The sequence below is a fragment of the Pseudorca crassidens genome, chromosome 7 (assembly GCF_039906515.1).
Source record: "Pseudorca crassidens isolate mPseCra1 chromosome 7, mPseCra1.hap1, whole genome shotgun sequence".
Classification (NCBI taxonomy): Eukaryota; Metazoa; Chordata; class Mammalia; order Artiodactyla; family Delphinidae; genus Pseudorca; species Pseudorca crassidens.
Genome location: NC_090302.1, coordinates 89,384,486 through 89,520,672, shown reverse-complemented (window position 1 = coordinate 89,520,672; position 136,187 = coordinate 89,384,486). Strand labels below are relative to the sequence as shown.

The 136,187-nt window shown below is 45.9% G+C and overlaps 1 protein-coding gene and 1 pseudogene across 7 annotated transcripts; one reads left to right on the top strand and one right to left on the bottom strand.

Moving 5' to 3' along the window:
- Nucleotides 1-20,920: 20,920 nt before the first annotated feature.
- Nucleotides 20,921-23,168, bottom strand: LOC137228043 (rac GTPase-activating protein 1 pseudogene; annotated as a pseudogene).
- A 44,355-nt stretch (nucleotides 23,169-67,523) lies between these two features.
- FGD3 (FYVE, RhoGEF and PH domain containing 3) lies at nucleotides 67,524-132,245 on the top strand. Of its 7 annotated transcripts, none has more exons than XM_067744924.1 (21): nucleotides 67,524-67,914; nucleotides 87,740-87,852; nucleotides 97,139-97,322; nucleotides 97,472-97,600; nucleotides 98,228-98,747; nucleotides 108,603-108,692; nucleotides 109,401-109,537; nucleotides 111,136-111,292; nucleotides 112,715-112,853; nucleotides 113,426-113,484; nucleotides 116,247-116,393; nucleotides 116,738-116,830; nucleotides 118,037-118,116; nucleotides 119,468-119,498; nucleotides 120,423-120,530; nucleotides 121,588-121,650; nucleotides 121,891-122,079; nucleotides 129,674-129,796; nucleotides 130,093-130,233; nucleotides 130,884-131,030; nucleotides 131,297-132,245. In XM_067744924.1, the coding sequence occupies exons 5-21, from the start codon at nucleotides 98,277-98,279 to the stop codon at nucleotides 131,537-131,539; spliced, it is 2,418 nt and encodes an 805-aa protein (XP_067601025.1). In that variant the 5' UTR covers nucleotides 67,524-67,914; nucleotides 87,740-87,852; nucleotides 97,139-97,322; nucleotides 97,472-97,600; nucleotides 98,228-98,276; the 3' UTR covers nucleotides 131,540-132,245. The 7 variants fall into 7 exon arrangements, with proteins under 7 accessions (XP_067601025.1, XP_067601027.1, XP_067601029.1 ...); XM_067744928.1 differs by lacking the exon at nucleotides 67,524-67,914 and adding an exon at nucleotides 86,576-86,638 and having other exon boundaries at nucleotides 130,887-131,030; XM_067744923.1 differs by lacking the exon at nucleotides 67,524-67,914 and adding an exon at nucleotides 86,576-86,638.
- The last annotated feature ends 3,942 nt before the right edge of the window (nucleotides 132,246-136,187 follow it).

The following is a 136,187-nucleotide window of genomic DNA, read 5'->3' as shown; positions in this document are numbered from 1 at the left end:
AAAGTCCCCCACTATTATTGTGCTACTGTTGATTTCCTCTTTTATAGCTGTGAGCAGTTGTATTATGTATTGGGGTGCTCCCATGTTGGGTGCATATATGTTTATAATTGTTATATCCTCTTCTTGGATTGATCCCTTGATCATTATGTAGTGTCCTTCCTTGTCTCTTGTAACATTCTTTATTTAAAGTCTATTTTATCTGATATGAGTGTTGCTATTCCAGCTCTCTTTTGATTTCCATTTGCATGGAATATATTTTTCCATCCCCTACTTTCAGTCTGTATGTGTCCCTATGTCTGAAGTGGGTCTCTTGTAGACAGCATATATATGGATCTTGTTTTTGTATCTGTTCAGCAAGCCTGTGTCTTTTGGTTGGAGCATTTAATCCATTCACGTTGAAGGTAATTATTGATATGTATGTTCCTATGACCATTTTCTTAATTGTTTTGGCTTTGTTTTTGTAGATCATTTTCTTCTCTTGTGTTTCCCACTTAGAGAAGTTCCTTTAGCATTTGTTGTAGAGCTGGTTTGGTGGTGCTGAATTCTCTTAGCCTTTGCTTGTCTGTAAAGCTTTGGATTTCTCCATCAAATCTGATTGAGATCCTTGCTGGGTAGAGTAAACTTGGTTGTAGGTTCTTCCCTTTCATCACTTTAAGTATATCATGCCACTCCCTTCTGGCTTGTAGAGTTTCTGCCGAGAAATCAGCTGTTAACCTTATGGGAGTTCCCTTGTATGTTATTTTTCATTTTCCCCTTGCTGCTTTCAATAATTTTTCTTTGTCTTTAATTTTTGCCTACTTGATTACTATGTGTCTTGGGTTTATTCTGTATGGGACTCCCTGTGCTTCCTTGACTTGGGTGGCTATTTCCTTTCTCATGTTAGGGAAGTCTTCGACTATAATGTCTTCAAATATTTTCTCTGGTCCTTTCTCTCTCTCTTCTCCTTCTGGGACCCCTATAATGCGAATGTTGTTGCGTTTAATGTTGTCCCAGAGGTCTCTTAAGCTGTCTTCATTTCTTTTCATTCTTTTTTCTTTAATCTGTTCTGCAGCAGTGAATTCTACCATTCTGTCTTTCAGGTCACTTATCCATTCTTCTGCCTCAGTTATTCTGCTATTGATTCCTTCTAATGTAGTTTTCATTTCAGTTATTGTATTGTTCATCTCTGTTTGTTTGTTCTTTAATTCTTCTAGGTCTTTGTTAAATGTTTCTTGCATCCACTTGATCTTTGCCTCCATTGTTTTTCCAAGGTCCTGGATCATCTTCACTATCATTATTCTAAATTCTTTTTCTGGAAGATTGCCTATCTCCACTTCATTTAGTTGTTTTTCTGGGGTTTTATCTTGTTCCTTCATCTGGTACATAGCCCTCTGCCTTTACATGTTGTCTATCTTTCTGTGAATGTGGTTTTTGTTCCACAGGCTGCAGGATTGTAGTTCTTCTTGCTTCTGCTCTCTGCCATCTGGTGGATGAGGCTATCTAAGGGCCTTGATATGAGGGACTGGTGGTAGATAGAGCTGACTGTTGCTCTGGTAGGCAGAGCTCAGTAAAACTTTAATCCACTTGACTCTTGATGGGTGGGGTTGGTTTCCCTCCCTGTTGGTTGTTTGGCCTGAGGCAACTCAACACTGGAGCCTACCTGGGCTCATTGGTGGGGCTGATGACAGACTCTGGGAGGGCTCATGCCAAGGAGTACTTCCCAGAACTTCTGCTGTCAGTGTCCTTGTCCCCACTGAGAGCTACAGCCCTCCCCCCCGCCCCTGCAGGAGACCCTCCAACACTAGCAGGTAGGTCTGGTTCAGTCTCCCCTGGGGTCACTGCTCCTTCCCCTGGGTCCCGATGTGCACACTACTTTTTGTGTGCCCTCCAAGAGTGAAGTCTGTTTCCCTCAGTCCTGTCGAAGTCCTGCAATCAATTCCCATTAGGCTTCAAAGTCTGATTCTCTAGGAATTCCTCCTCCCGTTGCCAGACCCCCAAGTTGGGAAGTCTGAGGTGGGGCTCAGAACCTTCACCCCAGTGGGTGGACTTCTGTGGTATCAGTGTTCTTCAGTCTGTGAGTCACCAACCCAGCAGTTATGGGATTTGATTTTACTGTGATTGTGCCCCTCCTACCATCTCACTGTGGCTTCTCCTTTGTCTTTGGATGTGGGGTATCTTTTTTGGTGAGTTCCAGTGTCTTCCTGTCGATGACTGTCCAGCAGCTAGTTGTGATTCTGGTGTTCTCGCAAGAGGGAGTCTCTTATTTCTTTATATTGCCTAATTGCTCTGGCTGGAAGTTCCAGTACTATGTTGAATAGAACTGGTGAGAATAAGAATCTGTGTCTTGTTCCTGATCTTAGAGGAAAAGCTTTCAGTCTTTCACCATTGTGTATAATGTAGGTTTTTCATGTATGTTGAGGATGTTTCTTTCTAGTTTGTTGAGGGTTTTTTTTTTTAAATCATGAAAGGGTGTTGGATTTTTTTCTATGCTTTTTCTGCATCAATGGAGATGATAAAGTGTTTTTTCCTCCCTTCATTCTATTAAAGTGGTGTATTACATTGATTGGGTTTCATGTTTTGATCCACCCTTGCATTCTGGGGATAAACTGCACTTGACATGGTATATAATCCTTTTAAAATGTGACTTAATTTAGGTTTTTTTAATTTTTAATTTTATTTTTGGCTGCATTGGGTTTTGTTGTTGCACACGGGCTTTTCTCTAGTTGCAGCGAGTGGGGGCTACTCTCCCTTGTGGTGTGTGGACTTCTCATTGCAGTGGCTTCTTCTGTTGTGGAGCACAGGCACGAAGCACATGGGCTTCAGTAGTTGTAGCATGCGGGCTCAGTAGTTGTGGCACGTGGGTCTAGAGCACGCAGGATTCAGTAGTTGCAGTGCATGGGCTCAGTAGTTGTGGCTTGCGGGCTCTAGAGCACAGGCTCAGTAGTTGTGGTGCATGGGCGTAGTTGTTCCTTGGCATGTGGGATATTCCTGGACCAGGGATTGAACCCATGTCCCCTGCATTGACAGGCAGATTCTTAACCACTGCGCTACGAGGGAAGTCCGGCTTAATTTAATGTGATAGTATTTTATTGAGGATCTTTGCATCTATATATATTTTTTTCATGAATTATTTTATTTTATTTTATTTTTAACATCTTTATTGGGGTATAATTGCTTTACAATGGTGTGTTAATTTCTGCTTTATAACAAAGTGAATCAGTTATACATATACATATATTCCCATATCTCTTCCCTTGTATTTACATTTATAAAGGATATTGGCCTGTAATTTTCTTGTAGTGTTTTTTCTGGCTTTAATATCAGTGTAATGCTAGACTCATAGAATGAGTTAAGAAGTGTGTCCTCCTTTTTTATTTTTAAGAGTTTGAAAGGGATTGGTATTAGTTCTTCTTTAAGTGTTTGATAGAATTCACCAGTGATACCATTATGTCCAGGGCTTTTCTTTCTGGGAAGTTTTTGATAACTGATTCAATCTCCTTACTAGTTATAGGTCTATTTAGATTTTCTATTTTTTCTTGAGTCAGTTTTCATAGTTCTTTCTAGGAATTTATCCATTTCATCTGGGTTATTCACTTTGTTGTTTGTAAAATTGTTCATAATATTCTCTTATAATACTTTTTATTTCTGTAAGGTCAGTAGTAATGTCCTCACTTTCATTTCTGATTTTAGTAATTTGTCTTCTCTCTTTTTTCTTTGTCAGTCTAGCTAAACATTTGTTGATTCTGTCAATTTGTCAATTCTGTTGATCTTTTAAAGAACCAAATTTCAACTTTGTTGATTTTGTCAGTGGTTTATTCTTTTAGGGCTAACCATATCCTTTCATTTTTAATTTTTTAAATAGTTATTTATTTATTTATTGGATGCACTGTATCTTAGTTGCTGCATTGGGGATCTTTTGTTGTGGTTCATGGGCTCTTCGTTGTGGCAGGCGGGCTTCTCTCTAGTTGTGGTGCATGGGCTCCAGAGTTCATGGGGTCTGTAGTTGCAGAACTCAGGCTCTGTAGTTGTGGCACGCGGGCTTAGTTGCACTGCAGAATATGGGATCTTAGCTCTCCGATCAGGGATTGAACCAGTGTCCCTTGTATTGCAAAATGGATTCTTAACCACTGGGTCACCAGGGAAGCCCCCTTTTGTTTTTTAAATTGAAGTGTAGTTGATTTACAATGTTGTGTTAGTTTCAGGTGTACAAAAAAGTGATTCATATATATATGTATATATATATATATTTTTTTTTTCCAGATTCTTTTCTCTTCTAGGTTATTGCAAAATATTGAGTATAGGGCTTCCCTGGTGGCGCAGTGGTTGAGAGTCCGCCTGCCGATGCAGGGGATGCAGGTTTGTGCCCCAGTCCAGGAAGATCTCACACAGTGTGGAACGACTGGACCCGTGAGCCATGACCACTGAGCCTGCACGTCCGAAGCCTGTGCTCCACAACGGGAGAGGCCACAACAGTGAGAGGCCCGTGTACTGCAAAAAAAAAAAAAAAAAAAAAAAATATATATATATATATATAGAGAGAGAGAGAGAGAGAGAGAGAGTATAGTTCCCTGTGCTATACAGTAGGTCCTTGTTTGTTATTTTATATATAGTAGTGTGTATGTTAATCCCAAACTCCTAATTTGTCCTTCCCCCTCACTCCCCTTTGGTAACCATAAGTTTGTTTTCTATGTCTATGGTTCTATTTCTGTTTTGTATATAAGTTCATTTGTATCATTTTTTTAGATTCCACATATAAGCAATATCATATGATATCCTATCATACTCTCTGTTTTGTTTCGCTCCATTCTATTCTTTATTATATCCTTCCTTCTCCTAGCTTTGTGTTTATTCTTTTTCTTTAAAATATACTGTTAGTTTATTGATTTTTTTAGATTATTCTTTTTTAATGTACACATTTAGAGCCATACATTTCCTTTAACACTGCTTTCAGTGCATCCCATATGTTTTGTTATGCTGCATTTTTTGGGTTTTTCACTTGTCTCAAGGTATTTTCTGATTTCCCTTGTGATTTCTTCTTTGATTCACTGTTTATTTACAGGTGTGTTTTATAATTTTCACATGGTTTTGAAAATTTCAGTTTTCTTTATGCTTATTAATTTTTAGTTTTATTTCATTTTGAACAGAAATTATATCTGTATGATTTTAGTCTTTTAAAATTTATTAAGACTTATTTTGTGCTCCTTTGCTGATTTTAATCTGTATCTTCTTGCTGTAATAAACAGTAACCATGAGTATAACAGCTTTCCTGGGTCCTGTGAGTCATTCTAGTGAATCATTAACCTGATCGTGGTCGTGGGGACCCCCCCAACACAAAGACCTATAAAGAAAACTGTTAAGCAGACTTGAAAAAAAGAACAAATACTTGTACAATTGGAAAGTTACTAAGCTCTTGAATAGGGAGATTCAAAATAATAAAAATACTAAACTTCTCTGGTAATTTCCTAGATTAAACTCAACTCAAATAAAAATGTCATTAGGAATATTTGTAGTAGTTGTTGTTTTTAACTATTTAAGGTGATTTTAAAATTTGTATTATGGGTGGGAAAAATTAATCTGCTAGTTGATAAACTTATTTGTCAGTAAATTATCAGCAAAGCCAATGAGAATATTTTTCAATTTATATCTTTTTGAAAATTAAAAAAAATGATGTTTGAAGTGTGTGGTATATTTATGATGTAAAAACAAGTAAATATATAACTAAAAAATAAGAAGTTAGGATCTAATTTAGTTCAAAGTCCAGGGTCCCCTACATTTAAGAGGTTTCTAAAAAGAAGGATTTGAACTGAGGCGTTAAAGGAGATCTTCTAGGAGACATGAAGTTTCTGGTGTCATTCTCTTCTCAGTCACATTTTCCTTTTTTCTGTCTGTCTTTTCTATTGGCTTATTACCTTTCTCCTCCACTTAATAGGTGGGAAGAATAACAGACACTGATATGAAGGGGGGCTCAGTCGTGAGCCATGCAGAGAATTTAGCAGTGGGCATTTTTAATTTTTCGCATAATTTACTGATAAATAAGTTCATCAACTAATAGATTAATTTTGAGAACTCTACTTACAAATAACTCTAGTTTTAATAAATATCTGTTCAATAAATTCTGGTATGCAACTCAAAATAATACTATAATGTGAATCAAATCTTATTTATTTGGGGGAAATGATCAAGAAATTCAGGGATAAATAATTTGTGTAAGTCTGTTTCATTTCCACTTACCTTTTTTTGTTTGTTTGTTTTTGCAGTACATGGGCCTCTCACTGTTGTGGCCTCTCCTGTTGCGGAGCACAGGCTCCGGACGTGCAGGCTCAGTGGCCATGGCTCACGGGCCCAGCCGCTCTGTGGCATGTGGCATCCACCCAGACCGGGGCACGAACTTGTGTCCCCTGCATCAACAGGCAGACTCTCAACCACTGCACCACCAGGGAAGCCCTCTACTTACCTTTTAATGTGTGAAATTTTCATTGGATTGAAATTATAATATTCAGGAAGACTCAATAAGTGTACTGCTTTCTCTATATTGTAGAAAACTTCTGTGATTTTTGAGCATGTATTATTTCTAATACATGTGTCTCAGCTACTGAATTTATTTTTTATTTAAAAAAATTAGTTAGGTTTTTAATCTAGGAGAGATTACCTAGAGAGAATTGATTACTAAAACTGTGGCTAATGTCAAGTGGCTTTATAAGCTATCAAAATAGCAAATTAACACAGATTCTCCAGAATTCTTTGGAAAGAATTCCCTTAAACGTGAATGGATTAAATGCTCCAACCAAAAGACACAGGCTTTCTGAATGGATACAAAAACAAGACCCATATATATGTTGTCTAAAAGAGACCCACTTCAGACATAGGGACACATACAGACTGAAAGTGAGGGGATGGAAAAAGATATTCTATGCAAATGGAAATCAAAAGAGGGCTGGAGTAGCAATACTCATATCAGATAAAATAGACTTTAAATAAAGAATGTTACAAGAGAAAAAGAAGGACACTACATAATGGTTGAGGGATCAATCCAAGAAGAAGATATAACAATTATAAATATATATGCACCCAACATGGGAGCACCTCAATACATAAGGCAACTGCTCACAGCTATAAAAGAGGAAATCAACAGTAGCACAATAATAGTGGGGGACTTTAACACCTCACTTACACGAATGGACAGATCATCCAAACAGAAAACTAAAAAGGAAACACAAGCTTTAAATGACACAATAGACCAGAGAGATTTAATTGATATTTATAGGACATTCCAAACCAAAACAGCAGGATACACATTCTTCTCAAGTGCACATGGAACATTCTCCAGGATAGATCACATCTTGGGTCACAAATCAAGCCTCAGTAAATTTAAGAAAATTAAAATCATATCAAGCATCTTTTCTGAACACAACGCTATGAGATTAGAAATGAATTACAGGGAAAATAACGAAAAAAACGCAAACACATGGAGGCTAAACAATACATTACTAAATAAACAAGAGATCACTGAAGAAATCAAAGAGGAAATCAAACAATACCTAGAGACTAATGATAATGAAAACATGACGATCCAAAACCTATGGGATGTAGCAAAAGCAGTTCTAAGAGGGAAGTTTATAGCTATACAAGCCTACCTCAAGAAACAAGAAAAATCTCAAATAAACAATCTAACTTTACACCTAAAGAAGCTAGAAAAAGAAGAACAAACAAAACCCAAAGTTAGCAGAAGGAAAGAAATCATAAGGATCAGAGCAGAAATAAATGAAATAGAAACAAAGAAAACAATAGCAAAGATCAATAAAGCTAAAAGCTGGTTCTTTGAGAAGATAAACAAAATTGATAAACCATTAGCCAGACTCATCAAGAAAAAGAGGGAGAGGACTCAAATCAATAAAATTAGAAATGAAAAAGGAGAAGTTACAACAGACACTGCAGAAATACAAAGAATCCTAAGAGACTACTACAAGTAACTCTGTGCCAATAAAATGGACAACCTGGAAGAAATGGACAAATTCTTAGACAGGTATAACCTTCCCAGACTGAACCAGGAAGAAATAGAAAATGTGAACAGACCAATCACAAGTAATGAAATTGAAACTGTGATTAAAAATCTTCCAACAAACAAAAGTCCAGGATCAGATGGCTTCACAGGCGAATTCTATCAAACATTTAGAGAAGACCTAACACCAACCCTTCTCAAACTCTTCCAAAAAACTGCAGAGGAAGGAACACAGCCAAATTCATTCTATGAGGCCACCATCACCCTGACACCAAAACCAGACAAAGATACTACAAAAAAAGAAAACTACAGACCAATGTCACTGATGAATATGGATGCCAAAATCCTCAACAAGATACTAGCAAACAGAATCCAACAACACATTAAAAGGATCATACACCATGATCAAGTGGGATTTATCCCAGGGATGCCAGGATTCTTCAATATACACAAATCAATCAATGTGATACACCATATTAACAAAGCGAAGAATAAAAACCATATGATCATCTGAATACATGCAGAAAAAGATTTGACAAAATTCAACACCCTTTTATGATAAAAACTCTCCAGGAAGTGGGCACAGAGGGAACCTACCTCAACATAATAAAGGCCATATATGACAAACCCACAGCGAACATCATCCTTAATGATGAAAAATTGAAAGCATTTCCTCTAAGATCAGGAACAAGACAAGGATGTCCACTCTTGCCACTATTATTCAACATAGTTTTGGAAGTCCTAGCCACGGCTATCACAGAAGAAAAAGAAAAAAAAGGAATCCAAATTGGAAAAGAAGAAGTAAAGCTCTCACTGTTTGCAGATGGCATGATACTATACATAGAGAATCCTAAACATGCCATCAGAAAACTACTAGAACTAATCAATGAATTTGGTAAAGTTGCAGTTTACAAAATTAATACACAGAAATCTCTTGCATTCCTATACAATAATGATGGAAAATCTGAAAGAGGAATTAAGGAAACACTCCCATTTACCACTGCAACAAAAAGAATAAAATACCTAGGAATAAACCTACCTAGGGAGACAAAAGAGGTATATGAAGAAAACGATAAGACACTGTTGAAAGAAATTAAAGATGATACCAAAAGATGGAGAGATATATCATGTTCTTGGATTGGAAGAATCAATATTGTGAAAATGACTATACCACCCAAAGCAATCTACAGATTCATTGCAATCCCTATCAAATAACCAATGGCATTTTTTATGGAACTAGAACAAATCATCTCAAAATTTGTATGGAGACAAAAAAGACCCCAAATAGCCAAATCAGTCTTGAGGGAAAAAAATGGAGGTGGAGGAATCAGACTCCCTGATTTCAGACTACACTACAAAGCTACAGCAATCAAGACAATATGGTACTGGTACAAAAAAAGAAATATAGATCAATGGAACATGATAGAAAGCCCAGAGATAAACCCATGCACCTATGGTCACCTAATCTATGACAAAGGAGGCAAGAATATACAATGGAGAAAAGACAGCCTCTTCAATAAGTGTTGCTGGGAAAACTGGACAGCTACATGTAAAAGAATGAAATTAGAACACTCCTTAACACCATACACAAAAATAAACTCAAAATGGATTTGAGACCTAAATGTAAAGCCAGACACTATGAAACTCTTAGAGGAAAACATAGAAAGAACACTCTTTGACATAAATCACAGCAAGATCTTTTTTGATCCACCTCCTAGAGTAATGGAAATAAAAACAAAAATAAACAAATGGGACCTAATGAAACAATAGCTTTTGAAAAGCAAAGGAAACTATAAACAAGATGACAAGACAACCCTCAGAATGGGAAAAATTATTTTCAAACGAATCAACGGACAAAGGATTAGCCTCGAAAATATATTAACAGGTCTTGCAGCTCAATATTAAGAAAACAAACAACCCAATCCAAAAATGAGCAGATGACCTAAGTAGACATTTCTCCAAAGAGGACATTCAGATGGCTAAGAAGCATATGAAATCTGCTAAACATCAGTAATTATTAGAGAAATGAAAATCAAAACTACAGTGAGGTATCACCTCACACCAGTTAGAATGGGCATCATCAGAAAATCTACAAACAACAAATGCTGGAGAGGATGTGGAGAAAAGGGAACCCTCTTGCACTGGTGGTGGGAATGTAAATTGATACAGCCACTATGGAGAACAGTATGAAGGTTCCTTAAAAAACTAAAAATAGAATTACCATATGACCCAGCAATCGCACTGCTGGGCATATACCTAGAGAAAACTGTTCAAAAAGACACATGCACCCCAATGTTCATTGCAGCACTATTTACAATAGCCTGGTTATGGAAGCAACCTAAATGCCCATTGACAGACGAATGGATAAAGAAGTTGTGGTACATATATACAATGAAATATTACTCAGCCATAAAAAGGAATGAAATTGGGTCATTTGTAGAGACGTGGATGAATCTAGAGACTGTCATACAGAGTGAAGTAAGTCAGAAAGGGAAAAACAAATATCGTATATTAATGCATATATGTGGAACCTAGAAAAATGGTACAGATGTACCGGTTTGCAGGGCAGAAATTGAGACCCAGATGTAGACAACAAACGTATGGACACAAAGGGGGGAAAGCAGCAGCCGGTGGGGGTGGGGGTGTGATGAATTGGGAGGTTGGTATTGACATATATACACTAATATGCATAAAATGGATAACTGATAAGAACATGCTGTATAAAAAAATAAATAAAATAAAATTCAAAAAGAAATTTTGTTAGGTTTTTGATCTAGGATAGATTACCTAGAGAGATTGATTACTAAAACTGTGGATAATGTCAAGTGGCTTTATAAGCTATCAAGATAGCAAATTAACACAGATTCTCCAGAATTCTTTGGAAAGACATTTAAAATCACTTATTTTCACTATTGCTCCAGTGTCTTTTAATGAAATGCTGAAGACTCAGTGAGTACGTTTGATTTTTATTCCAACTTAATGGGGAGACAAAGAAAGAAGCCCTACTATTAAATATTACTTTCCTTTTAATTGACTTAAATATCTGTTAGGTAAAATTGACATATTGATAATATTATTTAATTCAATTTTCCACAGACTTCAATTATTTCCTTACACTAACTTTTCTTCAAGTACCTTTATAATTTTGCCATATACAAGTACTATTTGTACGGAAATGGGATGATTTTTTTAAATGTTTCTCTGTTTTTTACTTCAACATATTTTAAAAAGAAAGTAGGGACTTCCCTGGTGGTGCAGTGGTTAAGAATCTGCCTGCCTAAAGAAGATGTGGCACATATATACAATGGAATATTATTCATCCATAAAAAGAAACGAAATTGAGTTATTTGTATTGAGGTGGATGGACCTAGAGTCTGTCACACAGAGTGAAGTAAGTCAGAAAGAGAAAAACTATTACCATATGCTAACACATATATATGAAATCTAAAAAAACAAAAAAAGAAAACAAAATGTTCTGAAGAAACTAGGGACAGGACAGGAATAAAGATGCAGACGTAGAGAATGGACTTGCTGACATGGGGAGTGGGAACAGTAAGCTGGGACAAAGTGACAAAGAGAGTGACATGGACTTAAATATACTACCAAATGTTGAATAAATAGCTAGTGGGAAGCAGCCACATAGCACAGGGAGATCAGCTTTGTGCTTTGTGACCACCTAGAGGGGTGGGATAGGGAGGGTGGGAGGGAGACACAAGAGGAAGGGTATATGGGGATATATGTATATGAATAGCTGATTCCCTTTGTTATACAGCAGAAGCTAACACACCATTGTAAAGGAATTATACTCCAGTAAAGATGTTAAAAAAAAAAAAAAAAGAATCCACCTGCCTATGCAGGGGACATATGTTAGATCCCTGGTCTGGGAAGATCCCACATGCAGCAGAGCAACTAAGCCCATGTGCCTCAACTATGGAGCCTGTGCTCTAGAGCTTGTGAGTCACAACTACTGAAGCCTGCAGGCTCTATGGCCTGTGTGTGACAACTACTGAGCCCACATGCTGCAACTACTGAAGCCCCTGCACCTACAGCCCATGCTCTGCAACCAGAGAAGCCACCACAGGGAGAAGCCCATGCACCACAACAACTAGAGTGCTCTAGTTGCAGCCCACTCACTGCAACTAGAGAAAGCCTGTGCATAACAACGAAGGCCCAACATATCCAAAAAAAAAAAAAAAAGAAAAAAAAAAGAAAGAAAGAAAGAAAAAGAAGCTATATCCCAACAGTGAAATGAAAAACTAATATCACTTCCACAAATAGAAGTGGGAGAAAGAATATATAAATGAAGCAAAGTAATGGTTTTATTCTTGCTAACTAGTACTGTCTGCTGAAGGTGGTGGGTCTCAAGCTTGATGTTAATTAAAATAAGAAGGGGTGATTGACAAGTGTTAGGTGTTAAAAGTTCACACTAACATGAGGGTTTTCCCCTTAATCAGAAGGATAAATGAGAAATGATTTGATGTTACTGAAGTGCCACCTCCCTCTACTCAACTAAAATCACTTTTGGTCCCCAATATCTGAGAAACATTGTTTTAAACAGTTTCTGTTGGAGATACAGGTATACAGAAAAGAACAATAAAAGCCATTTTGGAACCTAAGACTTGTTTGCTCACAGCAGTGCCTTGTATTGGTAGTTAAGTTGCTAAAAAGTAGGATAGATAAAACATATTTTGGGGGGTCAGAATGAAATGAAATGCTGTTGTATTGAAGAATGAAATGCTGTTGTATTGAAGGAAAGCTTTAGAGGACAGACAGCTTTTCCCCCTGAATTTGTGGGGTGGATAGGAGTTCATTAGTCCTTTGAGGTTCTCTATTGCTGTCTGTCTTTAAGATAATATTTTTCTGATCAGAAAGAGAAATTAAGGAAACAATCTCATTCACCTTTGCAACAAAAAGAATAAAATACTAGGAATAAATCTACCTAAGGAGGTAAAAGACCTGTATGCAGAAAACTATAAGACACTGATGAAAGAAATCAAAAATGACACAAACAGCTGGAGTGATATACCATGTTCTTGGATTGGAAGAATCAATATTGTGAAAATGACTATACTACCCAAAGCAATCTACAGATTCAATGCAATCCCTATCAAACTACCACTGGCATTTTTCACAGAACTAGAACAAAAAATTTCACAATTTGTATGGAAACACAAAACACCACGAATAGCTAAAGCAATCTTGAGAAAGAAAAATGGAGCTGGAGGAATCAGGCCCCCTGACTTCAGACTATACTACAAAGCTACATTAATCAAGACAGTATGGTATGGGCACAAAAACAGAAATATAGATCAATGGAACAGGATAGAAAGCCCAGAGATAAACCTACACACCTATGGTCACCTAATCTATGACAAAGGAGGCAAGAATATACAATGGAGAAAAGACAGTCTCTTCAATAAGTGTTGCTGGGAAAACTGGACAGGTACATGTAAAAGAATGAAATTAGAACACTCCTTAACATCATACACAAAAATAAACTAAAAATGGATTAAAGACCTAAATGTTAAGGCCAGACACTATCAAACTCTTAGAGGAAAACATAGGAAGAACACTCTTTGACTTAAATCGCAGCAAGATCTTTTTTGACCCACCGCTAAGAGTAATGAAAATAAAAACAAAAATAAACAAATGGGACCTAATGAAACTTAAAAGCTTTTTCACAGCAAGGGAAACCATAAACAAGACGAAAAGACAACCCTCAGAATGGGAGAAAGTATTTACAAATGAAGCAATGGACAAAGGATTAATCTCAAAATATACGAACAGCTCATGCAGCTCAACATCAAAAAACCAAAAAACCCAACCCAAATATGGGCAGAAGACCTAAATAGACATTTCTCCAAAGAAGACACATGGATGGCAACAAATGCATGAAAAAATGCTCAACATCATTAATTATTAGAGAAATGCAAATAAAAAATACAATGAGGTATCACCTCACATTGGCCAGAATGACCATCATCAAAAAATCTACCAACAATAAATGCTGGAGAGGGTGTGGAGAAAAGGGAACCCTCTTGCAGTGTTGGTGGGAATGTAAATTGATACAACCACTATGAAGAACAATATGGAGGTACCTTAAACAACTAAAAGTAGAACTACAATGTGACTCAGCAACCCCACTACTAATCATATACCCAGAGAAAACCATAATTCAAAAAGACACATACACCACAATGTTCATTGCAGCACTATTTACAATGGCCAAGACATGGAAGCAACCTAAATATCCATCAACAGAGGAATGGATAAAGAAGACGAAGTACATATTTGCAATGGAATATTGCTCAGCCATCAAAAGGAATGAAACTGGGTCGTTTGTAGAGATGTGGATGGACCTAGAGACTGTCACACAGAGAGAAGTAAGTCAGAAAGAGAAAAAAAAATACTAATGCATATATATGGAATCTAATAAAATGGTATAGATGATCTTATTTGCAAAGTAGAAATAGAGACACAGACATAGAGAACAGAAGTAGGGATAGCAAGGGGGAAGTGTGGGTGGGATGAACTAGGAGATCGGGATTGACATACATACACTATTGATACTATGTATATAACAGATAACTAATGAGAACCTAATGTATAGCACAGGGAACTCTACTCTGTGCTCCGTGGTGACCTAAATGGGAAGGAAATCCATGAAAGGGGAGATATATGTGTACATATAGCTGATTCACTTTGCTGTACAGTATAAACTAACACAACACTGTAAAGCAACTATACTTCAAAAGAAAAGATAATATTTTTCTGACTCCTCTTTCAATGTCTGTAGGTTCTGTAGTTACAGTCCCACTTTCATCCCTGATGTTGGTTGTTTACATCTCCTGTCTCTCTCTGCCAGTCTTCCTAAATTTTTCAAAATTTTGTTAATATTTTTAAAGAGCGAGCTATTGGTTTTATCACGTTTCTCTAATGTTTTTGTTTTCAATCTCTTTGAATTCTGCTGTATCTTTTTTTTCTTTTTTAAAACTGAAATAGTTGATTTACAATGTTGTGTTAGTTTCAGGTGGTCAGCAAAGTGATTCACATATTCCTTTTCAGATTCTTTTCCCTTATAGGTTATTACAAAATATTGAGTTATGTTCCCTCTGTTGTTATCTTTATTGTTTACTTTCTCCTTGTTTTAGAATTATTTTGTTCTTCTTAATCTAGTTTCTCAAGGTTGGAGATCAGATGATGGATTTCAGACATTTCTTCTTTTCAAACATAACCATTCAATGCTATAAATTTCCACATTAACACTATTCTACCTTCATCCAACACATGTTTTTAAACATCTTTTTTGGAGTATAATTGCTTTACAATGTTGTGTTAGTTTCTGCTGTATAACAAAGGGAATCAGTTATACATATATATGTATATCCCCATATGCCCTCCCTCTTGTGTCTCCCTCCCACCCTCCCTATCCCACCCCTCTAGGTGGTCACAAAGCACCGAGTTGATCTCCCCGTGCGATGCAGCTTCTTCCCACTAGCTATTTGGTAGTGTATATATGTCAATGCTACTCTCTCACTTTGTCCCAGTTTACCCTTCCCCCTCCGTGTGTCCTCAAGTCCATTCTCTATGTCTGCGTCTTTATTCCTGTCCTGCCCCTAGTTTCTTCAGAACCATTTATTTTTTTTTTAAGATTAGATATATATGTGTTAGCATACGGTATTTGTTTTTCTCTTTCTGACTTACTTCACTCTGTATGACAGACTCTAGGTCCAGCCACCTCACTACAAATAACTCAACTTCGTTTCTTTTATGGCTGAGGAATATTCCATTGTATATATGTGCCACATCTTCTTTATCCATTCATCTGTTGATGGACACTTAGGTTGCTTCCATGTCCTGGCTAATGTAAATAGAGCTGCAATGAATATTGTGGTACATGACTCTTTTTGATTTATGGTTTTCTCAGGGTATATGCCCAATAGTGGGATTGCTGGATTGTATGGTAGTTCTATTTTTAGTTTTCTAATGAACCTCCATACTGTTCTCCATAGTGGCTGTATCAGTTTACATTCCCACCAACAGTGCAAGAGGGTTCCCTTTTCTCCACACCCTCTCCAGCATTTATTGTTTGTAGATTTTTTGATGATGGCTATTCTGATTGGTGTGAGGTGATACCTCATTGTAGTTTTGACTTGCATTTCTCTAATGATTTGTGATGTTGAGCATCCTTTCATGTATTTGTTGGCATTCTGTATATCTTCTTTGGAGAATTGTCTGTTTAGATATTCTGACCATTTTTGGATTGCGTTTTTTGTTTTCTTGATATTGAGCTGCATGAGCTGTTTGTATATTTTGGAGATTAACCCTTTGGCAGTCGCATCATTTGCAAATATTTTCTCCCATTCTTAGGGTTGACTTTTCGTCTTGTTTATGGTTTCCTTTGCTGTGCAAAAGCTTTTAAGTTTCATTAGGTCCCATTTGTTTATTTTTGTTTTTATTTCCATTTCTCTAGGAGGTGGGTCAAAAAGGATCTTGCTATGATTTATGTCACAGAATGTTCTGCCTATGTTTTCCTCTAAGAGTTTTATAGTGTCTGGCCTTACATTTAGGTCTTTAATCCATTTTTAGTTTATTTTTGTGCATGGTGTTAGGGAGTGTTCTAATTTCATTCTTTTACATGTAGCTGTCTGGTTTTCCCAACACCACTTATTGAAGAGGCTGTCTTTTCTCCATTGTATATTCTTGCCTCATTTATCAAAGATAAGGTGACCACATGTGCGTGATTTACCTCTGGGCTTTCTATCCTGTTCCATTGATGTATATTTCTATTTCTGTATCAGTACCATAGTGTCTTGATTACTATAGCTTTGTAGCATAGTCTGAAGTCAGGGCGCCTGATTCCTCCAGCTCCGTTTTCCTTCTCAAGATTCCTTTGGCTATTTGGGGTCCTCTGTGTTTCCATACAAATTGTGAAAATTCTTGTTCTAGTTCTGTGAAAAATACCATTGGTAGTTTGAAAGGGATTGCATTGAATCTCTAGATTGCTTTGGGTAGTATAGTCATTTTCATAATGTTGATTCTTCCAATCCAAGAACATGGTATATCTCTCCATCTCTTTGTATCATCTTTAATTTCTTTCATCAGTGTCTTATAGTTTTCTACATACAGGTCTTTTGTCTCCTTAGGTAGGTTTATTCCTAGGTATTTTATTCTTTTTGTTACAATGGTAACTGGGAGTGTTTCCTTAATTCCTCTTTCAGATTTTTTATCTTTAGTGTGTAGGAATGCAAGAGATTCCTCTGCATTAATTTTGTATCCTGCTACATTTCCAAATTCATTGATTACCTCTAGCAATTTTCTGGTAGCATCTTTAGGGTTCCCTCTGTATAGTAGCATGTCAACTGCAAAAAGTGACAGCTTTAGTTCTTTTTCAATTTGGATTCCTTTTATTTCTTTTTCTTCTCTGATTGCTGCAGCTAAAACTTCCAAAACTATGTTGAATAATAGTGGTGAGAGTGGACAACCTTGTCTTGTTCCTGATCTTACAGGAAATGGTTTCAGTTTTTCACCATTGAGAAAAATGTTGTCTCTGGGTTTGTCATATATACCTTTATTATGTTGAGATAAGTTTTCTCTGTGTCTACTTTCTGCAGGGTTTTTATCATAAATAGGTGTTGAATTTTGTCGAAAGCTTTTTCTGCATCTATTGAGATGATCATATGGTTTTTATCCTTCAGCTTGTTAATATGGTTTATCACATTGATTGACTTGTGTATATTGAAGAATACTTGCATTCCTGGGATAAACCCCACTTGATCATGGTGTATGATCCTTTTAATGTGCTGTTGGATTCTGCTTGCTATATTTTGTTGAGGATTTTTGCATCTATGTTCATCAGTGATATTGGCCTCTAGTTTTCTTTTTTTGTGACATCTTTGTCTGGTTTTGGTATTAGGGTGATGGTGGCCTCTTAGAATGAGTTTGGGAGTGTTCCTCCCTCTGCTGTATTTTGGAAGAATTTGTGAAGTATAGATGTTAGCTCTTCTCTCAATGTTTGATAGAATTTGCCTTTGAAGCCATCTGGGTCTAGGCTTCTGTTTGTTGGAACATTTTTAATCATAGTCTCAATTTCAGTGCTTGTGATTTGTCTGTTTACACTTTCTCTTTCTTCCTGGTTCAGTCTCAGAAGGTTGTGCTTTTCTAAGAATTTGCCCATTTCTTCCAGGCTGTCCATTTTATTGGCATATGGTTGCTTGTAGTAATCTCTCATGATTCTTTGTATTTCTGCAGTGTCTGTTGTTAATTCTCCTTTTTCATTTGTAATTCTATTGATTTGAGTCTTCTCCCTTTTTTTCTTGATTAGTCTGGCTAATGGTTTAACGATTTTGTTTATCTTCTCAAAGAACCACCTTTTAGTTTTATTGACCTTTGCTATTGTTTCCTTCCTTTCTTTTTCATTTATTTCTGTTCTGATCTTTATGATTTATTTTCTTCTGCTAACTGTGGGGTTTTTTGTTCTTCTTTCTCTAATTGCTTTAGGTTAGGTTGTTTATTTGAGATGTTTCTTGTTTCTTGAGGTAGGATTGTATTGCTATATACTTCCCACTTAGAACTGCTTTTGCAGCATCCCATAAGTTTTGGGTCGTCATGTTTTCATTGTCATTTGTTTCTAGGTGTTTTTGATTTCCTCTTTGATTTCTTCAGTGATTTCTTTGTTATTTAGTAGGTACTGTTTAGCCTCCATGTATTTGTATTTTTTACAGATTTTTTCTGAATTGATATCTATTCTCATAGCGTTGTGGTAAGAAAAGATACCTGATATGATTTCAATTTTCTAAATTTACCAAGGCTTGATTTGTGACCCAAGATATGATCTATCCTGGAGAATGTTCTATGAGCACTTCAGAAGAAAGTGTATTCTGTTGTTTTTTAGAAGGAAAGTCCTATAAATATCAATTAAGTCCATCTTGTTTAATGTGTCATTTAAAGCTTGTGTTCCTTATTTATTTTCATTTTGGATGACCTGTCCATTGGTGAACGTGGGGTGTTAAAGTCCCCTAGTGTGATTGTGTTACTGTCAATTTCCCCTTTTATGGCTGTTAGCATTTGCGTTATGTATTGAGATGCTCCTATGTTGGGTGCATAAATATTTGCAATTTTTATATCTTCTTCTTGGATTGATCCCTTGATCATTATGTAGTGTCCTTCTTTGTCTCTCGTAATCATCTTTATTTTTTAATTTTTTTTCTTTTTTGTGGTACACAGGCCTCTCACTGTTGTGGCCTCTCCCGTTGCAGAGCACAGGCTCCGGACGCACAGGCTCAGTGGCCATGGCTCACGGGCCCAGCCACTCCGCAGCATGTGGGATCCCCCCAGACTGGGGCATAAACCCATGTACACTTCATTGGCAGGCGGACCCTCAACTACTGTGCCACCAAGGATGCCCTCATCTTTATTTTAAAGTCTATTTTCTCTGATATGAGAATTGCTACTCCATTTTTTTTTTTGGTTTCCATTTGCATGGAATATCTTTTTCCATCCCCTCACTTTCAGTCTGTCTGTGTCCCTAGGTCTGAAGTGGGTCTCTTGTAGACAGCATATATACTGTTCTTGTTTCTGTATCCATTCAGCCAGTCTATGTCTTTTGGTTGGAGTATTTTATCCATTTAAGGTAGTTCTCGATATGTGTGTCCCTATTACCATTTTCTCAATTGCTTTGGGTTTGTTATTGTAGGTCTTTTCCTTCTCTTGTATTTCCTGCCTAGAGAAGTTCCTTTAGCATTTGTTGTAAAGCTGGTTTTGTGGTACTGAATTCTCTTAACTTTTGCTTGCCTGTAAAGGTTTTAATTTCTCTGTCAAATCTGAATGAGATTCTTGTGGGTGGAGTAATCTTGGCTGTAGGTTTTTCCCTTCCATCACTTTAAATATGTCTTGCCACTCCCTTCTGGCTTGCAGAGTTTCTGCTGAAAGATCAGCTGTTAACCTTATGGGATTCCCTTGTATGGTATTTGTTGTTTTTCCCTTGTTATTTTTTTTTTTTCATTTTGAAAAAAAACTATTTACTTTTTTCCAAATATTATTCCAAATACATGTTTTATAGGCCACTATGGGTCAGAAACATTCTATAAAAGAAAGCATTTTGATAGACATTGGAAATAATTTTCATAGAAGAAAAAGCTCACATTTATCTAGATGTAGCTATGTTACACAGGAAGATTTCAGTATCCAAAGTGCAAAGACAAAATGACTGTGGCTTTTCTTGCCACTCAAAATATTGACAATCCTCCCTTATAGCCTACTCTTAATTGTTAGTTGAGTGCCAAACAGATGGAACACTGACTTTTAGAAGCAGGGCTTCTAAATGGACAAGGGGGTGGGGGCTGTCAAGCATCAGAATGAATTCAACTTAAGAACAAACTGGCTTTGACCCCAACCAAACCCAAAGTCCAGCCAGAGGCCAATTAGAAATAAATATAAATTGTAGTATCACTTTTACAAGGTTGTGCCACTTAACACTATTAAACCTAATCAATCCAAATTAAAGCTAAGCACACTCCCATTATTAGTTCAGTCCTCACCGTACCCCATTGCTATGAAGGCTCCGTGTTATAGCTCAGTTCATAATGGGGGAAGGGGAATTTCCAAGTTCTCGAAGGAGCCATCCTAAATCTTCTGTCAAAACCTTTCTTTACCCTGCCCTCCCACTCCCCACCCTGAGACAAGTCAATCTTACCAAAGAGGTAGGGCTTCTACCACTGTCTCATGGAAATTACACCAGAGAAAGGTCATTATATGAGAGAATTTGGCTTTAAGCCAAAGGGATGTATCCCCAGCCCCCAAAAGAATCACAGCGAATTCCATACCCCACTTCTACCCCTGTAAAGACCTCCCATCTAAAAGCTCCCGAAGACAGCACAAGGTGTTGATATTACATTACTTGAGGAGAAGGAGATATAGTTTTCATAAAACCCCCATGCACAATTAAACTCAATTAAAAGCCTGTAGAATGCTAAAAGTAGTAATGAGTACAGGAGGCTGCAGAGCAGAGAGTACAGGTGCGCCCTTCCTTGTAGTCAGTAAACGCTGGCAAGTAAGAGGAGACGTGACTTCACTTGAGCATTGGAGAAGCAAAAAAGTTGCCTTGTCGTCCTAGGTTGGTGGCAGACTTGCTTTTGCTCCCAAATCTGGGAGTGTTCTTGGTGAGGGTGGAGCAGACTCTCTGTGACAGGGAGCTGGATGAAGGAGTCTTGAGGAACTGATGCTCAGGAGTGGTCACAGGCCCCAGTAAATTCATTTTAACATCTGGGGTCTGTGGTGTTGAAAAGGCATTTGAGTTTTCGATGTCATGCATGGGGTCAATGTTCTCTTGTTCCACCATCATGAACTGACTCCAGTATTCCAGGGGTAGTGAAAGCAGGTGCTCTATCACCTTGGGTTGACGCTTGATGTCCTGTAACATTATCACTGGATCTGGATTGGGCACAGCATGGGCAACTATTGTAGGGCCAAAGACTTTAGCCAGATTGGCAACATCCATTTTAGTGCTTGGGCTCTGAGCCACTCTCTGCAAGTGAATCATGAGGAAAGCTAATGTGTCTCTGTTGGCCTGGGGCAGTTCACCAACAGCCTGGTACATGGCAGCTATGCTGTTGTCCTCATCTGTGATTTCTGCTGCTTCCATAAAGGTCTTGTTTAGCCGAATGGTCAGAAGGGGTTCTTTGAGGTTTCGAAGGAAGTCTTTCAGGAGGCTACAGATAGCATGGATGTCATCCACTTTGCTGGGGAGGGGTACAGTTTTCACTCTGAGGAATTTCTCTTTCAGCTCTTTTACTGTCCGGTCACAGCCTGAGATCCGATACAGGCCTGTCTCGGTCAGCTCTCTCTGCTCAATCTCATTTACACAGTGGACAACAATTGAAGGGATCATTGGAGAAGTCTGGGACACATAATCTGCCAGCATTCCTTCTCCAATCTTGACAGGTGTTCCTATCAGGGTAGGAATGCAGGGAAGGGGACAGCGGTCCTGACATTCTGGATGAGAGACCACACGACAGTCTCGACACTTTAGAGATAGCTTGCCAAACTTTATTCGCTTTCCACATGGTACACAAGATTCGGGTTTAATAACCGTCTTAGAGACAAAGTCATGCAGGCGCATCCCTCCATTGCTTTGTGGAGTGTTGGAGCCGTCTGTGTCGGTTTTGGGCTCTGGCTGCCTGCTGCTCAAGGTGGAGTCACTATTCCAAGGCTGTAAAGTCCCTGTTTTCCTTCGGTTCCTGGTCCAACATGGCACAGTCTCAGTAGTGAACACAGCTTCAATGGGTCCGCCATCATTGGGAACAGTAACTGTAGTTTTTGCAACTATGGATTCATTTCCCTGGTCTGCTGTGGAGCCAATGGAACGAGTTTTCTTTACAGGTCCGGGGGGACCATCAATGAACTGTTGGCTACTAGAGCGCCTCTTTTCTCTCTTCTTCAGTTTAAAAGTCTTTACCAAAGAAGAATCCCAATCCAGCGATTCATCAGTCTTCTCAAAGCTGATATCTGATAAAATGGAGCCAGATTCATCAATGGTTGACAGTCTTTTGTTCCCAGCATTGCCGCTGGACGGTTGGCCTCTGTTGAGAAAAGCCAGAGCTGATCTTTGCTCCTCGCTTAGTTGAATGCTGCCAGATGTGTCACACATGAGCATCTCTCGAATCAGCTGAATCTGTCTTTCCAGCTTTTCACAGTCAGCCTCAGCTCGCTGTCTCCGTTTGATCTCTACCTCCACCTGATTGCGTGCATGCTTCAGCTTAACATCCAGAGCACTACGCTCAGTCTCTACTTTCATCAAAAGATCCTTGTGTTTGCCCATCTCGTGATCTGTTCTCTGCCACTTTTTACGGAATTCTTCAAAGTCCTTGGCCAACTGGATAAATTGGACTTCATTTCCTTCACTGAGAATCTCCATCCGGCATACAAGCTGCTCAAACAGATTCTGCATATTCAGCATCAAAGTACCCATCTTTATTTTGCACTTAATAAGTGCCTGTTGAATGATTAAGCTATAGGAAAAGCGTCTTCTCTGAACACTTTCGATAACTCGAAAAGCTCACCTTCCACATTGAAGAGTATGATGATGTTTCTTTTCTCGCAACTCCCAGCACCCACTTGGCCGGGTCCCCCGGGCCCCACCTGGGCGGCCTTCCACTTCCCTCCGCGCCTCACCCAATGGCAGAGAACTTCCCTTGTTACTTTTAATATTTTTTCTTCATATTTAATTTTTGATAGTTTTATTCATATGTATCTTTGCATGTTTCTCCTTGGATTTAACCTCATGGGAGTCTCTGTACTTCCTGGACTTGATTAACTATTTCCTTTCCCATATTAGGGAAGTTTTCAACTATAATCTCTTCAAATATTTTCTCAGACCCTTTCTTTTTCTCTTCTTCTTCTGGGACCCCTATAATTCGAATGTTGGTGCATTTAATGTTGTCCCAGAGGTCTCTGAGACTGTCCTCAATTCTTTTCATTCTTTTTTCTTTTTTCTGCTCTGTGGTAATTATTTCCACTATTTAATCTTCTAGGTCACTTATCCTTTTTTCTGCCTCAGTTATTCTGCTATTGATTCCTTCTAGAGAATGTGTAATTTCATTTACTGTGTTATTCATCATTGTTTGTTTGCTCTTTAGTTCTTCTAGGTCCCTGTTAAACGTTTCTTGAATTATCTCTATTCTGTTTGCAAGATTTTGGATCATGTTTACTATCATTACTCTGAATTCTTTTTCAGGTAGACTGCCTATTTCCTCTTCATTTCTTTGGCCTGGTGGGTTTTTACCTTGTGCCTTCATCTGCTGTGTGTTTCTCTGTCTTCTCATTTTGCTTGACTTACTGTGCTTGGGGTCTCCTTTTTGCAGGCTACAGTTCGTAGTACCTGTTGTTTTTGGTGTCTGACACAGTGGCTAAGGTTGGTTCTGTGGGTTTTGTAGGCTTCCTGGTGGAGGGGACTGGTGCCTGTGTTCTGTTGGATGAGGCTGGATCTTGTCTTTCTGGTTGGCAGGACCACGTCTGGTGGTGTGTTTTGGGGTGTCTGTGGGCTTAGTATGATTTTAGGCATCCTCTCTGCTAATGGGTGGTGCTGTGTTCCTGTCTTGCTAGTTATTTGGTACAGGGTGTCCAGCTGTGTAGCTTGCTGGTCATTGAGTGGAGTTGGGTCTTAGCATTGAGATGGACATCTCTGGGAGAGCATTCACCGTTTGATATTACATGGAGCTGGGAGGTCTCTGGTGGACCAATGTCTTGAACTAGTCTCTCCTAACTTGGAGGCCCAGGTGTGACACCCGGCTGGAGCATGAAGACACTCTCAGCCACATGGCTCAGAATAAAAGGGAGAAAAAAAGAAAGAAAAAATAAAATAAAGTTATTAAAATAAAAAGTAAAGATATTATTAAAAATAAGTAAAATAGGGCTTCCCTGGTGGCGCAGTGGTTGAGAGTCCGCCTGCTGATGCAGGGGACATGGGTTCGTGCCCCAGTCTGGGAAGATCCCACATGCCGTGGAGTGGCTAGGCCCATGAACCATGGCCACTGAGCCTGCGCGTCTGGAGCCTGTGCTCCGCAATGGGAGAGGCCGCAACAGTGAGAGGCCCGCGTACCTCAAAAAAAAAAAAAAAAGTAATTTAAAAAAAGAAAGAAAGAAAGAAGAGAGCAGCCAAATCAACAAACAAATCCACAAGTGATATCAAGCGCTAAAAACTATTTTTAAAGAAAAAGGACAGACAGAACCCTAGGACAAATGGTAAAAGCAAAGCTATACAGACAAAATCACAAAAAGAAGCATACACATACACGCTCACCAAAAGAGAAAGAGAAAAAACTATATATCTATATATAAAAAAGGAAGAGAGCAACCAAATCAATAAACAAATCTACCAATAATAGCAAACTCTAAATACTAAAGTAATATAAACATAAGACCAGAAACAAATCAGATGCAGAAAGCAAACCCCAAGTCTACAGTTGTTCCCAAAGTCCACTGCCTCAATTTGGGGATGATTCATTGTCTATTCTGGTATTCCAGAGATACTGGGTACAACAAGTTGATTGTGGAGATTTAATCCATTGCTCCTAAGGCTGCTGGGAGAGATTTCCCTTTCTCTTTTTTGTTCACACAGCTCTTGGGGTACAGCTTTTGATTTGGCCCCACCTCTGCATGTAGGTTGCCTGAGGACATCTGTTTCCCGCCCAGACAGGTCGGGGTAAAGTAACAGCTGATTAAGGGGCTCTGGTTCACTCAGGCTGAGTGGAGGGAGGGGTACGGAATGCGGGGTGAGCCTGCAGTGGCAGAGGCCGGTGTGAGGTTGCAATAGCCTGAGCCACACTGTGTGTTCTCCAGGGTTGTCCCTGGATCACAGGACCCTGGCAGTGGCAGGCTGCACAGGCTCCCTGGAGGGGAGGTGTTGATAGTGACTTGTGCTTGCACACAGGCTTCTTGGTGGCTACAGCAGCAGCCTTAAACTTTCATGCCCATCTCTGGTGTCCTTGCTGATAGCTCCGGCTTGCGTCCGTCTCTGGAGCTCGTTTAGGCGGTACTCTGAATCCGCTCTCCTCGTGCACCCCGAAACAATAGTCTCTTGCCTCTTGAGCAGGTCCAGAGTTTCTCCTGGACTCTCTCCTGGCTAGCTGTGGCACACTAGCCCCCATTCAGGATGTGTTCATGCAGCCATCACCAGTCCTCTCCCTGGGATCTGACCTCTGAAGCCCGAGCCTCAGTTCCCTGCCCCGGTGGTTGAGCCAGCAAACGTGTGAGGCTGGTGACTGGTGGTTAGCACCAATCCTCTGTGCGGAAATCTCTCCGCTTTGCCCTCTGCACCCCTGTTGCTGCGCTCTCCTCCGTGGCTCTGAAGCTTCCCCCTCCGCCACCCGCAGTCTCCACCCGCGAAGGGGCTTCCTAGTGTGTGGAAACCTTTCCTCCTTCACAGCTCCCTCCCACTGGTGCAGGTCCCGTCCCTATCCTTTTGTCTCTGATTTTTCTTTCTTCTTTTGCCCTACCCAGGTACGTGGGGAGTTTCTTGCCTTTTGGGAAGTCTGAGGTCTTCTGCCAGCCTTCAGTAGGTGTTCTGTAGGAGTTGTTCCACAAGTAGATGTATTTTTTTAAATAAATTTATTTATTTTATTTATTTATTTTTGGCTGCGTTGGATCTTCATTGTTGTGTGGGGTTTTCTCTAGTTGCAGGTAGCAGGGGCTACTCTTCCCTGTGGTGCATGGACTTCTAATTGCAGTGGCTTCCCTTGTTGTGGAGCACAGGTGGGCTTCAGTAGTTGTGGCACACAGGCTCAGTAGTTGTGGCTCGTGGACTCTAGAACACAGGCTCAGCAGTTGTGGCACATGGGCTTAGTTGCTCCGCAGCATGTGGGATCTTCCCGGACCAGGGCTTGAACCTATGTCCCCTGCACTGGCAGGTGAATTCTTAACACTGTGTCACTAGGGAAGCCCTGTAGATGTATTTTTGATGTATTGTGGGGAGGAAGGTGATCTCCACGTCGTACTCCTCCACCATGTGGAAGGTCTCCCCCAACACATTTTGAGATGTATGAATAGTTTTATTTTCTTTCAGTTCAAAATATTTCTAATTCCCTTTGAGATATCTTCTTTGACCCATGGATTATTTGAAAGGTGCATAGTTTAATTTTCAAGTGTTTGGAAATTTCCCTATTGTGTTACTCTTATTGATTTCTAGTTTAATTCCATATGGTCTGAGAAGACACTTTGTGTTATCTCAAATTAAAAAAAATAATCCTTGCTTTGTGACTGAGGGTAAGATTTATCTTTGTGAATGTTCCATATGCACTTGAAAAGAATGTATATTCTTCAGCTGTTGGGAGGATTTTTCAATAATGTCAGTTCCATTTGGTTGATGGTGTCATTCATTTACTCTATATCCTTCCTGATTTTCTTTTTTTTTTTAAATGGAAGTATAGTTGATTTACAATATTATATTAGTTCAGGTGTACAACATACTGATTATACTCCACTTAACGTCATTTCAAAATAATGGTTCTACTTCCCTATGCTGTACAATATATCCTTGTTGCTTATTTATTTATTTATTTATTTATTTATTTGCGGTATGCGGGCCTCTCACCGTTGCGGCCTCTCCCGTTGTGGAGCACAGGCTCTGGATGCTCAGGCTCAGAGGCCATGGCTCACGGGCCCAGCCGCTCCGTGGCACGTGGGATCTTCCCGGACCGGGGCACGAACCCGTGTCCCCTGCATCGGCAGGCAGACTCTAAACCACTGTGCCACGAGGGAAGCCCACTTAATTATTTTATACATTGTAGTTTGTATCTCTTAATCCCCTACCCCTCTCTTGCCCCTCCCCACTACCCTCAACCCACTGATAACCACTAGTTTGTCCTCTATATCTGTGAATCTATTTCTTTTTTTGTTATATTCACTGGTTTGTTTTATTATTTAGATTCCATGTACAAGTGATAACATAAAGTATTTGTCTTTCTCTGTCTGACTTATTTCACTAAGCATAATACTCTCCAAATCCATCCATGTTGTTGCAAAAGGCAGAATTTCATTCCTTTTTATGACTGAGTAATATTCCATTGTTTATATATGCTCCACACCTTCTTTACCCATTCATCTGTTGATGTACACTTATGTTGTTTCTATATCTTGGCTGCGGTAAATAATGCTGCAATGAACATTGGGGTGCATGTATCTTTTTTGAATTAGTATTTTCATTCTCCCAGATATATACGCAGAAGTGGAACTGCTTAATCATATGGTAATTCTATTTTTAGTTTTTTTGAGAAACCTCCATACTGTTTTCCATAGTGGCTGCACCAATTTACAATCCCACCAACAATGTACAAAGGTTCCCTTTTCTCCACGTCCTCTTCAATGCTTGTTATTTGCAGACTTTTTGATGGTAGCCATTCTGACATGTGTACAGTGGTATCTTGTTGTGGTTTTGATTTCCATTTCTCTGATAATTAGCAATGTTGAGCATCTTATCATGTGTTTGTTGGCCATGTGTATATGTTTTTGGAAAAATGTCTATTCAGATCTTCTCATTTTTTAATGTTGTTGTTTTGTTTTGATATTGAGTTGTATATATATATCTGGATATTAACCCCTTATTGGTCATATCATTTGCAAATATTTTCTCTCATTCAGTTGATTATCTTTTCATTTTCCTGGTTTCCTTTTCTGTGCAAAAGCTTTTAAGTTTAAATACTTTCCATCTATTTATTTTTTTTGCTTATGATTCCTTTGCCTTAGGATACAGATCCAAAATAAATTTTGCTATGATTTATGTCAAAAGAGTGTTCTGTCTATATTTTCTTCCAGAAGTTTTATGGTGCCATGTCTTATATTTAGGTCTTTAAACCACCTTGAGTTTTTTTAAAATATGGTGTGAGGGAGAGTTCTAATTTCATTCATTTACATGAGGCTGTCCAACTTTCCCAACACCACTTGCTGAAGAGATGGTCTTTTCTCCATTGTATATTCTTGCATCCTCTGTCACAGATTAATTGATCATATAAGTGTGGGTCCATTTCTGGCTATCTATTTTATTTCATTGATATATGTGTGTTTTTTCATGCCCATATCATACTATTTTAATTACTGTAGCTTTGTAGTATAGTCTGAAGTCAGGTAGCATGATACCTCCAGCTTTGTTCTTTTTCTCAAGATTCCTTTGACAACTTAGGGTCTTTTGTGGTTCCATATAAATTTTAAGATTATTTGTTCTAGTTCTGTGAAAAATGTCGTATTTTGGTAGAGATTGCATTAAATTTGTAGATTGTTTGGGGTAGTATGGACATTTTTACAATATTATTTCTTCTAATTGGTGAATACTGGATACATATGTTTCTTTGTATCACCTTCAATTTCCTTCATCAATGTTTTATAGTTTTCAGAGTACAGGTCTTTCACTTCCTTGGTTAAGTTTATTCCTAGATATTTTATTTTGGGGGGTTAAAAATTATCCCAATTTTAAATGGGATTGTTTTCTTGCTTTCTCTTTCTGATAGTTCACTATTAGTATACAGATAACCAACAGATTTCTGTATATTAGTCTTGTATTCTGCAACTTTACTGGATTCATTTTAGTTCTAATAGTTTTTTGGTGGAGACTCTAGGGTTTATATATAGTATCGTGTCATCTGTAAATAGTGACAGTTTTACTTCTTTCCCTCCAATTTGCATTTTTTTACTTCTTTTTCTTGTCTGATTTCTGTGGCTAGGACTTCCAATGCTATGTTAAATAGAAGTTGCAAGAGGGGCATCATTTTCTTGTTTCTGATTTCAGAGGAAAAGCTTTTAGCTTTTCACCATTGAGTATGATGTTAGCTGTGGGTTTGTCATAAATGGCCTTTATTATATTGAGATATGTTCCCTCTATACCAAGTTTGATAAGAGTTTTTATCATAAATGAATGTTGAATTTTGTCAAATTTTTTTTTTGCATCTATTGAGATGATCATGTGGTTTTTATTCTTCAATTTGTTAATGTGGTGTATCATGTTGATTAATTTATGGATATTGATCCAAATCTGCATGCCTGGACTAAATCTCACTTGATCATGGTATATGATCCTTTTTATATAGTGTTGAAGTTGTTTTGCTAATATTTTGTTGAGGATTTTTGCATCCATATTTATCAGCAATATTGGTATGTAACTTTCTTTTTTTGTAGTGTGTTTGTCTGGTTTTGATATCAGGGTAATGATGGCCTCATAGAATTAATTTGGGGGTATCCCTTCCTCTGCATTTATTTAGAATACTTTGAGAAAGATAGGTATTAGCTCTTCTTTTTGTGTTTGGTAGAATTTCCCTGTGAAGCCATCTGGTCTTAGACTTTTGTTTCCTGAGAGTTTTTTGATTACTAATTCAATTTCACTGCTAGTAATCAGTCTATTAAAAAATGTCTATTTCTTCCTGATTCAGTCTTGGAAGGTTGTATGTTTCTAAAATTTGTTCATTTCTTTTAGGTTGTCAAATTTGTTGGCGTATAACTGTTCATAGTATTGTTTTATGATTTTTTGGTATATCTGTGATATCAGTTGCTATTTCTCCTCTTTCTTTTCTTATTTTGTTTATTTGAGTCCTCTCTCTTTTTTCTTGATAAGCCTGGCTAAAGGTTTATCAACTTTATCTTTTCAAAAAGCCAGCTCTTTGTTTCACTGATCTTTTCTATTTTTGGGGGGATGTGTGTGTCTCTATTTTATTGATTTCCTATCTGATCTTTGTTATTTCCTTCCTTCTGCTGACATTAGGATTTTTTTTTATTCTAATTCCTTTAGATGGTAGGTTAGGTTGTTTATTTGATCTTTTCTTGTTTTTTGAGGTAGGCTTGTATTGCTATAAACTCTTTGAACTGCTTTTGCTGCATCCCATATATTTTGGAAAGTCGTGTTTCCATTTTCATTTGTCTTGAGGTATTTTTTGATTTCCTCTTTGATTTCTCCATTGACCCATTGGTTTTTAAGTATCATTCTGTTTAGTCTCCACGTGTTTGTGTTTTTCGTATTTTTCTTCCTGTAATTGATTTTTAGTTTTATACCATTATGGTTGGAAAAAATGCTTGATATAATTTCTATCCTCTCAAATTTGTTGAGACCCATTTTTCAGCCTAGCATGTGATCTGTCCTAGAGAATATTCCACGTGCATTTGCAAAGAATGTATTTTCTGCTGTTTTTGGATGAATGTCTTATAGATACTTATTAATTCCAACTTGCCTAATATGTCGTTTAAGACCATTGTTTCCTTATTGACTTTCTGCCTGGATGATCTGCCCATTGATGTAAGTGGAGTGTTAAAGTCCCCTACTGTTATTGTCAATTTCTCCCTTTATGTCTGTTAATACTTACCTTATATATTTAGGTGCCCCTGTATTGGGGCATATATGTTAATGAGTGTTATAACCTCTTCTTTTATTGATCCCTTTATCATTATATAGTGACCTTCTTTGTCTTTTGTTATAGATTTTGTTTTAAAGTCTATTTTGTCTGATATGAATATTGCTACCCCTGCTTTCTGTTGTTTTCATCTGCATGAAATATCTTTTACCATTCCCTCACTTTCAGTCTGTGTGTGTCTTTAGCTCTGAAGTAAGTCTCTTGTAAGCAGCATATAGGTGGGTCCTGTTTTTTGTCCAATCACCCACTCTATGTCTTTTGATTGGAGCATTTAGTCCATTGGCATTTAAAGTGATTATTGATAGGTACGTACTTATTGCCATTTTGCTACTTATTTTCTGGTTGTTTTTGTCACTCTTCTCTGTTCATCTTTCAGTTTCTTCCCTTGTGGTTTGATGATTCTGTTTAGTGGTATGCTTGTGTTCCTTTCTCTCTAGTTTTTGTGTGCCTATTGTAGGTTTTTGATTTATGGCTACCATGGGGTTTATATATGTTGGTCTATAACTATATCCATTTGTTTTAAACTGGTAGTGATTTAAGTTCAGATGCATTCTAAAAAATCTACATGTTTTTACTTCCCTCCCCCACATTTTGTGTTTTTGATGTCATTTTACATCTTCATATTTATCCCTTTACTGTTCATTTTAGTTACAGTTGATTTTACAATTTTGTTGTCTTTTAGTCTTCAAACTTGCTTTTTTAAGTGTCCGATTCTCAGCTTTTACTATATGTTTGCCTTTACTAGCGGGATTTTTCCTTTCTTATAGACACTTTGTGTTAAAGCCTTTTCTTTTCCACTTAGGGAAGACTCTTTAACATTTTTTAAGGTAGTTTTATTATTGATGAACTCTTAGTTTTTGCTTGTCTGGGATGTTCTTTATCTCTCCTTCGATTTTAAATGATAATCTTTCTGGGTAGAGTATCCTAAGTTGCAGATTTTTCTCTTTCAGTGCTTTATATAGATCATGCCACTTTCTTCTGGCCTGTAAAGTTTCTGCAGAAAAATCAGCTAATAACATTATGGGGGTTCCCTTGCATATGACTCTTTATTTTTCTCTTGCTGCCTTTAGAATTCTCTTTAACTTTTGCCATTTTAATTATTATAAGTCTTGGTGTGGGTCTGTTTCAGTTCATCTTGTTTTGGACCCTGTTTCCTATATCTGGATATCTGTTTCCTTTTTCAGGTTCAAGCTGTTGTCAGCCATAATTTCATTAACTACATTTTAACCCCTTTCTCTCTTCTCTTTCTGAGACCCCAACAGTGCAAATGTTGGTGTGCTTGATGTTGTCTCAGAGGTCCTGTGAACTGTTCTCATTTTTTTTTTTACATCTTTATTGGAGTATAATTGCTTTACAATGGTGTGTTAGTTTCTGCTTTATAACAAAGTGAATCAGTTATACATATACATATGTTCCCATATCTCTTCCCTCTTGCGTCTCCCTCCCTCCCACCCCTCTAGGTGGTCACAAAGCACCGAGCTGATCTCCCTGAGCTATGCGGCTGCTTCCCACTAGGTATCTATTTTACGTTTGGTAGTGTATATATGTCCATGCCACTCTCTCACTTTGTCACAGCTTATCCTTCCCCCTCCCCATATCCTCAAGTCCATTCTCTAGTAGGTCTGTGTCTTTATTCCCGTCTTACCCCTAGGTTCTTCATGACACTTTTTTTTTCTTAGATTCCATATATATGTGTTAGCATACGGTATTTGTCTTTCTCTTTCTGACTTCACTCTGTATGACAGACTCTAGGTCCGTCCACCTCACTACAGATAACTCAATTTTGTTTCTTTTTATGGCCGAGTAATATTCCATTGTATATATGTGCCACATCTTCTTTATCCATTCATCCGATGATGGACACTTAGGTTGCTTCCATCTCCTGGCTATTGTAAATAGAGCTGCAATGAACATTTTGGTACATGACTCTTTTTGAATTATGGTTTTCATTTTTAAATTTTGTTTTTCTTTTTGTTGCTCTGATTGGGTGATTTCCATTATTCTATCTCTCAGATCATTTAAGCACTCTTCTGCATCATCTAGTTTGCTGCTAATTCCTTGTAGTGTGTTTTTCATTCCAATTATTGTATTCTTCTGTTCTGACTGGTTATTTTTTTAAAATAAATTAATTAATTTATTTTTGGCTGTGCTGGCTCTTTGTTGCTATGTGTGGGCTTTCTCTAGTTGCGGCGAGAGGAGGCTACTCTTCGTTGCAGTGCCTGGGATTCTCATCATGGTGGCTTCTCTTTTTGTGGAGCACAGGCTCTTGGTGTGCAGGTTTCAGTAGTTGTGGCACGCAGGCTCAGTAGTTGTGGCTCACGGGCTCTATTGCGCAGGCCTAGTAGTTGTGGCACACGGGCTTATTTGCTCCATGGCATGTGGTAACTTCCTGGACCAGGGCTCGAACCTGTGTCCCCTGCATTGGCAGGTGGATTCTTAACCACTGCACCACCAAGGAAGCCCCCGACTGGTTAATTTTTTATATATTTTCTTGTTCCTTGTTAAAATTCTCACTCTATTAATCTATTCTTTTCCCTAATTCAGTTTGCATTCTCATTACTAATGCTTTGAACTTTTTATCTGATAAATTATTTATTTCTGTTTCATTAGTTGTTTTTTAAGGGTTTTTTCTTTCAATTCAAACAATTTCCTGTTTTTTTTTTCCATTTTGTTTGACTTTCTCTTCTCTATGAAATTAGGTGACACAGTTATCTATCCTTGTGTGGGAGTATCCCTATACAGCCTGTACTTGCTCAGTGGCTTCTGTGTGAGAGAGCTGGATCTGATGTGAGCATGATTTACATCTTTCTCCAGAGTGTCCTGATAGCTATCACCTTGGTGAGGTGAGGCTGGAGAGGGAGGGGCTAAAGCCAGAACCAGGTGTGAGCAGGTGCTTTTCTTCTGCTCAGTGGCCCACATCACCTATTGGGGGTGGGGGTGGGTCCCAAGTTGCTGGAGGGGAAGCCCTGAGGGTCGGGTCCAAGCTGGCTCTGTTCCCTAAGTGTGTGCTCCTCCACCTCCCAGCACTGGCACTCTCATCCAGATAGGAGGAGTGCTGCAGTGGGTGCTTGGTGTGGATCTGGGCATGGGCTGTGTCAGTCTCAGCTCCAGTCAGAGTCTCAGGCCACTTCTGATGCACTGCCTCCGTAGGTGCCAGTAATAACTGTCTGTGCCCCATTCAGATGTTGTTCTGGGTTAGAGTTGGCTCCATCCCTCACAACTGAGCACTCCTCTTGGTCACTGCAGCCCTTGCCCTAGTGTGGAGCTATGCCAAAGAGCAAGTGGGACTGGAGTGGTGCTCAGCTCTGGCTAGGGCACATGCCAGGGTGGTTGCAGGAAACCATCCAGAGTCCTATGCAGTTTCAATCAGCTTTCTCCGCCTTGTTTCAGGAGTAAGCAAGTGTGTGTGCACTCCTCTTGGATGGAGTCTAGGTTTCTTACAGCCCTCTTCTTAGTCCCACTGGTTTTCTAACCAGCTATAGGGACTAGTCTTCCCAGTGTCAGACCCCAGGTCTGGGGTGTCTATGTGGCTCCAACTGCTCACTCCCTAATGGAGGATCCCCCCCCCCCCCGTGTAATCCCGTCCTCTTCTTTATCTCCTCCCAGGGGCACAGGTCCTGACCTGATCACTTATTTTCCCTTCCTACCCAATTCTGTGTGGATCTTTCTTACAGCTTGGTTGTACAACAGTCTTTCTGCCAGTCTCCAGCTAGTTTTCAGTGAGTATTGTGCCACATGTAGATGTATTTTTGATGTGTTCATGGTGGGAGGTGAGTTCCTCTTCCTCCTAATCCTCCATCTGTTTTTTTCTCTTGATCCTCCATCTTGACCTCCTTCCTGTCCTTGTAGATTTTCTGATACTAGTTCTATCTATTACTAAATAAGAAATACTGAAATTTCCAGCTATAATCCCGGATTTGTCTATTTCTCCTTTCAATTTTGTCAAATGTTGCTTCTATATTTTGACACCATTTTTTTTTTTTTTTTTTTGGCGGTACACGTACCTCTCACTGTTGTGGCCTCTCCCGTTGTGGAGCACAGGCTCCGGACGCGCAGGCTCAGCGGCCATGGCTCACGGGCCCAGCCGCTCCGTGGCATGTGGGATCTTCCCGGACCGGGTCACGAGCCCGTGTCCCCTGCATCGGCAGGTGGACTCTCAACCACTGCGTCACCAGGGAAGCCCTTGACACTATTTTTAATTGCATATACATTTAGGATTGTTATGTATTGATAAAATGACCCTTTTATCATTAGGTAATGTCCCTTTTTTTCCTGATAACTCTGTTTTCTCTGAAGTCTGTTTTATCTGGTATTAATATAGCTACTCCAGTTTTTGTTTATATGATAAATCTTTTTCCATAATCTTACTTTTAGTCTTCCTAAATCACATATTTTAACATTTATATTATTTATTTATTTTATTTTTATGGTTGTATCAGTTCTTAATGTGGCAAGTGGGATCTTCGTTGAGGCACGTGGGATCTTTCACTGGGGCACGCGGGCTCTTCGTTGTGGTGTGCGGGCTTCTCTCTAGTTGTGGCATGTGTGTTTTCTCTTCTCTAATGGCGTGCTGGCTCCAGAGCACGTGGACTCTGTAGTTTGCAGCATGTGGGCTCTCTATTTGAGGCGCATGAACTCAGTAGTTGTGGCACACGGGCGTAGTTGCCCTGCAACATGTGGGATCTTAGTTCCCCGCCCAGGGATTGAACCTGCATCCCCTGCATGGGAAGGCAGATTCTTTACCACTGGACCACCAGGGAAGTCCCCCCTAAATCACATATTTTTGAAGGGAGTTTCTTGTAGACAGTATATAGTTGGGTCATTTTAAAAAATCATTCTGGGCTACCCTGGTGGCGCAGTGGTTGAGAGTCCGCCTGCCGATGCAGGGGACACGGGTTCGTGCTCCGGTCTGGGAAGATCCCACATGCCGCAGAGCGGCTGTGCCCGTGAGCCATGGCCGCTGAGCCTGCGCGTCCGGAGCCTGTTGCTCCGCAACGGGAGAGGCCACAACAGTGAGAGGCCCGCGTACCGCAAAAAACCCAAAAAAAACCAAAACAAAAAAACCATTCTGACAATGTGTCCTTTAATTGGTGTGTTTATACCATTTACATTTTATGTAATTATTGATATGTTTGTATTTAAGTTTAGTTTTATATTATTATATATACATTATATATTATTTGCTTTCTACTTATTATACCTGCTTTTATTTCATCTTTTCCCTCTTTCCTACTTTCTTTTGGGTATTTGAGCACTCTTTAGTGTTACATTTTGACACTAATTGTAATATGCACACTTAACTTCTCAGTCTATTTAGATTCAGAATTTTACCACTTCAAGAGGAGAATAGAAACTTTACCACCACATCAATCCCTTTTTCCCTCCACTCTTTATATTATAGTTATCCTATATTTTACATCTATATATTTTGAAAAATCTCATCAGACAATGTTTTTTTTTCAATTATTAAACATGTTTTAAAGAATCCAATAGTCTATTATTTTCACCCATTTCTGTTGCTCTTCCTTTAGCCCTGATGTTCTCAGGTTCTTTCTGATATCGTATCCCTTCTGTCTGAAAACCTTTCTTTAGTAATCCTTTTAGAGCAGGTGTACTAGATATAAATTATCTTAGTTTTCCTTCATGGGAGAATGTCTTTATTTCATCTCCATTCCTGAAGGATATTTTCTACCAGTAGTTATAGAATTCTTGGGTAAAAGTTCTTTTCTTTCAGCTCTTTAAATATATTACACCAGTTCCATCTGGTCTCCATGATTTCTGATGAGAAATCCTATCATTTACATCTTTGTTCCTTTGTAGGTAACATATTGTTTTTCTCTGTTTTCAAGATTTTTTCTTTGTCTTTAATGTTTAGCAGATTGATTATGAGTCTAGGCATGGATTTCTTTGGGCTTATCCTTTGAGGTTTGTCAAATATTTCAGGAGTCCTTGAGATCAACTCCACTCCTAGAATCTCTCTAGCTGAGCTTCACTGGAAGGACTCAAGCACTCAGTTTCTGCTTCTGCTTACCACTAAGACTTGTCACAGAAGTGCAGTGAGGACAGACTGCCACTGAGTTGCTCCCCTCACTGCCACATCCTCATCCCAGCTCTGATGTATCCTGTCTTTATTTAAGATTTGGATATTTTGCTCATCATGGATTTTTCTGCATTACTTTTGAGGAGAAACTCCTTTTTGTCTCTTCTTAAATTCACAGAAAACTTCTCAGCAACCCAAAGGAAACTGTGCTGGCCAAGGCTGGACACATGCCCAGGCCTAAACTACCATTTCAGCAAGGCTAGACAATCAAACACAACTGAGGCTGGAGGAGATACATAGGTGGATCAGGGGATAAATTCCAGATAAATTCCTTTCTGAGAAGAGCAGGCACCTGAGATGGAGGCTTCTGTTCCAGCAGCCTTCAGATACCAGGTAGGATGTCCAGCATATTTTTAAAGAAATTGAATTTCAAGCAAACCAAACATTACTAATAAAAATAGATTATCTTTAATCTACAGCACTTAACATTCTTGTACTTTCCCGCACATTTCCTGTGTTGCTAAATATATGAAAATACTTCATTTCCTATGTATGAGGTGTACTGTATACGTTTTACATATGCTGTGTGTGTAGACAATGTGTACATATAAGTGTACTTCAATATTCATGTCAGTGAAACATTAAATAAGGAAGCTCTCTTAAAAACATATAGAAAAGAAATAATGGGCCAAAGGAAAAAAATTAAAAGAAGTATGTGTGAACCATATATTTTGGTAAAGAATAGTCCAGATTTAGAGTTGGCACTGTTGAAATGCAGTTTTTTGTCAATACATTTTTATTTAAGGAATTCACATGTTATGATTTCTTCCACTGTAAACTATATCACTGTAGTTCCTCCAATGGTTGAATCCTAATCTTCAAGATAGCCCTTTTAAAAAGAGTTTTTGCTCAGCCCATAGTTGTCATGTCAGTCACTGCTTCTTTGATCTCCACTTGAATATGGACATACTGCAAAAATTCCCTGCCTGTAATCTTTGAATCCAATTTCTTCAAGTAATTTTCTTTAGGGCCATGCTTAGGGTCAGAGTAGATGGATCTGCCTCATTCTGAATTTTAGACACCCTCTTACCATTCATAAATTCAAATTATATTCACGCCTAAGCTATCACACCATAGTACAGATAGTTGGAGTATAACAATACCGAAGAATAAAAAAGTTTGACTGTTAGGTCTTTAATAGTTTAGTAGCTCTGTCTTATAGTTCTTCCCCACAAATCTAACACATGGTTCTATGAGTAAAGGAACCACCTAGTGACTCTATGAAGTGTCCAGCTGAGGCAGGAGATAGATGGGCCCCAGTGTGAGCAGCTGGAGTTTGTCCCCTATGGACAGATACTCCAAAATAGCGGGAGTGAGAGAGGAGCTGAGCCCTGCCCAGATAAAAGAAAGAGACCAAATATTTCTCATTCTCAAGGTCAAGGAGACCTTCCCAACTGCACACGCACAGAAAGGCTCCTTGGAGGTCAAAAAGGGAGTGATGTCAACCTATCCATAAGCCTCTTTGCTAGAATCCAATCTTGGCTAAGAGATGCACATGCACACATGGGAGGACCCTGAGATAAACCAAATACGGACTCAGAACCAGGCAAAACAAGATGTTTGGCCAAAGGAAACCTGGAAGAAATAAATACCCCATGTAAGTGATTCAAACTTCACAAGGGCGGGACTCTCTCTCTGAGTCTGCCCGTATGTCTATCCACACATACTCTTTTCCCTCCTAATAAACACTTGTTTCACTACTTTCTGTTTCTTTGTGGAAATTCATTTTCTGCAAAGCCATATGGGCCAGGGCCTTGTCACTGGCCACTGTCTAGTGGCTAGGATTCAGCGCTCTCACTGCCTTGGCCTGACTTCAATCTCTGGCCAGGAACAAGAAATCCTGCTTCAAGCCACTGCAGGCTGAGGCCACCCGAGATCACAATGATGTAAGTCTACAGAAGAAGCTCCATCAGGATAGCACAGAGATTCTTAACTCATGAATATCTGAGTTGATAAACTGAGGTTAAAAACAAAGCTTTCAACTAAAAAAAAAAAAAAATCAACTCATAAAATTTTTTAGTTTAATTTACAATCAACCTAAATATTTTATTTCTTAAATTTATTTTAGGTTTTGCTTTTACTTTTCAAATGGGCCACATAAACGTGCTCCTTAGTGTCTTCTAATCACAAACAGATACAGAAAAGCCTGTAGACCTTTGTTTCCCATTGTTGACTAAAAAAGTTTTCACAACCTAAAAGTTGAGAGTTATGTTTTACTCGGTGGAAAGTTTTAAGACTTCAAGCCCGGGAGGCAGCATCTCATGTAACCCTGAGAGAACTCCTCCAAGGAGACGAGGAGGGAGCCAGGATATACAGGAATTCTGCAACCAAGAGCAGGTAGTCTGATCGTCAAAAGATCATTATTAATGAAAGAAAACCAGACATCTCAAGTTAAGGAATTTAGCGCTTTTCTATGTATGGGAAGATGCAAGAGTCTGGGCTCACTGAAACAGTTCCTTTGATATGCACCTCAGCTATCTGGGGTCAGTATCCTATGTTTTCATATCCTGAGTTTCCTCAGGGCTCACCACGGGGAGTGCCTGCAGTCTGGTGGCTGCTAGATGGCAGGTGTTCTTTTCCTTCCTGAGTTCCCTCAGGGCTCACCGCTCACCATTGGCAGTGGCTGCAATCGCTGAGGACTGTGTCATTCTTTGTTTACTGATACAGCAGGCAATATTCCATTTCTCACCATCATCAATAGACGCAAGGTGCTGTTTCCCTACATCTTTGCCAACATGAAGTATTGGTCTTTTTAAGTTTTGCCCATCTGATGTGGAAATAGTATTTTGTTGTTTTGATTTGCAATTCCCAGGCCATAAGAGGAATGCATCCTGAAACACTGAAAGGTTTAATTCTGAGAGAATCAGGTCACAATTGTGTGTAGAAATAGCTGACTGTCATAAATCTCTTCAGAAGGTACTATATTGGATTCATCCAATTTATTGACCTCCATTAGCATAGATCAGTTTGACTTAAATAGAATTAGACAGCAGGGACCTGGTCTAATTACTTGCCAACTGCATTTATCAACCAATGGTTAATAAACACCTTTTACTTGCTGACCTTCCAAGCTGAGCCAACCACAGCCCAGAGCCATTCCCTTGAGTATGTCTGGAATGTCAGAGATGACTGAAAATGACTGTCTGCAGACCTGAGGGCTTGACGACTCCAGGTTGGTATGAGTTATTTCTTAGATTCAGAAACTATCTTGGCATGTTTTCCCCCCTCTCTCCCCACACTCACAGGGTATAAACACGTGTCAGTCTTAAATGCTCTCCTAAACTGTTCCATGTGGCACTCATTCCCTCAGCCGCTCCTGGGTAAAAGGGACTAGTCACAAAATTCTGGGAGCAGCTACTTGGTGATTCTCCTTCTTGGAGACATTTGCATAGTAAAGGCCTGACAAGCCTTGCAAAACCCAGTTCTCCCAAGCATATGTTGTGGGGTATGGGGCTTATTTATACTTGGCAGAAGGAATCACTTTGAAAGACACTATTTTGATGTATTATTAGAAGTGTTTCAGGTTTCTAATGCTGAGGACCTGACCAGGGAGAAAGGTTAGGTATTAAATGCTACCAGGATCTCAGGCTTATTACTAAGGCTGACCTTGTCACTCAGCTGTAATTAACACTTCAGTTCTGGGCTGATGTCTAGCTAACGTCCTCTGCTCACAGGGCCCATCTCAGGAACTCATCTTGTGGTTAATACTATAACCCTAGAAGTCACAAACAGTATTTCTTAGCTGCGTTGACCTAGGGAAGTTGTTTAAGCTCTTTAATCCTCAGTTTCTCCAACTCAAATGGGCTGATAATGGAGCCCATCTCAAAGAGCAGGGTTGTGGGGTTCTAATGAGACAGTGCAGGTGAAGAGCTCAGTACCTCTTAACCATGACCACTCCCATCCTTTGACCACACAACTTTGCTGCAAGAGTTGGAATTTCCCCACTTTGAAGAGAGGATGTTTGCTTCCTCCCTTCCAGGAGGCATCACAGCTGAGTGATTGAGGCACAGAGGGGAGGCCAGCTGCCTTGGTACTCTGCTTCCTGGCTGTGTGACCTGGGTGCTCTGCTTCACCTTTCTGAGCCTCTACAACCCTGAGAACAGGTGCCTCCCTAGCTTTGGGGAAGGCGCCCAAATTTTGGTTTTAAAGCACCAAGTACAGGGCAGATGCAGCTTGAGTGTTATCTAGGTGTGAGCCAGCTTTACCATTTGCTCTTATCTGTTGGGAAAAGCACTAAGCAGAGAGTATTTTGATTCACTGGAGAAGGAGGTGGCCACAGTCTGGCCTGACATCCTTTTGGTATTTGGAAGTCACTGTGTGCTCCCTGGTCTCCTCAGCTGGGCTTTATGTGGCCTGCATTTCAGAGGGGCTGGACACAGAAGCATGTGGGCACTCGCAGTAGCCTGGAGCTCGGGGGTGGGGAGCAGGAGACCCTGTGCTGAGAACACTGACCAGGACATGGGCCTGGGTCCTGGGAAGTGGCTGGCTGTCCCTGTGCTGGCTCAGGGCCTTGAGCAGGGTTTGTCCCCAAGCACGAACACTGGGCCAGCAGTGTGGGGCAATGCTGGGGCCTGAAGACCCCATTTAGGCTCTGGTAAGGTATAAATGATCATCTTCACATTACAGATGAGGAAAATGAGACGCTTGACCAAGGCTCTGTGTTTGGAAAGTACAGACAGTGCTGGGTTCGCTGGGCAGGTGCAGCCCCACAAGTGAGGTAGCAAACCTAAGGCAGGTGCCCAGGACCCAGCTGGTGGACTTGGAAGTGTATGTGTGTTTCTCAGCAGGACACCCACATCAGAACCATTGTCGTGTCTGCCTTCACTTACAAAACACAAGGTTAAAGGTGAATGTATTAAGATCACAGATGGTGACAGCAGAGCATTGTCAACTTAAAGAAGTGCACAATGTGCAAAATGAGGGCTATATCCCAGGAGACAGCATTTCAGATAGTTCTGAGAAACTGCTCCAAAGAGGTAGGGGGGAAGGTCAGTATGTATGTGATTTTGGTGAAGAGGGAGTACATGTAATCCAGCACGTATTTTTTGTAGAAGGTTTCTGCGAGTCTCTTGAAGGTTACTGCTAGTCACGAGGAGCAGATATCACCATGAAGGATTTTAGTGCTTTTCTAGACATGAGGAGGTATAAGAATTGGGCTCATAAAATCAGCTCCTGAAACTATCTACCTATCTGAAGACCTGTCTGCCAGTTTTTCCCAGAGCACAGAGTGCCTCATTTCTGCTCTCCACCCCGAACTCCTTTCAGGGGGTGTTGAAGGTCAGCAGCTGCAGCAGCACATGATTTAATCCTTGTAGATGTAGATGGCAAGTGCCCATGGCGAGCGCCAACTGTAGTTGACAACATTCAGTCAGGTGCAGGGACCTCCTGAGTAGCACAGAGGCCCGATGACTATGCAGGTTGCAGCCACCCTGACTAAGCAATGAGGAGAGAGGATGGGGTCCCGACCCCCAGTACTCGCTAACAGAGCAGGTAATAATACAATCGGATGGTTGTGAAACAATGGGAATCATGGTGCATCAGGGGGTAATGGGTGCCACGCCAGCCCAGTGAGGCAGCAAGTCTTCCCAGGGAGAGGCTCCTGAGTCTTGACTGATGAGGGAGAATCAGCCAGAGGAAGGGTAGAACAACCACGCTGGGGTGGGAACAGAATGTACAAAGACAGAAGACAGGTGAATGCAGGCTTGAACTGGCTGACAGGTGGGGGTCATTTTGAGGGCAACCTTGACCAGTACTGGCTGCCTTGATAGCTGTGCGAGGGATTGCAGTTCTCTCTTAGGCCTAGGCAGGGATCAATTCGCCGTTTCTGCCTTGGACTCTGCAGTTTCCTATGCAGCTTGTGCCAGGATCAGCTAGCAGTATCTGTCATGAGAACAGGAGCAAGCAGGGGTGACAAGAGCTCTTTCTAAGTGTGATTCTGAGGAGCAGCTGCTCAGGGAACAGTGGGATGTGAGGCAGGAGATGGGTAGGTTACGGATCATGATGGGCTGGCGGAACCCATTGTTTCACAACCATCCGGTTGTATTATTACCTGCTCTGTTAGAGGAGTACTGGGGGCCGAGACCCCATCCCCTCTCATTGCTTACTCAGGGTGGATGCAATCTGTGTAGTCATCAGGCCTCTGTGCTTACTCAGGAGGTCCCTGCACCTGACTGAATGCTCTGCTGTCACCATCTGTGATCTTAATACATTCACCTTTGACCTTGTGTTTTGTAAGTGGCGGCAGACATGACAATGGAGCACGTGTGTTGTCTCTAGTGGTCCTACCACCGACTGTTCTCCTGCTTCCTTGGGACAGGTTCTTCCTGGTGCCCAGGCCTTGCCCAGCCTCCCCTGTCACCTTCTGCCTGGCATAGCAACAGGTCCTGTTGGCCGGGAAGGCTGGGTATGGGCGTGGTGGATTGGGGTCAGGTGTACATACCCTGGGGCGCGGGGGCAGGAGGATGGGAGGTGCTGCAGCAGTTCAGGCTCTGAGCGTGACTGAGGTTTAAAAACGTCTTGGATGATGGCCATGGGGAATGGAGAGGCCCTGATTTCCTCTGAGGCCCCCCAAGCAGGCAGGAGGGCGGCCCGGGTACCCATGAAGGTCTGTACCCCTGCAAATACCTTGAGCCCAGGAGCGTTCACTCAGCTGGCTCTGAGCTCGGGACCCTCTCTTCCTCTTTCCAACCTTCCTTGGTCCAGCTTGCAGTGCCATCCGTCAGGAATGAGCTACAAAATACAGATTGTGTGAATTTGTATAATTTTGGTGAGTTAAATGCTCTTATATTTGCATTTAAAACTGGCATTATATACTATAAAGATTAACAGTAAAAGTCATGCTAATAATTTAAATTTTGTTTTTCTTTATTATAAATGAAATTATATAGCAAATATAAGACATCATGATAAGTTAAGAGAGAGACCATGGAAGAAAAGAAGTTTTGTACAGTCCTCTTCTCCTGCTTTTTAAATAATAGGTCCACATTTTCATTTTGCACTGGGCCCTACAAATCATATAGTGCATCCTATTCTTGCCCATGGTACCTAGCAAAGAGGAGGCTCCAGGGAATATTTGCTGAATTAAGTTGAACTTGGAATGAAAGTCTCATCTAGTCACACTTGAGCCAGCCCTGCCCTCGGCCCAGGGAACTAGATGCCTCCCTGACCTGGGCAGGATGCGACTGTCCTGGCCCAGGGCTCTACAAGCACTCATAAGGGGCGGGTTTAAGTGGGCTGCCTCTGGTAACTCAGTGAGGTACCATTTGCAAGGATGCATGAAGGTGGCTTTTCCCTGGGACTGACTTGGCAGAAGTGAGAGCCCAGGTGGGTGGTGTCACCTCCAAAGCCACCTTGGCAAAGCCAGAGAGCCGGGACTGCAGGCCTAGATCCGGTGTGCCAGCACGGAGTCAGTGCCCTACAGCTCTGTCAAGAGGGACCAAGCCCAAAAGAACTGCCTTTATTAGCCAGGGAGAACCTTAAAATAAAAAACAAACAACCAATCAGTTTCTATAACAGTTAGAAGTCGTCTGGGGAAAAAGAAAATCTGTAGGAACATAAAACTGCCCCAAATGGAAAACTTTAGGCTTAAGTGAGAATCATTTGTTCCTGTAAAATATTTTCCACTACATTTTGTGCCGCCCCTCTCTCGCTGCGTCATATTTACTTCAGGTTTTCTTTTGAGAACCAAGTCATTCCAAGGCTGCAGTGCCCAAGCTCCACTCCCAGGCCACACCCCTCCATCTCCAGAAACAACATCATCATGAATTTGCTCTCCTGCAGCCCATGCTTTCTTAGTTTTTCAATGTAAGTGCAAGCGTTCATTTCTAAATTCACATGAATGACTTCATACAGTATATAAAGCCTGGAACTCGCTTTGTTCATCCAACTGTGTGTTTATTAATTCATCCGTGTTGATATGTGTAGATTTAGTTCATTCCTTTTTATTGCTGTACTGCATTCCATTGTATTAATATACCACAGTGCATTAATTTCCTCTCCAAGTTATGGACATCTGATTTTTGACAATTAAAAGCAAGGCTTCAGTAAATATCGCTACACCAGTGGCCCTGTTAGCAAGTTCCAGCTCTTCCTGCTATTTTATTTCTATTTACAAGAGATAATAATACCACAAACAGTTAAAAAAATTAAAATTAGCCAGAGGTTATTAAAAATATCTTTATGCCAGTACATTTGAAAGCCGAGATGAAATAAATATCTAGAAAAATATGATAGCTAAGCTGGCTCAATATGAAATATTCCTGAATAATCTTATAGCCACTAAGAAATAAAATCAGTAATTAAAAATCTTCCCACACAGAAAAAAATCCCAGTATGATTTTATCAGAAAGTGCTACCAGCCTGGGAAGGAACCCATAATTCTAATACTTCACAAATTTTCCAACATATATACATATACAAAAGGAAGAAACACTCGCCTTTCATTTCATGATGCTAACATAAGCTTAATGCTAAACTCTGACAAATCCCACATAATTTGCCTTATGTGGGAAAAGCAAATTACAGGCCAATATTCTCATGAGCAAAGTTGCAACACTTCTGAACAAGCATTAATAAGCCATATCCAGCCATGCATAAGAAAGATAACACCTCACGATCGAGCTGAGTTCGTCTCCCCAGGTTTACAGAGCCATATCTGTGTGATAAGCGCTTTTCATTCCACACAGGTATATGCCAAGGCGTTCTGGTCTGATCTGTTTGTCATTTGTCTCTGTCTGTGATAATACATCAGTACTATGTATAACACATCTTGGAATTTTATAGCACATGTTCCCCTACTGTATTCGTTTCTGGTGGCTGCTGCAACGAATTTCCACAAACTTGGGGAGATAAACAGAAATTTATACTCTCACAGTGTGGAGGCCAGAAGCCCGAGATCAAGGTGTCGGCAGAGCTGTGCTCCCTCCAGAAACTCTAGGGGAGGTTCCTTCCTGCCTCTTCCCACCTTTTGGTGGCTCCAGGCGTCCCATGGTTTGTGGCCACATCACTCCCAACCCTGCCTCCGTACTCACACAGCCTTCTCTCTATGTGTCTCTCTACACTTTCTCTTGAAAGGGAAACTGGTCATTGGATTTAGGGCCCATCCTAATCCAGGATGATCCCATCTTGAGATCCTTCACCTAGTTATATCTGCAAAGACCTTATTTCCAAATAAGGTCACACTCACAGGGATATGTCTTTGGACATACATTTCTGAGGGACATGATTCAACCCACTACACCCACTTGTTCACTTTTTCACCACTTGGTCTTCTTTTTCAAATTTGTCTTAGTTTGGGAGCTTTTAGTATTTTAGATAAAATTTTCAATAAATTCTCTAGTTCCAAGAAAAATCCTGTATTAGTTTTCTATTGCTGCTGTAATAAATGTCTACACACTTAGTGGCTTAAAACAAGACAGACTTAAATCTCATACAGTTCTTTAGGTCAGAGGTCGGGTTTAGGCCTCAAGGGGCTAAAATCAAGGTGTCGGCAGGGCTGCGCTCCCTCCAAAGACTCCAGGTGAGAATCTGTTTCTTTGTTCATTTGGGTTGTTGGCAGAATTCAGTTCCTTGAGGTGGTGGGACTGAGATTTCCATTTCTTTGCTGGCTGTCAGCTGAGGATCCCTCCTAGCTCCTAGAGGATGCTGCTTTCCTTGGCTGGTAACCCCTTCCCATATTAAGAGGCAGCAATGGTGCGTGGAGTCTCTCAAGTCTTTGCATCTCACCTGCCTCCTCATCGGTTGTCACATCGCTCTGACCCTTTCATTTAAATCTCTCATTGTAGATCATCATAGTACCCAGCTAAACTCCAAAGCTAAAGTTGATGTGAAAAGAGAAAAGTCTCCCAGAATTGCAGGAAATTAAGCCTGAGTTTGTACCTGTCAGGTGGGAGCAGCCCTGGCTTGTCAGCACCATCCTGTGAAAGACCCTCAGCAAAGTCATTAGGTCCCAAAGAGAAATCCTAAATGCAAAGCCATTTCTGCACCTGTGTCCTGCCTTAGTGCTGATGCGGACGTCAGCTAAGCCACCTTTCATTGCTGAAGCCACCTTTGAAGTGTGGAAATAGAAGCAGCAAAGCTGTTTCCTGCTGTAGAAAGTGTTGTTTTTCACAACTGAGAGAGAACAGACTCTCGAAGGACTTGGCCTCAGAAACCACAGAAGCCGCCTCTGCTCTTGTCCCTACCATCCTCACTCCTCCTTTCTGTCCCTCTGTCTCCCTCACCCTCAGCGTTTTGTGGCCAGCATCATTAGACATCTGTATCTGCTGATGGATATCCAAGCAGTGGGAAGGGAGTGGAGAGAACTGGATCTTTCCCTGCAGTATGAAGATGTCCCTGGAGGAGAGGACAGAGGATCACAGCTGGAGGGAGGAGGAGTTAATGCTACCCTTGGGCTCTGGGTGGGAGGGTCCTGCTCTGCAGCCACCCCTCCCCTCACAGAGATCCATTCCTGTGAGATGGAAATCTGAGCTTGCAGAGACCATCCCTTGTGTTCATTCATTCATTCATTTGTTTCACACACACCATGGATCCCTGCTCTGTGGCAGGCACCATCTAGTTCTTGGGATGAATTTATAAGACGTCTCTGTGGTCAGGGTGTACTTGCTATGCTGGAAGCAGGGTGATGGCCTCCTTCTCACAGCAGCTTTGCTAGAGCAAGATTACCACATGACCCCCACTCTGTAGATACAAAGCTAGAGGCTCAGAGCACAGGGACGTGTCTGAGGCCATGCAGTGGTCAGCGGCAGGACCCCGAGCGGAACACAGGTCATGTACTGCCACTTCCCCACGTGGCCCTCCAGCTCTCAAGGGCCTGTACTCTAAAGCTGAACTCCTACCCCGTCTCTGGCAGGCAGGCCCCATGAAGTATTTTAAAGCCCAGAGGCTGTTAGCACCTTCTCATTCAATAAACACACTGTCTGCCACGTGCCACGTTCTAGGGAAGCAATGTGATGGAGTGGAAAGAGCTAGAGTTGGACTCTCATCCAGGCTTTATCACATGATAGCAACTGGGTTCTTCTCTCTAAGATGACACACGTCCTACTGGGACAGGCAGGGGAATTTTGTGCCACTGACTTATTGAGGAGGGCTCTCTGGAGGAAGTAGTACAGGGTGGCATAAGAGAGGGAGTTATGCCAGGTTAGGGTCTCTGCCAGGGCCAAGCCTCAGCCCAATCCACAGGGTATGGTAGAATGAATGACACAACACAGATACCCCATCAGTCATTGGCCAAGGTCTGATGAGGGGTGAAGTGTAATGGGCAGTGCAGGCTGAGAGCAGCCAGCACTCTCAATAGTGGGAGGCTGGGGGTGAGGGGGTGAGGGCCACTGGCGGGTGAAGGGAATCTGGGTAGGGCCCCAAGTTAAAGGATCTCAGCTCCAAGTTCTAAGGACCTCCTTGTTTGTACTTTTCTAGCCAGAGAAGTGGCCACCGTTCAATGGTGTATAACAAATCTAGTGATGTGTAACAAATTATCCCAAGATTTAGTAGTTAAAACAACAGTAAACATTTATCATCCCCCCAGTTTTTATGGGTCAAAAATTCAGAAGCAGCTTGGCAGCATGGTTCTGGCTCTGTGTCTCTCGTGAGGTGCAGATGTTGGTCAGGGCTGCAGTCTCACTTGAAGGCCTGGCTGGGCCTGGGGATCCACTTCCAAGGTGATTCACTCCCTCATGGCCAGCTGTTGGCTGGGGGCTTCAGCTCCTCCCCACTCAGGGCTCTCTTCAGTGTTGCTTGGGAGTCCTTATGACATGGCATTTGGCTCCTCCAGAATGAATAATCCAGGAGAGAAAGGCAGAAGGTTTTCCTATGACCTAACTTTAGAAGACACATCACCTCACTTCCACCACTTTCCTTTGGTTAAAAGTGAATCACTAAGCCCAGCCCACACTCAAGGGTAGGGGAGCTAGGCTCCACCTTTTGGAGAGGAGAGAGTCAAAGAACTGTGGATATATATTAAGCCACAACAAGTGGCATTTCTGAGTCAGTTTCCTCCCCAGAGGCCCTGACTCTGCCGAAGCCCCAGCACTGTAATTCTATTGGCTAAGAACTTGGCGAAGGGTTTTTTGAAAATCCATCAACCGTTTTGCCTCTTGCAACTTTTCCAACTTGGTAATAAGGTTGGATGTGTTTCAGCTATTGAGCAGTTCCTAAAACCATTTCTTTTGGGGTTTCAAATATGTAGGTTGACCTAAATCAGTGACATAACGGGAAGATTTAATTGTGAAGATTTAAACAGTGAATAATTGTTTCACCTGAGCAAAATGACTCAGGGGTCAGCAGGGACGGGGCGGAGGGCAGTGCACAAGGTCACTTTGGTTCACCCCGTGTGTTCATTCACTGTCTTTGAGTCACAAGGCTCTGCGGTCTTTTAATTCATTTCATGAGAGTTGGCCTGAGATGCCTTAACTATAAATGTTGAAGGGAGCTTTGATTCTAAAGGGTCTTGTCAAAACCATGTGTTAGATGTAATTTTAGGAGTAAAACAAGTTCATTGGGAGCTGCCTGCAGGGCCTCAACACCTCTGGCTTGGGGTTGGCACAGGCTGAGGACTCTGCTCTTGACACTGTTGTGTGGGGTGTGTGTGACAGGATCAGCCCCAGTCGCCTATTGAACTTCCCAGGCCCGGCACTGGGCGGCTCAGTGTGTATCTGGTAAACATATGTGCCCCCTGGGATGGGAGCCTCTCCTGTTGGTAAAAGGACAGTCTGTAAATGAATCTAAGGAGATGAAGGGAAGTATTCATTGAGCACTTACGGTATACCAGGTGCTTTAAGAGGCATTGCCCATCAACTCCTCCACAATGATAGGGACAGGATCCAGGAGGCATGTGGTCTCCACTTAAGGGGGAGGGGCTTCTTGGGGGGTATGGACAGGTGGGACAGTGAATGAAGGGGTGGTATGGGGTGCTCACTGCAGCAGGCACTGGGCCTTCCAGGTGCCAATTCGTATGAGTCTCTCATCTGCCCAGGCCACAAAACAAGGGGCAGAGCCAGGGCGGGAACCCCGAGGGCCCTCACCCAGCCTTGGGATTGGCTTATTACTTTTCTTCTGACCCAGAGTCACGAAACTGGGGGTGTCAGTTCTGTCTTCACAAAGGTGCATGTCTGCAGGGTCAGGCAGGGGGAGCAGGTCTCCATCCCTCCCTTGGTGTGAAGAATGCACCTACATCCCCAGGGTGCTGCCAATCTCACTGGATCCACATGGCTTCTTCTCAAGTGCTCAAGGTTAGGGGATGCCCATTTTACAGACAGGGAAACTGAGGCTTTCCTAAGGCCACTGAGCTCATTGATAAAGGGCTGGGGCTCAGGCTCAGGGGCCTTTTGACAGTCGACAGTGAGTGTTGTGGCAGCTCTGTGCACAGAGCTGGGATCCCCTATGAGAGAGGCAGGCAGGGCCCACAGTCATGGCCGCACAGTCCCCTATCAACACTGACAGCACAGGTCTCAGGACACCTCCCTGTGGGTCCAGAACCTGGACTCAGAATGCTTTTTAACACCGCACTCCATCCAGGGGCTCTTTGTGATGACTTCCCTTTCTCCCCTTTCCTTTTGTCCCTCTCTGTCTTGCCCCACCGTCTCTGCCCTCTCCTCTCTCCTCCTCTGCCATCTGGGTCAACCTCAGGAGATGGGCAAAGCCTCACGCTGCTCAGCCCCTTTCCTGCTTCCCATCACGGTCAGGATGAATTTTATCCTTCCCTATGTTCAAGTTGGGAACTTTCGGTTGGTCCCCAGCTCTCACTCCAGGCCACTCCCACCACCTCTGCACTGGCCCCCTTGACTCATGCTACCTTTTCCTATGTTCTGCTGCTTATACCCTCATCCTTCAAGGCTCCCTGCAGTGCATCCCCACCCAACAGCCAGAAGCCTTTCAACCTGTAAGTCATCTGTCCTCCCTATAAGGGCTTTCCACAGCTCTTAGAACAGAACCCAGACTCTTCTAGGCTGACAAGGACTCCAGGACGGCCTCAGCCTCCTGCTCAGGTCACAAGCAACTCTGTTCCTGCCTCGGGGCCTTTGTGCCTGCTGTTCCCTCAGCCTTTCCCATTCTCTGCAGGTCAGAGCCTCCCTCCCTCCCACATCGCCATCACCTTCCCTTATTTTGCTTTCTTCATTGAACTTTCAGTCTCCAGAAATTCTGATATGAGTATTGCTACTCCAGCTTTCTTTTGATTTCCATTTGCATGGAATAGCTTTTTCCATCCCCTCACTTTCAGTCTGTATGTGTCCCTAGGTCTGAAGTGGGTCTCTCGCAGACAGCATATATACGGGTCTTTTTTTTGTATCCATTCAGCCAGTCTATGTCTTTTGGTGGCAGCATTTAATCCATTTACTTTTAAGGTAATTATCGATATGTATGTTCCTATTACCATTTTCTCAATTGCTTTGGGTTTGTTATTGTAGGTCTTTTCCTTCTCTTGTGTTTCTTGCCTAGAGAAGTTCCTTTAGCATTTGTTGTAAAGCTGGTTTTGTGGTGCTGAATTCTCTTAGCTTTTGCTTGTCTGTAAGGGTTTTAATTTCTCCATCAAATCTGAATGAGATCCTTACTGGGTAGAGCAATCTTGGTTGTAGGTTTTTCTCCTTCATCACTTTAAACATGTCCTGCCACTCCCTTCTGGCTTTCAGAGTTTCTGCTGAAAGATCAGCTGTTAACCTTATGGGGATTCCCTTGTGTGTTATTTGTTGTTTTTCCCTTGCTGCTTTTAATATTTTTTCTTTGCATTTAATTTTTGATAGTTTGATTAATATGTGTCTTGGCGTGTTCTTCCCTTGGATTTATCCTGTATGGGACTCTCTGTGCTTTCTGGACTTGATTAACTATTTCCTTTCCCATATTAGGGAAATTTTCAACCATAATCTCTTCAAATATTTTCTCAGTCCCTTTCTTTTTCTCTTCTTCTTCTGGGACCCCTATAATTCGAATATTGGTGCATTTAATGTTGTCCTGGAGGTCTCTGAGACTGTCCTCAGTTCTTTTCATTCTTTTTTCTTTATTCTTCTCTGCAGTAGTTATTTCCACTATTTTATCTTCCAGGTCACTTATCCGTTCTTCTGCCTCAGTTATTCTGCTATTGATCCCTTCTAGAGAATTTTTAATTTCATTTATTGTGTTGTTCATCACTGTTTGTTTGCTCTTTAGTTCTTCTAGGTCCTTGTTAAACGTTTCTTGTATTTTCTCTATTCTATTTCCAAGATTTTGAATCATCTTTACTATCATTATTCTGAATTCTTTTTCAGGTAGACTGCCTACCTGAAAAAGAATTTGTTTCTTTTTCATTTGTTTCATTCAGGTCTGGTTTCATTCAGACCTTCATTTGTTAGGTCTGGTGGGTTTTTGCCTTGCTCCTTCATCTGCTGTGTGTTTTTCTTTCTTCTCATTTTGCTTAACTTACTGTGTTTGGGGTCTCCTTTTCGCAGGCTGCTGGTTCATAATTCCCATTGTTTTGGGTGTCTGCCCCCAGTGGCTAAGGTTGGTTCAGTGGGTTGTGTAGGCTTCCTGGTGGAGGGGAATAGTGCCTGTGTCCAGAACTGTCTGGTTCATTTGTTTATTCTGTCTCCCTCGCAAGAACATGAGCCCCATGCTTGAGGACAGGAACCTCATCTGTCTGGTTCCTCATTCTTCTGTGGCCCCATTTCCTGGCACAGGCTGGCTGAGATGGGGGATGAGTGTGGGAGTAATGATTTCTGAAAGCCTCCCTGACCTCTTTTTCCAGCCCCCTTGCAGGGTGCTGTGATGACCTCTGACCTTGAAGCTGCACATTGTCATGATGGCCTCTGCTGACCCTGGAACATCATTCTAGAAGCAGAGGCTCTTGCTGTGTGGAGGTTTTGGTGGTGTGTACAGCCTGGAGCTCTGAGCTCACTGGTGCAGCGGCTAGTTTTACATATATCTGCCTGCATGCTTGCAGGGCACATCACTACTAGGGTATGGGCTCTGGAAAGCAAAACACCAAGTGACAAGAAACCCCACCCTGCCAAGGGCAGGGGCGCTGGTAAGTGTATGGCCTGCTCTCGGCCCAGCCCGCACACTTCAGTCCTCCCTGCATTGCACATCCCATGCACCATCCTCCTGGGACCACCTCTTTTCTCCCCACACTCTCCCTCCTCTCCTGAGAGCTCATCAAAGTCACACCCCTCACCTTGGCCTGGCATTGGTGATGGTGATGATGATGGTGGTGGTAGTGGTGGTGATGGTGGAGGTAAGGGTTGATGGTTGATGGTAATGGTGGTGATGACAAGGGTAGGAGTCCCTCTCAGGACAGGCGTGTGCTCAGCATGCTCCTTTAGTCCCATAATGCCCTGTGCTGGCTGCTGATGTGATCTGTCCACAGGGGTGGGGAGATGAGAGAAAGTGGGACAGGGGAGGGCAGCCCAGGCAGGGGATGGGGCTCTGGGGGGAGAATGGGGGAGGGTCTGGCAGGAGTTTCCCCCCAAGGCCCTTCTCACCCTCTCCTCCCCTCCTTCAACCTCCTGCTCCCTCCCCCCACAGCAAGAGGGCTGAGGAGGAGGGCTGAGTCCCTGTGAAGTTGAGTGAGGGAGAGGCCCAGAGAAACTGAGAAGGGAGAGGGGTCAGAGTAGGTCTGCAAAACCCCCGCCCCCACCTAAGAACCCTAGAACCTGGCTGGGAGGTGGTAGAGGGGGTTGGATTTGGACCCCAGTGGGCCACCCACCTTGGACTCAGTGACCTGGCGCAATCTGTGACTTGTCTGAGAGCCATTCAGCCTCTGGAGGTTGTGAGGGTCCCCAGGTGGGGACATGTGGGAGGTCACATTATCAATGACCCTGCCACCACTGAGGAGAGCATCACTGGTGGATCACCTCTGGCTCTGGGAAGGCCTCTAAGGTCAGGGAACCCTCACACATCCACACTGGCTGTCCAGCTGGACACAATCAGAATCACTGGGTCTTCTAGGCTGGCAGGGAGCAGCAGTGGCCATACCTGATCATTGAACACTCAGCCTGCTGCTCTGGCCCTGGGATGCCACAGAGCTTACATTTTGGAAGAGGTGGGAAACAAGTAGACAAGATAAGGCTGGCTTTGGAGAGCTTGTGTGGAAATGAAACAAGGCCCTGGATGGGAGGAGTGGCTAGGGGAGACGAGCGGTCAGAAGGATCTCCCTGCTCAGTGGCAGGGAAGAGCTGGTTGGTTTTGGTAAGATTAAGGGCAGTGGAAGTAGACAGTGACAAGGACAATTGGGTGTGATGGGGGCTCTGTGGAAGATCCAGCTCAGCTGCCCACATGGCGGAGTATAGGTTGTAAAGGAAGCAAATAAACAAGATTAGATCAGATGGTGATGAGTCCTGGGAATAAAAGAGGTGATGGGGTGGGAAGTTCTGGATGGGTAGAAACCAGAGTGGCCCCAGAAGGCCTCTGTGAGGGGTTGCCCGTAAGCTGATACATGTGACATGCCTCCTTGCAGGACATTTACACTCTGAGGTAGGAACACATGTGCCTCATCAGGGGGATTACAAGAGGAACAATATCCCTGCAGCACAATGGGTTGAGGGGAGTCCCAGGAGAAAAGGTAGGGGAGGTGTCTACAGCCAGCTCACTGGGGTTCTTCTGGGCCACAGTGAAAAGGGAGGAGCCATGGCAGGGTTTTGAGGAAGGGAGGGACCTGTTCTGTTTTTTAGAAACATCCCATTTAAGAAACTTAAGAAACAAAGCAAGCAGAAGGAAGGAAATAATAAAGGTTAGAGCAGAAATATAAGAAATAGAAAATAAAATAGAGAAAATCATTGAAACAAGAAATTGGTTCTTTTAAATGACCAGCAAAATAGATGAACGCTTAGACTAAGAAAAAACAGAAAGAAAAATCATATTACTAAAATCAGAAATGAAAGAGGGGATATTACTGCCAATCTTAGAGAAGTAAAAAAGATTATAAAGGCATACTATGAACAATTGTACACCAACACATTGGATAACCTGGAAGAGATAGACCAATTCCTAGAAAGACACCAAACTGACTCAAGGAGAAATAGGAAATCTGAATAGACCCCTGACAAATAGAGAGATTGAATCAGTAATCAAACCCATCCACGTAGAAAAGCCCTGGACCTAATGGTTTCACTGGTGACTTCTACCAAAAATTTAAAGAATTAACACTAATTCCTCACAAACCCTTCAAAAATTAGAACATGAGGGAACAATTCCCATTTCATTCTGTGAGGCCAGAATTACTCTGATACCAAAACCAGAAAAAACTATCACAAGAAAACAGAACTACAGACCAACATCTCTTATGAATATACAGTCATCCTTCAGTATCCTTGGGGTATTAGTTCTAGGACACACTCCCTCCAGCCCCCCCACCCCCATGGATACCAAAATCTGAGGATGCTTCAGTCCTGTATATAAAATGGTATAGTATTTGTATATAACTTACACACATCCTTCTGTACACTTTAAATCATCTCTAGATTACTTATAATACCTTATACAGTGTAAAGGCTATGTAAATAGTTGCTGGTGCAGCAAATTCAAGTTTTGCTTTTCAGAATTTTCTGGAATTTTTTTCAAATATTTCCCATCCTCGTTTGTTTGAATCCACTGATTCAAACCCTAAGATATGGTGGGCCAACTATAGATTCAAAAAATCCTCAGTAAAAAACCTCATAAACAGAACCCAGCAGCACATTTAAAGGATTCTACACCATGACCAAGTTAGACCTATCATAGGAATGCAGGTTGGTTTAATATACAAAAATCAATCAATATACAGTCAATCCTCATTATTCATGGATGCCATATTTGCATATCCACTTGCTTGTTAAAATTTATGTGTAACTCCAAAATCAACACTTGCTGTGCTTTTGTGGTCATTCACAGAAATGTGCCGAGCAGCTGACATCTGAGTGGCCAACACAAATGTTCCCAGCTGAGGTCAAACAAGGGGACAGTTTTCCTTCTTATTTCAGCTCTCATACTGTAAACTCCTTTTCAATGTCTATTTAATGCCACATTTTAAGCATTTTTGTGCTTTTTGTTGGTGATTTTACTGTTTAAAGTGGCCCCCAGAGTAGTGCTGAAGGGCTGACTGGTGTTTCTAAGTGCAAAAACACTACGATGTGTCTTGGGGAGAAAATATGTGTGTTATACGAACTTCATTCAGGCATGAGCTATGTTCTGGTGACTGAGAATTCATGAACGAATCAACAGTATAAATTAAATCAGGTGTCTTTAAACAAAAATACATATAAAAAAGACTATGTATGGATTGGTTGATGGAAAAGTGTCATATGAGACTAGTGGGATCCTAACCCTATATTTCTCTTAGGAACAGCAGTTCCGTATTTGCTGATTCGGTGTTTGAGTTGACTTTGTAGAACATAACCAACTGTAAGTAAGCAGAATTTTATGTCTTAGTTTATTCAGGCTGGTATGCAAAATACCATAGACTGGGTGGCTTCTAAAGAACAGATATTTGGAAATTTCTTATAGTTCTGGAGGCTGGGAAGTCCAAGATGAAGGCACAAGCAGATGTGGTGTCTGGTGAGGGCCTATTTCCTGCTTCAGAGACAGCTATCTTTCACTGTAACCTAACCTGGAGGAAGGGATGAGGAAGCTCTCTAGAGTATCTTGTATAAGAGCACTAATCCCATGAGGACACAGCCCTCATGACCTAATCACCTTCCAAAGGCCTCACCTCCAAGTACCATCATACTGGTTTCAACATATGAATTTCAGTCTACGGCATTTCAGTCTGAGGCATTTAGATGGGAAAGGAAGAAGTGAAACCATCTCTATTTGCAGATGATGTGGTTTTGTATGTAGAAAATTCTGAGAAGCCTACAGAAAATCTTTTAGAACCAATAAACACTATGTTTTTTGGGTTTTGTTTTTTTTTTACTGGAGTATAATTGCTTTACAATATTGTGTTAGTTTCTACTGTACAATGAAGTGAATCAGCTATATGTATACCTATATCCCCTCCATCTTCACCCCCCCTCCCACCCCCCCATCCCACCCATCTAGGTTGTCACAGAGCACTGAGTTGAGCTCCCTGTGCTATACAGCAAGTTCCCACTAGCTATCTATTTTACACATCATAGTATGTTTATGTCAAACCTAATCTCCCAATTCGTCCCACCCTCTCCTTCCACCCCTGTGTCCACATGTCCGTTCTCTACATCTACATCTCTATTCCTGCCTTGCAAGTATGTTCGTCTGTACCATTTTTCTAGATTCCACATATATGCATTAATATACAATATTTGTTTTTCTCTTTCTGGCTTACTTTGTATGACAGACTCTAGGTCCATTCACATCTCTACAAATGACCCAATTTTGTTCCTTTTTATGACTGAGTAATATTCCATTGTATATATGTACCACATCTTCTTTATCTATTTATCTGTTGTTGGACATTTAGGTTGTTTCCAGAATTAGAACTAAAGATTTTACAATTTGTATGGAAACTCAAAAGACCATGAATAGCCAAAACAATCTTGAGAAAGAAAAACGGAGCTGGAGGAATCAGACTCCATGACTTCAAACTATACTACAAAGCTACAGTAATCAACACAGTATAGTACTGGCACAGAGATAGAAATATAGATCAATGGAACAGGATAGAAAGCCCAGAGATAAACCCACACATATGGTCACCTAATTTATGACAAAGGAGGCAAGAACATACAATGGGGAAAGGACAGCCTCTTCAATAAGTGGTGCTGTGAAAATTGGACAGCTACATGTAAAAGAATGAAATAAGAACACTCCCTAACACCATACATAAAAATAAACTCAAAATGGATTAAAAACCTAAATATAAGACCGGACACTATAAAACTCTTAGAGGAAAACATAGGAAAAACACTCTTTGACATAAACCACAGCAAGATCTTTTTTGACCCACCTCCTAGAGTAATGAAAATAAAAATAAACAAATGGGACCTAATGAAACTTAAAAGCTTTTACGCAGCAAAGGAAACCATAAACAAGATGAAAAGACAACCCTCAGAATGGGAGAAAATATTTGCAAATGAAACAACGGATAAAGGATTAATCTCCAAAATATACAAACAACTCATGCAGCTCAATATCAAAACAACAAACAACCCAATTAAAAAATGGGTAGAAAACCTAAACAGACATTTCACCAAAGAAGACATACAGATGGCCAAGAGGCACATGAAAAGATGCTCAACGTCACTAATTATTAGAGAAATGCAAATCAAAACACCATGGTTTTTTTAAATAAATTTATTTATTTTATTTATTTATTTTTGGCTTCATTGGGTCTTCGTTGCTGCATGCAGGCTTTCTCTAGTTTCGGTGAGTGGGGGCTACTTTTCGTTGCGGTGCGTGGGCTTCTCATTGCTGCGGCTGCTCTTGTTGCGGAGCACGGGCTCTAGGCACACGGGCTTCAATAGTTGTGGCACGTGGGCTCTAGAACGCAGGCTCAGCAGTTGTGGCGCATGGGCTTAGTTGCTCCACGGCATGTGGGATCTTCCTGGACCAGGGCTCGAACCCGTGTCCCCTGCATTGGCAGGCGGATTCTTAACCACTGCGCAACCAGGGAAGCCCTCACCATGGGTTTTTATACGTCCTTTTCAAAAAACAAGCTTGGTAAGATCCAGTCTTCAGAATGTCCAATGCCCTTACTCTTCTAGACTTTCCAGATATTTCTACAGCTTAGAATTTATAGGTGTTCTAAAGGGAAGTTGACTGGGGGTCCCTGGGCCTTTAAGCTTGGGGTTAACCTTAGGACCTGCGGTGCTAAGGCCTTGGTTCTGTGATCCTACAGGGGATTGTGAGAGCATAGTCCCATTTGGGGGCGAACAGTCCCAACCAGGTGGAGTTAAATGCTAGGTCTGGGCACTTCATTAAAATCTGTGTTCAGAGAATTTTCACTTTTTGAAAAGGTAGCATGACTCACACAGATATGAAGTGAGCACATGCCAAAGATCTGATCTGAGAATCACAAAGACACTCCAGCCCTCTAGCTCAGGCACCGCCCCACCCTCCACTCCCCTGAAATTTCCCAATGGAAATGGTTCAGCAGCATATGTTTAGGCAGTAAGGGGAGCCCAAGTGAATGTACAGATAAGTGCAAAGCCATTTGTCCACGGGGCAAAAATCCATTGCCTTCCACCTGCAAGGTTCATTTTTATTTCTATGGAAAAGGATCGTTTGAATTATTATTAGTTGTCTCCTACATTCACAGTTTTCTACAGTCTTTCCATAGATTTTCCTCACACTTCATCAAAAAGATGAAATAGCATAGATTCTGAAGAAAAATTGTTTGGGGGCAGGAGGGATATTCATTATCCCAGCCCTTTTTGGCCATCTTTGTGAGATTTTCAACATAAACGTGGTGTTGAACTGTGGGTTTGCATTTGGATTTTCCCCCTATTCTATGTTAAATCTAAAAACTTTATACAGACTTTGCCATGATTTAGATTATTTATAATGTTGCATCACAATTATGTATACCCTGATCAGCTGGTGCTAAGACATTTTATTCAGATGTGTTTACTATTGAAGAGGTGCTGCAGGGGTAGAGCTTTGCTGCTGTTGATTTTCACTGAGAAATCTCAGGGGTGCAGGGTTGGGGGTGCCTGAGCTGAAGGGCAGGGATGTCCTGCCCTTGGCACACGTTGGCAGGCTAGACCAGTGGCTGGCTGCTGTAGTTACAAATGGCCCTAGTTCATCTGTTTCACCAATCTTTCCTGGCTTGGCTATTGTTAAAAACAAACAAACAACAACAACAAAAACATTTAAAATAATTCAACAGGTATGAAATGAAGAGGAGGTGTGTATGAATTAAATGATTCTAGAGACCTCTTAAGAGTTCTGAGATCATTCATTCCACAAATTTTTTTTTAGACATATTCATGTTTATTTTGCTAAGCATTAATGAACATATCATAGCTTAGTGTATACAGTGAATGAGTCTGCGGGTGTACCTTGCATCTATCATCGTAGGATTTGGTTTTTGAGACAAGTACAAAGCACTTTAGAATAGATAACATCTATCTGATTCCTCCAAAGGGTTGGGTTAAGGAATTGGATTAATATTGATTTTTTTTTTTTTAAAGAAGATGTTGGTGGTAGGAGTTTATTAATTAATTAATTAATTTATGCTGTGTTGGGTCTTCGTTTCTGTGCGAGGGCTTTCTCTAGTTGTGGCAAGTGGGGGCCACTCTTCATCGCGGTGCGCGGGCCTCTCACTATCGCGGCCTCTCCCGTTGCGGAGCACAGGCTCCAGACGCGCAGGCTCAGTAGCTGTGGCTCACGGGCCTAGTTGCTCCGCGGCATGTGGGATCCTCCCAGACCAGGGCTCGAACCTGTGTCGCCTGAATTAGCAGGCAGATTCTCAACCACTGCGCCACCAGGGAAGCCCTGATTTTTTATATTAATAGACTTTACAAATTTTTGAGTGGCTGCTCTGAGCCCAGTGCTGTTCCGGACCCACTCTCCCCCAGAGAGCCTGTGGAAGCTTTGTAAACAGGCTCCAGGGTCACTCAGAAAAGCAGCCTTACCTCCTTGGGGGTGGGTTTTGTGCAGTTTCTGACAACCGAAAATTGGAGTGTTTTCACTTCGGGTTTACTCCTAGATGTATCTGAATGCGAGCTTAGTAATGTTAGGAGTGATGTGATGTGAGGCCACATACTTGCTCCAGGGTGCCTAGGATGTGCTGTGGTCTATTTAAATTCACTTCCAGGTTCAAAGGGGTTGTGATGGTGGCCTGGGGAGATGTTGTTAGGTGCCGTCCAGACAGTCCCAAGGACACCAGCTCCAAGGAGAGATGATATCGTTGTGGCACCAATAAGAGGCACTGTACTAAACCTTTGCCTGTGCTGCCTCTTTTAATCCTTCCAGTAACCAAAAGAGGTTGGTTCTTTTATTGTTCTTATGATATAGATGAGGAAATGGAGGTTCAGAGAGGGTAAGTATCTTGCCCAAGGACACACAGTCCCTAAGCGCTCCATCTTCCTGCCTCTCTAGATGAGATGTGGGCACAAAGAACAGTCAAGAGATAGTCACTGCTGTTGGGCATCCACCAGGGTGCCCCAGGGCTCAGACAACAAGGAGTCTTATCCAACATGTGGGTGGTGGGGCAGGAGGGTGTCCCTGAGGACAGGCCTCTGAGCTGGATGGGTGTGAAGGGTCGAGGAGACAAGGTGTGGCCCTCGACCTTACTTTAACTAGAACAGCTTTCCTCCTAAAGGCCGAACTAAATGCCCTGTTACTAGAAAAAAGAAAATGTGTTTCTGGTCCCAGAGAAGGCTGGAGCCATACTGAGGAGCCTTGAATGCCAGGACTTAAAGAAAAGTTGAAACACTACTACTGAGTTCCCAAGTACACTTCACCCATCTCCCCCTAATATAGACTCTTAATGACCATAGTACAATGATCAAAACAAGCAGATTTACCATAGAATGATATTATCAACCAAATGCCAGAACTTTTCTGAATGTTGCCAAACTGCTCACTGACATTTTTTCTTATTTTGGGATCCCACACTACATTCGTTATTTCTCCTGAATCTCCCCCAGGTTGTCATGATACCTGGGGCTTTCCTTGCCTTTCTGATCTGGATTAAAGATTAAACCGATCTCTGTTTTTACAGAATGTCCCTCAGTTTGAGCTTGTCCTCCATTTTCTCATGGTTGGAGTGAGATTATGCATTTTGGCAAAATATCACAGTCACGATGTTGTGTCCTTCTCAGTGCATCCTTTTAGGCTGTGTTCACACAGCCAACCCCAGTCCTCTCACTGGGATCTGACCTCCGAAGTCCGAGCCTCAGCTCCCAGCCCTCACCCACCCCCGGGCGGTGAGCAGACAAGCCTCTCAGGCTGGTGAGGTGAGTGCCGGTCGGCACCGATCCTCCGTGCGGGAATCACTCAGCTTTGCCCTCTCTGCAGCCCTGTTGCTGCGCTGTCCTCCGTGGCTCTGAAGCTTCCCCCCTCCTCCACCCGCAGTCTCCGCCCGCGAAGGGGCTTCTAGTGTGTGGAAACCTTTCCTCCTTCACAGCTCCCTCCCACTGGTGCAGGTCCCGTCCCTATTCTTTTGTCTCTGTTTTTTCTTTTTTCTTTTGCACTACCCAGGTACATGGGGATTTTCTTGCCTTTTGGGAAGTCTGAGGTCTTCTCCCAGCATTCAGTAGGTGTTCTGTAGGAACTGTTCCACATGTAGATGTATTTTTGATGTATTTATGGGGAGGAAGGTGATCTCCATGTCTTACTCCTCTGCCATCTTGAAGGTCCCTTAGTGCATCCTATTAGGGCATCTGTGACTCAGCATATCCCTGGTTACATTAGCTTGATCACTTGGTTAAGTTGGTTGAATTTCTCTGCTGTAATGTTCCTCCCTTGCCTTCATAGTTGATGAGTATATTGGGGGAGACGGTGCACATCCTGTTTCTCTTCACATTTTCCCCATTGCCTTTTGCCTCCCCTGGGACATTTTGTCTACAGCATTTGTTCCTAGTGTTTGCCTGATGGGGATTCTCGTGTCCCTCTTCCCATCTCCATTTGTTGCTTGAAATTCTAGAAGGAAGATCTGTCTCTTCTCCCGCATTTGTTTATCGACTTCCTCAGTTTTTAGTATCAGTACAGATTCATGGATATTTATTTTATTCTGGGGGTTGAAATCTGACACCGTCATTAATTTTGTTGCTCGAATTATTCCAGCTTTGGCAAGTAGGAGCTCCTCCAGGTCAAGTCCTGAATTCTATTGACAAGCCCCATCTTGTTTGTTTGTTTGAGCTCAGGTGGTCTGCACTGGGCTGAGATGCACTGGGCTGCAGGGTGAAAGGCTGGCAGCTGGAGGCCAGGTGGGATTGGCTGCCCTCAGGTTCAAGCCCCCAGCCCCCCTGCAGGTACACATGGAATCTGAAGCTTGGGGACATCAGGGAAGGGTCTAAATGGGCTTCTTTGTCCACTGGTGCTCTTCTTGGCTAAGTGAAGGAAGTGTCCAAAATCGAGATTTGGAATATGCTGTTTTTTCCAAGGAAGAGTTGGTCCGGGTTTTAAACACTATATTCTTAGAGCATTAAACTTCCGTGGCTGAAGTTGCACTTGCCATTGTTTAAGTTCATGGTGAAAACATGTCAGCGGTGGTGGCAGAGGACCCCCCAGCCCGGAGCAAACTCTGTGTGTTTCAGCAGCACAGACAGTAATGAGAGGATCAGAGACCTGGGACGCATCACCCAAGAGCTCGGAGCTGAGGCCAGAGCTGGGAAGGGAGCAGGAGGGCCTGGGGCAGCGAAGCACAGACCTGAACTTCAAAACTCCTGTGAAGGTGTGCATGTCGTTCCCACTGAGGCACTGTCTGGAGCAACGCAGAGTGTCCGTCTTTCCCATGTTATGGATGAGGCCTTAGCAAACATAACAGGCTTCCCTCATCTGGGCTGTGGTGGCCACCTCCATCCATCCATCCATCCTCAGGCCGCAGCACCGTGCTCCAGGGACCACTGTCACCAGATGGAATGTAAGGGCATCAAGGGGAGGGGGTCCAGGCTACCAGGTGTGGGGGCACTCCTGAAGTCACCTGGGGAAGGGCTTCTTACTTAGAGACCCTGGTGTCCCCAGGCTGATGGGTTGAGCAGCTGGGCCTGGGCCTCCCTGGGAGAGAGGGGCTCACCAGGTCCTGCCCACTGGGGACTGGCCAGCCTTAAGTCGTGTGGCCCAGGGCTGGAGGGGAGCCAGGCGCTGGCCTCCGGCAGCCGTGCTAGGAGGCTGGCTTCACATCAGGGCTGTTAGGATCAGATGGCACAGGACGTGTCTGTCCTGCTGCTTCTAGGTTTCCTGTGTCAGTTTGGCTTACCGCTTCCTTCCGAGCCTAAAACAGGCCTGGCGCAGTTTGTCTCCTAGTTTCGTAGTTACCATCCTTTAGAGAAGTCTGGGTTTGTTGTGGTGGAACCGAGAGATTGAGGAGAGCGCTATGGCACGTGGGGTGGGAGCACACATGTGCGTGTGTGTGCGTGTGTACATGTGTGTGGGTGTGCTTGTGGCTCCTGCTCACCTGCTGTCAGGATAGGACCCAGGTGGGCCAGCCTTGGTGTCCCCGCCGAGGTTGGTGAGACCAGGAACTCAGGAAGGAGGGCTGAACTGTTGAGTCAGGAGGCGTTTACCGCTATCTCACCCAGAACTGCTCTTCCTGAGGCATTTTACACGCTTTGCCACGTCTTCATCTGTGAATGGAATTAATGATGCCCACCTCTCTGGGGGCAAATGATGATATCCTCATGTGAGGGCCTGACACGCACCAAGTGTTCAAAACGACTTATTCATTACGTATTCAGTATGTAAATATTTAGTAAACAGTTTTTATTTAATTTATATTTGATATACAGTAACAGTTTATTCACAGTTCCTGTGTGTCTGGGTGGTTGATTCAGCATGTCCAAGCGAGGCTGATTTCTGGGCGGTCGGCCCGGCAGGTCTGACACACACCCGATGCTGAAGGTGTGCGTTGTGCTAGCTCATCCCACTAGCACAGGAGTTTGGAATGCCCTGGTGCCACCACCTGTTCTTTCTCCTCCAGGATCAGACCCATGGGGTGGGGGCTGGCAGGAGTGGGTACGAGACTGAGTCTGCTGAGTGATAGGAAGCTTTGATTTGTGCTTCTATGAAATGTCAAAAGCTTACAGGCAAACGCTGCAAAGAAAAGAAAGCATGTCAAGGGAAAATGCTTTCTGGGGACAAAGCATTTCTGCCCTTTATTCTCCTGGTTAGCAAAGGAGAAACATTCCATTGACGGGACAGCTGCTTGGATATTTTTAAACCCAGCAGATAAATGCTTGGAATTATGGTATTTCTGCCATTTTTTCTACATGCCACAGGAAAATCACACTGCTCAAACCTTACATAAAAGACACCATTTTTTGCTGAAGTTTTTTTTAACAAAAAAGTCAACCATGTGTCCAGGCCCCTTGGGAACGAGTTATCGGACGACATCTGGACGGGCTTGCATGAGGTTGGCCCTTCTTGGTGGGGTGGGGGGTTCCTCCCAGGGAAAGACTTGGGGTTGAACCCCAGAAATGTTGCAGGGCTGGCCCCCTTTGATATTTTAGATTGCAAAGAAGCCCTTCTCTGAGAGACATCTGGGTGCTAGCTTTGGGTGAAAAGACCTGGATTTGTATGATTAAATGAAGCCACCTGTGGAAAGCACGTCAAACATAATTCCTGCTCAGGAAACAGAGGAAATTCCCTTCTTTCCTGGTTTTTGTTTATTACGTAGTTTTCATCACAACAGCATGAGAAAAAAGACCATTTTTGTACAATCCACTGTTGCTTCGTCCCCTCCTCATTTGCAAAAGTTGGTTTTACAAAGTGGTAATTCAGTTTCTACGACTCTGCCTTTTTTCCCATACTGCTACACAACCCTCCTAATTATTTTAATGGCTACACAATTGTGCATCAGCACTTCAGGCGCAAATGAGCATTTAGTGAGACAATGGCATTTTTCCTAGCTCACAAGTCTGTGTTTTTATTTGTGGATATTCCGGGCACAGTAAAGACCACATTGGGACATTTGGAGCTGTCTCCAGGGGATGAGACAAGAAGAGCCGTGTTACCTCCTGTCCCTGACACTGCATGCATGTCACTCACATGTGAGCACACGTGTGTGTGCATGTCCCTCACTGACAGTGACAGTGGCCCCAGGAGGCTGGCATTCTGGGTCACAGGCGTCATGGAATTGGAGCGAAGAATGCCTGCCACGCTGCCTGTCCTTTTCCAACATGAGAACTGAGAGCACACCAGAAACGTGGGACTGCAGGGAAGCCCAACCTGACAGACTTAGACTGTGGGCGTGTGATGAACCATGAGATCCAGAGGGTTTTAGGCCTCCATAGTCTGGACAGCAAGTGTTATCCTGACTTCAGAGTAATCTCTCCATCCATGTGAGCATGTAAAATGGGTCATTGTTCGTGGTGTTATGAAAGCAATTAAGGCTGGGTGCGTTCTGTGGTTCAGGGCTAGGGGAGAGAGAGGTGCCCATCAGCGAAGGAGAAATTGCTTGATTGCTAGTTTCTACCCATTTCCACCCTGTGTCGGGCTGAAGGGGCAGAGGGTGGAGAAGCAGCAGGAGAGAAGCTCTCCATCGCTCTCCACCAACTCAGCCCAGGGGAAGCAGCGCTGGCTGGGGCAGAAAGAATCACATGGCTATAGGAGAGTATTTACAAATAGGGGTACGTTTGCAATATACTGTGGGGTGAGGGAACCACTTTCTAAAACAAGATATTGTAGATTCTGGTTGGAAAATAAAAAAACACACGTAAACGCTGGCATGCTGGCATTAACTGGGTAATTGCTGTGAGCTGGGCCCTGCACTGAAGTGTGATGCATCAGCACCCCATGGAATCCTCCGGCAACTCTGGAGTGCGCCCCACTAGCAAGATCTCCGCTTTACAGATGAGAAGATGGGGTCACTGGTCAGACAAGGGGCGAGCTGAGACTTGAACCTGGGTTTCATCTGCACTCAGGGCATCTTTTTCCTTTAAAAGGTTTTCTCTTCATTGCACTTATTTATAATTTCGTAAGTAACATATTAACACATTCTCTTTGCAAGGTGTTGTAATGCTACTGCACGTGTATATGTATAGATAAATTCACAGGGTGAGAAGTGAAGACTTTGGGGTTTCAGACCCTCTGTGTCCTGCCAGGTCCCTCGCCAAGGGGACCTCAGTGGGCATTTGAAGGCCTTGGACATTGAATTACGAAGATATTTAGTGAGATCGCAGGCATGGGGGGTGAAGGACAGACCTGGTGGGAAGTTGAGGCACAGCTGCTCAAGGCTTCAGGTACCAGGCCAGGAACGATGGCTGGCCTGGGCCGGGCTGCCTGCTTCACGCCCACGCCCTATGTCTGCTCAGTGCTTGCTGGTCGTGGTTTCGGCACTTACAACAGTGTGTGACGTGGCCATTCAGTCCAGGCTTGTCACTTACAGAGGGAATGACCTCAGGGGGGCACTTATCTCCTTGGCTTCCTTGGCAGAAAACTCCGTGATAACAGTACTCATCTTACAGGTTTGCGACAGGAAATAAACAAGTCTGTGTCACATTCACAGACAGGGCTCAGGGGAGCTGACATGCCCTAAGGATCAAAGTTTCAGTTAGCATCCCCCAAACTGACGGGTGCAGGCAAGTGTGAGGGTAAAATGTGAGGGTGGAGGTAAGCCTGAGTGTGGGACACACACACACACACACACACACACACACACACACACACACACACACACCCCATGGTCTCCAAAGAACTCTTTAAGCAGATGCATATTCCCTGTATGCTTACCTAGGCATGTATTAAGTGTCCACACACTACAAAAGGGGGTTCATTGTGGTGATGAAACGTTTTAAACGCCCTGTTGCCTCAGAACTTTCTAAAAAGTCTGCAAGAGGGAGGGTGGTGGTTCAGAACAAGAAACAAGGCCCCTCCCAACCTGCCGGGGCCCCCTCCTTAGCCCATGACTGTATGGACTCCCTGGCCCTACAGGTCCCACTAGCCTGTCACCCACCCCCCCACACACCCTTCCTTGTTGCCATGGTGACAGTGGGCATCCCAGGCTGCGGGCTGCGGGCTGCACTCCCCTCACCCCTCCTGCTGGCTCTGGAGGAGCAGGCGGGCTTTGTCAGGGCTCAGCGTCTCCCTGCAGCTGCAAGACGGAGAAGAAAAGAGGCTGCCGTGGGTGCCACTGAGGCCCCTTGAGGGCCGAAACCGGCAGGCAGGGCCACTCCAGACCACCAGCCCCGAGTTTGTGGGGTCCCTGCCAGCCTCACCCTGGACTGACTGCCCACAGCACAGCGTGCCCAGAGGGAGGAGGCCAGCCCCACCCCAGTGTGGGAACCTGGGGCGGTGTCCTGCTTCTTGGTGATCTGCCTGGGGTCCCCTCCTGCAAGCTGTCCCAGGCAGGAGTGGCTGATGGCGCTGCACAGGCCTGTGGAGAACCCCTGGCTCTGCTTGTTTCCGTATTTCTTGGTTTTCCTCCTCAAGGGAAGGTGGTGAGTAGACGGGTGTCTGAAAAGGGGAGACTTTTTCTCGTTTCGGGTGGTGAAGTCCTAGGTGGGTCACTTCTCTGGGTTCCTTGGGTGCTCCTTCTTCTCCAGGGCTGTAGGGCTGGGGGATGGAACACTGCTGCCGCGTGACTTGAGGAGGGGGTCCCCCTGCATCTCAGCACACTGGGTCTAGGCTGACGACCCGGGCTGGCTTTGCTGAAGGGTCCCTGGCTCTTGAATGGAATTGTCCAGAATATTTTTTAAACAAATGCAGGATGTTGGATTCTGTAATGGGACGTGGTCTAATTCTGGATTTCCCTCAGTCTTCTCCTTTCTTTTTAAATGGATGGGAAAGGAATAGAGTGTGTGCTTTAGAAATACCACTTCCTGAGGTTGCCATGATAACAGGGACCCCATTTCAGATGTCAGGATTGTCTTTTAAAAAAACATAGATTTTATTTTTTTTAGAGTCGTTTTACGTTCACAGCAAAATTGAGGGGAAGGTACAGAGATTTCTGATATACTCCCCTGCCCCTGCTCCCTGCCTCCCCCATTATCGTCATCCCCCACCAGAGTGGTGTATTTGTTACAACTGATGAACCTACACTGACACATCATAATCACCCAGAGTCCACAGTTTACATTAGGGTTCACTCTTGGTGTGTACATTCTATGGGCTTGGACAGATGTATCATAGCAGGTATCCACCTTTATAATATTGTACAGAGTAGTTTCACTGCTCTAAAAATCCTTTGTATTCCACTTATTCATCCCTCCTGCCTTAACCCCTGGCAAGTCCTGAACTCCAGTAGTTTTTCTGAAATGTCACACAGTTGGAATCATACAGCATGTAGCCTTTTCAGATTGGCTTCTGTCACCTAGTAATATGCATTTTAGGTTCCACGGTTGTCTTCTTTTTATTTCTCTTACTTACTTACTTTCTTTTACATGAGGAAAACCAGCCGTTCAGGTAAATGTGGGCAAGGGGACTTTTTCTTTAAAGAGGCTGTAAGGTGCTCATTCCCGGGTCCTTGGTGACCCCAGGCTGTCCCTGGCTCTTTGGTGATGTGTTTCCTGCTCTATATCTGTGAATCGGGACAGTGAGAACTTCTTTACTGTTGTTGTGGATTTCTAGGGTGACTGGGTTGAATCAGCTTGCTTGAATCAGCTTGAAGTGAAAAGAATGCTTATGTGTGTTGTGTCTGTGCACACATGTACACAGACTCAATTCAAATGACAGCACACCCCAGCTCCAGATAGGTTGTTTACGAGAGGTTACATTGTGCAGAAAAGTTAAACATGTCTTGGCAGGCGTGACTTTTCCTTCCAGGCCCCTATGTCTAGCCAGTTGGTCAGCTGAAGGCCAGCTGGCTTTGGATGCAGGGTCTGCTCTGTGTAGGCAAGGGTCCAAGCCTAGTCGGATTGGGCTGGATCCTGACAGAGACCCCATGAAGAAGAGCTTGGGCTGGGCCTCAGTTTCCTCATCTGCACTTCAGGGGGTCTTGACAGCTGGTCCTCAGGCCCTTAGTGGCTCACTTGGTGACCTCAGCTGGGGCTGTGGGGGGCCTGGCCCTGCTCTAGGCACTGGGAACAGACCAGCTCACACAGGTCTGGGGGGCTCAGAGCAGGACACGTCTGCCTGCCAAGCGAGTTGGTGGGGGGGCACACAACCAGGTGATGGTGGCCCCTGCCACCACATGACCTTAGGCTAGTGCTTCAGTTCCCCCAGCTGTCCAGTGGGGCTTGCTGTGTGTAGAAGGAGCTGAGGGGTACAATCTAAGGCAGGTGGAGTCTGTCTGACTGAAGTACCTGCCAGGGCTGAGGGGACACCCAACCCAAGCTCCTGGGCTCCAGTTCTGCTTCAGTCCAGTAGCTTCGGGCCAGCTTTGGGGGTATCCACCTTCTCCAGGACACCCAGAGGAGGGGTTCCCCAGAACCAGGTTTGTAGTTCGGCCATAGCTGTCTACTCCCAGCCCACCCAGGGCCGCCAGATGTCTGCGTGGGCCAACTGTGTCCAGTGAGCGGTGAGGCACCAGTGTTTGCAGCAATCTTCCCGGGAAGAACCGAGAAGCCATCCCTTCTGAGCCAGCACCCTCCTCGTGTGCACTGCTGTGCCCTCGCTCTCTGTGTGCTGCCAAGGGGTGTGGTCCCCCCTGCCCTCCCTCTACTCTCCCTGAGAGGCTCTCAGCCATCCTCTGTCCCAGAGCCACAGGCAAGATCCCTGTTAGGGTTTGATTAACTGACCAGCCAGCTACTACCCAACCACTAACCAGCTAGCTGACCTCCCTCCTTCTCATTTCTTTCCCTTTTCCTCCCTTCTTTCCCTCCCTCTCCCCCTCTTCCTCCCTCTCTCTCGTCCTCCCTTTCTCCCTTCCTTCCTTCCCATCTTGTTCCAGAAAGGATTTGGTTTAGCCTAAAGTATTCAGGATAAAGAGAAGCAGGTCCCTGCGGGGCTTCCCTGGTGGTGCAGTGGTTGAGAGTCCACCTGCCGCTGCAGGGGACACGGGTTCGTGCCCTGGTCCGGGAAGATCCCACATGCCGCAGAGCGGCTGGGTCCGTGGGCCATGGCCGCTGAGCCTGCGCATCTGGAGCCTGTGCTCCGCAACGGCAGAGGCCACAACAGTGAGAGGCCCGCGTACTGAAAAAAAAAAAAAAAGAGAGAGAGAAGCAGGTGAATACAGTGTAAGAGCTGGTTGTATTTGCAGACAGAACTTGTGTGTGGGGGGAGGGGGGCGGGCGCGTGAAGCCCCATGACCGAGTTCTGTGGGAGTTCTGGACTTGAGCCTAGCCATCTGAGAGCCCGGGTGTTGGAAGAAGGCAGGGGAGAGAGAAGGCTCTGTACCTGTGAGTTCAGTGTTGGCCAGTTTACTCCGAGCCTCCTCCCCACTTCCAGGTCAGGCCCTTGTGAGCTATCAGAGCTTGTGAACATTCTTCAGTCTAAAGAATGGAACCCAGAAACAGACCCAAGGAGCCCACTCAGAGGGGGTCTGAGGAGTGGGAGACCCTAAATGACCATCCTCCTGGCTGTCCCTCCCAGCACTCTGTCCCCTGTCCCCTGCAGGAACAAGGGAGAGGGGACACCGTGGGGGTGGACGACTCGCTCCCCCTTGGCCTGGCTGGGAGATAAAGGCTACGTTGAGCGTGTTTAGAGGGAATTCCAACTGGCTTTCTAGAGATCCACCTGGGGCTTTTAAAATGAAAAGTTACTAGTGATATATGCTTGAATGGATAAGTGAGGAAGGCCTGTGTTCTCCTAGTACATAATTTTGCATCTCAGAATATTTCACGTGGACTAAGCTGGATGAGGCTAGAATTTTTTGCTGAATGCATCTTACACTGAACTTATAGCATCCTAAAAGAAACTGCTGTCCCATGCAGATGTGGGGTTATATCTGTCGACTCCCATGTTCTTAACATCGTGTCTAAAGGACCCCTCATAGCTGGTGCTCAGGCTGCAAATTGGATAAAACCGCTGACCTCTGAGATGTAAGCTTCCTGGTCAACAGGCTGTGACTTTTCAGCGGCCTGTGCTGCTTCTCCGGCGTGGGTCCAGGAGAGTGTGGCTGTCGCTTTTTTGTCCTAGGTGATTGGTCAGGGAACCCTGGTGTAGGGGGGAGCCTGGCCTGTGTCCAACTGTGCGTGTGCAGCGTTTGCAGGGAGTGTCTGCAGGAAACCATTGAAATGGTAACCTTGCTAAGGTCAGGAGCTGCTGCAGAGAAGGTCCCTCCTCCCTTCCCCATTCCCCACGTGTACGGGAGTCTAAGATCTTCCATGGCAAAGGGAGCATCTGTTCTCTATTCTCTCCATGATCCTTTGTCTTAAACCAAGTTCCAAAAAATTTTGTCTGCAAAATAAACTATGCTGCTTAAGAAATAATCAATTGCAGGGGGGTGGGCAGATGCTCCCAGCCTGCTATCGCTTCCTGACACTATCCCTCAGCTTTAGACCTCTGTTAAGGGACACTCAGGTCCTCTCCCCTTCCCCTCCCTTTCCCTCTCCCCATTCTCCCCTCCCTTCCCTCCTTTCTCACTAGGACAGTGGTGCTGTGAGTAGATTCCAGTTCTCTCTAGTTACCTTCTCCCAGAGTCTCCAGCACAGCAGTGCCCTGAAACAAAGCCCTCTAAATAAGCAGAGCTGTTGATTTCTGAATTGCCTTTGGTTAATCAGGAGCGGAGACTAAGGAGCTGAACAAGAAAGGAAGGGTCCAAGTGACTGTGCAAATGCCACCTGGCTAACTCTAATGTGGGTTGATCTTGAGCACACAGGGGAGACCCTGCACCTCTCTGGGCTCGGCCATGCTCTGGTTGAGGCTGTGCAATTGCCAGAACAATGTTGGAATCACCCTGTATCCAGACACCTAGACCTGAAGAGTGGGGCAAAGCCACTCTTATTGTCTTACTCCTTCATATAGCTCTCTGTTTACACAGTGATATTTTTTTCTTACAGGATTAAAAAAAAAAATGTACCCTGGACACAGCACTTTCCTTTCAGTGTAGATCATCAGAGCTCTTTGTTAAAGATAAGAGGTTGCTTCCACTTCAGGCTTGAATGTCATTGCAGCCCACACCAGGGCCTCTCTGTAATTATCCTGTGCTGTCTGGAAAGCTCTTAAAAGCCACTTCGTCCAAGGGTTTGAGGCTGAGATTGCTTCTCCAGTGCAATGCCAAAGGCTCCTCTTGGCTGAGATGGCTAAGTTTCGTCTCAAATATTTTTAGAGCAGTTCTTTTTTTTTTTTAATAAGAAAGTAAAGCGAATGATGATTAATCAGCTCCTCACTGCCCACCCCGTAGCCCTGTGTTGGTGTGAAGGGGCTCTCCCACTGTCACCTGCCCAGGATGTGGCCTCACAGACTCCAGGTGCTGGTCTGTTCACCCTCCTAGCTGCCTGACTGCTGGTGAAGGTGGGTGACGTTCAAGGCAGTGCCCAATGTAGGAAATATTTTAGGCCTTTGAACAAAACACAATTTCAGTTTAGAGCAACATAGAAAACTTTTTGTAAAAACGTGTTTTCAGAAAGCAGAATTACACTCAGAGTCCCTTCTTTTGGGGTTTCTTGACCGCATTTTTCCTAAGAGAGATTTAGGACAGCTAAGTAGAAATTAAAATTTCCATACGTAAACAGACGTGGAGACAGCTGGCTCTGACTATGTAATAGCTGGAGGTTTGGAATATCAAAACAGCAATGGAGAAGCTGTATGTTGAAGCCTTTATTCTCTTATTTTTAAATAGGTTGGCTTTTCTCCCAATTGCAAATACAATGAATGTACTTCGTAGAAATTTAGATATTACCGAGAAGCATTAAGAGGAGAATGAAAATTCCCAGAAGCTCACCACCCAAAGATGGCGAGGTTTTTGTGGGTCTGGAAAGATTCCCCTTTTCCTTTCCTGGGTCTTGTCTATTGATAAGTAGAATATTCATTAGGATTTGTCTTGGGGCCTGAAAGCTAAGTTGCCTCCCCATCCAAAGCCTGTTGGAGTCTCATCCCAGCCTCCCGCCTGGCGAGTTTATCATTTCTGTGGCTCTCGCCTGCCTTGTGGAAAGGAGAATGACAGTACTGGACACTTTGTCCTATCCTTGGAGTCTGACAGGTGCCCCCAGTTCCTGCTGCATGTGTGCCCCATGTGACCAGTGAGTGGAAGGGGTACGGGCACAGGGCTCACTTGTGCAAGTGTTTGTCTTTCTCTGTCCAAAGGATTTCACATAGCATAATACCTTCAAAGTCCAACCATGTTATTGAAAATGGCAAGATTTCACCTTTTTTTATGGCTGAGTAACATTCCATTGTGTGTGTGTGTGCGTGTGTGTATGAAACATCTTCTTTATCCATTCATCTATCAATGGACACTTAGGTTGCTTCCATATCTTGGCTATTGTAGATAACACTGCAATAAACATAGGGGTGTTCAAATTAGTGTTTTTGTTTTCCTCAGAAAAATACTCAGAAGTAGAATTGCTGTACAATATGGTAGTTCTATATTTAATTTTTTGAGGGACCTCCATACTGTTTTCCACAGTGGCTGCACCAATTTACATTCTCACCAACAGAGCATGAGGGTTCCCTTTTCTCCACATCCTCGCCAACACTTGTTGTTTGTTGTCTTTTTGATAACAGCCATTCTAACAGATGTGAGGTAATATCTCTTTGTGGTTTTGACTTGCATTTCCCTGATGATTAGTAACGTTGAGCATCTTTTCATGTGTCTGTTGACCATCTGTATGTCTTCTTTGGAAAAAATGTCTATTCGGGTCTTGTGCCCATTTTTTTTTTTTAACATCTTTATTAAAGTATAATTGCTTTACAGTGTTGTGTTAGTTTCTTCTGCACAACAAAGTGAATCAGCTATATGCATACGTATATCCCCATATCCCCTCCCTCTTGCGTCTCCCTCCCACCCTCCTTATCCCACCCCTCTAGGTGGTCACAAAGCATGGAGCTAATCTCCCTGTGCCATGCAGCTGCTTCCCACTAGCTAGCTATTTTACATTTGGTAGTGTATATATATCAATGCTACTCTCTTACTTCGTCCCAGCTTACCTTTCCCCCTCCCCATGTCCTCAAGTCCATTCTCTACATCTGTGTCTTTATTCTTTTCCTGCTCCTAGGTTCATCAGAACCTTTTTTTTTTTTTTTTTTAGATTCCATATATATGTGTTAGCGTACGGTATTTGTTGTCAGAATGACCATCATCAAAAAATCTACAAACAATAAATGTTGGAGAGGGTGTGGAGAAAAGGGAACCCTCTTGCACTGTTGCTGGGAATGTAAATTGGTACAGCCACTATGGAGGACAGTATGGAGGTTCCTTAAAAAACTAAAAATAGAACTACCATATGACCCAGCAATCCCACTACTGGGCATATACCCTGAGAAAACCATAATTCAAAAAGAGTCATGTATCACAATGTTCATTGCAGCACTATTTACAATAGCTAAGACATGGAAGCAACCTCAGTGTCTGCCTGTTTTTTAATTGGGTCGATGTTGAGTTGTATGAATTTTTTGTATATTTTGGATATTAACCCCTTATCAGATATATTGTTTGCAAATATCTTCTCTCATTCAGTAGGAGGCCTTTTCATTCTATTGATAGTTTCCTTCACTGTGCAAAAGTTTTTAATTTGATGCAGCTCCTTTTACTTATTTTTGCTTTTGTTTCTCTTGCTTGAGGAGATATATCCAATAAATATTGCTAAGACTGATGTCAAAGACGGTACAGTCTATGTTTTCTTCTAGGAATTTTATGGTTTCAGGTCTTACATTTAAGTCTTTAAACCATTTTGAGTTTATTTTAGTATATGGTGTGACATAGTTCAGTTTGATTCTTTTGCATGTATCTGTCCAGTTTTCCCAACACCATTCATTGAAGAGGCTATCTTTTCCCCATTGTATATTCTTACCTCCTTTGTCATAGATTAACTGATCATTTAATTGTGGGTTCATTTCTGGGCTCTCTATTCTGTTTCATTGATCTATGTGTCTGTTTTGGTGCCTGTAACATACTGTTTTGATTACTGTAGCTAGGTAGTGTAGTTTGAAGTCAGGGAGCTTGATAACTACAGCTCTGTTCTTCTTTCTCAAGGTTGTTTTGGCTATTCAGGGTATTTTGTGTTTCCATACAAACTTTAGAATTATTTGTTCTCATTCTGTGAAAAATGCCATTGGTATTTCGATAGGGATTGCAGTGAAAGTGTAGATTGCCTTGGGTAGAATGGTTATTTTAACAATATTAATTCTTCTAATCCATGAGCACAGTATATCTTTCCATTTGTTTGTGTTGTATTCAATTTCTTTCATCAATGTCTAGAGTTTTTTGAGTACAGGTCTTTTACCTCCTTGTTTAGATTTATTCTTAGGTATTTTTATTCTTTTTAATGCAATTGTAAATGGAATTGTTTTCTTAATTTCTTTTTCTGATAGTTCATTGTGAATGTATAGAAATGCAACAGATTTCCATATATTAATTTTGTATCCAGCAAATTTACTGAATTCATTCATTAGTTCCCATAGCTTTTTGGTTGCATCTTTAGGATTTTTTATACAGTAAGTCCCCAACATGCAAACAAGTTCCATTCCAAGAATGCGTTCATAACTCCAATTTGTTCGTAAGTCCAACAAAGTTAGCCTAGGTAACCAACTAACACAATCGGCTATATAGTACTGTACTTTGATAGGTTTATAATACTTTCCACACAAATAATACATAAAAAGCAAACAAAAAAAAACAAAGAAAACACTTTTTAATCATACAGTAACTGAAAAGTACAGTACAACAGCTGGCATACAGGGGCTGGCATCAAGTAAACAGGCAAGAAGAGTTACTGACTGGAGGAGGGAGAGGAGGTAGGAGATAGTAGAACTGAAAGACCATCAGCAATAGGAGACAAAGAGCAAGCTGCAATTTCACTCACACCTAATATTGGTGGAATGCATGTTCTCATCTTTGAAAGTTCCCATCTTGAAGGTTCATATGTAGGGGACTTACTGTATATATCATGTTATCTGCAAACAGTGACATTTTTATGTCTTCCTTTCCAATTTGGATTCCTTTTGTTTCTTTTTCTTGTCTGATTGCTGTGGCTAGGACTTCCAATACTATGTTGAATAAAAGTGGTGAGAGTGGGCATCCTTGTCTTGTTCTTGATCTTAGAGTAAATGGTTTCAGTTTTTCACCAGTGAGTATGATGTAGATTCTTGGAATTTTCTTTGTAGACAATCATGTCATCTGTAAATATGGATGTTTTTATTCCTTCCATCCTGTTCTGTATGCATTTTAGTTCCTTGCCTTGCCTTATTGCACTGGCTAGAGAATCCACTACTCTGATGAATAAGAATGGTGAAAGCAGACATCCTTGCCTTGTTCTCATTCTTAAGGGAGGTTATGGGCTGTATTGTGTCCTGCAAAATTTATATGTTGAAATCCTAATCCTCAGCACCTCAGAAAGTGACTATATTAGGAGATTGAGCCTTGAAAGAGGTAATTAAATTAAAATGAGGTCTTGCAGGTAGACCTTAATCCAATATGACTGGTGTCTTTATAAGAAGAAGAGATTAGGACATAGACACACACAGACAGAAGGAAGACCATGTAAGGACACAGAGAGAAGACTGTCATCTCCAAGCCATGGAGAAAAGCTTCAGGAGAAACCAGCCCTGCTGACACATGAATCTCAGACTTTAGCCTCTAGAATTTTGAGATAATAAATTTTTGTTGTTGTTTCTATGGAATTTTGTTATGGCAGTTCAAGCAAACTAATACCCACCCTCACCACAGAGCCCCAGATAAACCACACTTCAACTTCATAGACGAGTTCTGCCTGTTCTTGAACTTCATCTAAATTAGTCTTTTGTGCTTGGCTTCTTTTGTGATGCATCCGTATCACTGGTATATCAGTAATTCATTCCTTTTAATTCCATATTATGGCTATACCACACTTCACTTATTCATTCTCCAGTTGGTGGCCATTTGGGTTTTTTCCAGTTATGAATTATTATGAATAGGGCTGCTATAAACATTTGTGACCAGGTCTTTGTGTGGACAGATGTTTTCTTTTCTCTTGGGTAGACTCCCCTAGGAGTGGAATTGTTGGGTCACAGGGCAAATGTATGTTTAACTTCATAAGAAAATGCCAAGCAGTTTTCCAAAGCAGTTGTACAATTTTATGCTTCCACCAGCACTGTGTGAGTTTTGTTTGCTCAGCATTCTTGTCAACACTTAGTATTGTCAGTATTTTTCATTGTAGCCATTCTGGTAGGGCATGGTGATATCTCATTGTGAATTTAATTTGCATTTCCCTGATAAAGGTGATGCTGAGCACCTTCCCATGTGCTTTTTGCCCATTTAGATAACTTTTCTTAGTCAAGTGCTTCGTTAAGTCTTTTCCTCAAATTTATTTTTTTGTTAGATCATTTGTCTTTTTTCTTATTGATTTGTCGGGATTCTTTATATATTCTGGACACAAGTCCTTTGTCAGATAGATGTATTACAAATATTTGCTTTCAGTCTGTGGCATGCATTTTCATTTTCTTAATGGGCACAGGTTTTTGATGAGCACAGGTTTTTCATGTTGATGAAGTTCAGTTCGTCAAGTTTTTCTTACATGGCTAGTGCCTTTTATAGCCTAAGAAATCTTTGCTTACCTTGAATGCATGAATGTTTTCAACTATTTATTTTTAGAACCTTTTTAGTTTTATTGTTCACAGTTAAGACTGTGATTCATTTCCAGTTATTTTTATGTGTGTGGTGTGAGTGGAGGGTCAAGGTTCATTTTTCCATGTAGATAACCACTTATTCCAGCTTGTTGAGAGGGTTTTCCTTTCCCATTGACAAGTGTTGGCACTTTCACTGAAAATCAACTTGATCATGTGAATGTGAGTCTATTTCTGGACTCTATTCTGTTCCATTGATCTATTTCTCTATCCCTATGCTAATATCACACTGTCTTGATTTTTTATTTAATTTAATCTTATTATTATAGTAATGATTTTACTTAATAAATTAAATCATTTTATATTTTATAGTAAGACTTGTGCTGTGGTAATCTATTGAACTGGTTCTCTATTGTTGGACATCCAGAACACCTCCAATTTTCCCCTATTACAAATATGACTGTACTGCATGTCCTTGCTCATCTGTGTGAACATGAAGGATTGACACCTGGAGCGGGCAGAGCTGTGTGGAAGGGGGTGACCTGTGTATTGTCATCCTTGTTTTGGTCGAGGCTCCAGACTGCCTCCCACAAGGTGGTGGGGGGTGGGGGAGTGGTGCACCTCAGGCACTACTCTGACCCTTTCCAAGCCAACCTCCAGTGTTTGGTGCCTGTGGAGTGCTATCTCACGTCTTGGCTCTGTGCTTTGTCATAGAGACAGCCATGAGAGGAAGTAGAATCTTTTTGTTTGTTTTAATTATCTTAGTCTTACAAAATGATTAAAATAAAATTAGGTTACATGGTTATATGGCTAAAAAAACAAAAAGCTACAAGAGAAGTCTCACTCCCACCCCTATCTTCATTCACCCCTTTCCTCTTGTTCTCTATAGATAACCATTTTAAACTGTTTTTAAACATTTTCAAACTTACAGAAAAATTGTAAGAATTGATTCACCAAGTGTCAATATTTCCCCATATTTGCTGTCTCTCTCTGTATACATAGGCAGACTTTTTTTTGTCAGAACCATTTGAAAAAAAAACCTTTCATAGCTCACGGATGGAACGTTTTGTGGCTAGGTACTTCCCATTGTGTCACTCAGGCTCTGGTCATCTCATTTTAGTGACTAGCTGCATCATCCTTTGAGGTCGCTTTGCCAGATCCCCCCATTGTGTAAATTTCCCTCTGCAGTTAGCAGGTGGCCATGTGATTTATTAGCAAGTCCTCTCTAGGTGGGTCTTTGTTGTTTCCAGACTTGCTCTTACCAGCCCCGATGCAGGGAACCACCTGGCACACTGTTGTTGTGTACCTGGGCAACACTGTGTGCCTGCAGAACTGATTTCCGGAGAGTTGAATTCAGGGCATATGTGTCCTTTCACCCTCCCATCCACCGTGTGGAAGGAGCCTCTTCCCACAGCCTCACCTCCCCCCTCCTCCAGTCTTTGCCAATCTGACGGGGAGAAAATGTATCTCAGTGTGGCTGTAATCTGTAGTTCTCTCATTATGTGTGAGGCGTTTAAGAACCACTCACATTTCCTTTTCTATGATTATCTATTCCTGCCCTTTGCCCAGAGTTACTGGCTTCTGGATCATTCCACAGTTCCACTCACCACCCCCCACCCCCAACACCCTTATTTGGACTAAATGATGGAGAATGACTCATCTGATGGCAGATCAGCCATCTGAATCTTAAAAAAAAAACAGAAAAAAAAACTGAACCATTTTGGAATAAAACCAAATTTAGGTTTTGTCAGATTAACTCATCTAACTCCACATGTATAAGTCTGATAAACAGCAAACAAATTACTTTACATCTGGTAGCTGGTTTTATCATCCTTTTGTCCCTCATGCTGCCTCACTGATTGACACATGAGCCAGGAAGTTATTTAGAATGTGAAATGCCATAAGAGACAAGATTTTGTGAGAAAGCCTAACTTGCTCATGGCCTCGCAACAGGACTGTTCCATCTCATTAAAATATCCAGTACTGAATTTATAATCTCTTTATTATGGAGTAATTTTAGATATACAGACAAGCTGCAAAGATAATACAAGTTCCTATACCCTTCACCCAGCTTGCTCCAGCACGGGCATTTACAAAACCAGGTTCCATTTGTCAAGAGATTGGCATTGGTAGAATACCATAAACTGCAGTCTGTAGTCAGGTTTCACAGCATCCAATCTGGGGTACCATATTATATTTAGTGTATTGTATTTAAAAAAATTTTTTTTTAAGCTTTTATTTTTTAAGAGTAGTTTTTCTTTCACAGCAACGTTAAGGGGGAAAAGGGATATTCCCATATACCCCTTGTCCCTACACATACATAGCCTTCTCATTAACAACCCCCGCACCTCCCCCAGAGTGGTACCTTTGTTGCAATTGACTAACCTACATTGACAGGTCATAATCATGCAAAGTCCATAGTTTACATTAGGTTTCACTCTTGGAATATATTGGATTTTAATGTTATACGTGCCCAGAGTTCTACTAAATGATAGAAGAGAGAATTAGGTTCTCTTTGTATAAGTTTTTATACAAGGAAATAAAACACCTTGTCTTAATGTTTCTAATGTCTTGTCACGGCATATTGAATAAATGTTGGTTTTACCATTTTTCATCTTTCTATATTTATAGCAACAGTGAGAGATTTTCAATGTTCTGAAAAACATTTTTAAAGGTCCTGGAAAATGGTAGTTTTCCCCTTTGGTCATGACCACTTTGCAGGCCATTTTCTTGGTTCCATACTGCTGTGCCGTGAGGACTGCCTGCTGCCTGGCCGGTGAGGAGGGATTTGTTGATGCCTGCTCTGGGTCATTGTGTTGGCACAGGATACGCCATCAGGGACACTGAAGTGGTGTTGGCGTGTGGTTTTGGCCTGATCCCCAAGGACACAGAGAGGACCGTGGGGCAGGGAGTGCATGCAGGGGCCAGCAGCAGTGCTGAGGGGCTCTGATGGGAGACCAGTGGGCTGACAGCTCTTGGAGGACCCAGAAGAGTGGCTGCTCCGTGTGTCTCCCAAGTTGCCCAGTACTGAAGCACCAATTGCCCAACACCCTTGGTCCAGAGTGTCCACCTGATGGTTCACAAGAGTGTCCTGGGAGAGGTCGCTGGCACCTACAGTACTGAAGGACAGCAAGAGCTAGGTCATCTCAGATCAGCACAGGCAAGAAGACAGGGCTACCCCCAGCCCTGCCACTTCCTGGTGACAAGGAGACTGGAGGCTCTGTTCTCTGCTCTGCTTAGAGACAGAGGATTTGATGGGATCTCTGAGCGTCCACTCAGAATGTACGCAGGTGGGTTAGGCACCCCCTTTTCTAACAGGGGCTTTTCCATTGCTGGCGGCTATGAGTAAACTCTGAATTTGTCCCCATAGGAAAGAGTCTTAAACATCAGAGTCTCATACGGGGCTTAGATATGATCGCAAAGCTCAATGACACATACAGTATAGGTGAGAGGTAACTTTTGCCCAGAGCTAGTGCCTTTGCTGTCCCCTGGCCTCTGCGTCTGCAGGAAAACCTCAGTGAGGCCTGGCCACACATTTGATCCTGCACATTCTGGGGCCATCTGATGTCCACAGCCAGGGACACCCTTGCATGACCGGAGGATGCACCCTGGTGGTTGATCTTATTCTGAGCAGCATTTGGGGTGGGCCTGTGGGTGCCAAGTTACCCCACAAATCCAGCCCAGGCAGAGTCTTGCTCAGGCATGTGCTTACTAAATACCAGCTGGGAAAGAAGGGTCCTACCAGCAGACCAGAACCATGAAGGGGGACTGGTGGAGATACTCGAGGAAGGCTGTGACCCTGCTTCTGGGGCTGGGTTGATGGTGGTTGTTGGGAGATGCGGAGTGGGACAGAGAGAGAGAGGAATGGGGATGAGCTGGAACCTGCTAGCACTCCTGTTTGGGTCTCTCTCATCTAATCACAATGACTTCCAGAAAGGGAGGCACCGTTTCACTTTCATCTCTCCGATCATGGGCAAATTTCCCTTGTGACCAGCCCTAACTCAGGTCCCCAGGGAGAATGGGTTCTGGGGGACAAAGGTCCAGCTTAGCTCATCGACAGTCTGGGGTCCAGTCCTCTCCATCTGGTGGCTCCTGGCCTGACTTCCATGCATTTGCCTGGCAGATGGGGAAGAGGGAGCTGGAAGATTGCGTGGGCATTTTTTGAGAGGCCAGGCCTGAAGGGGGCATGTCGTTCCCATTGTCCAGTGTTGACAACATGGCCCACCATCAGCCGGGGAGGTCGGGAGTGATAAGATGTGGTCACTTCACTCTCCAGAAGAAAGTGGAGGCGGTACTGTCCTGTACTCCTCACACTCAAGGAAGTGCAAATAAGAAACAACCAGATGTGGCCATTTCATGTTCAATATTTTATACTATAAAAATACTCATTTTCGGGCTTCCCTGGTGGCGCAGTGGTTGGGAGTCCGCCTGCCGATGCAGGGGAGGTGGGTTCGTGCCCCGATCCGGGAAGATCCCACATGCTGTGGAGCGGCTAGACCCCGTGAGCCATGGGCGCGGAGCCTGCGCATCCGGAGCCTGTGCTCCGCAACGGGAGAGGCCACAACAGTGAGAGGCCCGCGTACCACACACACACAAAAAATACTCATTTTGGATGACCTCTGTTCCTCAAGCTGGGACACAGCACTCTCGGAGTGAATGGAGAACCAGGGAGTTCAGGGTTGGGCAGGAAATTAATGTACAGATGTACAGAGAGACAAACAAATTTATAGAGAGACTCCATAAACCCTGGACTTAACCCCCAAGGCCTCTTTCTTCACGCTTTCCACTGTTCTTCGTACAGACCTGTTTGTTGAAGGGCACAACAGTAAAGTCAGGTAAGAATCACGGGATTGGAGATACATGAAATGTAGCTAACATTCAATTCACGAATCACTCGGTTTATTGCACACAATCAACACACAACAGAGCTTAGTCAAAGTAGGGAGAAAACAGGAAAGGGGGTAATGAACCACTCCAGGGACAAGTCCCGGAAGGAGGCATCTCAGCACCAGCAGCAGTCTCTGGTCCAGCAACGGGTGTCTTGACAAGTGTGAGTGGAAAGTCGCTTCTGCTCCAACAGAGCCTCCGGCAGGTCCGTCTGGAACAGCTCTCAGCAGCGTGGAGGCGGGTCCTCCAGCAAAGAGCCTTTAAGTCATTTGGTTCAGTGGTCTCAACTTTTAAGAAGTCAGTAAGGTGTCATGGTTACACCCCAGGGAGTTTTGTCTCTATTAGTCACCCCTCTGTTCCCGAAATCTTTCCAAGGATGTTGCCAAACAAGCTCCTTATCTATATTGCACTCTCAGTGTATCACGCTCACAGTCCTGTATTGGACGTTTCAAAACAACCAGTATGGAAACTCACGTTCACCACTGTGACTCCATCTTGAATTACTTAATGTAGCTTAAATCTTATGCGTTTCACACAAGATGAGTAGGGATCATAACACAAAATAAATCGTATCACAAGACCTTTCTGGGTTCCGCGCCGGCCTGTCCCTTATTCCAAGAGACTGCCCCATACTCTCCTCTGTGAGGGCTGAGAGCTAGGCAGCAGCCCCACCTCGGGATGTGGGCTCTGCCCCATTCAATGTCCCCAAGACCAGTTTCTTATGGTTGGCCTGAGGCACTCTCCCTTTGGATCACCTCTTGAGTGAAATGAGTGAACATTCCCCCTGGTAGAAAGGTCTCTGCTCACCCGTTCTCTCCAGCCTTTGGTTCCACACAAGTCCCTTTTGGTGACTGCTTTCAGGGTTCTTCTGCCTGCCTCAGACCTAGGGCCGCCCCCAGGTCCTTGCCAGCTGTCCTGGTAGGTGGGCCTGGGGGTTTCTGGGGCAGAGCAGGGGCTGTAGGGGGAGCCCTCCTGATCAGTGTTGCCCCCTGTGCAGTGAGCTGCTTGGGGGAGGAGTGAGCATCCCCTTTGGAGGATGGACGGGCAGAGGGATGACGGTTTGGGGCACTTGGCCTTCCCCTGAAGAGCCTCTGATTTGTGAAGCTATTCAGGGCCATCGAGAGTGAATGACAGAATCTTCACCATTGTTACCAGGGAACCCTTCAGGGTTGAGGAAACAATTTGGACCATTGGGTCACTGATGAAATAACTGGATAGAGAAATAGGAATGTGTACCATTAATACCCTGTAGTCACCTCTTCACTTTGGGCTGATGCCCCCTGACCTTAAGGTGATGCCCATTTCCTGATGACCATATTATATCATTGCATAACAGATCTATCTATTATTGCATAACGAAATGCCCAAAACCTTAGTGGCTTAAAAAGACCGTAAACACTTACCAACTCAGTTTTGGTGGGTCAGCAATTTGGATACAGTTTATCTCTGGCTTGGGGTCTCTTGTGAGTCTGCAGTCTTACCCAGAGACTTGACTCTGGGTAATTCACTCCCTCATGGCAAGTTGGTGCTGGCTGTTGGCTGGGGGCCCAGCTCCTCCACACATGGGGCTCTCCTCTGAGATGCTTGAGCACTATCATGACATGGCAGCTGGCTCCCCCAGAGCAACTGACCCAGGAGAGAAAGGCAGAAGCTGCGATGTGATGGGTGACCTGGCCTCAGAAGTCACCCTCGATATTTCTGCAGTGTCCTATTGGCTGCATTACTGTGTCAACCCTATTCAAAGGGGGCGTGGCTGCAGAAGACTGGGATCACCAGGAACCATCTTGGGAGCTGACTGCCACAAGCACACTTCTTGTTGGATGGTGTCACCCCCCAGTGGAGACCCCCATCTCAGGGTGAGAGGGTACTTCACCCCAGTTCTGCTTTTTGGCCAAGCCCCGCCACCACATGACCTTTGGGTCATTATACCTGGTCTGATGCTGTGCTGCCAGGGTTCATCTCTGCTTTCTTAGGCCAGTTCTGTACAGCAGAGTCTGGGCTTGGGTCTCCATGTCCTGATGGAGTCCCCCTGCCACTCTCTTGTCTGAGGGATGTCAACAAGGGGAAGGGCTGTGCTGGAGGATGGTGGCAGGCACTGTCCTTCCCAGCCTGGGCTGGAAGCATTCCAGTGGTCAATCTGCCACAGGCCAGGCTCTCGTTCCTCACAAAAACTCCAACCACGCATCCTGTATTATCTCCATTTTATGAGAAGAATTGGAGCTCCGAGGGGCTCAGTGATGTGTGGAGGTCACACAACCTGTGAGCCAGGACGTGAAACCAGGTGCCCCTGAAACACAGGCCACCCTGTCTTCTGTCACCTGCTGGCCAGGCTACTCTGAGTCCTCAGCAATGGCTGGGGGCCAGATGGAACTCATCCTCACCTTGGTCTTCAGATTCCTGGAGGGAGATGAACCTAGGTATCCTAGAGCTGGGCCTGGGTCCAGGGTGGCCATACTCCTAGGGTCTGGTGCATGGTGGCTTTCACTGCAATTATTCATGGAGGTGAGTAAGAGCTCATCAGTGTCCTAGCTGTACAATTCTTCAGATCTTTGGTTGAAAGGAAGACTATCTGGAGGTGAAAGTGGGTAGCATGTCTCAGCCTACCCCCTCCCAAACAACGGGTAAATATTTAGTAGAACTGAGGGCGGAAGCAAGTCCCTTCTCCAGCTGGTGTGGGCATCACTTAGGAACTCATGGAGAAACATGGCTGTGTGCCCTGCCAAGGGAGGTCAGGGTGGGCTGGAGAAATTATCTCATTAACTGGCCCTTTCGATTGTTTCATTCGTTACACTCACATGATCCCTGTGTGTTAGGTACTGCCTCTGAGGGGGGCTCTATGGTGACACCCCTGCAACAACAAGGAAACTAAGGCCCAGAGAAATTGCTTTGTTTTTTAAAAAGCATGTAAGCCTGGATGAAGAATCCATCAATTAAATTAGGTCAGAATTCGTGGTCTAAGCCTTGTAGGAATCCTGTATCTTTGTATATTTACTTTCACCCTAGAAGTCATGGAGCCCTTCCTGTGGGTGCTGGGGTGGGGCTGGAGCATCCGTTGTGGAACAGGTCTCCTCAGGAAGTGGCGGGAAGGTCTCCACAGGAAGTGGCGGGAAGGTCTCCACAGGAAGTGGCTTCACCCCGGGAGCATCTTGAAATAATCTGTTTTCAGTGGGACCTCTCAATTTTCCAACCGTCTGTGGCCATTTTCACCGTTCCCACCAAAGAAGACCTGAAGAAGCCTCTGGGGGCCCATTGGGCCCTTTCTTTGATCTAGGGGCCACTGCCTGTGTGGTCTGGGGCCAGCCCCACCGCTCAGGCACTGAACCCACTGACGACCCCTCTCTGAGGGTCTGAGCGACAGGCGCCTGGAGGTCTGCTTAGAAAAACCCACAGAGGCAGAGGCAGAATGGCTGCAGCCTCCACGCCCAGAACAACTCAGGGACACCCAAGCAGTCTGTTAAACTTTAAACCAACACAGGCCAGGATGGCCTGGGCCTTGGACAGCGTTCCAGCCGGTTTGGGCTGTAATTTTGCAAATAAGGCAGGGGGAGAACCAGTGAGCTTGGATGTGTGATAGTGCGGAAATGCAAATGCACTGTCGTTTAGTGACCCATATTGCGAAAACCAGCAAAAGGAAGTTGTGTTTTGCTGCTGTCTGAAGTCACTCCTGGAGAGAAGTGTGTGTGCCGCAGAAGACAGGTGAGTGGTGCTGGCTTTGGGGTCTTCGCCAGCCCTGAGAGCCTGTGCTGGTCCTGTAAGGGGTACTTTCAGGGTCAGGGGAAGTTCAGAGCAGGACCCATTCGGGGTCGGATGTTTTCAAGGCAGGAAGCTGCCGTGGTGCCGCTGAGTGATGTCTTGTGTCCCTTTGTTTTCCTGTGGTGCCTCTGGCATGATTTGTAACAAGTCAGGTTATTGTGGGCATCATCGAACAGCAAACAAGCACACTTGCCAGGACAGTGTTGGGTGTCATCTGCAGTGGCTTAGACTCTAGCAAAGATGAACCTGAGGCCAGGGTCCCTGCGTAGGCTGGGCCTACGGAGGACAGATGAAGGGTCCCAAACATGGTCCTTAGGGGGCTAGGTCTTTCCACATGGTGGGGGCTCCAGAAGATTCCTCTGCAATCTGCATTTTAGGTACTGACAGACAGGGCCTGTCCATGATAGTGCTACTAGGAAGGAAGGCCAAGCCCATCAGGGCCTCCTCAGAATCCCACACTGTGCCCAGACAGTGCAGGGTGGTGGGCGGACCACCTGTGAGAGGCTCGCAGACTGGGGGAGGCTCATGGGCAGCCATGGGGTACCAGAGGCAGCTGTGTTTGTGCCCGTTGTACAGAGTGGACATGTTCTAGGGCGCGACTGCACTCAGAACACTTGGCTCCCAGGACCCTCTGGGGTTTGTAGTGTGGGAGTCCCTGTGGTTGCTGACCACCAGCCCATTTACAGCTTCTTGCAGTCGGTGAGGTGCTGTGGAGTCCCCTTGGGAGGTGGCAAGTTGGGCCTGGGGTTCTCTGAGACCCCACTGGAGAGGGGAAACTGAGCATGGGGCAGCAGGTGGCTGGTGCCCTGCTGGTGTTCGTGGCCAACTGGGACGTTTGGCTTGCAGCCCCTCCCCCAGCTTATGACTTTGGACAGATGCTTCTACCACTTAGTTTTCCTGTATGTGAACTGGGGTCTGAGTGGTGCCGGGCTCCGGAGGTGAGCACAGCCCCCTGGAGGCTGGATGTGCTTGGGGCAGCTCTGCTATTATTTGGATTAGTCCTCAGACAAAGCCCAGGGTGACCTCGCTCCGCCGTTCTTTCAGGAGAGGAAGCTGAAGGTCACAGAGAAACTGAGGCCCACCGTTTGCCCTAGACCATGGACTGCAAGACGCCAAGCCGGGCAAACTCAAACCTTTGGAGCCTGACAGCTTGACTGGCAAGTGGCCCTGGGGCTGGGTGGGGCCGGGTGCGGAAGGGGAGGAAGTGGTTTGTCTCCAGCTGGTTGGGTGCAGGAGGCCAGAGGCCCTGGTTCCGCTCCTTGGGCTGATGTCTGTCTCCGCACAAAAACCAGCACCTCCAAATATGCAGTGCCTCGCAAAGCTGGACAAGACTGTGTGCTCTGCACACACAGAAGCCTGGACTGTGGTGGGTCTGTTGGGGTTAAAGCTGAGATGTGGTAGTGAGGCCCCAGAGGAAGGGTGAGGCTTTGCTGCCCGGAGCCCCTTGAGAACCTAGGGTGGCGGGTGTCCCTGGACCCAGAACAGTGACCATGGAAGAGTCGCTGATCCAGTGCCAGGAGCACCTGCCTTGCGGCATCATTGCCACCTTCTCCAGGTGGGCTCTGATGACTCTACTGACAGATGAGGAAACAGGTCCATGAAAAAGTGGGTGAACATAGGGGTAAAAATGTAACCTTGGGGCAGTATTAACCATAGCCGAGATGTGAAATCCAAACCTGGATGGGGTGTCACTCACTTGCATGACCCCCTGGCTACCCACAGCTATGAGATCCATCCTGGCTCCAACAACCAGGTCCCATCCCCTCCCTTTCTGGGCTCACCCACCTAGGCACACTGTCAGCTCTTCAGATGGCCTGGCTGACTCTTATTTGCTTTGTGCTCTTCCCTCTGTCTGATGGTATCTGATGCTGTTCCCTCTGTCTGGGACACTGGTCTCTCTGCCTCAGATGCTGTTCTCTCTGTCTGAGATAATGTTCCCTCTGCCTGAGATGCTGTTGCCTCTTCCTGGGACACTGTTCCCTCTGTCTGAGACTCTATTCCCTCTGTCTGGGATGCTGTTTCCCCTGTTGGGACATTGTTTCCTCTGTCTGAGATGCTGTTCCCTCTGTCTGCAATGCTGTTCCCTCTGTCTGAGGCTCTGTTCCCTCTGCCTGAGAGGCTGTTTCCTCTGCCTAGGATGCTGTTTCCTCTGTCTGTAATGCTGTTCCATCTGTCTGGGATACTGTCCCCTCTGTCTGAGTCCCGATGTGTGATGACTGGTCACCTAGGTCCCCAGTGAAGTGGATGGTGGCTGTCCTTACACATCAGCTCTGGGGGTTTTGGTGGGGCCCACTTGGAGCCCCTCGGTGCCCAGGACACAGAGCTCTTGCTGGTGCAGGTGTGTGGCTTTAGGAAGGTGAATCCATTGTCTGGGTGTCCCTTTCTGTGTAATTACCTAACAGGGTCACTGTGAAGTTAGATGAGACGACCGTGGGGCTGTCGAGTGATGGACTGTAGGAGGTGGGATTTGACCTTCTGTAATATTGATTTGCATTTTATATTTTCAAAATTTGGACTCAGCCAGAGGACATTTTTGTATGGTTTTGTAAACGTACATATTAGAAGGGAAATAAGACCGCTTGCGATGCCGATTCAAATTCATCTATTCACTTCCTCACCGAACATGCTTACTGAGTCCTGCTGTTTGCCAGGTGGGGGACCATGTGAAGGAGGTGAGATTTCCACCTGTGTGGGCTGCAGCCAGTGGGGAGTGGAGGTGGGAGGTGTGGGTGAGCCTGGAGGAGTAGCGGGGATGGAGGAGGGGCGGCCTCATCTGGGGGGAAGGCCTGTCACAGAGCAGGGAGTGAGTTCAGGGAGCTGCGCCAGGCTGTTCCTCTAGAGGGAGCACCTTGCAAAGGTCCCTGAGGTGGCTCAGTGTGGAAGGAGCGGCAGAGTTACATCTGTGCTCAAGGATTTCAGTGTCAATCGGAAGCTGTTGGAAAGTTCTTATCTGTTTTGTTTCATTACTTTTTTAAATAAAAATTTCAAACATAATCAAAAGTAGAGAGAAGTATGTAGTGAGCCCAGGGTGCCCAATGGAGGAGGTCAGAATGGAACAAGGACCCCCCCTTGCCCCACCCCAAGTGTGGGCCTGGAGGTCTTGGGTACTGCAGAGATCAACTTTTTTCCCCAAAAGCTTTATTACAAAACATTTCAAACATACAGCAAAGCTCCAAGAATTTTACAATGTCCCCTCCTGAGATTCTATTTGCTTTATCACACATCTACCTGCCTATGCAAGGAAGGATTTATTTTTTATTTCAAAGGTTGTGACTTTATTTTTATAGTTGCTTTTAATGTATGGTAATGTACAGTGTCTGTAGTGTTTATATTTATACTCCTTCTAGATGAAAGTAAAATAAAAACAGAAACAAAATATGAAACAGAAATAAGTATAGAAAATTTAAAAATAAGAAATAAAGAAAAATATTAAGTAAATACATAAGTAAAAAGATTAAGTGGAAACACTGCAGGGACTTCCCTGGTAGTCCAGGGGTTAAGACTCCATGCTGCCAACGCAGGCGGTATGGGTTGGATCCCTGGTCAGGGAACTAAGATTCCACATGCTACGCAGTGTAGCCAAAAAAAAAAAAAGAAAGAAACAGTGCAGTGGTCTGTTTCCCAGGCACAACCACCCTGCGCACAGTGCAGCCCTGCATGTAACCCCTCTTGTCATAGCTCCTTACACTGCACCCAGTGCGTTCCCTGAGTTTCTGTCAATCCAGCTCTGGGCACACGTCATCACTACTGGGCTCATTGTGTGATTTCACACAACTCCTACTGCAGCTGAGCAGGCCCTGTGACAGGGGACCTGGGAGCTTCAGGCGATGCTAATGGCTGAAGGCCATCACCCTGGTGAGGTGTCCTGCCCATGTTTGTCATTTAGGGCCACTAAAAATGTATGACATGGCCAGTTGAGGGTAGAGTGTTGTGCACTGCCTCAAGCTTTAAGAACCTTTGCAGGACTGTTGTTGGGTCCAATTTTACAGACAAGGAAACTGAGGTTTGGGGAAGTTGAGCTTATCTCTGGTTACTGGGTCAATCAGTGGTAGAAACTGATCACTCTGGATGCAGGGCCTCAGGCCCACTGTGCTGCTGCCTCCCTGGATCCACGCAGGAGGGCCAAAGATGCATCGTGCAATCCATGGGGGCTGTCATGCCCCCATAGGCCCAAGAAGACGGCCTGGGGTCAGAGCAGGGAGGAGTCCAGGCAGGGCCTCCATAGCTGGAGTTGGCTGACCCTCCCTGGTGGGCAGGGGGCTCTAGCCCTCCCACCTCCCTCCCAGTGAGGCACCTGTGGTCCCAGGAGTGTAATCAACCGGGAAATCATCCTGCCTTTTCCCCACAATCATGTATTGAGCCTCTAATAATGATACCCATGTTCTGTGCTGGGCCATGAGCTGTCTCTGAGCCTCACCTCGTCAGATGGGGGACCAAAAGATGGTCTGGAGGCCGAGGTCAGAGCCGGAGCCACGCAGAGCGTGGGCCACAGTCCAACCATCCAACCACCTCCCAGGTCTGTTCGAGGCCCTTCCCTGGGGGCCATGTTTCCTGAGGAGTAGCGTGGGCAGTGTAGGGTGACGATGCATCAGCAGCGGGGTGAGAGGTTTACAGGCAGCTCTTGCTCAGGGCCAGGCCTCTCCACAACCGCACGTCACTGTGGGCCTCGAGGCTTCCGGGGGGGTGAGTGGAGAAAAAGCCTGGGTTTGAGGCCCAGGGTGACAGGAATGCAGGGCAGGGAGTAAGTTTTCAGTGCTTTTGAATCACTGTCACTTTAACCCTAATTTATAGAACTTTCTAGGCAAACCTTTCTGAAATGCATTCCTTTTTTTAAAAGCTTTTTTATTTTTTTTACTGTGGTAAAATACACATAACATAAAGTTTACTATTTTAACCACTTTTAGGTGTACAGTCCAGTGGCATTAAGTACATTCACGTTGTTATGCACCATCGCCACCATGCATCTCCAGAACTTTTTTATCATTCCAAAATGAAAATCTATTCCATTCAATACTAACTCCCCATTCCCAGTCTCAGCTCCACCATTCTACTTTCTGTCTCTATGATTTGCCCCCTCCAGGTACCTCACACAAGCGGAATCTTAATATCTATCCTTTTGTGTCTGGGTTGTTTCACTCAGCACTTCCTCGAGGTTCATTCATGTTGAAGTAGGCTTCCACCTTTTGGCCACTGTGAAAAATGCTGCTCTGAACCTTTGTTCACATGTGAACAGGGGGCAAACATCTGTTCGAGTCTCTGCTTTCAATTCTTCTGGGAGAAATGTGTTCTTGAGGACATAAGGGATTCATGTTGGAATTTGGTGTTGAAACAAATGCAGCTTCTCTAAGAAAAGCTGCAGCATACCTAGGAGCGTTAGGACCCCCACCTACCTCACACCCCCGCTGTCCAGCCCACAGGCCCCTGCCCACTCACCAGTATCCCAGTACTAGAACGGACAGGTAACTTTTGCTTCTTTTTTGTTTTTCCATAATATCTAGGTTTCCTTAAAAAAAAAAATGACCCATCACTCATGAGGTTTAAAAAAATAACAGTAACTTTTTAAAGTGATGGTGTGAACTGTTTGGGGAACATCTGGTCAGGGCGTCCCAGCAAGCTGGGATGGTGCTGTGCTGATCCGTTTCCTTTCCTCCCCACTCTGCTGGCCCCATCCCACCCCGAGGTCCCACTGACCCCAGCGAATTTTGAAGCATGTGGCACCCCACAGTACCTGTGTCCACCTCTGTGTTCTCAGCACACAGGATGGAGAACGCAGACTGTACCAGCTGCAGCCAGAGCGCTTCCCGGGCTGAGGCCCCAAGGCAAGTATTGAGCTTCTGGATCCTGACACTGGAGTGCAGGCACCCCTGGGTCCCTGGGCAGCTTTGCTGACATGTCATTGATTGTTACATCTGGCATGGCCAGCGCAGCCAGACCTTTGTCACTGCTAATACAGCCTTGTGGGTTTCTGCAGCTTTGTCTCCCAGCCTGCAACCTGCGTGTAGGTGTGTGCAGCACAGAAGTTTCTGGTATTGCCCTATGGTGCTTCCAGTATTGTTTGAATTACCTCCTTCACGTAACCAACCACCTGGACATGGTAGGGTAAAGAGCAACCCCACCAAGGATTGTCATCTCTCATGATTCTGGGGCTCGTGGGATGCATTCCCATGGCTCTCACTCAGGGTTTCTCTGGGACTGTCGCCAGTGAGGGCTGGAACTGTTTCAAAGTCTTCTTCTCAGGCTCACACATCTGATGGCTGCTGCCAGCTCTCAGCTGGGGCCCCACGTGCCGGGCCCACTAAGCCATGTCAGTGACAAGACAGCCGAGGTCTCTGCCCACGTGGGGCCTCCAGGGTACCAGGTGACAGGCAGCAAGTGAGATGGGCATAATGGTGGTTTTAGTGGGGGTTCCTATACTGTTTCCAAGGTGGGGACGTCCAGCGGCAGGTGGAGCGGACTTGTGGCCCATCTGTAAGACTATCCCTGCCCATCTCAGGCAGCTACCAAGTGGCTCAGAGACTCCAGGGCAGACACCACTGCATTCATGCCACCCCATCCAACTGGCTACTGTGGATGGAGTCACTTAACGGGCCACAACGCACTGGAGAGTGGGGCACATTTAATTTCTCTGTACTTCTCCAGTCCCCACACCTCCCCCAGTCCCAGGTTTGGGGCCTTTGATGCTAGGTGGTGGCAGCCTCGGGTGTCAGGGGCCCTGGGTCCTCTGTTCGGCAGCAGGCTCAACTCACCTAGGGTGGGCTCCCTCAGCTCAGGGCTTCTAAAGGGAGAGCTGAGTGGCTGGGAAGACAGAAATGACAAATGCTCCTTGGCTCCTCCATGATTACACGTCCCTGGCCTTGGGCATGTCAGAATGAGCCCGGAGCCCAGTCCAGGGGGTTCAGAGCAGCATGTCTGGGGGACCCAGCTCCTGGGTGCTGATTACCCCAGGCCAGCATGGCCAGGGTCAGTCTTGGCATCCTTGTCTGAAACATGGAATGTCACCCACCTTGGTGATTGTGACTGAGCAAGGGTACAAAAGCATTCAGCACATCTCCTGACACATGGGGTGTGTGGGTGTGTATGTATAATTGGATATATGTTTATATGTATTTGTGTATGTGTGCATGTGCATATGTGTATACACGTGTGGAGGCATGTGTGTGTTTATATGTGTGTATGTTGGGCACCTTTGAACATGTGTTTCCTCTCCCCCAACCCTACCTTAGCCCCCGGCTCCTCTGAGCAGTGTGGAGGGGAGGCTGGAACTGGACTGGCCTGCCCTGCACTCACGTTGGCCTTGGACAGGCAGCAGGGAGACCAGTCCTGAGGTAAGCGAGGCTGTGGGCTGTATCCTGTGGCTTCCCAAATCAGATCAGAGGGTCGTCTGATCTTTAGGAAGGTTGCTCTGCAACGAGGACCTTCCTCCACCACGTACTCTGCTCCCTGGAGGATGTCTTTATGCTGAGCCCTGGGCTTCCCAGTCTGGCCGAGCATGGTTCAGCTGCCCTTGCACTAAAACCCTTGGAAGATAAGATGGTCATGGTTAAAGGGCCTCCAGAGGAAAGGCACACTTCCTCCCTTTGAAGGGCATCCAGGCAGACCAGCCTCCCCAGCCTCTGGGCCTGCCACACCCCTCACCACCCTCCTCTACATGATTCATTGTCCCTTCTGTAACAAGGAAAATGACACTTGGTGAGTGTCAGCAACTCACCAAGTTTGCACAGCTCAGAGGTATCACCTTCCACAGGGTATAATCAACATACAATTAACTGCATATGTTTAAAATGTACAATTTGACGTTTCAACATACATATATACACCTGTGAAAGTGTCGCCACTGCCAAGATGATGAGCATAGCTGTCACCCCTTGAAGGCTTCTCTGTGTTCCGTTGTAACCCCCACACCACACCTACCCCTCCTTCCAGGCAACATCCCTGTCTGCTTTCTGGCAGCACCTGTTAGTGTACATTTCCTAGAATTCTATGTAAATGAGAAAAAAGTAGGTGCCTTTTCTTTTGTCTGTCTTCTTTCACCTGGCATGATTATTTCTGGATTCATCCATGTTGTTCAGAAGTATTCTCTTTTCCCCTCAATGGTTGAAAGATTTGTGTAGAATTGGTATCAATTTTGGTCATTATTTTTCTCAAATATTTTTCAAGCTCACTCCTTTTTTGAGACTCCACATATATATTCTGGTTACACAGATATTATGCTGCTTAAAGTTTTTCCACATCTCACAATTCATTCTCGCTCTTTCATTTTAGATAGCTTCTATTGTCTCTCTAAACTCACTAATTTTTCTTCTACAATATCTAATCTGCCATCAATCCCTTCCAGTGGGTCTGATCACACACTGTGTGGTTTTCATCTCTGCAAGTTGGATTTGCATCTTTTTTTTATTCTTCATGTTTCTACTGACCTTTTAAATATAATGCGGGTAACTGCTGCTGCCTTAATGACCTTGTCTTGTCTGGTAATTCTAACATCTGTAACATATGTGGTTCAATTTCAACTCACTGCCTTTTTCTCCTCACTCTGGGTTGTGTATTCCTGCCCTCTGTGTCTGGTAATTTTTGGTTGGATGCCAGACACTACAAATCTCACCTTACTGGATGCTGAATATGTTTGTGCTCTTATAATTGTCCTTAGGCATTGTTTAGGGAGGCAGTTAAGTCATTTGTAAACAGATGGACTTTCCTGTTAAAATTCATCAGTATTTGTTAGGTGGGACCTGAGCAGAGCTCACCATGGGGCTAATTATGCCCCACACTGAGGCAAGACCCTTCCAAGTTCTCTAACTCCCTGTGGATCTTGGGGTTTCCAGTCTAGCTGGTGGAAACAGGCATATTCCCTGCCCTGTGTGAGCACCAGGTAATGTTCCCTCTGACCCTCTCAAGTAGATCTTTCTCCAGCATTGCAGTTTCCTCACACATGCACTGAGCCATCTCCGAGGGCCCTTGTCAGCTCTCTGCGCTCTCTCTGTGCAGCTCTCTCTCTAGTGCTCTATCCTCTGACCTCCAGCTGCCTTCGTATTCCTGGACTCCCAGCTCTGTCTCCTTACTCAGGGGTCTACCTGAGATCCCCTTCTCTGGGCAGGAAGCTGGGGTGAGAGAGGGATCACTGCACTTGTACCCACCTCTCAGGAGCACCGCGCTTTGCTGCCTGGTGTAAGGTGTCTGTCAACTGTTGTTTCGTATGTTTTATCCATGATTTGGTTGTTTCCAGTGAGAGAGTATCTCCAGTTTCTGTTATTCCATCTTGACCAGAAGCAGGAATCCCTGAGGTGTGATTGCAGCAGGCTCCACCTGGCACCAGATGGCTGCACTGGACACACCAAAGCTGAGTGTGGCCTGCATTCCATCTGGCATATTTTGACTGCTGTGTCATGTCTGATTTCCGGAAACTGGAGTTTATCACCTGTGCTATGAGAAAAATGTAGCAAAGCATGCATTTTCTGTTTAGAAATCTTGATATTTCTCCCCATTAAGCTCTTTAAGAATGTGGCAGTAGCCAATACTAAATGTGCACCCCGCACTGGTTTTGGTGTCACTTAAAGAAAGGTCAGGGCTTCCCTGGCGGAGCAGTAGTTGAGAGTCCGCCTGCCGATGCAGGGGACATGGGTTCGTGTCCCAGTCCGGGAAGATCCCACATGCCGTGGAGCGGCTGGGCCCGTGAGCCATGGCCGCTGAGCATATGCATCTGGAGCCTGTGCTCCGCAACGGGAGAGGCCACAGCAGTGAGAGGCCCACGTACCGCAAAAAAAAAAAGGTCCACTCAGAAGAAATCTGACTGCACTGGAAGGCAAGAGCGTAGGAGACTATCACAGGGGCTGGAGTTGGTGCTTGACTCCGGGGGCCTCGCCAGCCCTCAAGGCCACGCACGCGCAGAGGTGGTTCACGCTTCTCTTCTGAGCACACTCTGACCAGAGGCCCTTCTGCTGCATGGGTGGCCGAGGGTCAGGCTTCAGGACACCTTTTTGGTTGTGTGTGTTGCAGGGAGGGGAAACTGCATCTCCACTGATGGTTCTTTATTTTGTTTAGCAAGGGAGGAGGGGAATGTGTGAAGAAGCCACTGGCAGCAGAGCTGAGTGAGTGCCTGTGTCTGGGAGGGCACGTGTAGATGCCAGCCAGCTCTCCTCAGACACAGTGGGCACTGCACACTCAAGAGGATCCTTTCTCCCTGAGTCACTGCATGACTGGGGACAAGCTCAGTTCTGGCCCCAGTTTTAAGCCAGGGCCTAGAAGCTGCTGCACAGGGGCCAGGGACTCAGCCATGCTCCATCCACCTGCAGACCTCTATGACCGGCCCGGGGGTCTCCTGCACTGGGTGGTGGCATGAAGATGCCCTTCCATGTTCTCCCTTGAGCACTGGGTCTGTCACCCATGCTGCTCCAAGTGCCAGTGGAGAAGGTGGTTTTCATTCTCCTTTCACGTTTTTTTTTTTAGAACCTCCTGAACTGCTCCACTTCAAAACTGCTGGGCAAGAAAAAGATTTTCAGCAAATCCTCCCAGCCCTCCAACCCTGTGCAAGGCCTGGGCTGGCCAACTCAAAGGACCCGGAACACAGCCAGCAGGGAGCCTGGCACCCACCCTTCCACCTCAGTGTCCTTGCAGAGTCTGACAACCTCAGGTAACCCACCTATTGCCCAGGAATAAGTGACTGCCGCTCCTGGTCCCTGACCTCCTCTGCAGCTCCACTGGGGGTTCAAGTGGAAGATTTGGGGGAATGTCAATCTCCTCCCAGTCTAGTCTCACCTTTGACCCTCTCTGTGCACCTAGACTGACACTTGAAGGTGCCTTTCCTCCACGAAGGTTTCCAGAAGAGGCACCATGTGAGGGCATGAAGTAGTTCCGGTGCTTAGCAGGAAGAGGAATTGGGAACCAAGATCCAGCCTCCTCAGCCTCCAGGTCTCTGGAAAATGACAGGTCACCTGTCAGACAGAATATCGACAGTGATATTGAGGGAGGGTCTCGATGGGGCTCCTGCCTCACCTCAGAGCTACATGGTAGGATAGAGTGCCACGGACGCCCAAGCACAGTACAGACCAGATTCACTGTGCTCACGGTGGTTATTGCTGTTCGTTTACACATATATTCTGAATTCACTGAGGGGCAGGTAGCTTCACGCTACAGAATTCATTCCTCCCTCTCCTTTTTTTTCTTTCACTCTCTCTTTTTTCTTTCTTTCTTTCCTTCCTTCTTTCCTCCCTTCTTTCCTTCTTCCTTCCTTCCTTCCTTCTTTCTTTCTTTCTTTCTCTCTTTCTTTCTCTCTCTCTTTCTCACTCTCTCCCTCCCTCCTTCCCTCTCTCTCTTCCTTCTTTTTTTAATGAAGAAATTTATTTTTAGAATAAAATGCTTTCCACTTGCCATTGCCCCAAAGCCTGCCTAGTCAGGACCCAGCTGAGGCTGACCAGGGTGTTCACTTCACACTCAGCCCCAGCCCCCCTCCTCCATGTTGATTTTCTCCAGAGGGCCCCACCTGGGGGTTAGTCCATGGCCCAGCTGGCATTGACTATGTTCATTTCTCCCTGACAGGAAGACCCCGGCCAGCCCCTCACAGAGCTCAGAGAACTCAACTTTGAGGATGGAGCCAGGAGGGGTGTCCTCAATGCCCCCAGCCCCCATTGCCACCCGGGGGGAGCCAGATGCTGGGCCTAGCAGTTCCTCCCTGGAGCATCCAAGCACAGACCCGGGGAAGCTCCGAGCGCTCCCTGTTGGGCCTGGAGCCCACTGTGGTGACCCTGCCTCCAGGAGCCCTGGCAGCCAGGCCTCTGCGGGGGACGTGGGCTCTGTGAGTGAGCCCAGCAGCGGCACTAAGATCCCTAACCGGGACAGCGGGATAGACAGCCCCTCCTGCAGCGTGGTCGGCGAGCACTTCTCCTGTGAGGACGGCAGCGAGGCGGGCCCAGGCCCCACCATCAAAGGGCTGCACCTGGAGACAGCCCCAGGTGGCAAGGCCCCACGGGAGGAGGCCGATAGCGATATGGGCGAGGGCAGCAGTGAGGAGCCAGACCCCGAGAATAGCCCCTTGAGGGCTGACGCGGATCCAGCCAAGGTAGGCCACCTTCCCGTCCCAGGTGTCAGGGGCTGCAGAGCTCTCCTCTGAGAGTATTTGAGGTTTACAGTGCCATCACCCAGGCCTGGTGCCAGTAGCAGGGTGTACACTCAGACACCATGCTCAGAGAAGCCCCTGCTATGGGTTGATGGGCAGGCTCTGGGGAAGGACCACACAGGCAGGGATCTCCCTGACATATCAGACAATGATCTCACTCCCAAGCCCTAGTTCCATGGCCCCACGGTGGCACAGGGACCCCACCCCAGAGTGGCTGTGGCGGTCCAACTTAGCGGAAACAGTGCTGCCACCACTCTTTGCCAGTGCTTGCTGCCTGCCTTGCAGAGCCCCCATAAGGAAGACAGCATGCTTGTCACCTTATTTTATGAATGGGGAAACCCCAGGGTTTCCCATGGTGTGTGGCAGAGGCAGGAAGGGAGCCCAGGCACGCGAGGGGAGCCCCGTGCAGATGGCTCCGGGAAGCAGGCGTGCCCACCTGTGGGGGCTTGGTCTTGCAAGAAAGCTCATCTGTGTCCCTTTAGCGTTTTGGGCTCTGGGCTCTACACTGGGACTTGTGGGGACATGGAAGTAAAGCCGACAGCCCCGGCTTAGAGAGACCACCTGTGCATGGGAGGAGAACAGCGTAGGTAAGCTGCGAGTGACTGGGTCCCAAGACAAGCACAAGTGGCATTTGGCCAGGGTCGGACCTGCTGGCTCCTGGTAGAGATGGTATGGACTAACACGGCCGCATCAAGAGGCGGGCTTCGTGGGCAAAGGGCAGCCACAGGCCTGCACTGTTGAAAGCCAAATTGTCAGCGAGTGGGCTGGGGGCATGTTTTAAGCTAAGTTTTATTATTATTCAGGAATGGTGAAGCCCACAAATCAGGAGATGACTGCCATTTAAAGACAGTTTATTACTCATAGTTCCCGAGAGGAGGGGGCACACCACACCATGGGGAACCAGAGGGAAAAGCACCAGGGTAGGGCAGGAGGCAGAGGGAGTGGAAATTGTGAGCAAGAGTCTTTTTTTAATCATGTAATTATTTTATTCTTTTAATTGAAGTATAGTTGATGTACAAATACTATGTAAGTTACAGTAGAGTCTTTATTGTGGTTTCTGAGGAAAGGAATGGGTGAGACAGGGTAAGCAGGTTTAAGATTGGCCAGTTTGAATAATTTCAGTGGGTTCTGTGCACAGGGGCTGTCCCTGGATAGCTCGCGTAATTAGGGCAGGGGAATAGGGGAAAGCAAGTATAAAGAAGGTGGTTGGGTGTGGGCTCTGGATGGGCTGGTTTGCACTTGAAAGACATTCTTGCCAGCGAATCCTTTACATCTCTAGGAATCCGCGAACCCCTGGGAGGGAGAGTCCCTCCAGGGTCAACAAGGCCCCAAAGTTTTGGTATCAGGATAATGCTGGTCTCATGGAATGAGTTAGGAAGTGTTCCTTATTCTTTAATTTTCTGGGAAAAATTTGAGAACAATTGGTATTAATTTCCCAGTGAAGCTATCTGTTTCTGGGCTTTTCTTTGTTGGGAAGACTTTTATTGCTTATTGAACCTCCTTACTTGTTATCGGTCTGTGCGAATTTTCTATTTCTTCGCGACTCAGTCTTGGTAGGTTGTGTGTTTCTAGGAATTTATCTATTTCTTTTAGCTTATCCAATTGTTGGCATTTAATTGTTCAGAGCCGTCTCTTCTGATCCCTTGTATTCAACTGTAGTATCAGTTGTAATATTTCGTCTTTCATTTTATTTATTTGAGTTCTCTCTCATTTTTTTGGTAAGTCTAGCTAAAGGTTTGTTAATTTTGTTTATCTTTTCAAAAAACAACTTAGTTTTGTTGGTTTTTTCCCATTGTTTTTCTACCCTCTGTTTCATTTATCTCTGTTCTAATCTCTATTATTGACTCCTGTTTAAGTGCGTATTGTCTAATTTCTACAAATCTGTGGATTTTCCAGTTTTCTCTGTGCTGCTGATTTCTAGTTTCATTCTGTTGTGATTGGAAAAGAGATTTTATATGATTTCAATCTTCTTGAATTTGTTAATACTTGTTTTGTGGCCTAACACGTGGTTTGACCTGGAGAACGGTCTGTGTGCACTTGAGAAGAATGTATGTTCTGCCGTTGTTATATGGAGTGTTCTGCATATGTTTGTTAGGTTCATTTGTTCTACAGTATTATTCAAATCCCCTGCTTCCTTATTGATGTTTTGCATGTCCTATCCAGTATTGAAAGTAGAGTACTGACATCTCCTACTATTCTTCTGTTGTTATCTGTTTCTTGCTTCAATTCTGTCAAAGTTTGCTTCATATATTTAGGAGCTCTGAGGTTTGATGAATAAATATTTATAACTGTTATATCTTCTTGGTGAATTGGTCCTTTTAACATTATATAATGTCTTTCTTTGTATTGTGTAATGGTTTTTTTATTTAAAGTTCATTTGTCTGGGGCTTCCCTGGTGGCGCAGTGGTTGACAGTCCGCCTGCCGATACAGGGGACACGGGTTTGTGCCCCGGTCCGAGAAGATCCCACATGCACGGAGCGGCTAGGCCTGTGAGTCATGGCTGCTGAGCCTGTGCGTCTGGAGCCTGTGCTCTGCAATGGGAGAGGCCACAACAGTGAGAGGCCCGCGTACCGCAAAAAAAAAAAAAAAAAAAAAGGTCATAAAGTCCATTTGTCTGATGTAAATATGGCCACTCATGATCTCTTTTGTTTACCATTTTCATGAAATATCTTTTTCCATCTTTCACTTTCAGCCTATGTATGTCCTTAAATCTAAAGTGAGTTTCTTGTGGGTAGCATATAATTGGATTTTATTTTTAACCTGTTCAATCAATCCGTGTCTTTTGATTGGGGAGTTTAATTCATTTACATTTAAAGTAATTACTGGTAGGGAAGGACTTACTATTGCCTTTTTCATTGTTTTCTGGATGTTTTGTAGCTTTTTTGTCCCTCTCTTACTGCTTTCCTTTTTTAAGTTTAATTGATTTTTTTGTAATAATATGTTTTGCATCCCTTCTCATTGCCTCTTGTGTATATTCTATATATTTTTTCTATTGCAATTACATAAAATAGTTATAGTATTTTATTTTTTTAAAGATCTTCCATCTGCTTTTTATTTTTTATTGGGGTATAATTGCTTTACAATGTTATGTTGGTTTCTGCTGTACAACAAAGTAAATTAGCTATATGTATACATATATCCCCTCCCTCTTGCACCTCTCTCCCACCCACCCCCATCCCACGCATCTATGTCATCACAGAGCACTGAGCAGAGCTCCCTGTGCTATACCACATGTTTCCACTAGCTATCTATTTTATACATGGTAGTGTATTTATGTCAAACCTAATCTCCCAATTCATCCCACCCTCCCCTTCCCCTCCCCCATGTCCACACGTCCATTCTCTACACCTGTATCTCTATTCCTGCCCTGCAAATAGGTTCATCTGTACCATTTTTCTAGATTCCACATATATGCGGTAATATTTGATATTAGTTTTTCTTTTTCTGACTTACTCCACTATGTATGACAGACTCTAGGTCCATCCACATCTCTACAAATGACCCAATTTGTTCTTTTTTATGGCTAATATTCCATTGTATAAATATGCCACATCTTCTTTATCCATTCTTCTGTCGAAGGACATTTAGGCTGTTTCCATGTCCTGGCTATTGTAAATAGTGCCGCAATGAACATTGGGGTACATGTGTCTTTTTGAACTATGGTTTTCTCAGGGTATAAGCCCAGTAGTGGGATTGCTGGGTCATACGGTAATTCTATTTTTAGTTTTCTAAGGACACTCCATTCTATTCCCCACAGTGGAGGTATCAATTTACATTCCCACCAACAGGGCAAGAGGGCTCCCTTTTCTCCACACCCTCTCCAGCATTTAGTTTTTGTGACTTTTTGCTGATGGCCATTCTGACTGGTGTGAGGTAATACCTCATTGTAGTTTTGATTTGCATTTTTCTAATAATTAGTGATGTTGAGCATCTTTTCATCTGTATAACATTTTATTTTAAGCTGAACAAAACTTAATTTCAATGATACACAAAAACTGTACTCCTTTACAGCTCCCCCTCCCAGACACTCTATGTTATTGATGTCACAAATTATGTATTTATATATATAGTATGCACTTTCACATAGATTTATAGTTTTTAAATGTTTTTGTCAAAATTATGATAGTACAGGTTACTATATTTGTTCATGCATTTACCTTTATTGAAGAACCTTATATTTTTATACAGCTTCATGTTGCTATCTACCAAAATTATGATAGTGCAGGTTACTGTACTGCCAAAATTATGATAGTACAGGTTACTATATTTGTTCATGCATTTACCTTTATTGAAGAACCTTATATTTTTGTACAGCTTCATGTTGCTATCTACCATCTTTTCACAACTTGAAGGACTTACTTTAGCATTTCTTGTATGGCAGGTCTAGTGGTAATGAACTCTTTATCTTCTGTTTATTTGGGGAAGTCTTAATTTCTTCTTCATTTAAAAATTTTTTATTATTTTTTTATTTTATTTTATGAATTGGAGTATAGTTGCTTTACAACATTGTGTTAGTTTATGCTGTACAGCAAAGTGAATCAGCTATATAGATACATATATCCCCTCTTTTTTGGATTTCCTTCTCATTTAGGTCACCACAGAGCACTGAGTAGAGTTCCTTGAGCTATACAGTAGGTTCTCATTAGTTATCTATTTTATACATAATATCAATAGTGTTTATATGTTAATCACAGTCTCCCAGTTCATCCCATCCCCTCCTTCCCCCTTGGAATCCATACGTTTGTTCTGTACATCTGTGTCTCTATTTCTGCTTTGTAAATAAGATCGTCTATACCAATTTTTTCAGATTCCACATACATGCATTAATATACGATACTTGTTTTTCTCTTTCTGACTTACTTCGCTCCGTATGACAGTCCCTAGGTCCATCCATGTCTCTACAAATGACCCAATTTTGCTCCTTTTTATGGCTGAGTAATATTCCATTGCACCACATCTTCTTTATCCATTCATCTGTCCGTGGACATTTAGGTTGCTTCCATGTCCTGGCTATTGTAAATAGTGCTGCAATGAACATTGGGGTGCATGTATCTTTTTGAATTATGGTTTTCTCTGGGTATGTGCCCAGTAGTGGGATTGCTGGGTCATATGGTAGTTCTATTTTTAGTTTTTAAAGGAATCTCCATACTGTTCTCCATACTGGCTGCATCAATTTACATTGCCACCAACAGTGCAAGAGGGTTCCCTTTCTCCACACCCTCTCCAGCATTTATTGTCTGTAGTTTTTTTATTCTTCTTCTTTTTGGCTGCTTTGGATCTTCGTTGCTGTGCACAGGCTTTCTCTAGTTGCGGCAAGCAGGGTCTACTCTTCATTGAGGTGTGTGGGCTTCTCACTGTGGTGGCTTCTCTTGCTGTGGAGCATGGACTCTAAGTGCACAGGCTTCAGTAGTTGTGGCTCACGGGCTCTAGAGTGCAGGTTCAGTAGTTGTGGTGCATGGGCTTAGTTGCTCTGTGGCACATGGGATCTTCCTGGACCAGGGCTCGAACCCATGTCCCCTGCATTGGCAGGTGGATTCTTAACCACTGCCCTACCAAGGAAGTCCTATTGTTTGTAGATTTTTTGATGATAGCCATTCTGACCAGTGTGAGGTGATACCTCATTGTACTTTTGACTTGCATTTTTCTAATAATTAGTGATGTTGAGCATCCTTTCATGTGTTTGTTGGCCATCTGTATATCTTCTTTGGAGAAATGTCTATTTAGATCTTCCACCCGTTTTTGGACTGGGTTGTTTGCTTTTTTGATATTGAGCTGCATGAGCTGCTTGTATATTTTGGAGATCCATCCTTTGTCAGTTGCTTCATTTGCAGATATTTTCTCCCATTCTGAGGGTTGTCTTTTCGTCTTGTTTATGGTTTCCTTTGCTGTGCAAAAGGTTTAAGTTTCATTAGGTCCCATTTGTCTATTTTTGTTTTTGTTCTCATTACTCTAGGACATGGGTCAAAAAAGGTCTTGCTGCAATTTATGTCAAAGAGTGTTCTTCTTATGTTTTCCTCCAAGAGTTTTATACAGTCTGGCCTTACATTTAGGTCTTTAATCCATTTTGAGTTTATTTTTGTGTATGTTAGGGAGTGTTCTAATTTCATTCTTTTACATGTAGCTGTCCAGTTTTCCCAGCATCACTTATTGAAGAGGCTATCTTTGCTCCATTGTATATTCTGGCCCCCTTTGTCATAGATTAGGTGACCATAGGTGCATGGGTTTATCTCTGGGCTTTTGACCCTGTTCCATTGATCTATATTTCTGTTTTTGTGCCAGTACCATCTGTTTTGATTACTGTAGCTTTGTAGTATAGTCTGAAGTCAGGGAGCCTGATTCCTTCAGCTCCAATTTTGTTTCTCAAGATTGCTTTTTCTATTTGAGGTCTTTTGGGTTTCCAAACAAATTGTAAAATTTGTGAAAAATGCCCTTGGTAATTTGATAGGGATTGCATTGAATCTGTAGATTGCTTTGGGTAGTATAGTCATTTTCACAGTGTGGATTCTTTCAATCCGAGAACATGGTATATCTCTCCATCTTTTTGTGTCATCTTTGATTTCTTTCACCAGTATCTTATCGTTTTCTATGTACAGGTCTTTTACCTCCTTAGGTAGGTTTTTTCCTAGGTATTTTATTCTTTTTGTTGCAATGATAAATGGGATTGTTTCCTTAGTTTCTCTTTCTGATCTTTCATTGTTAGTGTATAGGAATGCAAGAGATTTCTGTGAATTAATTTTGTATCCTGCAACTTTATCAAATTCATTGATTAGGTCTAGTAATTTTCTGGTGGCATCTTTAAGATTTTCTGTGTATAGTATCATGTCATCTGCAAACAGTGACAGTTTTACTTCTTCTTTACCAATTGGGATTCCTTTTATTTCTTTTTCTTCTCTGATTGCCATGGCTAGGACTTCCAAAACTATGTTTAATAATGTTGGCGAGGGTGGGCACCCTTGTCTTGTTCCTGATTTTAGAGGAAATGCTTTCAGTTTTTCACCATTAAGAATAACATTTGCTGTACATTTGTCATATATGGTCTTTATTATGTTGAGGTAGGTTCCCTCTATGCCCACTTTCTGGAGAGTTTTTATCATAAATGGGTGTTGAATTTTGTCACAAGCTTTTTCTGCATCTGTTGAGGTGATCATATGGTTTTTATTCTTCAATTTGTTAATATGTGTATCACATTAATTGATTTGTGTATATTGAAGAATCCTTGCATCCCTGGGATAAATCCCATTTGATCATGGTGTATGATCTTTTTAATGTGTTGTTAGATTCGGTTTGCTAGTATTTAGTTGAGGATTTTTGCATGTATGTTTGTCAGTGATATTGGCCTGTAATTTTCTTTTTTTTGTGATATGTTTATCTGGTTTTGGTATCATCTTCTTCATTTTTGAAAGATGGCTTTGCTGGATACATATTCTTGGTTGACAGTTTTATTTTTCTTTCAGCACTTTAAATATATCATCCCATTCTTCCCACCCCCCCCCCTTTTTTTTTATTATAATGTGTCCCAGTGTGGTTCTTTGGATTTATCCCATTTGGAGTTCTGTGAGCTTCTTGAATTCATATATCCATTTCTTTCCTCATATTTGGGACATTTTCAGCCACTAATTCTTCAAGTATGCTGTACTTGACTCCCAAAATGCATATATTGGTCCCTTGGGTAGTATCCCATAAGTTTCTTAGACTCTCTTTGCTTTCTTCATTGTTTTTTCTTTTTGTTTCTCTGATTTATGATTTCAAATGACCTAGCTTGAACTTTTCAGTCTAGTTATTGCAATTTTCAGTTCTAGAGTTTCTGTTTGGCTCTTTTTTTTTAAATAGTTTGTATCTCTTTATTGATATTCTGTTCATGCATCACTTTCCTGATTTCACTTAGTTGTCTGTGTTCTTTTTTAGTTCATTGAGCATCTATATGACAGGTATTTAATATTTTTTACAGGCAGCTCATAGGGCTATGTTTCTTTAGGTTTGGTTTCTGGAATTTTATTTTATTCCTTTAATCACACTATGTTTCCCTGTTTCTTTGTAATTTTTTGCTGGAATTTGGGCATCTGAAAAACAACCATCTCTCCAGTCTTTGCATGCTGGCTTTGTGCAGGGAAAACCTTAGCCAATCAGGCTGGAATTTCTAAGACCTATTAAAATTTTTCTGATCTCTTGCTCCCCTGGCATCTGCCTGCAGAACATCAGCTCTAACATGCTGCTTGCCTGTTTTCAAACTCTGGCGCTGGTCATGACAGCATTCCAAATCAGGCAAGACAGAAACCAGTCCCTCAGGCAGCTTCCAGATGAGCCAAAATTTTGGATGCACAGTTCACTCCTTTGTTTCCATCCTGAGGGAGGAGCCCTAGTTGGGGGGAGGGGCGGTTCTTCCCAGTTGTGCTGTGCTATGCTGCATGGGGGAGGAACACAAAAGGGTGTTCCAAACATGCCAATTTTCATTCTCTATTTGATAGAATCTCTTCTTAGTTTTACAATGCCTTGGAAGCTGTAGCTTCTCAGCTGGTCTCTAAAGTTTCCACAGAGGTATTCTTGTTTGTATATTGTTAACTCATGTGTGGGGGAAGGAGGGCCTATAAATTTCTTTTTTTTTTTAAAATATATTTTCTTGAAGTATAGTTTATTTACAATGCTGTGTTAATTTCTACTGCACAGCAAAGTGATTCAGTTATATATATACATATATATATTTTTTAAAATATTCTTTTCCATTATGGTTTATCACAAGATATTGAATATAGTTCCCTGTGCTATACACTAGGACCTTGTTGTTTATCCATTCTATATATAGTAGTTTGCATTTGCTTATCCCAAACTCCCAATTCATCCCTTCCCCCCCCTTTGGCAACCACAGGTCTGTTCTCTATGTCTGTGAGTCTGTTTCTGTTTCATAGATAAGTTCATTTGTGTCATATTTTAGATTCCACATATAAGTGATATCATATGGTCTTTCTCTGTCTGGCTTACTTCACTTAGTGTGATAATCTCTAGCCCATGTTGCTACAAATGGCATTATTTCATTCTTTTTAATGGCTGAGTAATATTCCATTGTATATATGTACCGCATCTTCTTTATCCATTAATCTTTTGATGGACATTTAGGTTGTTTCCATGTCTTGGCTATTGTAAATAGTGCTGCAATGAACATTGGGGTGCATGTATCTTTTTGAATTATAGTTTTGTCTGAACGTATGCCCAGGAGTGGGATTGCAAAATCATATAGCAACTCTATTTTTAGTTTTTTGAGGGACCTCCATAGTGGCTGCACAAATTTACATTCCCAGTGTAGAAGGTTTCCCTTTTCTCCACACCCTCTCTAGCATTTCTTATTTGTAGACTTTCTAATGATGGCCATTCTGACCAGTGTGAGGTGGTACCTCATTATAGTTTTGATTTGTATTTCTCTAATAATTAGCAATGTGGAGCATCTTTTCATGTGCCTGTTGGGAGGGCCTGTAGCTTTCTAATCTGCCACCTTGCTGATGTCACTCCATGATATATTTTGATGTGGCTATTGCAGCTCCTTTGTAGTTAAAGCCCTGGGAAGATAGAGTTCTCTCTGGGCTGCAGAAGGTTTGGGGGGGGTTGGTAGAAACTATTATGTCTTCCCCAGAAACCTCCCTGGAAATTCCATCTGCGAGAACTGAGCCCCACATCCCAGTCCCAGCAGCCTCCTCTGGTCTTTTGGGGCCCCTGGTCATCCCTGGCATACAGCGGGTAGCCTTTGTCATATCATGCCTCCCCAAAACTCATCTCCCCTAGGTGAGCTATGGCTCTTCTCTTCACAGTGCGCTGAGCCCCAGAAGCTGCTCCACATTGCCCAGGAGCTGCTGCATACTGAGGAGACCTACGTGAAGCGTCTACACCTGCTAGACCAGGTAGCCCTCCTGGCTTGGGCCTGCCTTTGTCCACTTCCAGAGTTTCAGTGGACAGTTTCAGAGGCAAACTTTCTCTCTTAGCATTGGCTAGGGCTTGCAGTTGGAGTATGACTGACATGAATACTAAAACTTGGACAAATTTAAGTCTCCTCCAGAAAGTCTTAGTTTTTGCTTTCAGAACTTGTGGCTTTGGGGCAATTTTCTCATCCAGTCACCTTGGGGTTTTTTTCTTCTTGGCAGTTAAATTATCTGAGCATGTAAATGGCCTCTGGACATCTTTCTGCATAAATAGTTGGGAAAGTGGGTGGCACTCTCCCTGTCCACCTGGCAACGTAGGGTTTATGAGCACAGGAAGTAAAACTGCAACAGAAACTGGGTTTTGACAGGTGCTTCTTCTGTTTGTAGCTCACAAAGCAAAGAAAGGAAATCAGGACCATCCACTTCCCTTGATGGGCAGATGGAAGAAAGATGGCCTGTCCCCATCTAGAGGGGACTGTCCCTGCCTCACCCCCAATTCTTAGCCATAAGTAAGCTTGCTTTAAGACCATAAGGTTCTTTGAGCCAGTTTGATGAAGTGGAAGGTTCACTAAGAAAACATAAGGCAATGGCAGCCTCTCTTGAGCTCCCATACCTGCAGCAGAAGCATGATCGTAACCATCTGCAGTGACCCACACTCAGTGACCACTGCATGGGCTTCTCCGTGTCCAGGTTTTCTGCACCCGACTGATGGAAGCAGGGATCCCTTCGGAAGTCACCACAGGCATCTTCTCTAACATCTCCTCCATCTATTGCTTCCACGGGAAGTTCCTCCTTCCTGAGCTGCAGACACGGATCACGAATGAGTGGTAAGTGCAGCTCATGGTGCCTGGGAAGTGTAGGGGCTGGCATCTCCCAGGGAGTTTGGCTCCAATGCCCTTGGTGGTTGAGGGTCATGGTGACACTATTGCAGTGGTTTTGTTGAATACTCTCTGCCAAGCAGCCTCTAAATCTGGGGTTTGTATGCCCAAAAGCCAGGAGACACCTGGGGAGCCTGTCTCATAGTGCCCTGGGCTCTCTTTCGGTAGGGTCCTGGGCCAACCCTGACCCCAAGCCCTCTCAGTGTCTTAGCTTCTTCATCTGCAAATTAAAAGGACTTTAATACCTGCTCAGGGCTTTGTGGAATTTAAATGAGGTTTGCCATCTGCAAACACCAGTGAATAGACAGTGCTTATTGGTTTATTTTCCCTCCTAGTGTATATTGCACCTCTGCTTTAAAAAATGAGATGTTTTTCTTCCTCAGCAGTGTCCCCAGAGGGCTGTCCCTCTGTCCCTCTGCCTCTTCCGTTCATTTGTAGCAGAGGGACTGCCCAGCTGTAAGAAATGATAATAAAACATTACAGGCATGGCCCCCAGCTTGCCATTCTCCATATTATGTGCTTCCCCCTCTGTTCCGGGTGCTGCTGCAGCTTTGCTTTGGGGTCTCTGCTGTCTCCCCTCTTCACTGGCCTGGCTTGAGCCAGTGTGTGGTTCTGTGGTAAGAGAAGAGGTCATTTCCAAGCTGCAGCCAGGCCAGGGAGAACACAGAGGCCAGGGGGCTTGATTGGGGGTTGTCCCTGCACCTGCAAGGCTCAGCAGGGGTCCAGGGCAATTCGTAAATATTTAGAAAGACATGCTCCACCTGCAGAGCAGGTTATACTGTGTCCAAGGCCATGAGGTTAAAGCGCAGGGCTAGATTGGCTTTCTGGCTGATGCAGTGCACACCTGCTAGATATAAGTTTTCTCCTCAAAGCCCTGGAGAGACTGTCAGCACACAGACACCCCTTGTATAATAAGGGTGAGAGAGTCCAGCAGCTTGCCCATCCGTCTTCACAGGTGGTGGGCCTTTGAGTGCATGTTCCTAGTAATGCTGCAGAGGATGACTTTATGCATATGCCTTTTTTTCTTCTTTTTGATTATTTCTTTAGGATAAATCCCCCACAGTTCTAAGGTCAAAGGTTATTAATATATTTTCTGCTCCTTGAAATTTATTTCCAAATCCCTGTCCAAACCATTCATTATTACACAGTGCTGCTTTCCCATGACACTGCCAGAGTTAGATTGCCCCATTGTTCCTAATCTTCGCTCGTACAGAAGAAGTATAATGGGGTTTTCTTGATTCTTTTTGATAACTGTGGCTCATCATTAAAGTGATTCCATTATTACTAACAACTCCTGGTTTTGAGCAATCGTTCTATGACTGCATGGTTGAAGTACTTTACATGATCCTCTAGGTAACACACTATTTTCCATCCCATGTGATACAGGGAAGGAAAGTTAAGGCTTAGGGAAGGTGACCAGTTTGCCCACCATCACACAGAGCTGGGAGTCAGGCCATTGTCCCATAGCTCCCTGGTGAAGTCCCTGTCTCACCCTGGCACTTCAGTGGAGCTGTTTGCCTGACGATCTCACTCACTCCCCCACAAAGGGACACAAACCCCCGGCTTGGAGACATCCTGCAGAAGCTGGCCCCATTCCTCAAGATGTATGGTGAATATGTCAAGAACTTTGACCGGGCCGTGGAGCTGGTGAGCACCTGGACCCAGCGCTCACCGGTATTTAAGGACATTGTCCAAGGCATCCAGGTAGGGCGGTCCCACCTCTGCTTCACGGGCACAGTGCTGGCTTTGTGTTTCAACATGGAGAAAATCAGTAAAATTGTGGGATGTGTCCAGATGCTCTATTGATGCTTTGATCCTTAAAATAACTTCCAGGGACAAATCATCATTCTCATTTCATGGGTGAGAAAATCGTGGCTCAAAAAGTTTGTGCGGGGCTTCCCTGGTGGCGCAGTGGTTGAGAGTCCGCCTGCCGATTCAGGGGACACGGGTTCGTGCCCCGGTCCGGGAAGATCCCACATGCCACGGAGCGGCTGGGCCCGTGAGCCATGGCCGCTGAGCCTGCGCGTCCGGAGCCTGTGCTCCGCAACGGGAGAGACCACAACAGTGAGAGGCTCACGTACCGCAAAAAAAAAAAAAAAATTTGTGCGATCTATGTCATCAGAAACTATTATTCAATAGGACCTGGATCCAAACATGCTGGTCTCCCTCCACAGCATCTCTCAATGGCTAGTGGAAGCACTTAGGAAAATGTTGCATTGATCTTTTCTTTTTCTTTTTCTGCAAACAGCCTGTTCACACCTCTGGTTGCTGTTGTCTACTGCCATGTTGGTCTTTTTCTCACTGATTCATGAGGTTTTTATATGTTAAGAATGTCAGCTGTTAACTGTCAAATGTGTTGCAAATTATTTTCTCCACTGATGTTTTATTTTTTAACTTTATGTATGATTTTGTTTTCCATACAAAATTTTGGGGTTTTAATTAGCCACATTCACCAATTTTAAATAAAGTAATTCTTTAAAAAATATTTCAAGTATATGCCACATGCACATACATGCATACATGTGCACACGTAATACATAGGCACACGTGAATATGTGTACATACATGTGTTCACACATGCATACGTGCACCTACATTCCTCACTGTACCCTGAAGGGTTAATGGGCACAGAGTCCCTCTGTGCTGAGGATTTGGAGGCCAGGCTCGGATTTGGGGTGGCCCCTTGATAACTTTCTGTGTTTTCCCCAGATCCCACTGTAATCAGGTCACCCATGATTTCTCAGCGTAGGGTCCTAGATCCCCCTGCATCTCTCAGCATCCCTGTCCCTCCCCAGAGAGGATAGCTCTGATACTATCAGAGTGTCTCCTTCTCCCCTTTTGCCTGCACTCCTTGCACGCTCACCCCCTCACTTATGTCTGGGCCCTCCCAGCTGTCCCCACAGAACAGTCTTCAATGGGGATGTGTATAAAAAGGCCAGTGCTGGGTCTAGAGCAGGCCTGCCTGGGGTCCAGCTCCTTACTCCATCGTTCAACCTCTCCAAACTTCAGTTTCCTCTGCTGTAAGATGTGGTCTGCAGTCAGTTGGGTACAGTACTCCAGGCAGCCTCCTGGGGGATCAACATGTGTGTCCATGGGTGCCCCACACTGCCTCTATCTCCCCCACAGAAGCAGGAGATGTGCGGAAACCTGACACTGCAGCACCATATGCTGGAGCCCGTGCAGAGGGTCCCCCGCTATGAGCTGCTGCTCAAGGACTATCTGAAGAGGCTCCCAGAGGATGCCCCAGACTGGAAGGATGCAGAGAGTGAGCCAAGCCGGCCACAGGCTGAGGGGCTCCTGGGCAGTGGGAGCTGGGGCCCCTGCTGAAAACCCACATTGAGAGAGACAGAGAGTCAGAGACAGAAAGAGAGAGACAGAGAGATAGAGAGAGACAGAGACAGAGAGACGGAGAGAGCTCCAAGTGACCCCTAAACAAGGAGGTGACTGAGAGTCTGAGTGTAAGGGAAAACCGCCCCTGCCCCCATTGCAGTGCAAGGGGTGGATGATGGTTCTGTGGAGGGGGCTGCTAAGTGTTGGCAGAGCTTAGCCCTCACGGAGGACCTTATGGGGCTGGCAAGGCTGCTCCTGGTGCATGGGCAGCAGCTGGCAGGCAGCATGGGGCAAGGTCTGCACAGGGGAGTGGCATGCCAGCCCCAGCGGACCCCCAGCAAATGGGATGCCTCTGCAGGGTCACACCCCCACACCCAGGGCCAGGTCTCATGAGCAGCCTGGTACAACCGTGGGAAAGGGCAGGAGCAGGGCAGAACCTGACACTAAGCCTCGTGGGGCGAGGAGCCACCAGGCGCCCTGCAGCTTGACTCTGTCTTCTTCCTGCAGGGTCCTTGGAGCTCATCTCCACAGCTGCCAACCACTCCAACGCTGCCATTCGGAAAATGGTGAGTGTGGGCGACCCTGGAAGATGCCCAAGGGACCAGTAGTTTGGGGCAGGGAGGGCACAGGGTGGGCCAGGTACTGTCAGCATGCATACTCACCCACCTGTCCCCCAGGAAGACAGAGACTCCACTGAGAGCCAGACAGGCCTGTCCCTTACTAGCTTGGTGATTGCTGGTAAGTTATATAGCGCTCCATGCCTCAGTTTCCCCATCTGTAAAATGAGGTCACTGACAGAATCTGTCTCATTGGGCTGTTGTGGGGATTAAATCACTCTACGTGAAGTGGTCAGAACAGGACCTGGCATAACTTAGTGTTAGCTTTTGGTGTTAGTATCATTCATTTGTTCGTTCATTCACTCACTGAAGCTCTGTCAGCTGGGGCTGCTCTAACAAAGTATTGTAGACTGGACAGCTTAAACAGCAGACATTTACTCTCACCATTCCGGAGGCTGGAAGTTCAAGACCAAGGTGCTGGCGGATTTGGTTCCTGGCTTGTAGACAGCCACCTTCTCGCTGTGTCCTCACATGGCAAAAAAAGAGAGCAAGCTCTCTGGTGTCTCTCTTAATAGGGCTCTAATCTCATCATGCCCCACCCCTCCCCCATCCCATGACCATGACCTCATCTAAACTTAATCACCTACCAAAGGCCTCACCTCCAAATACAGCCTGAAGGTGGAGGAGATGGTGTCCTCTTGTTGATCTAACGCCCCCAAGTAATAGGCTCTGCCGATGGGGAGGCCTCCTAGCCCATACCAATGCCTTTTGACCCAGTGGGCTCTGTCTTCAGAGGCCCTTGTTTGGCCTGCACACTGCCTGGACATGGTGTAAGAATTTCTAAATCCTTGCCCAGAATTAGAGATCAGGTCATTTCACAGGAGAATCCAAATTCCTGGCTTTACTGGAAAACTCTGAAAACCCCAGGCCCACACTAAAACCTGGGACGAGGCGAGGTGCCCCCTAAGTGGGCCGGCTCTCCAGGCCGCCACAGTCCCTACCCAGCCCTGGTTGCCTCAGTCCTGAGACCTATTTACTTTCACATGGGCACTGCTGTTGTTTGAGAGGAAAAAGAAAGTGAAATATTTCTTTGACCCCACATCTCTCAAAAAGGAGAAATGAGAGACGGGCCGCCTGTTTTGGGGCAGCTCTTGCTATGTGTCGTCCACGTCCTGTGTCCTCATTACCTGCCTGTCCCCGGGATTGGGTCTGGAGGCCCCAGACCAGATGCGCCTGAGGTCAGGCCCACAGTGGGGCACCCATGGCAACCTAAACAGGTGACATTTCACTCTAGATACTTTTTATCTAATCTCCCCTTTTCTTCCTCCCCAAGACTAAATCTAATGGAGGAGAAAGAGCTGCTTCATGGAACTCTGTGGTCATGAGCTCACACAGAGCCCATGGAGGAGCCCCCATGCGCCTACATCTCTGAGGGGCTTGGGGTGGACTCCTGTCCCACAGTAGCATGTCCACTGTGTGGCAGTTCTCGCTCCAAGTCTGGTGAGGCCTCTGTGACCGGCAGGGGGCTCTGGTCAGGTGTGGGGGAAGGCTTATCAATGTGGGCTCATGGGACCCTCTTCATGCTTCCACCTGTCCATCCCTAATCCCCTCAACCTGGACCGACACCCCAACCTCCCCACCTCCAATCTCCCTGGTCTCCGGTCCGTACTTCTCTACTAAGAGCTTTCTATGGGTTGCTTATTTTGTCACTCCCTGTCCAGAAGCCTCCTGGCCTGCCACTGCCTCACAGGTACACACATAAGCTCTCCTACATGTCCACTGCACGCCCAGCCACCAGTACACACAAGGCCCTTTGGCCCTGCCTAGCCTGCTCTTCCTCACTCTCCGTGCTGGCTCCCCCTCCTGCTCCCATGCCCACATCTACCACCTGTTTCCATACCAGAGGCAGAAGAGCTACCAAACCAGCCTGCTTCCAGGGAGTGCAGGCTAAGATTGGTCAGGTCCAAGGGCAGTGGTGCTGTAGCATGGTGGATCCATGCTCCTTGTTGCTGGGTTAAGGTTCCTGTGGGCTCAGCTCTGCCTTTTGCTGAGTTCACTCCTTCACTCTTGGCTCAAGCCCCTGGTCAGGGCCTATGGCCTCTTGGCCCAGAGCTGGAGCAATGAGCTGCCTACCCTCTCCCCTCACACCACAAGGGTGGGGGTTGGCCATATGACCACACAACCAGTCTCGAGAACAGAGGGCGATGACCTGCGGGTAGGCAGAGGTCTGGTCTCATCATGGCCCTGGGCCATCTGAGGGTGGAGCAGGAAACCAGGTAAGGCTACCACAGGAAGGGATGACTGTCCAGGGCAAAAGCTGCAGCTGCCCAACGTATCTCCTCTGACCCAATGCCCTTCACTGTGGAGGCTAAGAGAGCCAGTCCCAGTTCTCTAGCTGAAACATCTCCAGCAACTCACTTGATTTTTCTGTGCCTCAGTTTCTCTGTCTATAGATTGAGGATAGTAATGGCATCTGCCTCTTAAGGCCGGTGCTAGAATTAAATTAATTAATACCCACATTGTGTTTAGAACAGGGTGTGGCACATAGCAGTGGTGCTAACTGTTGTTATTATTTATTACTCTCTGCAAGTTGAACCTCTGTTCTACAAGGCCCGTGTTTTCCCTCCCACCGTTGTCAGCAGGATCGTGGTCCCTCCTTGGTTCTGCACCACACTTGCAGGGCAGGGTTCCACACACCTCTGGGTCCCCAGCCCTGGCAGGCCTCCAGTCCCTGTGGTTGTGCAGCTGCCTGAGCCCCGTGTCTCTCTCAGGAGAAAATGCACAAGCTCTTGGAGGTATACGAGAGACTAGGTGGGGAGGAGGACATCGTCAACCCTGCGAACGAGCTGATCAAGGAGGGCCACATCCAGAAGCTATCAGCCAAGAATGGCACGACCCAGGACCGCCACCTCTTCCTGGTGAGCCCCCAACCGGTCACACCCAGCCCTGCCCAGTCCTGCCCAGCCCAGCTGCAGAACCACGCCCCTGCCACGCCACACCCAGCCCAGCGGCAGAGCCTGGGCCTACCCAGCCACTCAGCCACACCCTCACCCAACCCAGGCCCAACCAGTTGCAGAGCCCCTCCCCACCACTAAGCCACTCCCCCAGTCCAACCCCCAGCATGCCCTCACCACTCCCACATCCAGCCCAGCCCCGCCTAGCCCTGCCCACTCTTGCCAGAGCCACGCCCCACCTCCTCCTTGGGGTGCTCCTCTGTGGAGTCAACCGCCCCTCACCCCATACGTGCCCGTCACTATCGCAGTTCAACAGCATGATCCTTTACTGCGTGCCCAAACTGCGGCTCATGGGCCAGAAGTTCAGTGTCCGGGAGAAGATGGACATTTCCGACCTCCAGGTGGGTGAGCCCCTCCCACCGATCTGTTCCCCTGAGAAAGCACAGAGCAGGTGTAGGGACACAGCGCTTTAGCCACCAAAGTACTCACTGCTGTGCAACTGGTTGCCTGACTACTTCTCTGAGCCTTACTTCTATCCTGACCCAGGCATGGGGGAACATCTCTGAGGGCGCCTTGGCCTAGCATCCTGGGCTGAATGGGCAGGATCCCCTGTCCCTCCACTTGGGTACCGGCCAGTGCGCTGCCGGCTTCATGTTGGCAGGATGAAGGGCAATGCCAGGACCTGGGCCATCTCCTGTCCCCTGTGAAGTTAGCCCTAAGGGCCCCACTTACAGACTCTAAGGGAAACTTGGGGTGAATGCAGATGGGGTGCCCGTCCTGCCTGTTCCCTGGTCCTTGGTCCATGCTCTCTCCACTCCTGCACCAATTTGGAGCCCAGACGAGGTTCTGCAGGCACTTGTACCCAAGGTCCAGATGACCTGTTGTCCCTGCTGTCCCTATTCCTTGCGTCCATTGATGTCTCGTGCTGTGGGGCTGCTGGAGCTGGAGTCAGTCCCCCTCTTCTGTGGGAGAGTGCTTTGAATTAACAGGCACTCCAAAAATACTGGCTAAATCAAAGTATTTCTTTATTCTAAAAAGTGAAGGGTTGCATTAGTGATGCAAAAAAAATCCCTTCTGACAGTGGCCAGCCTGTGGGCCACATCTACTCCCAAGGGCTGTGGGAGTAGAGTGTTGAGGGGATGAGGGAAGGCTCCCTGTTGCAGACACCTGCAGATAGAAGGTACCTGCCCATGGGGCCTCAGAAACCCCGGCAGAGTAGTGGAGATCCTCCTGGCTCTTCTCCTAAGATTCCCATCCCTGTGTCGGGAGTGCCTGTGGGTACCTTTGTGGGGAAAGGCACTGGGGCTGACTTCCTGGGAAGCCCTGAGAGCAGGCAGATTTGGCCGGCACAGTTCCAAGAACAGTGAATGAGTGGTCCCAGCCCTGCCTGAGCAGGTCGGTGGTCCACCCTCCACCATGGACTGACTCACGGAGTGGCCCGCAGCAACCATGACCCTAAGCTGAGCACTCCCCTGCAGACTCACTGGGTCACCTTTGCCCCCCCTTCTCAGGGAAAGACCTCCAAGTCTGAGAGTGTGAGTCCACAGTTCAGGACCTGCTAAAAGTGACCTACTGTTTTTGTTTTGTCCTTTGTTGTATGCCTTCAGGTGCAGGATGTCGTCAAGTCAAATGCAGCCTACACATTCATCATAACTGGAAAGAAAAGGTCCCTGGAGCTACAAACTCGGTAGGTTTCAGCTGCCTTGGTGTCTGCCGCTGTGTGAATATGTTTGACCTGAAATTTTAGCAGATGGCTTCCTTTTCTAAACTGCATAAACTTTCGATGTGTTTGTGTTCATTTTACTCGCTTATCTGTGGTTTAAAATGTAACAGTACTAAGGGGAAGTCAATGAAAATTAAGCCTCTGCCCACCCCCTGTTCCCCACCCCCAGCAGACATTCTTAACCATCTCTGAAGTATCCTTCCGGAATTTCTGTCCCCATACATATGTATCTATTTTTAATTTTATTTATTTATTTTTGGCTGTGTTGGGTCTTTGTTGCTGTGCGCAGGCTTTCTCTAGTTGCAGCGAGCAAGGGCTACTCTTCGTTGTGGTGTGCAGGCTTCTCATTGCGGTGGCTTCTCTTGTTGCAGAGCACGGGCTCTAGGGCGCATGGGCTTCAGTAGTTGTGGCACGCGGGCTCTAGAATGCAGGCTCAGTAGTTGTGGCGCGTGGGCTTAGCTGCTCCACGGCATGTGGGATCTTCCCAGACCAGGGCTCGAACCCTTGTCTCCTGCATTGGCAGGTGGATTGTTAACCACTGTGCCACCAGGGAAGCCCTGTATCTATTTTTTAAAGCACAGATGACCATTTTCTATCTAGTCTGTTCTGCATCTTGCTTTTTTCATTTAATTTATCAGAAATCATCCCATATATGAGCACCATTTTCTAAAGCAGCATAATTTTCCAGTATGATCGTTGGCTGGTTCCCATTGACGGGCACCTAGGTCCTCTGGGGTCTTGCTGTCGCAAATGGTGCTGCAAGCAGTGTCCATGAACCAAGTTTTGTACATATGTGTCGTTACGTCCATCTGGTAGATTCCTGAAGTAAAATTGCTGGCCAAAGGGTAGCATGTCCACTTTAAATTTTGGTGGCTGTTGTCACACTACCCTGTAAGATGGTGCATGACTTGTGACGGGGCTTGGGAGAGCCCATCTCTCACTTCCGCCAATGACGTGAGATCTTTGCAATGACCCATTGTGGCCCACCGAAGTGTTGGTTTACATCCACTGCAGAGGGCTCTGCATACCAAGCTTACCACATCTAGCCACATCTGACTTCATCTGGCCACACCTGACCCTCCCTGCACCCACAAGGCCACACTTAACTCCACCTGGCCACAATTGACCTCGCCTGACTGCACCTGGGGATACTGGCCACAGTGTTCCAGAGCCTTTGGGGCCACTCTCCCAAGCCGTGAGTTGCACTTCCAGGCAGTGAGCAGCACAGGCATGTACTTCAGGGCTGAGAGGAATCAGGTGGTTTAGAGTCAGTATCCAAGACTAAATGAATAAAATACTCTTTTGGCTTTTATAGGACAGAAGAGGAAAAGAAAGAATGGATTCAGGTGAAGCTCCTAAAGTTTTAAAGTAACCCAATGACCAAATTCTTGAGTGGTATGGCCATTTCATGTTGGAGCAAGGGATGAGATGGCCCCGTGTCCCCCCCAGGTATTACCCACCCATCTATCCACCTTGAAGTGATGGGGTGACCAAGTTTATAAGCACCTTCAGACTCCACAAACCTTTGAATCCATTCTCTTATTTGGGGCTCCCCAGTAAACAAATAAACATAAAGGCCTGGAGGTGGACATGCAGGGAGGTGCCCTCATCCTGGGGAGGATCTCCACTGTCTGGCAGCTCCAAGGTAGGTCCGTGTTGTCCTTTCTCTCCGTGGCTGGCAGGAGAGGTGGGTCTTGCAGGACGAGCAGCTTGACTTCCAGAACGGAGCCTGTGCTTCCAAAGACAGGCCAGGCAGTGTCCTGGGGCAGCCAGAGCAGGCTCAGCTCAGAACCAGCCATGGTAGGGACACAGGTCAGGAGGGCCACATCAGAGCAGAGGCCAAGGCAGTGACCGGGGTTGGCAGACCACCACCAGGCCAAACGCTAACCATTAGTGATGGTTAGCCACCATTAGTGGCTCCCAAAATTCATAAGACAGAAATCTGAGTGAGAAGAGAAAAAGGAAATTCAAACAGATATTAGATTTGGAATGCTGTTGCAGGAAGTGGAAACATGGCCTTGAATCCATATAAAACGTTCCAAGAGCATCTGCCCTTGGCTTGGAGAACTGCATGTGGGGTGGAACTGGGAGCCATGGAGATTGGAGTGGGGACCCGGTCAGTCACTGATCACATCCCTGAGCCTTGTTTCCTCATCTCAGAGGACATGTGAGGCTGTTGGTCAGGGGAGAACGCAATGACCACGGGACCCTTGTCCTCACCCTCCTGGAATGCTCTCTGAGGGCCCTTGTTCTCTATGGTTTTGTTTCAGGTCATTGAGGCCACCATTGAGAAGCACAAGCAGAACAGCCAGACTTTCAAGGCCTTCAGTGGCTCCTTCGGCCAGGATGAGGATTCCTCTCTCACTCCAGACCCGCCTGTGAGTGCCAGTGTCCCTGGGGCAACCCAGGCCCTTTGCACAAGGACTGGTGCTTGGGGGGGAAGCTAGTCCCCATGCTCTCCTCATGCCCACCTTTATTGGGCATCCATGTGGGGACGCCTGTACCTTATAGCTGGGATGGTCAGTGCTTGGACAGGAGGGAGGGAAGGACAGGCCTGGATACAGCTGCTACATGAGGGCATTGTCCTATCACATGCACCTAGGGGCTGTGATCTTGTCAGCAGGGGTAGCTTGCTCCCCATGCGAAGCTGTCCCCAGGCCTGGGGGGAGCCAGGAAGCAGGATCCCCCCCCAGGGCCAGATGGGTCCACGCTAGGCCTTGGCCATCCCCTCTGTCTAGGTACAACCAAACATGACTTCACAGTGAGGGTCCCTCACTCCATGCCTCAGGGACATCCCTGAAGCTAAGAGATACCCAGCCCAGCCTGGTTGAGCAGCCCTGAGTCCCAGACACCAGGCCGGGGTGGCCCTCCCTGTGGTCTCACTGGTCTGTGGGCCACAGGCCACCTCATTATCCATTTAATATTTGCATCAAATCTCCATTTTGTCTGCTTTCTGGACTATTTTAGAAGAAAACTTTGTGCTGTCCCCGGGCAGGGAAAGTACTGTCCCCTACCTTGAAAAGAGGTGACCTGGAAACAGAACCCCCCACCCCACCCCATACCTGCCGTTAAAGTTGGTGCAGAGACAGAGCCTGACCGTAGAAGGCAGGGCACCGAGCTCTCCACAGATGCCTGAGGACAGCTAGAGGCCAGGGCCACCTCACATGGTGTGATGCAGCTGGTTAGGCCTGGTGGGCCTCAAGGAGGTTCATACCTGCCCACCGCCCTCCACCCCAGCTGGGAAATGATAACTCTTCTGAGATGCCTTCAGGCCAGGGAGGACAGATTCCCAAAGTCACAGCAAACACCAGGCCCCGACAGTCTTCCTCCTGACCCTGTGACCAGACAGAAGGAATGGTGGCATTCCAGCACTGCCTTGGATGTCAGCATGTGGCCACAGACCTCTGCTCATGCCAGCTGTCTTGTCCCCTCCAGATGGTGAGCGCCAACCCAGAGGTGCCTGCAGCGGTACCCACTGGTGGAGGGGGTGCTGCAGGGGTGAGTGACCCCCCCAGCTTTGACAGGGGCGGGAGGTGGAAGTTGGGGTCAGACCAGGGTGACCTGAGGGTGAGGGTTTAGCCTCCCCCTTCCATGTGACCTGGGTCCTCACAGTGATGGCCTCTGGGGCCTGTTGGTGGAGGGCTGGGGCAAGCCCGCTGGGACCCAAATGTCCATTTCCTTGGGTGGGTGAAGGTTACACAGCTGAGTTCTTCTGAAGACTTGTGCTCTTTACCACAGGTAAAGTATGCCTGGATGAAATGTGGATCAAGGCGGTACCCGGCCCTCAGGAGGCTCAGTCAATGTGGGCGGAGAAGGCGTGGTCCAGGGTCAGATAGCCTGTGTGCATGTCCCCACCCCGACAGGGCCAGGCCCCGGGACTATGCAGGAGTCCCTCCTGCTCTGTCAGTTTGGGAGATTAGTAACAGGGTAAATATGTGCGCCTCGCATGCAGTGAGTATCCAGTACAGGGAAGCATCATTATTAACCACTGGGCCTAATAGTCGTGAAGTCTGATGACAGTTATAAGCCTAGACTACCAAGGAGGTGCTGTACCCTGCATCCTGAGAGGGGATTCTCCTGGGCATCTTCGCTTTGCCCTATCCCTCAGTTTTCCAGGCTCAGAAGGAATGAGTGGAGGCCTGAGCCCCAGCCTGACCCCTAACAGGGGCTTTGCTCCTAAAGCGGAAATTCTTCCATGGGTAGGTTGGTCCAGCCCCCACATTCTCTCCACTGGGCCTGCCTCTCCTTCCCTCCCCCTGACTTCTCTTTCTCACATCCCTCATCTGGGCCAGCACTCCCTTGGTGGCAGGCGCTCCCCAGTTGGACAGCAGAGTCTGCCTGAATTTCGCACCAACTTGCAGAGCTCCTTCTTTTCTGGCTACGAGGGCCACCCTGCTGGTCATCACAGCCATTCTGGGTTGGCACCTGTTAGGGTCAACCCATTTTAGGAACAGGAAACGGGCTTGATAGGTGAGGAGACCTGGCCTTTGCCTCAAAGGCCTTGTGGTGGGACTTGACTTTCCTGGGACAGCAGCAGAGGGAGGGACGGATGTCTAGCTCCTCACGGGGAGTAAATGTCCCTGTCCTGGCTTAGATTTTTAGTAAGAAAACTAGTCCCCTCCTCCCACACAATCCATGCTGCTGGGTAGCATTGGGCCCCAGCTGAGGCCCCAGAACAGGTGTGCCCAGATGCTCCAGTCCCCTGCTCTGTTACAAGAGCAGAAGCTTTGCCAGGTCACCACACGACCCCTGACCTGATGTGTCTCCGACTGCCAGGCACTGGGAAAACCTTGAGGAGTTTTTGGGCTCCCATGGAGGGATGGAGCATTTCTAGGGCATGATGGGCTTCAGGGACCAAGTGAGAGGAGGGAACCCCCTTATTTGAGTGCTACTGCTGCCACAGGGTGGCACTGCGAGAACCAGAGGGAGCCTGTGCTAATTTGTTTGAACTCAGTCAGGAAATCTGAAAGCAGCATTACCAGCAGGGGAGAGATGGTCTTGTCACAGCCCCTCAAACTCCCTGAGGGGCTTCCTGCATCGTGGCTCTGTCTGGCCCTGCCTTCCTTTCAGCCCACCCTCCCCCACCATGCCCTGCCCTACCTCACCTGGCCATGTCCCAGGGCCTTTGCACCTGCTATCCCCTCTGTGCAGAATGCCTCAATTATGCCTGCTGTGCCCCAAGGCCTCATCTGTGAAGCCCTCGCAGCTGACCCCAGAGTCACTGACAAGTGTTTCTCACATGAAGCAACCCACCATCAGCTTTCTGAATCACCAAACTGTGCGTGTGAGGCTGGCAGTGTGCTATTGGGCTCCTTTCTGGAACGTCTAGGAACATCATGAAAAGCAGCTTGCACACTCAAGCTTCATCTGTGTAACTAACTGCCCAGAGAAGAATGACACATGGGGACTCTTCAGCTTTCCAATCAGCTCCAGGGTCCCTTGGCCAGGGTCTCTGACAACCTCCATGATGGCCCTTTGCATGAAGCACTGCTTCTCCCTGTCTCTGCAGGGGAGCTGAGCTGGACCCCCTGCAGGGCCCTCTGCTATCCGACCCTTGGCCTGGGGCATGCCTGAAGGCATCAAGGGCCGTGAGCAACCCCCACTCTTTGTAGGGTGAGTCCACGGGCAGGCCTCAGTCCGTGGATGCGGGGTAAAGTAGAAGTGGCTGTGGGCTGTGTGGTCAGGGAGACAGGGCTGAGGAAGATCCAGTGCCCAGGCAGAGACAGAGGAGCAGGAGGTGGGGCTGGCACACACGACGGGCAGTGCCCATCGGAGAATGTTCTAGCTGGAAGGGACCTGAAGGTCTCATGTTTAATGTTTTAACACGTGGAGTGGGTCCTGACATGAGGCCTTGGGCAACCCCTCCCCCTCTGCCCTCACCTTCCCTTGGGTGGGGAGAAGAGAGAGAGGAGCTGTGTCAGGTGTCTGTTGGCCACTCGGGTGCCCCTCCGATTAGTTGCCCAACTCCTTTGACAGGTGAAAAGGTAGCTGAGAGTCCCTGAGGCTCAGGGCCTCAGCGCGGTCCAGGGGTCTGCCCAGGCCAGGCTGCAGACTTGCTGCACATCGATGGCGACGCCCAGCCAGTGGATATGCGGGCCACCCCACCTTCTTCTACACAGGGGCTCAGCCTTCCAAGGGCTCTGCAGCACCATTGACTTGCCAAATGCTTGGGATCACAATTCAAGTTCAGGTCTCCTTGTCCCAGTCCCTTTATCCACCCCAAGCCAGGCCCAGGCCCTACAACAGACAAACGCTCGTCAGCAACAGACTTGCAGCTCCGGCCCCAGCACAGATGGCCCGGCCATGGTTTTTCTCATTTGTGTTTCTGATGAGCACAGGTTTTGGTGGACCCAGGAGGGCAGCTCCGTGAAGCTCCTGCCATACAGGGCGAGTCCGAGATGTGCTCAGTGGATATTTGTGGAAAGTACCCCAAAGTGGGTTTTAATTCTGGCACTAGAAAGAGTGATCTTTGCTACAATATGCCAGATGTAAGCTTTTGGAGAGGAAATGTAAACTCACTCTTGGTGTGCTCATTTGATTTCCTGGTGGTGTCCTCAGACACACAGTTCCCACTAGGCCCTCTTTCCTAAGAAAAGCTAAACCCAAACCAGGAAGTTTTGCAAGGGAGTCTTGCAGAATACAAAGACTTCCCCGTTCTGCAAAAGTTGCGTCTCTCTTCACGGAAGCACAGAACTGTCAAGGCCTCCCTGGGCTCCAGAGCCACCATGGCAACATATGGACCCTTCCACGATGTCGTGAAAGGCCCCATCCCTGCCACCCGTTGTTCAGCATGCACAAACTTAGTGCTGCCCTTCCACCCCAAGCCCAGGACAGGGCTGCCTGTGAAGGGCAGAGGGCCTGGGCTGCACCCACCACAGGGCCAGGCCTAAGACCCGGGCCTATGTCCACACCCTTTAGGACCGATGATGACTGTGGCTCCATCTTCTGACGCTGGTTGGCAGGGCCACTGTTTGGGACCCAGTTCTTCCCTGAATTTTCCTCCTGCTTCCCTGCTTTGTAAGTGAATCTGCTGAAGAGAAGACGTTGAGTAAAACAGGCCCTCGGCACAGACCTCGCAGGGCCACGCTTGTGCATTTGGAGCGCTTTGGGTGAAATCGCTTGGCTGTTACTAGGGAAGCCACGGTGCCACACCTCCCTGGTTAGACTTGGCCCAGGCCTTTCCAATGTCTCCACATCCAAAAAGAAAATCTGAGCCCCTCCCTTTGGTGGACTTATTCTATATCCTCATCCAAAAAGGAAGTATGGTTGGCCAGGAAGACCTGTCCTCAATGATGCAGGTGGGCTCACCTCAGCCACCTGGTCACCAGCCCTCGGTGTCGGGAACTGCCTGGGGGAGCCGCATCAAGCATGGGCCATGGTGGCTTACGGTCTTCAGCATCGAGGAAGCTGGTACCCAGCCAAGAAAGCTGGTACTCAGACCCTGTCTGATCACCGAACTGCAGCCTAAAAAAAGGAAGCCAGGATGGGTCGCTCTTCCAAGCCCCAGCCCCAAGATGCCCGTCTCTAGGAACTGCTCTCTGGTCCCTCTGGCCAGGACGGGGTCCCTGCTGACCTTCAGCACCTGAGCTCTTGGCCACATACCCCTGACCCGCTACAGCCTCTCCTCCATCTTGTGGGCAGCCCTGCCCCTCAGGGATGCCCCAGTAGCCCCCGTGGCCTCCCTGTGTTCTCAGCAGTTGTGCAGCGCTGTTCGCAGGGTCTGGAGAGCCCAGGTTCTGCAGCACATGTAAGTGCTTGAAGGCAAGACGCGGATCCAGCCACCTGCCACTGACCACTCCCACCTCGAGTGCCCTTGGTGTCCTCACCTGGAAAACAGGCATGGCAGGGTCACCATGAAGGTTGGTAGAGGGCTGAGGCTCCTGGGCCACAGCAGACCCAGGGATGGCCCCTCCTCTCTCTTCTCATGTCTGAGCCCCAGCAGTCCTGAGAGATGGTCTCAAGGGAAGGAGCCCTGAGTGGGGCAGACAGATGTGCCTCAGGGCTAGAGTGTGGCTGGCAGCCAAGGCCGGGTGACAGGGGTGGCCTCCAGTAAGGCATGTGGCTGTGGGGAGCGTCAGTATTGCTTGTCGGGTCTGTGCCACCCATTTTCCACCCACAGGGCTCTGTGGTCCTGAGCTGCATGGAATAAACTGAGAGGGGGCCCAAGGTTTTCTTACACCCAGTGTCCATGGGGTCAGGGGTCATGAGATGGAGGAGGAGGGTGATGGGGTCTTGGGTAGAGCGAGCGTCCCTATCACCCTCAGAGGCACCAGCTGGTCCCAGGGCTCCTCGTACCAGGGGGCCAGCACTGGGGTCTATGAGCAGAGGCAGCAGAGCTTGGAAGCACAGGCCAGAATTAGTGTGCTCAGGCTACTTAACAAAGTGCCACAGACACTTATTCTCTAACAGTTCTGAAGGCTGGAAGTCCAGGATCAAGGTGTTGGTAGGGCTGGTTTCTCCTGAGGCCTGTCGACTTAAAGAAAAACACTCAACTTAGAGTTGGGTTTAAGTTTTACTCAGGATCTTACTGAGGACTATAGCCTGGGAGACAGCTCTGAGGAACTGCTTGTAAGAGGGAGGGGAGGAGCCAGTATATGTACGAATTTTTTGGCTAGGAAATACATGTAGTCAAGCATACATTTTGGTAAAAGATTCCTGCTATATCACAAAGAACAGATATCTTAAGTTAATACTTTTAAGTGATTTTCTCTGCATGGGAAGATGCAAGAATCTGGGGTCACTGAAATTCTTTCTGAGATGTGCCTCTATCTTGGGGCCTGTTTCTCCAACACACAGAATGCCTCATCTTGTTTTTTTCATCCTGAATTCCCTCCCGGGTGCACTGTCGTGGGTGACTGCAGTGGGTGCATCTTAACCCTTATATAACTGGATGATGAGTGGCACTCTTTGTTCTTTTTTTGTTCACAGACCTCTCTCCTTGGCATGTAGATAGCCATCTTCTCCCTGTGTCCTCACATAGTCTTGCCTCTGTGTGTGACCATGTCCCAATCTCCTCTTCTTATAAGGACACCAGTTATATTGGATTAAGCCCCACCCTAGTGACCTCATTTTACCTTAATCACCTCTTTAAAGGCCCTCTCTCCAAACACAGTCACCGTCTGAGGTGCTGGGGGTTAGAACTGCAAGCTATGACTGTTGGGGGACACAATTCAGCCCGTAACAGCCTCCAATGCCCAAGCCCCTCCCTTCTGTCTCCCTCACCCCCAACCAGTGCATCTCTTTCTCCTTAAACTTGCAGAGTTTATATTAAACATATTTTTAGCTTATTTTGTTCAAATTTTTATTAGGGAAGCTTTGGACACACACAAGTAGAACTAACAGACAGCGAGACCCCCACACCAGCCTGGAGCAACTTCAGCTTTGTGCTGTTCCTGTTTTATCTGTCTTTCCACCCCTATCCTCACCCCACCCCCACATACTCTTCCTTCTTCTGGAATATTTTAAAACAAATCTCAGACGTCATTTTATTCTGCTCAGAAACACTAATGTTAAACTTATTTTAAGTGTTTCTCTTTTAAACAGAAAAAGTGTCTCTGGGCCTCAGTTTCCCCATCTGTGCAAGGGAGAGGTTGAGACAAGCACTTCCAGTAGCCATTCTAGTTCTGACATCCAGGGGAATTTGATACATATCTGTGACATTTCTTAAAATCTTAAGTTTGTGGTGAATTGACTGTGTTTTCTGCTGGGACCCCAGCGCCCCCTACCCACACAGAGAGGAAATGCTAAGGGGCTGGGACGGGGCATTTCCTGAGAGCCATGGTAACATAAGGGCGATCAGCAAAACCAGTCAGGATTCTTGTGCTGTGACGGGGTTCAGGGCCAGGGGCGGTTCCTCACCCCACTTTACAGATGAGGAAACCAAGCTTGGAGAGGAGAAGTGACTCGTGCAGGGTCTCATGGCTGATGAGGGGCAGGGCAAGGGCCTGGGAGCTGTCCCCCAAATTGCACCACTCCTAATCATATGGGGAAACCTAATCAGACAGCGCTACTGAGCCCCCACACCAGCCTCACCCTGCATGGTCGGTGCCCACTCCCACCTTCACTCCCTCCTGCCTCCTGCTCACCTCCCAAGCCCTTGCATCTGGTGGGGCTGGGGTCCTGGACACGACTGATGTCACTATGGCCAGGGGTAGGCAGTCAGAGTGGACCACATAGGTTCCCTCACTCAGCTCTCAAACCGCTGTCCACAGTGCAGAGGGAACACAGTCCTCAATGGGAATGTGAGGCAGGAGGTGGGGGGGTTAGGGGGGCTGGTCAGTGAGTGGCTGGTTTGCTTTTCTACGTGTCTATTGGTTTTCTTCCTCTTTCACAAGCTGTTCTCGGTGAACACTTGAGAAAATCCAGATAAGAGAGTCAGATAAGAGTTACTCTACCCCAAACAGCCAATAAGATCATCAGGTGTGCTTCCTTCCAGTCTTTTTTTCATGCACGTACTCTTTTTGGTATAAACATTATACGCTACTGTACATTATTTTGCAACTTGCTTGTTTCCCTTAGCAATATAACTTGACACCTTTAAACAGTCTTCCAACATGTCGCCTTGACATCTACCTCCCATGTATGATTTATATACCTGTTCCTTAGTTTTAGACTGCATTAGATTTTTTAAAATTTGTAAATATGTTTAACTAAAAAAGGAATAAATACTTTTTTTAAAAAAAAAGTAAAGTGATAGAATAAAATGAAAACTTCTCTCCCACTGCTGCCTGCCACTCTCCAATTCCTCTTTGCTCCAAGGAGTTTGATGTGGTTCTTGTAAAACTTTTTGAGAAACCTTACACAAAACAGCTTGTTTAAACGTAAAAGAAAACAAACAAACAAAAAAGAAGTAAAAGCATTTTATAGTGTGTTCTTGTGACTAGTCTTAAAGATCTTCTAACCTCTCTGAACACACACCATGTTTCATGACTTCCCGTTGTCTTGCTGAAAGGACTCATCACTGCCCTCTTTTGTGGGAAATTCAGGCAGCATCGGAGGAGATAGAGAGGGGAGTCCAGCCCCTGACCCTGCTCCCACCCCTGGAGAGTGCTCTCACACGTGTTGGGCGGGCAACTGCACACCTCTGAGTGCCTGGCATGGAGCAGGGACCATGCTCTGGGGTCCAATAAAGGGCAGAGCATGGAAGCAAGGGCCACCTGGCTGGATGCTGGGTGCAGACACCCCAGTCCTTGGCATCTGGGCTCCTGTGCAGAGCAGCCACCGTTCCCCCCAGTGTGGGTTCCGGTGGTTATCTTTGCAGACACGCAAAGTCACTGACCTCCGTGGTGGGACAAGTCATTCCAAGCATAGAGTTCCTGTTCCCCTTGGAATCTCACCCCATGTGACAGCAGGGCAGCTTCTGGGGAGTGAGGCTGGGCAGGGGGCCATGGCCAGTGTGGCTCCTGCTTAATTCCCTTCTGCACGTCCGGCTTTCTTGCCCTGCATGTGCATTGCCTGTGTATCGCACAGCTGCCACTCCACATGTGCTGGGAAGCTGACTGCAGCCGTTTGCCTCCCACAGCTTGAGCCCAGGAGAGGGTCCTCTAAGACCAGACGTGACAAGGAGAAGCAGGGCTGCAGCAGCTGCGGCGAGACCTTCAACTCCATCACCAAAAGGAAGCGCCACTGCAAGCTGTGCGGGGCGGTGAGTCCAGGTGGAAGGAGGCCAGCTGCTGGAACCTCCATGTGCTTAGTTCCTCCTCCAAATCTTCTTTCCATGCACACAGACCCCTGGATCCTGGAACTTCTGAGCAAGAAGGCAGGCTCTGGAGGCCCAGCAGGGGCCAGACTTGGGGTCTCTGCCCTGTGGACAAGGCTCCCGACTCCCATGTCTCACAGACAAGCCCTTCCCCTCCACATGCCGTTACACCTCTCCTTCCAGCCTCCTTCTGGATAGTCTTCTGTCCCTGGGCATTGGGACAAGGTGCCCTTGTCTTGCAGGTCATCTGTGGGAAGTGCTCCGAGTTCAAGGCTGAGAACGGCAGGCAGAGCCGTGTCTGCGGAGAGTGTTTCCTGACCCAGCTGGTGGCCCCCTCGAGCCCCGGCCTCGAGGAGCCCTTGGAGCCCAAGCAGAGCACAGAGGTGGGTGGGCTGGGTGAGCCTTCCAGACACAAGACCCCAGAAGCCTTGATAGACTGTGCTCCTAGTGCTGTCGCCTTCCCTGGGACCAGGACTGGTAGGGCTCAGTTGGGTCCATAGGCCACTGAGAGCAGCTAGCAGTTGAATGCCAAATATCACGTGTGTGCGTGTTGGGCTCTTAGGATCCAGTCATGGCCGAGAGCTTGGGAACCGTTTGCACTCAGGGGTTAGATGGTGCATTAGTCAGCTCAGGCTGTATAACAAATACCATAGGATGGACAGCTTAAACAACAGAAACATTTCTTCCTGGTCCTGGAGGATGTGAATGTGTGTGGGGTGTGTGATGTTACGTGTGAGAGGTGTGTGTGTGTACAGGGAAATCATCAACAGCCGCCACATTCTGGTTCCCTGCTGTTCCATTTTTTCCTACCTTATCTTTATTTCTGTCCTGACCCTTCTTGTGGTCTCACTGCCTAGAAGGTCCAGCCCAATCCCAAGTGGCCTTGCAGTGACCCTGGGGAAGCTCAGGCTGGCCCAGGCCTTGTCCAGTCTGTCTCCCCCTCCTCTCTCCCCCAAGAGCTTCAGCCTTGGTGCTTCCTGGAGAGTGGCTCTTACAAGGGAGACTCCACCTGACTTGTCCTCTGTGTCCTCAGAAGCCAGCCACTGTGGACCCCCTGCCCAGCCTGCTCTGTGGCCCCCTGCTGGTGTCGGATGGCGGCACAGCCTGGAGCAAGGTGTGGGCTGCCATCTCTGAGTCGGACTCCCTGGAGTTGGTGCTGCACCTTCGAGGAGGCAGCCAGGTGTGTCCTCTGTCCGCTGGGCCACACTGGGGGTGGGGGTCCACCCTGCTCCGGCAGCCCACAGCCTCAAGCCCGAGGCGCCCAGATAGGCCTGGGCCATGCAGCCTGGGCCCAACCCCACGTGGTGGGTGGCTCATGTGACCCTAGGGCCTCAGTTTCCCCGGCTGTCCAGAATCACCCTTCTGCTGCCCACTTGTGGGAGATGGTATTTAGTGATGCCAGGACTCCAGAGGCCGGGGTGCTGACGCTCCTCTCCTTTCCTGCAGGATGGCCAGCTGCTGCATGCCATCCCCCTCTCTGGCTGCAGGGTGAGTGTGCCAGAGCCCGCAGAGAGGCTGGATGCTGGACACATGTGGCAGCTGCAGCAGGCCCAGCAGTCTTTGTACCTGAGTGCCCCGTCCGCCGAGCTGCAGCAGCAGTGGTTGGAGGCCCTGAGCTCAGCAGCCCACGGGCACCTGGCCCAGGCCAGCCCAGGGGCCCAGCAGCCCCAGGCCCCAGCTGCCCCATGAGCTGAGTCTCTGCCGTGTCTCCTAGCTGTACAGCCACCGTGGCAGGGCCTGTACTCATCTGAGAGGTGGCATCAGGCCACATGCAGGCATGAAGGGAGCCTGGATTGCTGAGGGACCAACAGGCCACATAGCACTTGGCCCTGGAGGGTTCCTCCACGTCAGAGAGGAGAAAAATGAGGCCCAAACAGGGGCACCCAATTGCCCAGGGTCACCCAGCACGTCCCTCAAAGACCCGGGCCTCTGCCTGCAGGCCCAGCAGTGTGGCCCAGAGCGGGGCGTGGGGTGACTGTCAAGAAAACTCCATCTGAGTGGGCAGTGAGGGGTCATCTGCGCCAGAAGACAGAAGAAGCTCATGGGTGGTGCCCAGGACACCTGGTGGATGTCTGCAGTCATGCCACCCCTCCTGATGGTTGCCCACCCATCTATACCATCTACATCCATGTGAGCTGAACCATACTGGCCCCCCGGACTCCACCTCTCTCCTCTTTCCTCTCCCGGGGACTGGGCACACCCTGTGCCACCTCGTAGCTCGCCACCCCATTTGGAGATGCCTAAGGGAGCGAGTGGTGGGTTCCTGAATAGCCATGCTGCGAAACTACAGGGGGACCACACAGGCGTCGTGATCTGTGGCCTGAGATTTGTGCCTGCCTCCCCTGGTCGGTGGTGGACAGTGCTTATCTACATAAATAAATGCTGGCAGCCAACAGGTGGACACAGCCTTGGGGCAGGGTCTCCCCACAGTGGGCCTGGTTGGCTGGAGAATGAGGGTAACAGCTGGGCACAGCTGGTAATGACGCCCTGGACCCCAATCCAGGCCTGCAGGGTGCAAGTAACACCCCTGTGGTTGCCCCAGGATGCAGCGGCATTAGACAGCGGGGCCTCAGACAAGGTACCATGCCTGGAGACCTGCTCTGTGTCCCTGGTCATGCTAGTGAGGTAGACAGGGCCATTTGCCCCTGTAGCAAGTGGAGCCAGACTTAGATACGGGATCGTGGGAGTGCTGGCTACTCACAAAGATGTCGGGAAGGTCTATATGCACCAGAGCCCCGAGGGCCTTGAAGGAGAGCAGAGGGACCTAGGAACTGATGACTGAGGGGTATCCAGTCCCTTGGGACCCCCATCCCTCTAACGTCCGCAAGGCACCCTGCGGGGATGCCTGTCACTGCCCAGCCATGGGCAGACTTGCAGGGCACATACCTGTGGGCTGAGAGGGTCATTGTGGGAGCCAGAAATGGATGACTGGTCATGGGTGAGGCAGGGGTGGGGCCCAGGCAAGGAGTGACAGGGCACAGGGGAGGTGCTCAGGGCACAGGTGAGCTGGGACCCAGGTGAAGTGGGCAGGGCCCAGGTGAGGTGGTCAGGGTCCAGGTGAAGTAGGACAGGACACGGGTAAAGTAGAGACCCAGGTGAGGTGGGCAGGGCACAGGTGAGCTTAGGCGTGAGTCAGCGCTATCTCCCACATACCCACCCTGCTATGCTTGGATGCTGCTGCAGCTGTATACCTGCTGCATACCTGGGCCTCAATCCTGCACCTGTGAGAGCTCACCACCTGCAGTGGGTGTTCTGAAGCTGCTTGATACCGGCAACTTGCCCACTGGGAAGGGGAGGCCAGGCCCTTCCAACTGTGCTTTTACTCAAGAAAATACAGCAAAGTCCCTGCCCATGGAGCCAAGGCAGGGACAGCAGATGTCAGAGGCATTGAAGGGACCTGGATCCCAGCCGGCCTCTTCCCGCTGGTCCTGCCCCTTCTCCCTCGGAGCTCTGCTCTCTGCCTCATGCACTGACTGAGCATGGGCCTAGTGGGGCTCCTTCTCAGGGTCAACTCTGTAATACTCCAGTCTCACCTAAACCCCAGGATGTTCCCACTTGACAGTTGAGGAAACAGTCACAGAAAGGATGCCCCCAAGAGTCCCACAATTCCAGACCTAGTGGGCAGCTGGAATTGACCTGCTGGACATGGTGCCACTCTGCTGGGGTCTGAGGGGGCAAGACTGGGCCCCCCATCCAGGGTCCTCACCCGCAGCCCCCACTGTGGGTTCCTGCCCAGGGTCCCCGTGGCCGGTTCCCAGTGAGCTCTCTGTGCCCCAGGGCAGACCTGAGCCCTATCCTCTCCCAGCCAACAGCGTGGGGGGCCCGGCACGCAAGCTTCCACAGTAATTTCAGGAGGGTCCTGTCCTCAGTCAGCACATCGGAAGGCTGGCGAGGTGGGCATTCTGTCCCTAGCAGCTCGGGGTACACCAGGACATTATATTCCATCACAGTCCATATGTCCTGGGGCCAGCTACAAGGGTGAAAACAGGAGGCGTCCCAAAGGCTGTGGCTGCAGCAGGACCCGGAAAAATGTCCTCGCTGTCCATTTTGGACAGTGCTGGGCCCTGAGAACACAGAGGAAAGGAAATCCCTCTGTTTGGAGTGGCTATTCCCACTGAGACATTGAGAAGGTGTGCAGCCACAGGGGAGGAACAGAAGCAGGGAAGGGGAGTGGGCATGGCAGGGGGTGTGGCAGGAGTTCCCTAGGAGCCCCACTCCCAGCCAGGACACCCTGGGGGAGGGGTTGCAGGAAGGGTGCCTAAGTTGAGTGCAGGGCCACCAAGGCCTGGAGGAGCCAGTGACACACAGCAAGGAGCAGAGGGAGCATGGGGGAGACAAGGCCTGGTCATGGGGTCTCCACGGGGTCTCATTTGGTGATGCTCCAGGAGGCAAGAGCCACGGGGCAGGCTTGGGGGTCTTAACAGATCCAGTTGGCTGCGATGGGGGCAACCAGGGCAGAGCTGGAGACAGGGCCTTGTGTCTCCAGCAAGTCTCAACACAGACCCCCATGACGGGCATGCTGGAGGCCAGCAGGCATGGTGATATAGGGGAGCCTCTGCCAGCTGTCCCCACGCAGGCATGGACCTGTGTGGCCAGAGCTTCCAGCTTTTCAGGAGATGAAAGAAACTCAGGTGTTCATGTGAAATATCCTGATAAATGTTAATAACTATTGTGGAGTCTGAAGTCATGGGGTGGGTGGCCGGTGCATGGCCCCAGAAGGCAGGTCTGTCCCCAGGGACCCTTCCGGCTGGGGCATCTGGCCTGGCCCTCTGGATGCCCCAGTAAGGACTTGAGAAGCAGGCTGCCTGCCTGGAGTCTCCACACCATGTGTTTGGGTGACCCTTGGGCCTGGGCTTCTTCCTACCTGCACATTGCCCACCTCTGTCTACCTTCATCTTGCTCCCATAGCCTGAGGCCTGGGCACTCTGCACTGCCCACCCACAGAGGGTGGAGGCTGGACGCACACTGGCTTTCAGCCTCTCCACTGACCTTCCTTTTCTGTCCCTCCTCCTCCTCCTCCCCAAGTCCAGCCCCCAACCCTGCAGGACAGGAGGCCATCCCTTGAACAGAGGGAGAAGGGAGGCCAGTGGGCGGAGCAGGAGGTGGGCCCTGGGGCCTCTGGGGTCCTAAAGAATGCCAGACGGGGCAGGAAAAGGGTCTGAAGTACCCAACTGTCACAGGAGTCAAAGGCCTGAGCTGAGGGTCTTCTGTGCCCCCAGGGGCTGCTCCTCTTCAGCCTGGGGAACACACATTCCCCACTAGGCCCAGGGGGGATGCTGGCCATGTCCCTCACAGTCCTGGGAAGAGGAAGGAGCCAACATACACAAGGGTCTGCTGCAGCCAGGCACCCAGCCCAGCCATTCGCTGAAAATAATGACAACTCAGGGTGTCTTAGTAGCAGTGAAACTAAGCCCCAGGGAGGGAAATACACTTGCCCAAGGTCACACAGTGAGTTAGGGACCCAGCCAGGAGTCACTCATTCACTCTTTGTCCATTTCTTCATGCAGCAGGCACTGCTGGCATACCTCCTGTGTGCCGGCCACTTGGATTTCTGGGACTCAGGGGTTGGACTCAGGCCCTGTAGCCTCTGGCCCTGTCACACTTCCAGCCTCATTTTCTCCTGTCCGGCGCCCCCGCACTGCTCCTTTCCCACCCCAGGTCACCAGGCTCCAGCCACTGGACCTTCAGAACACACCAGTCTCCTTCCCATCTCAGGGACTTTGCACATGCTGTTCTGTCTGTCTGGGGTTTCTTCCTGCAGGACTTTGCAAGAGTCTGCTCCGTGAACCTCAACAAAGAGCCCTTGCCCCAGTCTTCCTACTTTTTGTTGGGGTATTTGCTCTCTTGTTTAACCTTTGTCTCCTCATCTAGAACAGAAGTTCTGAGAGCAGAATGAAGTACCTACAATAGTGCCTGTCACAGAGTATGTGCTCAGTTAATATTTGCCAACAGCTTGGGTGAAAGCTCAGAGACTTTGTTCTTGCCATGCAGCCCCAGAGCACTTTGGGTCTGGAATCTTCTTTTAACAGATGGGGAAATCGAGGCTCAGAGAGAGACAGAGGCTGTCTGAGATCATAAAGGCCCAGTGCTCTCCTGCCTCCTCTGAGGTCCCCAGGTCTCCAGGACATACAGCCAATTCCTCCTCAGATGTCTGGTCCCGTTGCAGAAACCAGCACACAAGACCCAAAGGGGCTGCCATGCCCCAGGAAATCAGCAGAGGGGCATTTGGACGCAGGTGGGTCCGCCGTACACCTGTGCCCATCCGTCACCACCCTCCAAGGGGACAGCGGACCACTGTGCACATGGAAGGGGCAGGATCAGCCCCTGAAGTCCCTGC

Bases quoted from the DNA above. Each gene is read 5' to 3' on its own strand.
- FGD3 (XM_067744926.1), top strand. From the start codon at position 98,277: ATGGAGCCAGGAGGGGTGTCCTCAATGCCCCCAGCCCCCATTGCCACC. The intron at 121,651-121,890 runs GTGAGTGACCCC...TCTTTACCACAG, and splicing joins GTGGAGGGGGTGCTGCAGGG to GTAAAGTATGCCTGGATGAA. The intron at 129,797-130,092 runs GTGAGTCCAGGT...CTTGTCTTGCAG, and splicing joins ACTGCAAGCTGTGCGGGGCG to GTCATCTGTGGGAAGTGCTC.